The sequence below is a fragment of the Cynocephalus volans genome, chromosome 1 (assembly GCF_027409185.1).
Source record: "Cynocephalus volans isolate mCynVol1 chromosome 1, mCynVol1.pri, whole genome shotgun sequence".
Taxonomy (NCBI): domain Eukaryota; kingdom Metazoa; phylum Chordata; class Mammalia; order Dermoptera; family Cynocephalidae; genus Cynocephalus; species Cynocephalus volans.
In genome coordinates this window covers 114313763-114457941 of record NC_084460.1, presented here as the reverse complement: position 1 = coordinate 114457941, position 144179 = coordinate 114313763, and the positions used below count along the sequence as shown (strand labels likewise).

The 144179-nt window shown below is 36.7% G+C and overlaps 1 protein-coding gene across 2 annotated transcripts; it reads right to left on the bottom strand.

Annotated features, from left to right (window-relative positions):
* Window positions 1-69665: 69665 nt before the first annotated feature.
* Window positions 69666-137675, bottom strand: CCDC50 (coiled-coil domain containing 50). Of its 2 annotated transcripts, XM_063103554.1 has the most exons (12): window positions 137374-137675; window positions 107087-107149; window positions 106127-106253; window positions 101724-101814; window positions 89687-89804; window positions 84435-84962; window positions 79848-79963; window positions 79390-79434; window positions 79180-79284; window positions 77241-77320; window positions 72739-72845; window positions 69666-70605 (listed from the first exon to the last, which is right to left on the bottom strand). In XM_063103554.1, exons 1-12 carry the CDS (start codon window positions 137420-137422, stop codon window positions 70586-70588), a joined length of 1449 nt encoding a protein of 482 aa, XP_062959624.1. In that variant the 5' UTR covers window positions 137423-137675; the 3' UTR covers window positions 69666-70585. The 2 variants fall into 2 exon arrangements, with proteins under 2 accessions (XP_062959624.1, XP_062959620.1); XM_063103550.1 differs by lacking the exon at window positions 84435-84962.
* Between the last annotated feature and the right edge of the window lie 6504 nt (window positions 137676-144179).

Genomic DNA, 144179 nt, shown 5'->3' with positions numbered 1-144179 from the left:
CGCTAGTTGTTGGATTACCTGCCAGTAATCCTGCCCCAACTGGGCCAAATGTAGAGCTAGGGCTGGGTCTGGAGCTCACAGACCCCTCAAGCCCCTTCACAGACTGGGTCACAGACCCTTCACATGCCAGGCTGGGTCACCAGACCCCACACACACCAAGCTGGGTCACCAGACCTCTTACACACAGGTCTATGAACTAGGTAACCAGCAAAAAGTCCTTGGAAGCCGCAGTTTGGAAAGCATGGCTGTGTGCTGCCAGCGGCCGCCCAAGGCAGAACACCAGCCAAAGGGGTGGCACCACTCATGTGCACCAGCTCCACTCCTACACACAATTTGTTTACTGAACCACCCCCAACCAGCCCTGAGGCAAAGGACTTGACTAAGCTATAATACTTTCCCAACACTGTCTTATCAAATTTCCACAAAACTGATGGCTTAAAACAATATAAATTTATTATCTAACAGATCTATAGATTAGAAGACTACCTCAGGTCTCACTGGGCTAAATTCAAGGCATCAGCACGGGTGTGTTCCTTTCCGGAGGCCCTGGAGACGACTCATTTCCTTGCCTGTGCCTTACTAACATAAACACGTCTCCTAGCTTTGGCTCAACTGAGAAAGGTGCTCCAATTTTAAGGACTCATGCAATATTATCTGGATAATCCAGGATAATATTCCCACCTCAAAGTCTTTAATCACAGCTGTAAAGTTACTTTTGCCATGTAAGGTACATATTAACAGATTCCAGGGATTAAGATGTGTATATTTGGGGGACACCTTTATTCTGTCTACCACAGATGCTCACATGGAACTTAATAGCATTCTAAAAATGATTGGCAGTATCCTCTTCTTACACAGATAAGGAAACACACATGTTCAGAAAAGACAGAAGTCTTGATCCAAACCCCAAATATAGTAAATGGAGAATTTAGGTCTTGACTCAGTGTGCAGTAACCTTTACATTTACTCACAACTGTCCCCTATTCCATAGTTCCTTAATAGAAGTGTAAGACTGGCCTGAAAGTGCGAGTCTTACTTGTTGGGAAGGCTCATCTTGCAATCAGAGATCGCTGCAATCAAGCAAGAGGTTTTTATTCCAGCATGCTGGGGTCGCTCTGTCTTCAGGACAGAAGCGCCCCGAGCCCTTAACACAAGCACTTTTTATTCAGTTTGGTAGGCAGACTTTGGCAACAGGATGAGTTGTACACAGCTTATTGGTCATCTGAGGTGACTTTTAATTTCGTTGGTGACCTTCAGTCGGGTGGTACACAGACGAGGAACTGGGGAATTGACCAATAGCCCACCGCTTTTGAGGTTAGGCCCTCCCTGGAACCGGGTGAACTTTGGGCTCTTTGGAAAGTCCCTTCCCCCTGGCAATTGAGGGTCCTTATCTTCTGGTAATGGAAAGTCTCAAGCACCTAATAGTGGAAAGTCCTAAGTACCTGGTATTGTTTACCCAAAAGATTGGGGGTTATCTCTACCTCTACAGAAGCAGGAAATAATTTATTTCATATATATACAGCTTAGAGAGGTGAAAATATTTGCTCAAAATCACCAAGATTGTGAGAACATTTAAAATCTACTTTTAGCAATTTTGAAACAGACAATATATTATTATTAACTATTGTCACCATGCTGTGCAATAGATCACTACAACCTACTCCTCCTGTCTAACTAAAACTGGACCCTTTGACCAACATCTCCCCTTTCCCCACCCACTCCAGCCTCTGGTAACCACCATTTTACTCTCTACTATGAGTCTGACATTTTTAGATTCCACATTATAAGTGAGATCATGCAGTAAAAGAGTGGACTTTCAATGTTTTCACCACAACAAAAGTGACAAGTAGATGAAGTGATGGGTATGTTAATTAGCTTGATTTACTCTTTCTACAATATGTACGTATATAAAAGTATCACATTGTACTTCATAAATATGTACAATTATTATTGCAATTATTATCATTAAAAATAAAATAAAATAAACAAATAAATAAAAATTGTCTATATGGAAAGAGAAAGAACCAAGCTTAAGTTGTCCCCTGTTCTATTCTAGCACTCTTCCTCTTATACCATGCTGGTCACACCCCCACAGAAGTTCAATAAACCAATATATTTTTAAAATCCAAATAATGACATACAATAACAAAAATAAATGTCTTTTAAAAATTCTTAACAATGAGAAAAGATTTGTTAATAAATCTAAGTCATTGTATTAGTCCGTTTCTGTTGCTTATACCAAAATACTTGAAACTGGGTGATTTATAAAGAAAACAAAATTTATTCTTACAGTTTCTGAGGCTGGGACGTCCAAAGTCCAGGGAACACATCTGGTGAAGGCCTTGGTGGTAGTGACAGTGACAGCAGAGTATCACATTTTGAAAGCAGTGGAGCAGAGAGGGCAAGAGAGCAAGACAGAGAAAGACTCTCTTCTCTTCTTTTAAAGCCCTCAGAACCACACCCCTGACCACCATTTTTAATCCATTTACTACTGCACAGTCCTACAATCCAATCACCTCTTCAAGGCTCCACCTTCCAATTACCATAATAGGATTTCCCACCCTCTTCACTGTCACAGTGGGAGCCAAATTTCTAATACATAAAACTTGGCGGACACAATTCAAGCTTCAGTCAGTCTGGCGGGGACATAATTCAATCCACTGCAGTCATCTAGCTTCACCTGGAGTTCAGGAGTAGGAAATTTGACCTGTCACCTCTGGAGAAGAATTTGCCCAGAACAGTCTTGTTGACAATAAGGTTATCCTTTCTCAGGACCATAACATATATACTTCTCTGTGTGCTCTTGGGAGAAGTCAAAACACTGAAGTTACATTTATCCTTAGAGCAGGCCAAGCCAGCTAATTGTATTGGTGAGGGGAATAAGAATTACCTTTAGCATTGCTGCTCCACTGAGCAAAAGGTAAGAAGGCTTGTCTGATTCCCAGATGTTTGGGGGAAGCATTGAGAGGAAAGTATTTATGAAATTAGATTATTCTTTATAATAAAAGCTACCAGTGTATAGGCCATTAGAGTTTCTGTACAACTTTCACATCTCTCCATTGCATTCTACAACACATTGTGAAGAAGGGGGTTTTCTTATCCCTAATTTACAGACTGGAACAATGGGGTTCAGATCATCTTAGGAGGACTTGTGCAAGATCTTCTCAAACATAGTTCCTTGACCAAATTTCCATTCTTTTTCCCATGATGTCATATTGCTCTAAAGAAATGTCTTCCTATAACTACAAATTAAAATGTTTACAACATTTATTAAGGGTCTCTATAAAAGACAACAGATGAGAATAACTGATTTTTGACTAGTCTTTCCCCTACCTTCTCTCTCCTAACTGTCGGGCTTTAAAAACTAACGCCACCTTAAGTGGCATTACAAGTGGATCAACGTGGCAGCCTAAGACGGCACCGGCACCAGGAGGAAGTAGGGTGGGAGTGTCTGCAAGAACCTTGCCTTAGCCCTTAATTGGCCGCACTTGTGAACACTGCGTGATTGCAATACATAGGCATTGAGACAGGACCCTTAAGCTGATTGGAGGATGTAAAAAACCTGCCTTCCCCATTTGCCTTTAAAAGCAAGTGCTTGTGTGATAATCAACGGAACTGCTCGGCAGAACCCCCCCCCCCCCCCCCCCCCCCCCCCCCCCCCCCCGCCGCCGCCGCCTCTGAGTGTCCTTTATCCGGGCTGGGTTGGGGCCGGCGGTGTGCTCACCTCTCTTCACGGCTCTCTTCCCCCATCTCCTTCCAAAGGGGACAGGAGGGAAAGATGAATCCCGGGCCCATTTGCTCGCCCACCAAAAGGAACGAGGCTAGGGCTGTTCGGGTAGGCCGGCGGCGGACCCGACACTAACTATGTCCTCAGGGAGATCTCATGAACAAACTGTCCATCTTGCATATGACATCCACTGTTTTTTTTTCCATCTGCTAAGCCAATTTTCCTTTTGTGGGGAATGTTAAGTCTGTTTGGCACAACTGCTTTCAATAAGTGCTGCCATTTCTCCCAGGCATGAATTGCCTTCATTAGGTGCTATAGATCTTCCTAGGCACTGACACTTTTGCCAGGTCCACATCTGCTTCTTATTGATGCCTCCATGTCCATTGTATAAAATAGCGGTTTCCACCACATTCTGCCATATTCCTATCACACTTATGTACTACTGTGTCCACCAACCCCCAATTTCCATTAGGCTCTATTGTCAATATTATTGAGGATTGTTTTTAAGGTCCTGGAGATTTCACTACTGGGTAAAGATCTGTAATTTTTCCTCTTACTCTTTTTGTATTTTATTCAGTTAGAAGAATATCAAATTATCAAAGCAATAATACTCTGTACCTTAACTGTCCCATACAAATTTTAGTAAAAATAATTGTCTCAGATTTTATTTGCTTCCTGTCTAAAAGCCAGCCATGAGTTTATGGGAGACCTCTTCGCTCTGACAATGAAAACCTTATTGCTGGTCAAGCAGTGCTGACTTATTCTCTCTTCCCTTAGACTTTCTCTCTAAGACTCCTCAATGTCCCACACAGATTTCTGGAAGACTTGTTTCTTTATGGTCTAGACATGAATTGATCTAAAATATAGCATGACATTGAACAATTAATGCACTGTAAGAAAAGAGAATTCCTTTGGCCTTGACATGAAGAAAAATTTCTTTAAAGTGATTGAGATTTAATGCTTTAGGATTACATTTCCTTCTCTCTACAGATCCAATTATACTACTTGGTTCTGCAGTGTATAATAGTTATATAATCCTAATAATGTAAACACTGTTGGGTTTTATTTTTTCAATTTTATAAGCAAAGCATAGAAGTCTCAAGTCTATAAATCATGGGAACGTTAAAATGTTATAAAATGGTAAAACCCTTATGACTGGTAGTTAGAAGAAGGGAAGAAGAGAAAGAGAGGAGTAGTTTACGCATGAGCAAATGCTGCATCCTCTGTTTTTGGAATCAAATGTACTGCTGAAAGTTGATGCATCAAGAAATGGAGTTATTACGTTTATTTCTTAAACTTATGGGTATAGTGGGACTACCAGTCTGCCATGCTACCACAAGGCTAATGCCTGGAATCCTGCTCACAGCGCCAATTGCAGAGCTCTCTCAATCCTGCCAATTGTTGGGCTCTTTTACTTGCCAGTAATCCTGCACTGACTGAGCCAATTATAAAGCTAGGGCTGGGTCTGGAGCTCCCAGACCCCTCAAGCCTGTTCACAGATTGGGTCACAAACCCTTCACATGCCAGTCTGGGTCACCAGACCGCTTCACACAGGTCTAATGAGCTAGGTAACCAGCCAAAAGGTCCTTGGAGCCATAGGTTGGAAAGCATGGCTGTGCCAGGATGACGCCTGAGGCTGACGCCCACCTGCTTCACTAAAACTCCTCTCTCTCTCTCCCCTCTTTCTTTCTCTCTCTCTCTCTGCCTCTCTCTAAAGAACACAAGAATAGCAACAAAACTAAAAAGATACATTGGCGTGCATGCACACTAACTCCACACACACACACACACACACACACACACACACACACACACACACACACACACACACACACACACAATTTGCTTTCAAAGGATGCTGAACCACACCCAACTGGACCCGAGGTAAGGGCCCTGATCAAACTATTCTATTTTCCCAACACAGTCCAACAGAAAAAATGCAATCAGAGAAGGTAAAAGAGATCACCTCTTGCAGTGGACCTGCCATGAGGATGTGGGATAGAAGACTTTTACTTCTGAGTTTATGCTCTGCCTGCCACATTATGAGCATATTTTGGAGATCAAGTCCTTGTGTTTATTTTAACATTTTTTAAATGATCACATGGAATTCACCTATCCTAGGTAATGTCTGTCCATGAAGCACTGGTTGAGGAACATTAGCCTATTACCACACACCATAAGGATCTCCAGAAGTTTCTCCCACTCCAGCTCTCTGACAGGCAAGAAAAACCAGTCTCTTGCTACCATGAAAGTGCCTGAAGATCTAGAACTAAATCCTTATCTTATCCTGACTTCCCTGCTGTCATTGTGCTCTGCTTCCTAATCCACGCTGCCAGCTAGAGCCCAAACCAGGTTCAAGGAAGGCCTCTTGTGATTTCTAAGCATTGCAGTTTCTCAATTAATTATAAGCATGCTTTTATAAAATACAAGGCCAAATCCCATGCTCTCTACAAAAGAAAATTTTGTGATGCAGATAAGTAGAAACATAAAACAAGCTTGATGAAAAAACATGAAAATGCCACATATGAAGAAAGGATGCTGCCCTTGCCATTTTCTGGCTTGTTCCAGTACTGGCTTCTGTCCCACACTGGCTGGTAATCACTTATGCACTGCCTCGTCATTTGGGAAATGATGTGCACCAAACCAACCTTTTAGAGAAATCATGCACATATTCATAAAAAAGATATAAAAGAGAACTTATTCTCTTCCAAAATCATAAGGCAAATGTTTGTTAACCGAACAAGAGCTGTACAATTTTTATATCACAACATCTAGGAGGCCCTGAGAAAGCATTTGTTAGAAGTAAAAACTATAAATACACCATAAAAATGGTAAACTGAACCACCATAAAATGAAGGATTTTTTTCCTCCAAAGATCACACAAAATGAAAGTGGAATGAAAAGTTATGAGTCCAATTGTCCAATAGACCTTCACCGTCCTCTTTAGAGGCAGGAATATAAGAAATATTTTTTTCTATATCCAAATTATAATTTATATGTGATACCTACTAGGACATAGTACATTTTGTATATCATAAACACTTAGTCATAAACTTTTTTTAAGTCTGTAATTGAATGTTATTTTTTTCTGTTGGAAGAATTTGCTAGATTATCTGGACCATCTAAAGCTTATAAAGCCCCAAACTGTTCTTATCCCTTCTTACTTTCATTCTGTGAAATAATTCTCCCAAAGCATTTGGATACACTGCTGATTTGTAGCCTGCAATGATTATATGTATATATATATATTTATATAAAAAACTATAACCACTAAATTTTGCATGATCCATCTCATGCATGATACTGATTATTAGACAGCAAGGTGTAGTGGATTGAATTGTCCCCCCAAAATTCACTGAAACTTGAATTGTGTCCCCACAAGTTCTATGTATTAGAAATTTGGCTCCCACTGTGACTGTTAAGAAGGTGGGAAATCCTATTATGGTAACTGAAAGGTGGAGTCTTGAAGAGGTGATTGGATTGCAGGACCAGGCAGTAGTGAATGGATTGAAAATAGTGGTCAGGAGTGCAGTTCTGAGGGCTTTAAAAGAAGAGGAGAGTCTGTCTTTCTCTCTTGTGCTCTCTCTGCTTCCACTATCTTGCAATGTGAGACCCCTGGGTCACTGTGGATACCACCAAATGAACTTTGGACTTCCCAGCCTCAGAAACTGTGAGCAATAAATTTTGTTTTCTTTATAAATCACCCAGTTCCAAGTATTTTGTTATCAGCAATGGAAATGGACTAATACACAAGGGATTAAGTGAATTTCAAAACTGCAACTCACCAAAGAGGCCCAGAGATTGTATCAACCCATATGTGTTTAAACTGCAGAGTCATTCAAGAAAAAATTGTTACCTTAGCTCTAAGCCAGGAAGTGATCCCTGATCATCTTTGACATTTTCAAAAACAGAAAATTGTTTGGCTTTATTTTAAATGTCACTCCTCTGCAGGTGAAGAATTTATTCATTTAGAAGAATGCAGGATGGAACAAACTGTGCAGATACACACTGGTTACAGAAAGTTTAATAATTTACATTCTTGTGAAATAGAATTTGAGTGTTTGTTGAATCATATAAAGGCAATGATCAAAAAAAAAGTTCTTAATCTTAAGAAGCGGTGGGGTGTGGAGAGAAGTTTCTGGGTGTAAGAGTCAGAATGTAGGATGTGAGTTCCAACTTCATCAATTACTAGCTCTGAGCCTTTGGGCAAATCAACTACCTCTGTAGCTATGTTTCCACATCTGTAACAGGAAAGTCAGCACTAGATCTTTGGTCACTTCAAAGGCCTTTAATTCCTCATAAAGTCATTGAACTTCTCATTCTTAGTCTCCTCATCTATAAAGTAGGGCTAAAATTCTATGCCCTGTTAATTTCAGAAGTTATGAGAATGCAATTGAGAACATAGACATGAACTTACTTTGAAAACCGTAACAGGCTATCAAATTTAAGATATTTGTTTTATTAATTCATATATTTGCAAAATAATAAGGTATTTTGAAAAGATGCTTACCTCTAATTCCTACTTTGTAAAAAATTCTAACCAAGTAGTAAAGTGAGGAGTTACAGCTATATCCTTATTTGTTTGGATTGGTTGGCTATTTCTTATTTCTTCACTCATATGGACATTTTATCTCTCAGGAACAGATGTGGAATTTTCTTTCTGTATAAGAACATGCATAGTTAAGCATTTGGACCAGCCATCCTCTAAGTCAACATCCAAAGCTTGCAGTATGGTCAATGAAATCAAGGGAATGTGGCAAAATGCACCTACAGCTCAGAGTCAGCGTCTTTTCTTTCTCCTCTGAAGCAGTGTCACACTAGTGTCATCTGAGAAATGTGTGGCATTTTCTCTGCAGGGAAAAGAAAGCTCATGGTAATTCTGAAGTGGCTTCATGCTTTTTTATGTAGGGCTCTTCATTGTTCTCCCCACCTGACATTATTGATGATTATGAATTTGACACCATCTAAAAGAATTTCTATAATGAATATTCTTTGTGAAGACACCTCCTCCGACATTTCTTTAGCCATACAAAACGCTTCCCTAATTCTCTACTGCTACCCTAATCAAATTGAATTTCTCACTGTTCACTGTATCGCCCTTTTCTTTCTCATTTTTTGGTCATGCTGTTCTTCTAGTTGGGCATCTTTTTCCCCAGCGGAAACATAGTAAAATGTTTTCCATCCTTCTAAGTCCATTTGAAATGTCAACTACTTGATGAAGACTTCCATGATGTTCCTGAAGCCTTGATTATCCCCATCCCCAGGAATTCCATACCCTTTTATCCATATCTCTTTCAAGGTACTTATCTCTTTTTCTCTGGTTGTGTCTCTGCCTCTCTTGTCTGCCCTTATAGATTAGCATGCCTTGAGGGCAAGATGTGATCACCCCAGTATTTCCCAAAGGACCCAAATGTAATAATTAATGTTAATGAATGTTAAATGGATAGGTACAGATTATTATATTTAAATGCTACCAATTGCCTCAGTTTTCACCAGGCTACTGATAAAACCAAGGTTCCTTACATTAATAACTGAATCTAATTAGTTCTGAGTCCCCAATCTCCAAAGGAAATTCAGTCCCCTGCAGAGAGAATCCTTTCACTTAAATATTTGTGAAAATCACACAAGTCTGCTCATGTTTTGCTTATGATTGTTTGTAATATGCTGTAACTCTTTTTCAGCTGATGGTGCATCGTGATGCAGTGAAAAATTATTCAGCTCAAGTAACCCTCTCCATTTATTCTTTAGAAGTTTACCAGAATCTTATTATAAATGAACACACCCTGAATGTCTTATCTCTGTCTTTATGCACATTCTTCTCTGCTCTGGTTCCCATGCCTTCCTTTTCTACATGACAAAATCTTAACTATCCTTAAAAAGCCAGATCAGATCGATTGCCTCTAATCTCTTTATAGTATTCGATTCTACTCCTTTTTGAACTTTAATTTGCACTTTGCATTACTAACTTCCCTAGCAATAAAATTAACTAAACCTCTACTACCACCACTAACTCTTCTTTCTTAACCCCTTGCCATGCCTCCACATCCCCCTATTCTAAATGCAGACAATATCTAGTCTCTTTGAGGGCAAAACCTAGTGTATTTCATCTTTGTAGTTCTTATATTAACTCAAACATTACCAAATACACAATTTTGGATCAGTAAACATTTGAAAAAACTAAAGCATATCAATTGCAGAGAGTAAATTCAATGGACCTCCAGTGTTTGTCTTCTAATTGCTCTGTCATGATTGTGCAAACAGTATATTATATTAGCATTAGACAGAAATAGAGTACAGGGGATAAGAGCTCCAGAATTCTGGCTTGGGCCCTAACTAGATGTGTGGCTGTATCTCAGGCTCAGTATTCCAATCAGTAAAATGAAAGTAATAGAGCTGGCTGCATAATTTGCAGGGCTGGTGGAAAACACAAATGCAGGGCCCCAAGGATGAAGAAAGGGCCAGTCAGTCTCCTCTTCCCAGGGGCTGGCCACTCAACCCAGGATGCATACATGACACCCAAAGGAATTGAAACTTTCACACTGTAATGAGTTTTGTATCCAGATTAGAGGGTAATAGGCCTCCACTTAATTATCTGACCAATGTTCTATGGGCAGAGAGCAATGGTGGAATGCAGATCCCCAAGCAACCTGGTCACCTCCCTGGGCAAAAGGTGACAGTGGTCCCAGAGGAAGGCAGCCAAGAACCTGTCCCAGGGAGGCGAGGAGGTGACAGGAAGCAGGACAGTTCATCTCCCCAGGCTCTAATTCCACTGCACATGCCCCATTTTCCTATTAGACTTAGTTTACTCAACCTAAGTTCAAATATAAAATTATTAAGAATTTCAAGAAGCAACCAGACACAGAATATTAGCCCCAAGTGCAGGGCCTTCTGAGTACAGAGCCTTGGGAAGCTGCATTGGTTGCATGCCCATGAAGCTATGCTAAAAATAGCAAAAAATCTCTAGAGTTGGTGTAAAGGCTATATTTGCATGCACTGAATAGTGAGAAGACACTTAACACTTCAAGGTTCAATTTGCTGTTTCTACCGATATTCAATGAATCAATGAATATCAAAAGTATTCATATGGAACTAACTTTAATCTGAATATCCCCCCTTTCTCTTTAGAAAGAAAGAAAAGAAAGAGAGAAAGAAAAAAGAGAGAGAGAGAATTGGGGACAAAGAAAGAAAGAGAAAGAAAGAAAAAAAGGAAGGAAGGAAATAAGGAAGGAAGGAAGAAGGAGGGAGGGAAAGAGGGAAGGAGGGAGGGAGGGAGAAAAAACAGACAATATAATGTAAAATTATTGAAGAACTAAGAACAAATATATCTGCAATACCAATAAATGTAAATGAGCCTAATTCACCTATTTAAAGAAAAAGGTTGCAATAAACAAAGTAGTATGTGAGCAAATGCACATAAAAAGTTACACCTAAAGAAAATGATTCAGAAAAGCTTAAAATAAAGGCTGGGTGAAGATATATTAAAAAATACAGGGTAGAAAAACATGGGTCATAATCTAAATATCAAACAATGGTGCCTTTAAGGCTAAGAGTAGAAAACTAGTCAAAGAAGGACAGTATGTGATGCCAAAGAGTACGAATCACTATGAATACAGTTATGAATTTACATATACCAAATAATATTACAATAGCTTTCATGAAGTGGAAATTACATATGACAGAATAATTGGATCAAAACACAATAAAAGTAGGAGACTTTCATTTACTTCTTTCAATCCAAGGAAGATCAATATTGAAAATCTAAACATAACCAAAAAGGCATCTCATTGATATATCTTCAGTTCTATTCCTTGAAAATAAAGAATAAATTTTATCCTTAATTTCTTAAGTTATATTCTAGCAAACAGATAAGAAAATCTCAATAAATTCCCAAAGTAGAAATGACATAGAACACATTTTCTAATTTCAATGCAATAATTCTAAACAACAACAAGAAATGAAATAAATCTTTAAATTACCAGTATGTTAAAGATATAACACGTTATCGAATATGGTTTATTACAGAAATACAAGGATGCTTAATTCTCAAGAGTTATAATGTCCTGTTTATAGATCTAAGGAGAAATATCCTTTGTTGATATCCAGTTAAAAATTTGAACAAATTAAAAATCGGTTTAAAAACCACTAAATGAAAAGATGAACTGATGGATACTAATGTAATATAGTATATGTGTAATCATAATTATAAGGGATATATATGAGGGTACGTTAAAAAATTTATCTTTTAATTCTATGTTTCCACAAACTTTTTCAAATACTCTCATATTTCAGCACAAAAGCATAGTGCTTTCAAATGACCTACCAAAGGACTAGGCAAAACTAACAAACATTCCTAGTAGTGACATTTTTACTTAACATTATACTAACTGACATAAAGAAGAAAAAGAAATCATAAGTCTAAAAGCTGGAAATGAGGAAATAGATGATATTTGCAAATGATATGATTATATTTCCTGAAAACCCAAGCAACTAAGTAAAAACCTATTATAGCCAGAGAAATCAGTAATATAGCAGGGTATCAAATTATAAATCAGAAATCAAAAGAATTGACATATACAGAAAATAAGCTAGAGTATAAAATGGAAGAAAAAACATTTATAATAGCAGCAATAAATAAATAAAATTATTGGGAAAAACTTGTTTTTATATCTTATATAAGGAAAACTTCAGAATACTACTGAAGATCTTGAAGAAAGAGCTGAACAATTAAAAGACACCCTTTCTTTCTGAAGAGAAAGAATCAATATCAGAAAGATATCAATTTCCACTAAGTTTATTTATAATGTAACATGATATTTTAAAAAAATAACTAACAGGTCTTTGTGTTTTTGTAATGATGGTCTCTTATTTTTCTTGTCTATGTGTTTTTGTTTGTGTATTGGAACTAGAAAGCTAAATTTAAAGTTCATTGATAAAACTAAACAATCAAGAACAGCCAGAAAAGGCTCTTTTAAAAAAAGCAATAAGGTAAAGGGTGTCTCTGCTTACAGATATTTAAACATACTATATAGCTCCTATATTCAACATGGTTTGATAGTGGTACATGAAGCCACAGACAGACCAATGGTACATATAGAAAGTCAAGAAATAAAACCAAATATATTTGGAAGTTTACTATCTGTTGAAGACAACATTTCAAATCTGTGGAGAAAAATGAGATGGTAATAAATGGTCCTGCTACCACTGGCTGGCTGCCCAAAAAGAAGAATGCCGAATACATACATCATACTTTTGTTAGGAGAAACTCTAACTAGATTAAAGATTTACAGGCAAACATTGAAATGTAACCATAAATAAATCAGGAGTAAACATAGGAGAATTATTTTATTACCTTGGAGTTGGAAAGGCCTTTCTATGACTGTAATCCAGAAGCCATAAAAGTACTGATAGATTAATACACCTACATAAAATTACAGGCTTCTGCCTGGGGGTAAAATCATAAAGTCAAAAGGCAAAAAATTACATTTTATAATGACGAATAGCCAGTTATCCTGATTTAATCATCACACATTGTACACAGGTATTGATATTCAACTTTGTACCCCACAAATATGTATAATCAATTATGTTTCAATAAAAAATAATTTTAAAAAAGCAAAAATATAAAACAGAAAAATGTTGTAACTAATATCAAGATAAGACTAATCTCCCAGGTATAAAAAAAAAACTCTTAGAATTAATGAGAAAAGGCCAAAACAAAAGGCAATAAACAAGAAAAATTGTCATGCGAATGAATAAATAATTCATAAAATGGAAATATTAATGTTATTTAAACATAAAAAGATGCTTAACACATTCATTTTTTTGGCAGTTACCACAGATTTATTGAGATAAAATTCACATACCACACAATTCAGCCATTTAAAGGATATGATTCAATGATTTTTAGCATATTCGTGGATATGTACAACCATCACCACAGGTGATTTTAGAATATCTTCATCACCTCAAAAAGCAACCCAATATGCTTTAGTTGTCACTCTTTATTCCCCTGTTCATCACACCTCTTCCCAGCCCTAAGCAACTACTAATTTATTTTCTGGCTCTATAGACTTAGCCATTCTGGACTTTCCACATAAAAGGAATCATATAATATGTCCTGTAACCATATAATATTTGATCTTCTGTGACTGTCTTCTTACATTTAGCAAGATGTTTTCAAAGTTCATACATGTTGAAGAACATTATCAATACTTCACTATTATGACTGAATAATATTTCCTTATATGGATATACCATAATTTGTTCATCCATTTATCCATTGACAGACATTGGGTTGTTTCTGCCTTTTGGCTATTACAAACAATGGTGCTATAAACATTTGTGTTCCTGTGTTTTCATTTACAAGTATTTTCTCCTATTCTGGGGGTTGTTTTTCACTTTATTCAAGGTGTTCTTTGGAGCACAAAAGTTTTCAATTTTGATGAAGTCCAACGTATCTATTTTTTCTTGATGCTTGTACTTTTGATGTCATACCTAAGAATCTTTTGCCAAGTACAACGTCATGAAGATTTACCCTATAGTTTCCAATAAAAATTTTAATAATTTTACAAAACTCTATAAAAGTTTTATCATTTTAACTCCTACATTTAGGTCTTTGATCTATTTTGAGTTAATTTTTGTATAGGACATAAAGTAGGGGTCCAGTTTTATTTTTTTGCACATGGAAATTCATTTGTTTCAGCATCACTTGTTGAAAAGACTGTTCTTTCTCCATTGTATAGTCTTGGCACCCTTGCTGACGATCAGTTGACCATAGATATATGGACTGTTGAATCCATCTCATTGATCTACATGCCTATCCTTGTGCCAGTACCACACTATCTTGATTACCATTACTTTGTATTAGGTTTTGAAATCAGGAAAAGTGAGTCCTCCTAGTTGGTTCTTATTTTGTAAAATTGTGTTAACTATTCTCAGTTCTTTGCAATTTCACGTGAATTTTAGAATTAGTTTGTCAGTTTCTACAAAAAAAGTAAGCTGGGATTCTGATAGGGACTGAGTTTAATCTGCACATCAGTTTGAGGAGTAGTTCCATTTTAGCAATGTTAAGTCTTCCAATCTGTGAACATGAGGTGCTTTTTCACTTATTTAGATTTTTAATTTTCTGAACAATGTTTTGTAACTTTCAGAGTATAAGTTCTGCACTTCTTTGCTAAATTTATTCCTGTTTTATTCATGTTGATGTAACTGTGAATGAAATTGTTTTTATCATTTTATTTTTGAATTTCTCATTGCATGTGTATAGAAATAAAACTGATTTTTATACAAAAGTACTTCAAAATATTCATGGAAAAATAAAATTAAAAGATAATACAAATCTTTCCATGAACTTTTTGAAGTACCCTCATGTATCAATCTTGTGTCATGAAATTTTGCTGAACTCATTCATTAGTTCTAATAGGTTTTTAGTGCATTTCTTAGGAGTTCCTATATACAAGATCATGTCATTTGCTAATGCAGATAGTTTTACTTCTGTTCCAACCTGGAAGCTTTCTTTCCCCTTGTCTAATTGCCCCAGCTAGAACCTCCAGTACAATGTTGTATGGAAGCAGGCAGACAGCCTTTTAATAGTCCTCATTTTAGAAGAAAATCCTCCAGTCTTTTGCCATCAAATATGATACATGTGGGTTTTCACAGATGAGTTTTGTCAGATTGAGGGGTGTCTCTTCTATTCCTAGTTTGTTTAATGTTTTTTCATGAAAGGAGGATGGCTTTTGTCAAATGCTTTTTTTGTGTTTATTGAAATGATCATGCAATTCTTGCTTTTTATTCTATTGATATGATTATTTGTATTAGTTGATTTTAACATGTTAAACCAACTTTGCATTCCTGAGATAGATCCCCCTTGGTCATGGTATATAATTCTTTCTATATTATTGTATTCAGTTTGCTCTATGTTCTGATGGGATTTTTGTTTGTTTTACATTTCTTTAATTTTTATTTGATTGTACATATTTGTGGGGTACAGTGTGCTGTTTCAATACATGCATATGCTATACAATGGTTCACCTTAGATAGATAGCACATCCATCACCTAAACATTTATCTTGTCTTTGTGGTAATTATGTTCAAGATCCTCTTTTCTAGCTAGTTAGAAATACACGATACAGTATTATTAGCTACTGTCGGCCTAGAACACCAAAACTTATTTTTCTTATCTACCTGTAACTTTGTAACCATTAATCCACCTCTTCCTCTCCCCACCTCCCCTTTCCCTTATAGACTTTTGTAAGCATTATGTTACTCTCTATTTCTATGAGAACATTTTTTCTGTTATTTTTTTTGTTTTAGATTCCACATATTAGTGAGGTCATGCAGTACTTGTCTTTCTATGCCTGGCTTACTTCACTTAACATGATGGTCTTCAGTTCCATCTATGTTGCTGCTAATGACAGATTTTTTTTTTTTAATAGCTAAATAGTATTCCTTTGTGTATATATACCACATTTTAAAAATCCATTCATTGTTGATGGACAGTTAGGTTGATTCCATCTCTTGCCTAATGTGCATAGTGCTGCAATAAACGTGAATGCAGGTGTTTCTTTTATATATTGATTTTATTTCCTTAGGATATATACCTAGTAGTGGAATTGCTGGGTCATAAGGTAGTTCTATTTTTAATTTTCTGAGGAACCTCCATACTGTTTTCCATAATGGCTGTATTAATTTACATTTGCACCAACAATAAATGAGAGTTCCCTTTTCTCCTCTGTCTTTTGTTATTTTCTGTCTTTTTTATAATAGCCATTCAATGTTTGCCCCACTTCCTATTTTTTGGAAAAGGTTGTAAAAAATTGGTGTTTATTCTTCTTTAAATGTTTAATAGAATTCAGCTGTAAAGGCTTCTGGGCCTGGGCTTTTCTTTTCTTTTTTTTCTTTTTTTCTTTTTTCAGTAAGTTTGGTTTTTATTACTAATTCAATTTCTTCATATGTATGGGTTTATCAGGTTGTCTTTTCTTCCTGAGACAATTTCAATAGTTTGTGTCTTCCTAGGCATTTGTCCATTCTATTTAAGTTATCTAATTTTTTTGGCATACAATTCCCTTCCTTTTCTTGCTTTAGGTTTGTTTTGCTTTTCTCTTTCCAGTGTCTTAAGGTGAAAAGTTAGATTTTTGATTTGAGATGTTTCTCTTTTTTTAATGTAGATTCAAATTTCATACAGATTTAAACTTCCCTCTAAGCAATGCCTTAGCTTCACCCCTAAGTTTGGTAGGTTGTGTCTTTATTTTTGTTCATCTCAAATTGTTTTCTGAATTCCCTTTACATTTCTTCTTTGACCTTGTATTAATCAAGGTTCTCCAAAGAAACAGACCATCCAAACTATACATATATAATATATATATATAACTACTTTATATATATATATTCACACACATACACATAGTTTGTGGAAAAACAGAATTGCTACATAATACAAATCTTTTTGTGAACTTTTTGAAGTACCCTCATATGGACTGGCTTACGTGATTGTGGGTTTGCCATGTTTGAAAGCCACAGGACTGGCCAGCAGACTGGAAACTCAGATAAGAGTTGTTGTTGCAGTATTGAATCTAAATTTTGCAAGATAGCAGGCTGAAAACTTTCCTGTTTCTTTGCATGCCACATACTTTTTGTCAGAAACTAAACATTTTAGATAATATATTGGAGCAACTCTGAGTACTGGTCTCTCCTCTCCAGGGCTTTTTATTGTTATTTGCTCATTTATTTATTTTTTTATTTAGTGACTAGCTAGATTCTTTGGTAAACTCTATTCTCTGCCTTTCTCCTTCCCCCCAACACAGTGTTAAACCTCTGATGCTGCTTCTTAGAGCCACAACTTTGCCTATGCCCACAGTCACCTTGGGATGGTTTTGGTAGGATTCTCTTCCTTTATTCCTGACCACACCCAGCTGTTAAAGTCCAGAGAGACTGCCTACTGATTACTCTATTGTTTTCAACAATGCCCTGGTGCATAAATTAATCTACAATTCAATGCAATCACATTATGACTCCTTTAGAGGAATAATTTCTGAGGTCAGTGCTTGTTATTTTTTTGATCTTGGGAGGGCTCCTCCCATCTGTATTATTCCCCAGTTTTCTCCTGAAAACCAGCTGGCACATGGTGTAGGTTGCATCTTCATTAAATCTACATATGTTCTCCCAATTGCCTTTTACCACAACCTCCATTGTTCTTAAAAGCACACTTAGGCTTGAACTTCTTTATTGCAAAAAAAGTCAGCTCCTACAGGAATTGATTATGAACTATTTCATGGCCTGCTTCTTCTCTCAGGCATAATTTTGGGGGGAGTGGGTATAATGGCAAGCTTCTGAGTGAGACCCCTACAATCAGAGCTGAGTCCCTGGTGGGTTAGGGGGAGGTGGGAGGCCAGCAGCCTAGTCATCTCTTTGCTTGATTTTTCTGGAACAAAAGCTGGCATAGAACTACCACTTCACAAGCCAGGACAAGAGCGATCAAGGCCTCAGTATTAGCACATTGCACCCAAGATAGAGCCTCCTTTCCATAAGTGAGTGCTGAACAGAAGATAAAAACCTCTGTAAGACTGGCCCGAAAGCGCGAATCTTACTTGTTGGGAAGGCTCATCTCGCAAAGACCAGGAGACAGAGATCGCTGCAATCAAACAAGAGGTTTTTTTATTCCAGCATGCTGGGGTCACTCCGTCTTCAGGACAGAAGCGGCCCCGAGCTCTTAACACAAGAACTTTTTATTCAGTTTGGTAGGCAGACTTTGGCAACAAACTGAATAAAGGATGAGTTGTACACAGCTTATTGGTCATCTGAGGTGACTTTTAATTTCGTCGGTGGCCTTCAGTGGGGTGGTACACATACGAGGAACTGGGGAATTGACCAATAGCCCACCCCTTTTTCCGTTAGGCCCTTCCTGGAACTGGGTGAACTTTGGGCTCTTTGGAAAGTCCCTTCCCCCTGGCAATGGAAAGTCCTTATCTTCTGATAACGGAAAGTCTCAATCACCTGGTAGCAGAAAGTCCTAAGTACCTGGTATTGTTTACCCAAAAAGGTTGGGGGTTATCTCTACCTCTACACCTCCACTTCTTAACTGGACTTTCCCAAGAGTTAGCCTCAGCAATAGGTGGCAGGAAAAGGATGAAATATTCTGAAGTCTTGCTTATTTCAGGCAGAAATCCTTCTGAATGGGAATTGCAAGGAGAGGGAGCCCTGTGTTCTTGTCTGTTGCAGTCTAAAGTCAAGTCTCCACCTTACTGAGCTGTAAGGGTAAAGAAAGGAAGTGGTCTTTGTTCAAATAGCACAGATTCTGGCCTTTCTTACCAAATTTTTATAGATTTTCTTGAATAGCTTTTAAAAAAAAAATATTCTCCTTGCCCTGAAGACCATTTCCAGAGGCTTTAAGTATTGACTTTTATAATTTTTATCAGTTTCACTGAGAAGCAAGTAAACAGTTTCTCATGCAGACATGCCAGAAGTCAATGCCATAAATATTTATTCTTAAGAAGAAAATAAAAATGGGAAACTACATCAAGATATCATTTTTAATCTATTAGATTAGCAAAATCTAATGTGTTTTAATACATTCTGTTGGTGAAAGTGTGAAGAAACAAGCCCTTTTACATGTTTCAGGTTGAATATAAATTTGTATGACCCCTAGACAAGGCAGTCCTTGAAATATACAAATTAAAAAAGCATTTACCCTTTGACCTGGCATTTCCACTTCTGATATTTGTCTTAAGGTATATCTGCATGCATAGCTTTATTTCTAAGTGCAAATTATTGGAAATAATGGAAGACAAGAGGCTAAATAGAGAATGAAATGATTTATATAGTGATATAAAAAGATCTCCATGATATATTCAGTGGAAAAAAAAGAATCACATGCTAGTTTCTGTGAGAGAAATGGGAGGAGGGGGAGAAAAAAATATATACTACATTTTCTTGAATTTACATAAAGAAACTCTGGAAAGAGAAAAGAAATCAATAAAAGTGGAAATCTGTACAAAATATGGTAGATGTAGAAATATGAGAGGGAGATTTTCACAGTGTTTCTTTCATATTGTTATAAATTTTAAACCATGCAAATGTATTGCCCATATTAAATCGTATTTCCAAAAGAATCAAAATATAGAATTTTTAGTAGGATAAAGTTTTGGGGCAGGATGTGAGTTTTGGTATCATCATGTTCAAATCCTTGAATTTAGGTGAAGAAACAAAAGGCTGAGCTAGGAAAAGGGAATTGCTGTAGGGTACATGGCAAGTTCTTGGCAGAGTTGGGATGAGGACTCACATATTCCAAATCAAATTCAGGGTCCTGCCCACTCTCACTACATATTATGGGAAAGAAGCATCATGCTGAGAACTAGTATACTCTGAGCCCTTCCATTCCTGTGGTGCTCTTGTGTCTCCTAGAATGTGTGGCTTTCTTGGTAGCAGCCTCTACATCACCCCTAATGAAGGCGTGATAGTTCTATGTGCCAGGAGCTGTTCATAAAAAATTTACAAAAGCAGACTCCAAATGTTCACATTCTGCAGTATTTTCTTGCAGCCACTTTAATTTTTTTGTCTCTTTGGCCATCTTAGAAAATACTTTCTATGCACCTGTTCACTTTGATGATAGCACAAGTACCCTAACCACATTCACATCCTCAGTAACTGCAGAATAGCCGGTTGCTCTAGAGATAATAGGGATTGTGTCTCGGTTATTGATTACTAAATCAGTGAAAAAAGCTACAGAGAACAAGACTTCCTTGAGGCAAGTTTCAACACTCTCTACAGATATTTATTAATAAATTGGTTGTAACTACTTCTCAAACTGTATGAATAGGGCATAATTTTTCTCTGTCTAGTCTCTCCTTGTGATCTCCCTTCCCACCCACCCTCCGTCCCTGAGTTTCAGAGATTACTTGCTGATTCCACCAGCTTTGGTATTGGGCACATGATCCAGATATGGCCAAACAGAATATTCCATCTATCTAGCCAAAATGATTGGATCAGGGATGGGCACGTAACTCAGGCTGGGTCAATGAGAACACAAGGAACTTTGCTGGCACTATCAAGAAAAGTCTCACCTTTCTTTTAGGATTGATAAACCGAAAAAAATATTAAGTTTAGAGCTTCCAGTAGTTAGCTCCCAAACCAAAAGAGTCTGAGTGAAAACCATCATAGAGAAATCAGAGTCCAAGAGAAAGACTCCAGAAGACAGTGTTTAAGCACCTGAATCCAGCTATACTTGAAATTTCATGTCTTGAACTTCCCAGTTATATGAAAAAAATAGTAATGTTCCCTTTGTGGTGGTTGTTTAGGCTAGATTTGAGTATCTATCTGCTGTAGCTCAAAGAATTCTAACAGAGAAAACCTATTATTAATTACAAGATGCTGATACACTTTCTTAACTTTAATGCTCTCTCAAGTTATAACATATTATTTATTTCATCCACTATAATCTTCATGGAAATGGAAGCAGATATTCAACACAGTGTCTTACCTACTTTAATCCCAAATGCTCTAGAGTATTTAGAAGTGTTTCAATAGATGAAAAGTACTCTAGAGAGGAAACTAAAAGAACACTAGAAATAACAATCCTTAAAATCCTTCTTGGCACCATCATAATGTTACATTACCTGCATACCCCCATAAACTTTTAAGGTAGACAGTGTGTTATAATTTCATTTCAAAAATGAAAAAAAAGCAAAGTTCCAAAAGCCATAATTTACCAAAAATCACAGAGCTAAGGAAGGGAGCAGGAATTGAACACAAGCGTTTTAATTTAACCTTTGTGTTTCCATTACACTACATTGATTTAGACAAGGACAAAGTCTCACCATTCAATGGAAGCATTTAATCTAAATTTCAACTTTTCATTTTCACTTGGGTTTCAGAAATTACATGGATTTCCTCTTTTACGTTTGCAAACCAATAAATTTTTCTGTTCTACTTTTCCATTACCAGTCCTGTCCAGAAAATCTTTGTTCACATTATACAGAGATATTGACTTTGCTTACTAATCTAAAAGACATAATTTTCAAAAAGTATTATTTATGAGGAGTGCAAGGGAAAACCTCTTTCATTCAGATGAGGAAAGTAAACATTTCTTACAGAGCTGCCTGGGGCAGTTTTTAAAATAATTTAATTTGACTCAAAAAACACTTACAAAGTTGATGCACTTATAAGCCCTGTGAAACAGTGGTAGATACTGTGGTGGGTAAAAACGAGTACAGCAATAAAGAAGAATAAGGCACAGCCCTCGACTGGAGAGATAAAAGGAATAGCATAGTGGGTAAGGGGATAGGGTATATTTCTCAGGGTTTAGAATTGCAAATCATGAAATTCCCTCCATTTTAGGGAAAAAAAGAATCTGCTTGCTCAAAATATATCTAAGGTGGAGATAGAATCAGGGTTGGAATATGTATAACCAAGAACAAGATCCAGGGACTGTTCCTGCAAACCCCACTGCTTCTGTTCATAGGGATGTGTCCCACAGGTGCACTGGCTGCTGGATGCTAGAACTTCTGACAGTGCTGTCCCCAAAAGCCAGCCTCCATGGCCATCAGGCTTGCCTGAAAATAGCTTTTATGGGGATGACTGCTTCCTCAATTTGCTCTCTTGTGAGTCAAAGTTTTATAAGGAAGTTTCTGGATGGGAGTGTCTGGGTCACATGTCTCTCTCCCTGCTGTAAGCCAAAAAAGGCTGGGAGAACTAATTTCTGGATTCTGCTTTGAAACACATAATAAAATTGAAGGAAATACCTTAAACACAGGAAAAATCTTAAAAGATTACTCACATTGTCTAAGCTTACACATGTCTACAAGATACATTAGAGGAAATAGAAAGAAGTACAAAAGTTTTTAATAGGAAATATTGCATCTTTTATTTTTTTAAACGGGAAAGATTCTTATGATGGAAGAAGCAACAGAGAGACTTGGAGGTCATGAGTTTTGAGAAAGACTGTGTTTTAAGCAGAGGTTAGGTAGAAAGGCATACTCCAAGCTGCCCATTATTGTAACCCCTTGACAAAACGCTCTCACATCCCTTAGCCTTTACTCCTTAGGTAGGTTGGATAAACTAATTGTGCAACTAAAGATGATTTTAGAAACCTTCAAGGTAGTTTCATGGAGACAGTAATACTAAAATGCTAAATTTTCCCACCATAGCTTCCAATGTCAAACTCATACATATTAAACTCTAAATGAAACAATTTCAAATGTGTAAAACAAAACCCTCCAAATGTAAGATTAACATCTAAAGGTCTAATGACAAGGCAAGTAAAGCAAGTTCACGTTCAGCTTTTTAAAGGGATTTTTCAAAGTACTGGATTATAATAGCTTTGAGCTAGGATAAAGCTGGTCCTAAAGAAATCTTTCATTTCTGCCTTAAAGCAGAGCATTAGAGAAATGGGCCAGCTCCTACCAAAGCAGAGACAGGTTTCGAGATGAGAATGTCCTCCGGGCAGGCTTATGACACCATGTTCTATGACACTCACACACTCCAGCCTGTGCCTTCCCAAGGAAATGAAAAACTCCCAGGTAAACTGTTCACCCAGCCAGTTCCCAGTGCACATTAAACTTTCTCCATTTGGGTTTAAAGGGAACAATAGAAATGTAGTCCTTACTCCCACTTTGTGGATGTCAAACACACACTGTCTACATGATAATTTTATTATTTTATGAAATTCATTCAATTACAAAAGACTATCAGGTATTATTATTGAAAACAAAATATTATGTAGTGATTATGATTATGTTTGTGGATAAATGCAGGATACTAAATATCTTTAATTTAATATCAGGTGGGTTTTCTGTTTGTTTGTTTGTTTTTGTGGCTGGCCTGCATGGAGATCCGAACCCTTGACCTTGGTGTTAGAAGGCTGTGCTCTAACCAGCTGAGCCGATCAGCCAGGCAGTTATATTTTTCAATGCATGAAGAAAAGAATCTGGAAGGATACACCAAATTTAAACAATGGCTGTCTTCAGGTTTTTAGATTTGGTTTTGGTTTTGGTTTTTCATTTAATTTTTACTATCTGTTTCTTTGTACCTTCCTGGCTGTTCCAAATCATCTATAAAGAATACGTTTTATATTTATAATCAGAAAAATAATAATGAAGGCTTAGTTAAGGGTATCAAAGTCACAATTACAGGAGTGCAAATGTAAAATATGTAATAATTTAGTAATATGTTGAGTATACAAAATCCAAAGAAAATTATTTTCTAAAACAACAATTTTTTTAGTTCACTGCTTGGGAAGTTGAACTTTCTAAATTGGAGTCCTTCTTTATTAAAAAAGAATTAGCAAGAATAATGAGTCCTAGTTGACTTTCTCAAGGACTCAAATCAACATCATGAACATGCACTATAAATACTCAGGGCCCTAACATTGTTTACTGCAACACTGATTTCTGAGCTCTTTTATCTACATATTGCTTGTTGGTTTGCATTTCTGAGAGGCTGTGTAGCTTCAGTCATCATTCCCTAATGCCAACAATGCTTTCTCTTGCTGTCACTCTCTTCTCATTGGTAGAAGAGTGTGTGGAAAGAACGTACATTTTGGCATCACGAAGCCTGCAATTGGATCCAGATTTAAGCATGTACTAGTGTTCAGAATCTAATCATTTGATACATCAGAACCTCAGTTTCCTCATCTGTAAAGTGGGCATGGATATAATAATAGCACCCAATAAAGCTGTTGGAAAATTAAATTAGCTGGGACACGTGGAAGCAGTTTTCAAATTGTAAAGCAATATGCAAATGATTTTATTCTTTTCAGTTCTAAAGTTGTTCCTTTTAATGCTGATTAAAAACCAGATAAATGTATTAAATGTAATTAAGAATAAAAATAAAACCTAGTAAATGAACTTTAAATGTTGCTGGGGTCTGAATTAAACCAAAGATAGTAAGTGTCATCAATTCAAAAACAAATGTATTTTTCCACAGTTTTAACATTTCTAAAATTGGGGTGTGTCTCAAACTGATGGTGTCTTGTAACTGCAGTGGTCATGTTGGCAGTGGTAATGTTGGCATTGCCTGTTCAAGTGGCAATAGGAAAAGTATCATCCATTTTTTTGAAAATTGCAAAACAGGTATCTGCATCTTGCAAGAAAGTCCCAGGATGAAACATGAAGCACTCTTTGAAACGTTGCTGTAACATCAATTCTTCTACAGGTGCAGGGGATGATACTGTGAGATAGGGATAGCTGTGGGTCCAAACAACATCCAGAGGAGGCACCTCTGAATGGGGAAGAGCTTCTGGAAAATTTGTTATTTTGTTTGTGTTCATTTCTTAGGTATGCACAAAAGGATATATAATTTTAAAAACTGTCAGAAACAACTTTAAAATCTCTGCCAACAAATATAAAATAAAATGCAAATTGATATGAAACCATATATCATTTTTATTGGCAGCATTTTTCTCTCTTAGTTGTATAAACAATAATAATGCATCTTACAATTGGTGGTGACTTAGATGCAATGAAATAGGGTAAATGTCCAGTCGTTTTTTGTTTTGTTTGTTGTTTGTTTGTTTTTTAATCCTGTTACCCTGAATAATTTAGCATGCTCTCCTAGGAATAGGGGCATTCTCCTATAAAATTGTGGTACCATTATCACATCTCAGAAATTGAACAATACTTCCATAATACCATCCAATATCCAGTCCATATTCAAATTTCTCTAATTGTTCAAGTCTTTTATGTTATTTTAACCAGCATCGAATCAAATTTCATGCATTGCATTTGACTAACATTTTTATTGTTATAAGCACTGTGTACTGACTACTCAGGAGGGACAAATTTATTTTATTTTAAACCCCATCATCTTCTAAGGCATTGGTGTTTATTTTGTTTCATCCTGTTTTTATATTATGGAACTCATTTAAGGTAAAGAGTACTTAGCAACCTTGTTTTAAAAACCTGCGTATCTGGAATCTATATTATTTTATTTTATTAATATATTAGTTTTCTGTTGTTTATAATGAAATACCTGAAACTGGATAATTTATAAAGGAATAAAATGTATTTCTTCAGTTTTGGAGGTTGGGAAGTCCAAGTTGAGGGGGTATGTCTGGTGAGGGCCTTCTTGATGGGGACTCTACAAAGTCCCAAGGTGGTGCAGGGAATCACACAGTACAATGACGGAGCAAGAGCACATTTCCACAAGCTTTCTTCCTCTCCTTACAAAACCCCCAGTCTACTCCCTGATAATCTATTAACTCATTAACCCATTAATCCATGAATGTATCAGTCCATTCATGAGGGTTTAGGCCTCAATGATCTAATCACCTCTTAAAGGCCCCACCTTTCAGATACCATACTGGGGATTAAGTTCCAACATAAACTTGGGGGATGTCCAAACCACAGCAATTGAGTTTCTTAATCCTTCAGAGGTAAAAATAAAAGGCCATTTCCAAACTTAACTTTTGGTTGCAATAGAATAAGGTTGCTGTTAATGCACTAACTAAATTGCTTTCTGGAGCAATACATAAGTATACTAGAGGTCCCAGATATCCGGAGAAGTGCTGCCTTTTGAAAGTTCAATATGATGTTCTCTGAGTAACCTCCTTATTTTTATGAAATATATAAATCTTCCTATTGCCACTTTGAAAATAGCTTCTTCCAAATTTCCTTTAGATAAAAGTTGGGGCTTTGAATATGATGTTCATATCTCTGGAAAGAACAATATCTCCTGGTGAATAAAAATATTCCTTTTCAACAAAGTAATATTGTTTCAGTACCATAAAAGATGCCTCAGTGCTAGTGTGAAAAGAATGTATAAATGTGTGGGTAGTATATGGACTAATAAACAAAATAAATTGAATATTCCAGATAGTAGGAAGTAAACAGTGCATGTTTCTTATTATATTTTTCATTTATGTTGAAGCAAATAATGAGATTTTTGGAAGAAATTGGTCATAAAAACCACCTAATCTCCATAATCCCAATATAAAGTACAATAGAGATTATCAAACATATATTATTTATTTTTGGTTGAATAATTTTCTATCACATGTGCCAGAATATTTCATTGAAATTGTCTGGCAACCCTAGCTAAAAGTGATTTTTACATTTCCATCTTAAGTTGTTCAGAATGAATATTTATTTTTTGCTTCCAGCTCTCAGTAGGGCTTTCTATAAGTAAGACATCAAGAGAGTAGAGTTCTATATAAGTAGACTTTTACTGCTTGTAAAAACTATTCCTTTACAAATATGTAAGTACACAAGGTGATGAATCCATTAGTTGGCCTGATTTAACCACTCCACATTACAAGTGTGTATCAAAACATCACATTGTACCCTACAAATACATACAATTATTATTTATCAATTAAAAATAAAACTTTAAAAAAGAAACAAATGATTTCTTATACAGCTGACATAAACAATAAGTTAACCCAGAAATGTGTGATATGGGCTGAGCTCTAATCATTGGTTTAGCATCATACCTCTATCAAATTGTTATATAGATTTAGATTGTTATATAACTTATGTTAACTGGTTTCAAAATGGATTAGTCTTCATTTCCACCCGTATATTATTAAATAAATGGACAGATTCTACCATTAAAGGTTTTCTTTTCTTCTGTTTCTACTATAGTCCCAAAATGGAAAAAATAAATCCAAAAAATGTGATCCTGGGATAGAAGCTTTCCAGATTATGCCTCTAAAAGCCATTCTCACTGCCTAAGCACCAGGGCATCTCAGTGGGAGGGCCAGGTCAAGGCCATTTGTATTTTTTGAGGCTCCCAGTTGCAGAATAGAGAAATGCCAAAAGATCATACACTAGTGATATATGTTAAAAGTTTACATTTAACAAACTATTTGTATGATCTAGAAAATTCAACCACGGTATACATGACCTATCTAAAGCTAACATCAAAAATATCTGGCCAGTTAGCTCAGTTGTTTAGAGTGCAGCCTTACAACACCAAGGTCATGAGTTTGGATCCCTGTACAGTTGGCCAGCAATATATAGACCTAACATTATGAGATACTCTGGACTCTCCAGTCACCCTACAACTTCTGGTCTCTCATAAGTCCTGCCAATCACATATTCACTTTGTTAAATGCATAGACTTTTGTTACCCCTCTTATCCTCACCTCCGATAAACTACTTATTGTAGCTGTCTTGTCATGTTCTTGTATGTGCTATGGTAAAGTACCAAACACTGACATCCACAGCAATAAAAACTGATTGAAAAAAAATGTGTCAGAATTTCATTTCACACAACTTTTGATAGGACAAATAATTTTAAGTATACGATTTCAATTTCATGGGGACCATCAGAAATCATGTGCAAATCCACAGAAATATTGACATTTTATCTTTTTTCTAAACTTCACAAAGGAAATTTCTCCAACTTCACAAGGGATAAGTCATCACTCAGTTTCCTTGTTTCACCTCATCCCTGTTCAATAAACATAGCTGTATCTCCATTCATTCTTACCTTCTCTATTAAGTCTCACAAGAAAGTTATCTTATGTTGAGTTCAAACATAATCCTTCAAACTGTGCCCTAAATCTTACTCTCTCCTTCCTTAGGAATCTATTAACACCATTCTTTCAGTGCTTTCAATAGCTCCCTCTACTGTTTTATTTCTCTACATACATAAATTAACATGAATCTCTCTCCCATTATTTAAAAACAAAAAAACAAGGCTCTAATTTTAGTCTTCTAGTTATCTTCTGATCACCCTGACTTCGGTAACTAACTTCCTTCGAGGAGGACTATGCTCTCTTCTCATTCTGCCCTCACCCCAATGCTATATGATTTCTTTTTTTTTTTTTTTTTTTTTGTCGTTTTTTCGTGACCGGCACTCAGCCAGTGAGTGCACCGGTCAGTCCTATATAGGATCCGAACCCGCGGCGGGAGCGTCGCCGCGCTGCCAGCGCAACACTCTACCAAGTGCGCCACGGGCTCGGCCCCCAATGCTATATGATTTCTAACCCCATCTTCCAGGGAAATTTTTCTCACAAGGGTGAGCAGTTTCTCCATTATTTCTAATAAAATTAACATGTCAACCTTGATCTTACTTTATTTCTCTGAAATATGTAGTACAATTCTTGCCTATTTTTCCATCCACATCCACTTCTCAACCTCCTTCATAGATCTGAGTTTCTTCAGCTACCCCAAGATGCTTCTCAGAATCCCATCTTTGTTCTGCTTTTCCTCTTATTGTATTTGATCTCCCTGGATGGCACCATCCACTCTTATGATTTCAATTGAAACTGTGTTGATAAAAAGCACAGATCTATTTTTCCAACCTGGATTGCTCTGGAAGTTTCCGGACTCACCAAATGTCTTTTGTACTTCTCTATCTACTTATTCTAGGGCCACTTTTAGGCCTCACAGGATCACGGAATATTTTTCCATCAATGAATCCATCACCAAACCTCCTCCCTTTTCAATCAGTGGGACCACCCCACCACCCTACCTAATCCAGAACACGGAAATTATGCCTATTCTTCCCTCTCCCCTACTTTTCACATGTCACCAAGTCCTGATGAGGTTAACCAGCCAAAGGTCTGTCAGATGCTCTCCATCTGCACAATTCCAGATGCTTTGTAACTTTGTTGTTTACATTAACTGCTTAGCTCTTCTCTCTGCCCCTAGTTTTTTCACCTTCAACATTCCCACCACGGTATTACCAGGATGGTCTTTCTCAAATGCAGAGTCAATCAAGCTATTTCTCATTTCCTCCCATGCTTAAAACAGCTCATTGCATTCCTGCAGTTTTGAAAATAAAAGAACACTCCTGAGCATGGCCCTCCACAGTCTGGCACTGCCGATCTCTGCAGCCTTGACTCGCCGCCTTAGCCTTGCAGCCTATGTATTAGTCATATTGTAATGCATATACCAAACATTGACATTTCAATCACATTGGAACGGATGCTTTGAATGCACTCCTGAAAGAACATGCTGTTTTCAACATTTGCACCTCTGCACACCCTCCTCACTTGACTCAGCTTGAGCACCCCCAGGAGACTTTGCCTGTTTTCTCCTAAGGAAATGGACAAACTCTCCTGTTGTGTATTCTCATACCTCATTGAACTAATCTCAGCTACAAGATCATTTTATTGTTTTATGATAGTCCAGTTACTTACCTGTTTGTTCTCTAGGCAGATAGATTCAGTGTTCCTTGAAGGCATTGAGTACACACTCTTCTTCATTTACCCGTGGTCTGTTGCAATGGTTGGCACATACTACGTTCTGCATCAACGTTGAACGAATTCAAGCATGACTTACTAATACTGCTTTGTGGCTAGTTATATGATAAAAGCATGTAATGCAGTCAAATTTTAAACTTACAAATATGTTACTTTGTATAGATGTTATGTAGATAGATGTATAAACCAAAGATATGTCATGAATTTGTATGTTGGTCTTTCTCACTGCAGACATTAACATATTTGTCCATAATTTTACATGTGTGCCACACACAGATATATATGGACAGAAGTTACTCATTCTATAGAAATACAAAACATTGTTTTAGGGAGCATTAGACAAACTATTAAAATGCTTCTGTGAATGGGAAAGACTATAGTAACTAGGCACATGTAACTGGTACATGCAGATGAAAAAGTCACGTAAACGAAAGACATTCCATTGACATTTTTGAAATCATATGTAATTCCCTTTTAAATAATATCTTTTTAAAGAGCAGCATTATATATGGATCTCATTAAAACATTATTTTAAATAATCAAATGCATCGTTGACCTGTCAAAAATATTAAAAATAACATAGTCCAACCTCTTCGTATTATAGAAATGGAAATTGAGACTCAGGGAAAAAAACACCTTGCATAAAATTGCAGAGCATGTAAATGAAAAAGTCAAAAGATGCTGAAACTTTAAAACATAAGTATGTCCCATTCCTTTATTGTATATGATAGGTTTAATTTAAAATAGTGTGTCCTCTAGGGTGGTTTCTTTAATTTTAAAGCCTCACATAGACTATTAAGACAAAAATTTAAGCAGTGATTCTATGTGGCATACACTTATGATTAGATTCTTTTATGAAATGTAATGGGTACTACAGGAACAGTTTACTTGTTATCTGCTTTCAACATTAAACTCCTGGCAAGGCCAGCCCATGGCTCACTTGGGAGAGTGCAGTGCTGATAACACCCAGGCCCCAGGTTTGGATCCCATATAGGGATGGCCAGTTAGCTCACTGGGTGAGCATGGTGCTGACAACACCAAGTCAAGGGTTAAGATCCCCTTACAAGTCATGTTTTAAAAAAAAACAAAAAACTCCTGGCAAGCAGAATCCCAAGGAATACAACTTATATGCCATCAAACCATCAGAGTCCCTTGATATAGTAGAAACCTAAAGTTAGTTAATGCTAGCCAGGGCTTATCCATTTTGAGAAGAACTAAACCACAGGTCACAAGAAAAAGTACCCAGAAAAATAAAGGCTTTTGTAATCCTACCACTGTCAGGCTCTTAGCCCCCAGTAACCTGGGGATGCCACATCTGACAAAGAATCTGGGTCCAGAACTGATAAGAAGATAACACAGATGTGCCTGTACTAAGATTATTTCCACTCCAACTACATTACAGCTCTTCTCACTGGTGTTAATTCAATGCATATCATGCAAATAAATTTTAGGTCTCACTTCTGATTTTTAAAAAAATGACGTAGTATATGTTGAGCAATAAATAAGGCATTTTAGATCAATTTCCCTGACTCAGGGCACTAAGTCCTTTTCTTTGTCTCCCTGAAATGTTTTATAGTCTAGGAAAAATTTAATGTTCATTTTTAGATATGATCTTACATTCTAAGTATTCTTATTCATCATGATAATAAAAACAACATCTACAATTTAACTAATGCAATATGCAGTTCACAAAATGCTTTCATATAGATTTTGTATGATCTTCACAATCATATAAGTATTTTACTTTTTATTTTACAGAGTTGTAGCAGGCTCGGGGATATTACATTAATTTGGAAGTTCACGTGCATGTTGGCTGGTAGATCCTGAAATTGACCCCATGTCTTTGGGGGACACCAAGTCCACTGTTCTTTCCACTACTCAATTCTACAATATTGTTGAGGACATAATATTAGAAAGAGAGTAATGCAGTTTTTCTTCAACAAATTTATTCAGAGTAAGTATATCAATTTCTGTTTTCAATTGTATTTGTTTTTATCAAGATATGCTTCCATTCCAAGAAAAGAATATCTAAATATTGATTCCCCAAAAATAAAAAACTAGAAACCACTATTAAATAAAGTATAAATAAGATGAAAAGATAGAAACAAGAAAGAAAGAAAGAGGTGTTTTGAAAGCCCCAAGCTAAGTTGGGGTTCCAATAGCACAGTGGCTAGCAACCCTGCCCTAAAGAGAACTGAAGGGAGCCGGCCATCTCTCTGGTGCTGGGAGCCCGAGCTTATGTACCCGTCCCCCACCCACACCCACATGTCCCAGGGAAAAAATCAGCCTGAGCAGCCTCTCTACTACTTCAGATGGAAGGCGCAAATTCAATACAATAAAACAATAGGAAACCAGCTCAAAGATTTTTACTTACAGATCCTGGGCAGGGCAGGTGTAATGAGTTGGGAGGGCAGCCTCTGTCCCTGGGTTATGCAAGGCATGAATAAAGAGTCAAGGAGAGAAGGAGAGAAAGAGAGAGAGAAGGGAATATATATATAAGGGATAGGGTGTTGGGCACTTTGGGTAAATGCCTGAACTGATCTTGTAAAGGAAGCAGCAGGAAAGCCTGGAGCACAGTCTGTTCAGTGGGAGAGATGCCTTAAGTTCTTACCCCTGGCCATTTGGATTTGGTGTAGAACTGGAAACTGTGTTAAGGGTGTCTGAGCCCTGCTTCTGGAGTGAGAAAATTAAACTTGTATTCAAAGTAGATACCAAAGCAACATAAAATTACAAGAATTCACGACGGACGGACGGACAGAAGGAAGGAAGGAAGGAAGGAAGGAAGGATGGAAGGAAGGAAGGAAGCAAGGAAGGAAGGAAGGAAAGGAGGGAGGGAGGGAAAGGAAGGAAAGGGAAGGGAAGGAAAAGAAAAGAAGGGAGCGGGAGAGAAATGTCAGGAATTTCATTGTCAAGAAAAAATGGTGCAATAGATGTCTAAAAGAGTCCACATTTTAAAGTTTCTATCTCTTCTTAGCAAACCCTATGTAAAATTATGTTATGTAAATATGTTTATTTTTCTGAGAGAAAGAGTGCAAGGCTTTCATTCATTCATACTAGTCCATTGTCGTACCCTCAAAGGAGTGCATCAACTAAAATAAGGAATTATTTGTTTGGGAAGCATAGAAGATAATAGAGCAAATTGTTCTAGGAGTAAAGAAGGAACTGATTAGAGCTAAAAGAATCTGGGAGAGCTTTATGAAACTCATAAAACTTGAACTGGATCTTGAAAGACAGGTTGAATTTTAACAGGAAAGGGAAAAGAATGGACATTTCATGCTAAGAGAAGGGCAGGAGTAAAGACACAGAAGGAAAGTGTATCTCTGGGAAAATGCAAATGTTTCAACATCTGCTGAAGGGTCCAGGTGACTGGGAGTGCTGATCAGAAAGCAAGTCAGTCTTCTCGTTTTGGGAGCAGTTTTCATTAGTATCAATAAGAACAGTAACACCAGAGTCTCTGAGCTACAAAAGAGGAAAAACTTGAGCCCCCGTCCTGGTTTCCAACTTTGTGCTTTCCCTTAATTCCTATGGGGAAAGGATAGACCACAGTTATATTCCATTAGAAAAGGCCCTCAATAAGTGCTTATTAAACTAATCTATATGCAGTTCCTGCCTCACTGTCATAAACTATTCCGTAATTTCATCTACCAATAAAATCAAATATTTTCCTCTAAGTATATAGACAGAGCACACTTCAAAGAATATTATGCAAAAAAAAAAAAAAAAAAGATAATGTTTGCATTCTGGTTAATGTAGATTCTAATTATAACTCTTTTAAACAAGCAGAGTTAACATCCCAGTCTAGTTTATTTTTATTTCTCTTTGTGTGCCTTTTACTCTTCATCCACCTGAACCATCTCCAATTCATACAATGCAAGAAAACTGGGTTAATGAAGTCACATGTGTTAAGAGTAAATGTATTTTGTCTTTTTCGTGACTGTCTCAGTTCAGCACTAAAATCTTTAAGGAAAGAATTGACTATTGTGTGGAAATAACTTTAGAAACTTAAGATTCATTGATTCGATAAGCTCTAAAGTCCTTCTGTAAAAATTATTATATGTTCTCAAATTCTTTTTCTTTAGAGCAAAATGATTTATTATATGCTTTGGTTCTTTTTCAATTGATTTAATAGGTTTAAAATGATTTCCTAGATTATTAGTGTGCAGTTGTATCTTATATAGAGAGTAAGTTCTAAAATCAGCACAGTAGGTGAAAATCTCATATTCTAAATTACCAAATGCTAATTTAAAATATTCTCTACCAAAGATACAGAAAGACACACAGAAACTTGTGAATTACAGAAAAAAAGCACATAGAGTTGAAAATTAGTAAAGTGCCATTTGATGAAACTTTATTCTATATTTACAGGACACTGCAATGATGATAGTATATAAATAGAGAGGAAGTGTACTGAAAAATTACTCTTTATATTAAAAATTATTATGATTGTGCTCATAAATTATCCATAATCTCTTACCTCTAAATTCGTTCCATACTCTACTCTGCGATGCTGGGGCTCAACCATGGAAAACCGTATTTCCCAGACTCCCATGCCAGGTGGCTATGTGCAATTCTGACAATAGGTGGCATTACAGAGTAATATTGGAAGGTGAGAGGGGGAAGAAAGGACTTCCTTGCTGCCTAGCCCCGTCCCCTTTAGCTGCTCTGGCAATGACACTTGGTGAAGGCTGCCCCTTCTCTCTGCATTCTCCAAATCAGCCACATTAGGTTCCTCCTCCTCACCGTTGTTTCCTCTTTATCCTGGGCTCTTCCTGCAGCTATTATTCTAGGTCACCAGTGTTCCTTTTTTGCTTTTTCAGCTCATTAACATCTGTGTAATGATATTCCAAAGCAAATCTACTCTGTTTTAAATAACTAATGTGGTTTCCATTTTCCCATCAGGATTCTCACTGGTGCTTTAAAAGATTTCCAAGTGAATACCAGTCTGTATTGGCTTTACCATCTCCTATAATGACCATAAAATGGTATGATGAGAAGATTCAGAAAAAGCCAATGACACTGTCTTACACGTTGGAGCCAGAAAATAGTACAAACACAAATATGTGCTAAATCCAGTGAGCAAAAGAGGTATTCTCTGAAGTCTGAAGTTACCCAAGGCAAAACCAAATTCCCTAGATGTCAATCCTCGGAAAAGAGGAGGTGAAAAGAAAGCAATTTTATAAGAGCTTTCCACTAAAAACTAGGTCAAAAAAGCGTGGGGGACGAGGCAAGGAACAATTTTATCTTCTCCACTTTGAGAGCTTCAACATTATTTTATGCTTTCCAGCTTCAAAATTGCCTTGTTCATAAAAGTTTTATGAGTAATTTAGGTATATTCTGCAAAAAATACAGAATATACAATGAGTTTCTGAGTTCAGAGGTTTTCTGCATTAGCAAACAATTTCTGATTCCTCTCAAAAAGTGACCTCAGAAATTTTGGTTCCTTTCAGCTACTCACAGTCTCATTTAGTGAAGAATTAAATGAAATCTGAGTGCCATGATTTCAACATACCCTTGGGGATAAGGTAATGTTGTTTTAAATGTTAAATATTTTAGTTCCAGAAAACATCATGGGGCTTAAATTTCTATTAGAATGAAGGAAATAAATAGCCTAATAGGCCACCCATTAAAGTATACTTGAGACATAATTTTATGGCTACACCCAACTTAAGCCATTGATAGTGAATCATAGCAGAGTTGTTCTAAGAATTCCAATGAGCACAGTCCTATTGAAACCCCACTGAGTATAGCCAGCACAAGTAACTTAAAACCCATTAAAAGTAACCAAGAACCAACAAGATCTCTGCAATAGGGGGACATGTATAGCCCACAGATGTTATGAACAAGCTGAACTTTTCTCTTCATGAGTAAGTGTTCAGGAAGACCTAGTTGTTCATTATACTGATATATCTAGAGGCAGACTATCCAAACAAAATAGTTTGATCCCTGCTAATTTTAGTCTTTCTAAAATATGATAATGCTATTTCATATTTTTAGAATATACAAATCCTTTCCACATCTCTGATCTAATCTGCTCTGCACAGAAACATCACTCTGACATGACAAATGAAAAAAATAAAAGTTCATGAAGTTGGGGGCCTTAGTCAGGATCACATAAACATTCAGCAAGGAGTCGACTAAATAGTCAGTCATCAGAAAGCTAGAAAATGTGGTCATCAGTATTCCCAAACGGAAAGTATATATTCAGGGGTTAAATTCTAGTTTTTCAAAGGACAAAAATGTTAAGTTTTACTCTAGGCCTGTTCCAGAGATGTCAGAAGATAAATTATTTCAGCCAGACCCAAGTAAGATTTTGTCCTATATTTACAAGGAAATAAAAGCAAATTATTAAGTTATGTACATCCTTTTGGAGCTAAAGTCATTTTTTTAAAAAAGAAGAAAGTCCAAAGAATGAAAACTCTGATCTGACATGATGTCTAGTGAGGGTCTGCTTCCTAGTTCATAGACAGCCTTTTACTATAACCTCACATGGTGGAAAGGGGGAGGGAGCTCTCTGAGGTTTATTTATAAGGGCACTAATTCCATTTATGAGGGGTCCACCCTCATGACCGAATCACCTTCTAAATACCATCACATTGGACATTAGGATTTAACATATGTATTTGGGGGAACACAAACATTCAGTCTATAGCAATTGACTTGTTAGAATAGCAAATTCTTGGGCCCCACTGAATCAGAAATTCTGGGGGTGACACCCCAAAATCTGCATTTTACAAATGCCTCCAGGTAATTCTGACACTTGCTAAAGTTTTAGAACCCCTGGGCCAATAAAAGAATTAAACTAAAGGCCAAATCTGGATTTGTAAATAGATTAAACTGTCTGCTGTATAATCCTGGGTAAAGTATTTAACTTATTTTAGCCTAAATTTCTTCTCCAGCAAAATGACAATACTAATATTCCTTCTATGAATGATTTTAGAATTTGAAATAATCACAATAGCCAGTGCTCTTATGCTGAAAACTCACCCCAGATGTACTCTAATAAAAGCAGAGAATCATATAACCATTTCACAAGCAAGTTGCTACTAAAATAAAATTCCATGGACACCTGCTTCACCTTGAGCAGTGTCCAGGCCATAAATGTTTAAAAATCACAGAGATTGCCAAAAGACTCCACACAGAGAAAACCACTCTGTTAGAATCTTAGCATGGTTTATGCATTGAGGCAGAACTCAGGTCTCATCCATATTGCATTACTTCTTTGAAGACTGAATGTACAAGATTGCAGGCCATAAATAATTTACCTAAACACCCACGATCTTCTAAGTATTAGTGCTGTCGTTTTAAATAGGCTCAAACCTATGAAAATTGGCCAAAGACAGCCAGCCATCCCAGAAGCAAAAGCTGTTCTTTCATAAGGGTCAAGGCCAGTAATGGAATTGTAATGGACTAATTGCATTCCAGGACTAATCTTATCTCTGGAAACGGGGAATTTTCTCATGCTCTTCTCATTGAGTCTGGAGGGCCTCAGAACCTCACCTTCTCAATGGCTTCTAAAACAGATTTAATCTAGCTAGTGTCTAATTTCAGAAATCTAACCTTCCAGGACCTCATACACACAATTTCAACTGGTCTCCTGACCTCATAGGGTTGGGTTTAATGGTTTCTTCTTACCACAGTGAAAGGAAGGCACATAAATACTCTTCTTGGAGATGGGACCTCCAGGCCTGATGCTTCGCAGGAGGTCCAGTGGGCAAGAGAAAGAGCCTCCTCCTCTACTAAGAAAATTCTAGTATGTTTCTCAATTGCAAACAACCCCCTCTTTGTTGGAGCCCCAAACCCCAAGATGATTCCTGGCGTTAAAAGGACTTAGAACCATAGAATCTTGCCTTGGTGTCCTCAAAGTCCCCAGAATCTGATCATCTGCTTGGGTCCATCAGGTCATCTCTGAAAGGCTCCAAAGTCACACAGAATTACAGAACATTTGGGAACTCTGTCAGAGCCCAGAATTATTTTGATAGCTCACAGTAGGTGCGAGAACATCCCATGATTGACTCTAGGCACTTCTGTGGAGGTCAGATTAGCCAAGAACCTTACCAATTCCCTCCCCCACCCCATAAGAGTGTATGCACCTCTGAAGGCAGAGTCTTAGCACCTGAGCTACCTCCAAGCCCAGTGAGGAAGTTCAGGCTGCCCCCTGTGCTGACTGATTGTGTCCCGATTACCCCCAGAAATCTTTTACCACATCATCTCATGGGAAACCACCCAGGGAGAGCATGGCCCTAAGGCCACTGGGAGCATTGGAATCCATGATAGAGATCCCAAACACTCCTCTAGCTCTTCTGAAGTGAGTAGTGTCTGTCACTTGGCCTCTCAGCTTAGAGCAAAAGCCAGTAGTCATTAGCCAGTATTGATTTTATAGATGACCATGAAGATCTCAGAGTTGGCACAAGGATCCAAAGATCAACTCTGGTGAGATTAATGCTGGCAAGAATTGGGCTTAAACCTGCAATTATAGATTGTGTTCTAGCCACATCCAGAGGGCCTCAATTCTGATACTGCTAGAAACTTATCCCACTAGTGGCTTCCCTAGGATAGGAAAAAAAGCTCTGTGTATACCAATTCCCTTCACTTAATACTACTGAAAGAAAATCCTTCCAGGTGAACTTGATGTATTCTTAGGAAATGACTTTATGTGAAGAGACTCAATACCTGTATGACTGAATATCTATCTCAGCCTTAGGTGCCTGGTATTAGTGGTTTCTACTAGAAAAGTAAACAAACAGACCAGATGAATTCAACTGTTTAGGGGCCCAGCTGCCTGGGAAAGTCTGACAGTTACTGGAAAACCCCATATTCCCCACTGTGGGACATCTACAGAAGTTGCTCTGCAAAGCACATGTAATGGGCTGAATATGTGTGTCCCCCAAAATTCATATGATGAAATCCTAACTCCAGTGTGATATATTATCCTCTGTGATGTATTAGGAGGTGGGGCCTTTGGGAACAATTAGGTTATGAGGATGGAGCCATCATAAATAGGATTAGCCTTCTTATAAAATAAACCCTCGAGAGCTCTCTTGCCTCTTCCTGCGATGTGAGGACACAATGCAGCTGGAAGTCTGCCACGCAGAAGAAGGCCCTCATCAGACTCCACCATGCTGGCCCTTGATCTCGGACTTCCAGCCTCCAGAACTGTGAGACATAAATTTCTGTTGTTTATAAGTGTTGGGAAAAGAGAACAATTTAATCAGGCCCTCTTGCCTCAGGCCTGGTTGGGGGTGGTTCAGTAAACAAATTGTGTGTGGGGGTGGAGTTAGTGTGCCTGCCCCGGTGCTGCCTCCTTAGCTGGAGTTTACTGCCTTGGGCGGCCACCACTGCACAAGCAGCCATGCCTTTTCAACCTACGGCTTCCAAGGATCTGTTTGCCGGTTACCTAGCTCAGTAGACCTGCATGTAAAGGGTCAGGGGATGTGAGGGGTCTGGTGACCCAGCCTGGAACAGGCTTGAGGGGTCTGTGAGCTCCAGACCCAGCCCTAGCTCGACAATCGGCCCAGTCGGGGCAGGATCACTGGCAGGTAAAAGAGCCGGACAACTGGCCTGGTCGTGTAGCTCTACAATTGGAGTCGTCAGCAGGACTCCAACATTACACTAGCCAGATTGCCACAATGAGCCACACAGTCTGTGAACTTCGTTGTAGTAGCCCGAACTAAGACAGCCCAGAAACTTTCTCACAGTACGGAGACCTGTGTTCAGTAAGACCCAAATGTCTTCCAGGGAACTGAGCATCTGTGGAGCCACACTGCATGCAGTCAGCATCACACAGGGTACTACCTTCGGTCAGATCTGTTGCTTCCCTAACAAAAGCAGCTGAGGCCAACTATTTTTTCTTACTTTTTTATACAGCTCAAAAGTAATATATATTTGTTATGGCAATTCAAAAGAAAATACAATAATTTACTAACTTTTTTTCCTTCTCCACTTTCTCAGGAAATTTAATATATATTTATATTATTTTCTATGCTTTGTGTGTGTGTGTGTGTGTGTGTGTGTCATTCTTGGACACGTGATTCTTGCCTTTTCTTTCTCCACTGTCACTCTTAGCTAATGACTTTGTTTTCTTTTCATTAAGAAGTAATCATAAGGGAACTTCCACAACAACCCTCTTGCCAGCACCTATGTCCATATATTCTGTCTTCTCACCTGTTCCTGTGGCTGCCAGGACGTTGCCTTCTGGTTTTGCTCCTTTATAATGGGCCACAGGTTCTCAGTCTTGCCTCCGGTTCCCCTTTCTATCCCCAGACTCTGAACTTGGGGTGCCCCAGGGCTCGTCCTTAGACCTCCTCTTTTCTCTACAGACAGTCACTCCCTGGGGATCCAGGTTGGTGCTTTAAATGCTGTATCTACACTGGTGCTTCCACAGTCTTCAACCAGTTCAGCTACACGTAAACTGTTCTACATGCGGGGTTTTCCTCTATGACTTTATATGAAAATGAGTTCCCTTTCAAAAACAAAAATAAAAACAAAAACTAAAAAACGCAGAAAACAAGAGCTTCTTCATCTCTAGTATTCTCATATTTTAGTACTTCAGTATTAGAAAATGGAATACAATTTACATAAGAAATATAAATAAGCAAAATCATAGAAAAAAGTTACACTAGTAACCAAGAAAATGTGTCTTAGAACAAGATAGTATTTTTAAGCTATCAGGTTGGCAAGGATTAAAAGTAATGCCTAGGGTAATGCAGGATAAAGGTGTCTCTTAAAGTGGAAATATACAATATTATCCACATTCTGAAGAAAGAAATGTTTAACAGAATTGTTTTAAAAATGCATCATCCTTAATAATCATATATATTTTTAAGAGTTTGTCCTTAAAGAAAAGAGCATACACAGATATTTAACTAGAGGGATAGTCATCAAGTGTTGTCCCCTTTAGAGAAAGAAAACTTGAAATGTCAGAAGTATCACATAAATGTGAATTAGTTTGTTTATGGTAAAATCATTCAATTTCTACTTCTGCTTAGATGGAAAGGTATTTACAGTATATCAATTTTAAAGGATGTGTTTCAAAATAATATGGATCCTATTTTAGTAAAATAAGTACGTGAACGTGAGCGTCCATGTCCGCGTGTGCCTGTGTGTGTGTGTTTCTGTGTGTGAGTGTTTGGCTCGGGAAGAACATAAATGAGTTGTCATTTTTTGCTCTGGGATTACAAAGTACTACCCCCTTCATCTATGTTTTTTCTTTATTTTCTAATTAATCTTTAATATTTGTGGCTTTTAACTAGAAAATACTAAGGAGAAAAAAAGTACTGCTCATTTTCAAAAAGTGCAGAGTCTTTCTCCCAAGGCTGATAATAAAAGAGGAGGAGGTAAAAACGTGAGGAAAAGTTCAGCTTGCCTTTTTCAATATTCTATTTTTCATTGTTTTTAGATGAAAACTCCTAATTTGCAAATTACCTTCTGATGAACAATGACTGTCCTGGTGTCAAAACACAATTATTTGGGCATTGATTATTCATTAAAGAAATATATAACTACTCTTGTTCCTTAATTAGAAACAGGATATAGGCCATTTGTTTCTCTAGATTTTCTCTGTGCCTGACTTTTGTTCTTTTTGGCACTTTTTAATACCTTGGCCAGTCCATTCAGGGCAAATATATATATATATATATATATATATATATATATATATATATATATATATATATATATATATATATATATATATACTTATCCAAACCACTCAGTTTGTCCATTTCTTGGAAGTGCAGTTAAAAATTCAAGTGTTAAAAAGTAGGTGAGAATTATTGAATAAAGTTTGAAAAAGACCAAGAGATTTTATTTTATTTTTTCTATGTCAACAACTAAGAAAAATCAAATACAAGGTAAACCATTGATTGATAATCAGCAAGGTTAAAATAGGCACTAACATTTTGCAAATTAAGATGCAAAATAAATTTATTACTTGTAATCTTAATTTCCAAACAAGATGAAAAAAATCTAACAAAGAATTTGCGAGTATAATAACTTTCCTGTTTTAGCATTTTAACAATACAGTCATTTGAATAAATTAAGAAAAAATAGATAAGGAAAAAGGAAAAATATGTGGAAAATCACCCCTACTCCCACTGCCAAGGGATAGTTATCCTTAACATTTATGTGGTTACAGTTCTATTTTCTATTCTTTTTTTTTTTTTTTTTTTTCTGACCAGTAAGGGGATCGCAACCCTCGGCACGGTGTGGTCTGCACCACGCTCAGCCAGTGAGCGCACCAGCCATCCCTATATAGGATCCGAACCCGTGGCCTCGGTGCTACCAGCGCTGCACTCTCCCAAGTGAGCCATGGGGGCAGCCCTCTATTTTCTATTCTAAAGTAGATATGTGCACATAGCTTACATAACTTGAATCATAGTATGCTTATTGATTCATAAGCTTCATTTTATTAAAAAGTAAGTTATTAAGATATTTCATGGATTACTATCTTAGAAATGTAAGGGCAGCAGAATGATCCACATGACAAGCTGATAAACATTTATCTTCTGTTCCATTTTTTATTTTGGAATTTTAGACTCACAGAATAATTGCAATAAGAGTACAAAGAAATTCTAAAATTCTTTCACCTAAATTCCCCAAATGTTAACATTTTACTGCATGTGTTTATCTTTCCCATGTATGCTGTCTCTCTTTCTTTCTATCTCTAGATACACAGATAGATAGATGTGTGTATATACACGTATATACTGTACTTTTATTTTCTGAACCATTTAAGAGTAAGCTGCAGACTGGATGATGCCCCTTTACCGCTAAACACTTGAGTGCAGTTTTCTAACACAAAGGATGTTCTCTTACATAAACACAGTACAGTCTACTAATTGTAAATTAGAAAAACACATTGATGCAATATTTCCTGTGATACACAGACTTTATTCAAATTTCTCCCACTGTCCCACTAATGGCCTTTATAGAGAAGGAAGTTCTTTTTCTTATCTAAGACACACTCAAGGATCACACATTGCAGTACTGAATTGAATAAGTGCCAAATAAGGGTGGATATTAAGATGTAGGTCTGTTAAGAAGTTTTTACTTAATCTTATAAGAACAGAAGCTGTTGGAAGTTTTAAGCAGGGTGGTGGGAAGGTGTTCAGATTCTCAGTCTTTGTTTTGTTTTGTATTTTAAAAAGGCATTTCTGTTTGCATTGCAGAAAATGGTTTGGAAGAAGAAGGCTGTTTAATAAATTCCTGGAATAGTGAGAGACAAGAGGACAAGAGAGAGTCTACACAGATGGAGAAGAGAGGAAAATAAGAGATAGATCAAAATCCTGTGTGCATAGGTAACCCCTGCTCCTGCATTCCACAGGAGGAACAAAATAGTTTCAGTTTGTGATGCCAGACCTTCCCGTACCACTGGTATGAAAATTCACTTATAAGAGAGAGAGGACAAGAAATTTTCCCTGCCTTCAACGTATGCTTGCAAAGACTGTTTGAAGATTGAGTCTGTAATGTGTTGCTGATTTCTCAGTGGAAGAGGATAGCTTTGTTTAACACCTTCCCATTTCACTTCTAGAAATCTTTTTATGCCATTACAGTTCCCTGTTATACATCAAATTAAGGCAAGCCTTGAATGTCAGCCCCAAAACACTTTAATTTATCCAATCATCAGCATAATGTTAGATATCATTCCTAGTTTTGTTCTTTGATTTCAGGTAATGATCTGTTTACTTCTCTATAGTGCTAAACTTTTGCATGTAACAAACTAAGTTAAAGAATAATCAACAGCCTATGAATTGAACTGAAAACATATGCACCATATATTGTTGTCTAATCCCTTGAAGCCTAAAGAAACTATCCTAATGAAATATATCCATCAATTAAATTTAGAAGTCTCACTTGAGAACTTAGTACATCACACATTTCAATGTGTGCATGAGTCTCCTGGGAGCTGAGTTACATGCAGATTCTGATTCCATAGATCCAGGGTAGAGTCTAAGATTTTGTGTTTTAACATGCTGCCAGGGGGTATCCATAACGCTAGTTTCCAGACTACACTTTGAATAATGAGAATGTGGAAATCACTGATTGGTTATCACTGGATAATAGATTTTTACTGGAAAAGGAAGGCAAGACAGCAGATTGTATAGTATACAAGGGTAGGAGTCAAGAATAAGGAATCCAAGACCTGTGTCTGCCTTCGTTGAGCTGGGTGATGTAGGACAGGTCCTGTGATCGTTTTGGGCCTTAGTTTCCTCAATGTGTACATTCACTGCAATAGGACAGTGAATTGGTTTTCTAGGACATAAGGTATGTTTTTAGTAAACATTTAACAAAATTTGAACCTCAATGAATAAACATGCTATAGTTGGTTTCATTGCGGTGAAGGTATTTATTTCAAAATGTTAAAGGTTTTCCTGCTGAGATTGCATCCCAAATAGTTACCATAATTATAAAGAAAATGGAAAAATAAATTACCTCCAGGAGAAAGTGACCTCTTCTCCTTATAAATTCACAGGCTGAATGAAACAGCAAGCAAAGAATGTGGCCAAAGAACTACAAATCAGGTGATTAAAATATTCCTTCTTGTATATAGAAATGAATACTCTTCAGCCTCGTGTATGGCTTTTAGCAAAATATACTCTTTTTGAATTTGAAATGAAGCAGTTTTTTATTTATTTTAACATCTGGCTCTCAACTCATGGGAGGCAAAGAAAAAAAAAAAAGCAAGCAAGCAAGCAAGCGTAGTCTCTTGCTTGAAGAAGCATTCAGATCAGTAGCAACAGAGTGTGCCAAGAAATGAATGGGTCCAATTGGAACACCCCAAATCCAGAATTGTACACCTTGTAAGAATAGTATTTGTTCGTAATCTATAAGGAAGAAACTAGAAAGGTTGGCTTTTTAAAAAAAAACAAAAATAAAAGACAGAGAGAAGAGAGGGAAGGAGGTAGAGAGATATTTCACTGGGCAGAGCAGGTTCATTCACTTTCTCACAGTCTTTGGGATCAGTTGTGTTTTTGAAGCAGCTGAGTGAACATCCAGGGGTCACCTTTTGCCAGCTGTCTGAGTCCTGTTGCTTTTGATCACTTTCTCTGGCAGATGTGATGTGATTCCACTTGCCAGCTCGCTTCTTTAAGTCTGCTAACTTGGTGCATGCTGCTCTCACCTCACTAGCTGGGCTGCCTCTGGGTGAAGGCGCTTACTCCTGTCAAAGGCAATCTCCCCTCAGAAGGGCAGGCCCCTGCCATCTCCTGACAGTCCAGACTCCCACAGCAGATGCAACTCTCCCTCTGGCCCTGGTGTCAGATTCAAAGGCCTGACCAGCTTCCATCAGCAGAAGCTCTCTCTTAATTGCTATAGATCAAAAAGTATGGAACATGTCAATTAAAATGGAGTAGATGAGGGCAAAGCAAGATAAGAAAGATCTGGCATTTATCAAGATAATCCATTTCCACTGGGCTGATAGCTTTCTGTGTGCCAAAGACATCCAGAAACCTTATTAATAGGCTGGTCATTTCTACATCAACACCAGGAACAAAGCAACCAATTTCAGTGTCTGTTTATTGATCCTTAATTTCACTGACTTTTCTCTTTCCCATAATTTGTTCTCTTCTTTAGCAAAAAGGTATGTTCCTAGAGCTACCTCATATTTCCATTAGGGGAGCCCCCCCGAAACCACACATGCTCAAGAAAGTATTTAATCTCATTTCTTTTCATTCACTTATTCCTTTGTCATTTCCTTTTATATACCATCAACATGGCTAAAAATTTTTAGAGTTGGAAGGAGGCTTCATTAAATAGTCTAACAGATGAGTAAACTGAGGCTCAGAGACTTGAATTGACTTACACAGGGCTACAAAGAAGCTTGTTTACTGCCACAATTTTTATTTGATGTCTACTTCCATTTCACAGCTATGTTCCTAAGCAAACCATATTTCAGTAACCTGACAGAAGACCTAGAGAGGCAATCACATGCACTCAAAAGCCAAGCCACATCGACCCTTCCTTTCAACAGCTTTCTCTTCTGTAAAGTGCAAATTTATAGCAGTCCCCACCTCACGGAGTTGCTGTGAGCATTGACTATTAGTCTTGGTAATTAAAGCTCTCTAGTTCTAAAATATAGTGAGTTCTAATTTATCAACTCTTAAGTGTAAATTAGTATTCAGAGGAAGTACAATTTTTATAGTTCACTCAACTTATTGAATGCATCTAAATAAGCTAGAAACCAATGGACTCTAAAAATTGAGAATTTCATTTTGTTTTCTTTCCTTGTAGATTAACAGATTGCCAGATTTTATGTTTCCAGGTAAGCGAATAAAAATAGTCCCATTTACTAACACATTTATCTTGTAAACTAAAGAATACTTAAATTCAAAGTAGTATACAGGACATAATTTCAAAACTAAAAATAATCCTTCCCCCCAAAAGCAGTACTTTTGTTTCTGATGAGAAAAATATTTTCCTAGACCAGTGCTGGTATAAGCACTGGAGTTTGCAAGCCCTTTTTCATCTCCTCTAACAAAGAGGCACATTCTCAGAGGCTGTCTGTAGCCCTCTTTCTTCCTGCTTTCCACACGTGTCAGGGAGGGGCAAGACTCAGCAGCCTTGACTGGCAAGATGTTTTCCAGGGCTCTACATGAAGCTGCTGCCGGTCACCCAAGCCCTAGCCAGTGCTCATCAAATCTTCACATAAATCCAATTTGCCAGAATCACGATCCAAAAAACTTCATCAAACGTGGACAATAAGAAAATCTAACAAAATGTAACCTGAAAAAGAGCAAGCCCTTCCCCTTAGTGCAAAACTCAACTGTACTTCTGGGGAAGTTTACAATAACTGTTTATGAGAAAATAGACCAAAAGCTTAATGGAAGATCAATGTGGGCGGTCACTACATAAACTGCGTCCAAATTTAGGAGAGCAATGACTCTATTCAGTTTTGTGGAATTTAGACCATACCTGGAGGTGAGGTGCCAACCGGAACAGAGGCAGACTAAATCAGGCAAAAGGAGGCAATCAGAAGTACAAAGGCCCTGAGCTGCATCATAAAAGGATACTGATGACCCCAGAGATGTCGACCTCAGAGAAGGGGACCGTCAAAAGAGACACAGTCACTGCCTTCAAATGTCTGAAGAGCTGTCACGTAGAAGAGAAAATAGAACTGCCAGAGGGCAGAAGAAGTTTCAATGATTAGAAATAAAAACAGATTTATGTTATGTAAAGGAAAAACTCTTAACTCAGGCCTCCCCCCCAAAATAAAAAAAAGAATGGAGTGATTTTTTTGAGCAGTGGTGAGCTCCCAACCCTGGGAACTATTCAAAGAGAAGCCAGGTAAGAGAAGATAAGGGATACCCACACTGAGGAGTTAGGCCAGACAGTCTAACAAAAAGAAAGAAGACAGTGCTAACTGTCCCTGCTAGGAGCTAGGGATTCTGATAATCCTACCATATGATCTTGAACATCTCTGGGCTACTTTCTCAGTGTTGCTTTGCCCACCGTTGAGGCTATTGTATGTGATGAACTCAGAGCGTCCTTCCAGTTTGAATATGCTCCGGCTTCTGTCAATGAACATACGCTTTTTTCTTCTTACTTTTCATTATGGCAAACATCATTTATTGAATATTTTCCTTGAAAAAAGCACTGTAAAATTTTCCAGTAGGTTATGCTTATATTGTTATTCCCATTTTATAGATAGGGAAACCAAGTTTCAGAGTTGATATGTACTTTTCCCAAGCCACACAGCTAGTAAGAGAGTCAAAGATGTAATTCTAACCAAAATCTGTCTGACACACTTGAACCACATACTGCATGCCCTGAAAACTCTTACAATTTATTTATCTTGAAAGTATTCTCACTTTGCCCTGGCAGACTTTGTTTTGATGCCAAGTCCTACACCTAGAAATTTATACAAATTTCTGATTACCCAAGGATTACCCTGGAGATCAGCATCATGAAACTGTTTCCCTTCCCAGATCTGTTTTCTCAGATATTGATTCAAGCCTTCAGGATAATGCCTCTTTTCGTGTTCTGGGACGTAATGTCTGTGTAAATGGTAGGTTCGACAACCTGGGGTGACGTGTCCTTGACCCTTCAACTGTAGTTGTCTTTCTTCCCACTCCACTTCAGTTATTTACTCTTTGGGCTCAAGATCTATCTTATATCTAAAATATCCTCTTTCCGACCATAATATTTCATCCTTTACACCAGCTCCCTGATTTCATGACCCCTGTACTCTGATCTGTGGTCTCTTGGAGAACTGTTTCCTGTTCTCCAAAAATGTTCTTTCCCTGCCCCTTGACCTCATCCCAAGATCTTATGGTCTTTCTTTCTGTCTGGCCCACAATTCCCTGCTGCACACACCCACCCAAACTTCAATAATGGGTCACTTCCAACCATTCGTATCTTCTGCTTCTGCATGTGGGTTACTGCTGCAGCTGCTAAAAGCCAAGCAGCCGTGAAGACTGACACCACCAAGAATGTACAGAACCAGTCACAGCCGCTTTCTCAATCTACAGTCCTCAGCAACACCTATCAGTCCCTCTATCACTTCTCTCAGCCATTCTTCTAAACTGTTACCATTCTTCACAAGCATCTAAGTCCCACTATTCTATTGTGAATAGAATTTGGCTTATTTCACATTCTTCAGACTTCCAACCTTACCCCCTCGTTCTCAGCACAGAAAATTTCCTTCTACTACATAGAAGAAAAAAAAAAAAAGTCAAAAATAGAAGTTCCATGCACTTCCTACCACCAAGTCTATTGTGCCCTTGCACTTCCTTTTTCTCCTATAGATGACCTATCTCACGTTATATAAAGCCAATCCCTTATACATGCATGTATATTTCTGAGTTAAACACATATAATATGCATGTCTGTGTGGCTCTGGCTTCTCTATCAGGAATTTTATTCTATCAATAATGCACTTTCCATTTTCTTCAAAGTCTTTTTTTTTTCTGTAGTTGATTATTTACATCATCATTTAAACATGCTCAAGTCTCCCAGAACCCCATATTTCTCTTAATATGACTGCAATTACATAAAGTTAAATCCTGTGTACAGAAAAAAACGTGGAACAGAATACAGTAAAAGGCATTCGTGATTCTGTTTTGGTGAGACAGTGAGTGATATATGGTTTGATTTAAATTCTATTTATCAATAGTCTCAGATTTTTTATAATTAACATCTAATGCTTTTAAAGATGAAGTATCGCTTTTGTAAAAGTATGATTTTTCCTAACCGAACGAGTATTTGTTTTTACCTCCAGCCAGTCCAGTTGATTGGCTCTGCGTCTCTGAGTGCTTCAAGGTTAATGCTGTCTTGCTAGCTCCCGGCGCCCTCTGCTGGCAAAATTAGAGTACAACATAGAAAGAAACAGTTTCCAGTCTGGTTGAAGATTGAAAACACATCATATTTATCAATTACTTTGCAGCTTATAAAGTGTTTTCACTTCCATTCTTGTATAACACTGCTAGCATATTAAAATGTCACTCCCCCTGTTTTCATTTGAGCTGATGAATATAATAGGTCTGAGCTGTCCAATACAGTAGCCATTAGCCATGTATGACTCCTGAGCACTTGAAAAGTAACCTAATTCTAATGGACAGGCCTGTAAATGTAACATACACCATATTTCAAGAGTTATAATATGAAAAAGGATGTAAAATATCTAATTAATAATTTTTATTTTGATTACATGTTGAAATGATTACATATTTTGGATTGGATTAAAATATTAAAATAAATTTCACCTCTTCGTTTCTACCTTTTAAACTATGGTTACTAGTTTTAAAAATTTAAATTGTGTATATGTCTGGCATTGTATTTCTACTTTACAAGATGCCATAGATGCTACATTCTAAAGTGATTATATCACACCAAAATGTCAAAGTATGTGGCTAGAAAACGTTTAGATGACCCCTGAAATCTTCACATATGTTGAGTACATAAAAATACTGGTAAAGTATTGGAGAAGGATTTGATTGATTTTTTGATCAGTTTTAAAGTCGTTTACGTGTTAAATACCAAGAATCATCTCCGAGAGGGAAGAGAGTGGGACGTGCTTATGCCTCACTTCAAGCCTATCCAAGGGCTTCGATGGGACCACTGAGGGAGCTTGCCTAGGGCTGCCACATGGCTCTTGGAGGAGGTAATGAGGGCTGTGATTAGGGGAGGAGATGCACTTCCAGACTTTGTCAGAGTAAAGAATGTCTCTTTCTCTGAGGCTAAGTGTGGACTACCTGTGTTACAGACAGGTGTGCGGTTTAAGAGCTTCTCAAAGAGGGCCACCTAGAGGGGTGATAGGAAGATTGCAGATGGAAATTCGAGGTGGACTATTGAATGCTGGCAAGTGCGAAAGATTCTGGGAATTCAAGATGAGTGATCCGGGGAGGAGAGGAGAGGGGAGCAGATATGCCATGTGACACTCACAGCCCCAGTGAAGCTGCCAGCCCTCCCCCACCCCCTGCCTTAGCAAAAACTACAAAGAAAAATAACAGACCTCTCACAAATTTGTGAACCTGAGATGTGTGGCACTTTTTTGAGATGTTCATTTCTGCAGACATAATCTGTAAACAACTGATAGATTAAAAACACACCAGCTATTTCCGGACGGACTCCCTGATCCTTATGTTAGTCCCTTGCTGCTTCCTAATACTCATTAATTTGTTCATCAGATCTTGAATAAGACTGCACAGTAAACGGGGATTTCAAGAATGTCAAAGTTGGAGAGTGCTTTAGGAGTCTTCTTTTCTTCCCATCCATAGATTTATTTAACATAGAAACTTCTACATTGAGCTCTTCGTATATGTCGGGCACTATAATAGGCAACAGGGATAAGATGTAGTCCTAGCCAAAGTTGTGGTTGGTGAGAAATCACCATCTCACAGTGTAGCCCACTCTGTTCTGAGAATATTCTCATATTAGAAAAGTATTGTTTATATCTTCTCATGGAATTATAAAAGAGCCTGTATATTTGGAAAAAGTTCTGAGTGGTTGGAGCACCAGACCACATGTAGCTTGCTACTTCCTGAGTAGCCCATCTAGATAGCTTTGACTGTTAGAAAAGTTCATTTGTCTGCTTTGTCAAATCTTCCTGGTAAACTATTTATCTTTACAAAATGTTTCTCTTTTCTTCTAGTAATATATATATTTTTTAAATTAAAGATCACCTTTTCTGATATTTATCATAGCTCTCGATTGGTTTCCATGGAACATCATTTCTTGTCTTTTACCTTCAATTTTTCTGTATTATATATTTTAAATATTTCTTGTAAAGCAGCATACAAACATACTTCAAAAAAATGCATGGAAAAGTAGAAGTAAAAAATAATACAAATCTTTCCATGAACTATTTGAAGACCTCCTCACATAGTCAGGTTTTATCAGCCTGACAATCTTGTGTCTTTCAGTTGGAGCAATTAGCCCATGAACATTTAATATAAGTACTGTAATATTTAGTTTTGAATCTACCATTTATTGGCTTTCTATTCCATCTTTTCCTTTCAGATTGATTATATTTTATTATTCAATTTCCCCCACTATTAACTTGGTAGTGCAGGACAGTTCAACAGATGGTCTTGGACCAACCCAGTTCTCTCCCTTTTCTTGCTTGTAGTTTTCAAGAATAACGGTAGAATGTGCTGGGACTGGCCAGAACAGCCTGGGCTCTGTTCCAGTCTCCCCCTAGAAAAAGAACATCCTTCAACGCTTTAGTGATTCTCATTGCCCTAGGGTATAAAACCCAGTGTGCTGCTTTTCAAGGTTTCTCAGCTGTGGTGCAAGTGAGGCACGCATAGATAAGACTCCATATGCCCCGGGCAGCTTTCCTGAGCCTTGGGGGACTGGCTCATGATGAATCCTAGGCTTCTGTTGTCCCTTGCTGCCTATCCACAAGTAATAAATTTGCTTCACGTAATTTGTTGCATATGAGTATGTTCTGTCTCACCAGACTCAATCAAGTTTGTAATCAGTACACAGTGAACCTGCTTCACAGGTAGTTTACATTATTTTATTACTATTTTGTAGTTATAATGATGATTACAGAAAGCATACTTGACATATCAAAATCTAATAGTATTTTTTCCTCCTCCAAAATATTAAGAAACTTAAGCTTGAGGCCCCAAATGTGTTCTTAGATAGGTAGCATAAAAATCACCTGAAAGATGATTAAAATCTCCAGCCCCACCTCAGAACTTTTGATCAGAATGTACAATTTAACATGATCCCCAGATGATTAATATATGAAAGTCTGAGAAATACTGACTTAGAACACTTCAACTACATTTACTCTTTCATAATTTAAATACCATTTTTTTGTGGTTTAATTTTTACATTTTAAACATGCAAGATATTGTTTAAACAGTAAAAATGTATTTATATTCAACAAATATATACTTTTCATTTATATTTATTGCTTTCATCATTTTCTTTTTGCCTGAAGAACAACATATTGACTTTAGTATGGTTTCGCACAGTTTTTGTTTAAAGATTTATTTCCCTGTCATTTAAGAAACTTTACTGCAAACATTTCAAACATACTTCAAGGAAAGAGAGAATAGTATAATAAACCTGATTTCCTCATCCCAAAAGATTGATATATGGTTAATCTTTTCTATACTTCATTTACTTCATACCCACTAACATATTCATCTATAAATATTTCAGTGTGTATCTGAAAAATGACTCTCTTGTCCTTCCTTAGGTTATGACCTAATGCCAATGTCATTATCACACCTAAAAGGTTAACACTAAATCCTTAATATCAAATATCAAAAGTTTTCGCATTCCCCTAATCATGGAGTTGGTTTTCAGTTTGTTTGCAATTAGTTATAGCATCACTTGTATCTTATGTCTCTCCTTCTTCCCATTTTCCTAACATTTTACTTTGAAAAATTTTTGTCATCTAAGTTTCCCAGAGTCTGGATTTTTCAGAATGCAACCTTATGCTTCTTTTTTTTTTTTTTTTTTTTTTTTTTTGTCTTTTTCGTGACCGGCACTCAGCCAGTGAGTGCACCGGCCATCCCTATATAGGATCCGAACCCGCGGCGGGAGCGTCGCCGCGCTCCCAGCGCCGCACCCTCCCGAGTGCGCCACGGGCTCAGCCCCTTATGCTTCTTTTTAAAATGTTCCACAATACCCTATACTTCCTATAAATTAGTAGATCTTGAAACTTGGTAATTTCCTTGCTAGTATTGTTACTTCCATTTGTAGGTATGTAATGTCTAATTCCCCCTCCTTTTATATCAGCAGTTCATAAAAACGACCATAATCTCATTTTATCATTTTTTATTTGACCATTAGTTAAAATACTTCTATCAAGGGAAATTAACTCTCATTGACTTCATTGACCACTCATTACTCAGAGTTTTTTTTGTTTGTTTTGTTTTGTTTTAAGGCAGCATAAATGCTCAATTACTCCCATCATTTACCGTTTTTCAAAATAATGAGTTAATGAGTTGGTCCACAGCATCTACTATAGGTGAACAGTAAGGGCTATTTTGAACAGAAAAAGATATAAATTCATGGATTTAAACACATTTAATGTGTTTCTATTTGTTGCAGTTATTATCTTTATTGATCCAGAAATTGTCCCATTTTGGGCTGGTAAGAGTCCCTTCAAGTTGGGACAATTTGACATGATCCTAGTAATTTTTGATAGCTTCTTTGCTACTAATAGTATAATACATTACAGGTTCATCTTATACATTTAAACCCCACACATAAAATGAACATCTGGTTTCTTTTGATAGGATATATTATTTCAAGACTGTAATCTGAGCATGAAGAATGTTCATTGCTATTGGGGTGCTCATTATTTCTAGGCCTTTTCAGGGGACAGGTGGTTGAAAAAAAAATTTTTTTTAATGTGTGTATATGGAGAGACAGAGATGAGAGAGAGAAAGAAAGAGATACATAATTACATAGATACAGTCATTTGACATAGTTCCCTTCTGTATGATTGAGCACTACCTGGATACAATTAAAATACAGTCATTTGTTTACAATCATTAGTTTCATTCTACTTTTAAAGTTTGCTTTTTATTTTAAAAATTTTATTACTTAAAATAAGTACCTAGTTATAACATCAAATCTACAATAAGGAATATTCCATTATGTCTAGGTTCTATACCTCACACATATATATTTCCTCCCTCCTTACAGCTAACTGAAAACTTTTATTATTGCATTTTTTAGTATAAGCAAATGTACACATATAATAGCATCAATTTCCCACCCTCCTTTTCCAGATACATGGTGGAAAATTTCATGTTTTCTCCTTGCTTTTCTCATTTAAAAATATATCCTACAGATCACTTTATGACTGACATCTTCCTCATTCCTTTTGACAGCTAAATAGTACTAGTAGGGTATATTAATACCCTAGTTTTTTTCATGAAAAGTATTGAAATAAATTATGTAACATTAATCTACAAAATGACTAAATTTCTTTTTAAGAACTTGCTAAGAGTGACATCAGCAAAAGGGCCAAGTAGGTAGCTCCAAGCTACTGTCTCCACAAAGAAACTCTAGAAAATAAGCAGAAACTATCAGAACCAGCACTGTCAGAACTCTGAAAACCATCAAAGGCTTATAGCAAACTAGTGAACATTCAATCAAGGAAAAGTTAATTTAAAAATGGTAAAAAAAGCTTTCTGGTATTTTACTTGCCCTTACCCCACTCCCTTTCTGGCTAAGCAGCAGCCTTGGAGATGACAGCCCACAATGCCAGTGTGGGATCCTGGTCCCTGGTTCCAGAGGAAGCATAGCAGACCTTATTCGCAAATTATTGTGTAGGTCTCTTCTAACCTGACTGGGGCCTTTTGAAGGAGTAATGCAAGATGCTCATCTTTGTTCTGTCTAACTTGGAACACACTGAGGCCAGAAAAGTGGTGGGCATTACTTGAAAACACTGCCAGGTGAACAAACAACTCACAGACAACTAAGAGATTACAGTTGAGACATACAACAGATAGCCTTGGGCTTGGGAGAAAAAAACTGGGGAGAAAGTTTCTTTGGGAAATTAGAGCAATTAAAAGCACCCATATATCGGGGGATTTAGAAAGACATGCACGTGGCCAGGGCAAGAAGCATGCTCAGAAAAGACCTCAGAAGACCTTAAGTTTTCACCTCAGGTGGATCCCTAGGCTCAGTGAATGTCTGGCTAAAGGTTGAAGGAGGGTCCCAGAACAGAGGCAATCTGCAAAGACTAAGAGAGATTTGTTTCTTTGTTTGTCTTTCCTTACCTTTCATGTTCAAGAAAATTTCTGTCAAACACAAGATGAACAAAAGTTAAGAAACAGAGACGACAGTGACCAGACATGAAAAGAAATAGTCTCTGCAAAAATAGTTTGGAAAAATCACCAGACAAATGGACTACTACCACCTTCAACAACTGGGGAAATAAAACACATTACAAGAGAAACAAAAACTGAAGGGGTCAGTTACTGCTAGACCTGCCCAAAATAAATGCTAAAGGGAGATTTTTGAGTTGAAATAAAAGAACACTAGCACTCAAAGATGTGTGAAGAAATAAAGGGCTCTGGTAAATGTAACTACATAAGGAAATATAAAAGCCAGCATCACTGTATTCTTGAATTGTGACCCTACTTTTTATGTCCTACATTATTTAAAAGACAATAACATAAAAGAATTATATATCTTTGTAACTGAGCAAAAAATGTATAGATAAAATTCGTGACAACATAAAGAGAATAAAGTTTCTGTATGTTATTGAAATTGTTATCAATTCAAACTAAATTGTTATGAATTTATGATGATAAGTGCAAACCCATGGTAACCACCAAGGAAATATACTTAAAAAATACATAAAAGGAAATGAGAAGGGAAACAAAACAATTCACTACAAAATATCACTAAACATACAAAAAAATAAAAAGCAGAAATAGAGAAAATGAGGGACAGGAAAGGTACAAACCATACAGAAACCAAATGTCAAACTGGCAGAAGTCTTCTTCATCAGAAATTTCTTTAAATGTAAAGGGATTAAACTCACTAATCAAAAGGCAGAGATTGGCAGAATCAATTTTAAGAAATGATCCAACTATGTGCTATCTACAAGAGACCCCACTTTAGATCTAAAGGCACAAATAGGTTGAAAATGAAAGAAAAAGGATAATCCATGCAAATAAAAACCAAAACAGAGCTGGGGTTACCACACTAACACCAGACAAAATAGACTTTATGTCTAAAACAAGAGACAAAGACATTCTATTGATAAAAAGGACAATTCATCATGAAAATATAATAATAAATATATATTCACCAAACAATAAGCCTCAAAATATATAAAGCAAACATTAACAAAACTGAAGAAAAAAATAGTTCTACAATATTCACACAGAAGGCCAATAAGAAAATAGAGGACTTGAGCAACACTGTAAACCCACTAGACCTAACAAACATATACAAAACACTCCACACAACAATAGCACAACACATATTCTTCTCAAGTGCACATGGAATATTGTCCAGGATAAACTATGTTAGGCCACAAAAGAACTCTCAATAAATTTAATATGATGAAAATCATACAAACTATCTTCTCTGATCACAATTGAATGAAGCTAGGAATCAACAGAAGAAAAGTAGAAAAACCAAAACATGTGGAAGTTAAACACATTTCTAGACAACCAGTGGGTCAAATAAAAAATCAAAAGGGAAACTAGAAAATACACACACACACAACATACCTAAAGGAATCAGATAAAGCAAAGGCAATTTACAGCTATAATCACTCACGTTAAAAAAAAAAAAAATCAATAACCTAACTTTACATCTTGAGGCACTATAAAAAAAAAAAAACTAGCAGAAAGAGGGAAACAATAAAGATTAGGATATAGTTAAATAAGACAGGGAAGAGAAAAACAATAGAATCAACAAAACCAAAAGTTGGTCCTTTGAAGAGATCAAAAAAATTGACAGACCTTTAGTTGGACTGACAAAGAGAGAAGCAGCAAATAATTAAAATCAGAAATAAGAATAGGGACAAAACTATCAACCTTATAGAAATAAAAGTATTATAAGAGAATACTATAAAAAAATTGTACACCAAAAAACCTACAAGACAGCTACCAGAATAAATGAATTTAGGAAAGTTATAGATTATAAGATCAATACATAAAAATTAGTTGTTTCTATGTACCAGCAAAGAACAATCTAAAAAGAAAATTAAGAAAGCAATTCCATTTACAATAGCTATTAAAATACCAATCAATAAAATATTGAGGAATAAAATTTAACCATAAAAGACTTTACACTGGAAACTACAAAACATCATTAAAAAGATTAAAACAGCACAGCGGGCCCCACAGCTCACTTGGGAGAATGTGGTGCTGAGAGCTCTGAGGCCGTGGGATCGGATCCTATATAGGGATGGCTGGTGTGCTCACTGGCTGAGCGTGGTGCGGACACCGAGCCAAGGGCTGCATTCCCCTTACAGGTCCAAAAAAAAAAAAAAAAAAAATTAAAACAACACAAATGGAAAGCATTACTTGTTCATAGATTGGAAAATTTAATATGGTTAAGATGGCAATATTTTCAAAAAGAACTATGGATTCAATGCGATCCCTTTCAAAATTCCAAGAGTTGTTTTTGCAGAAATGAAAAATCCAATCCTCAAATTCATTTGAAATTGCAAAGGGGCCCACAAATAGGCAAAACAATCTTGAAAAATACATTGGAGTACTCGCACTTCCCAATCTCAAAACTTATTACAAAGCTACAGTAATAAAAACAGTGTGGTATTGGCATAAGGATAGACATATAGACCAATGGAATAGAATTAATGTCCGAAATTAAATCCTTATATTTAAGACCAATTGATCTTGCTCAAGAGTGCCAAGTCAATTCAATGAGGAAAATACAGTCTCTTCAACAAATAATGCTGAGACAAATGCATTTCCATATGCAAAATGTTGAAGTTGTATCCCTACCTCACAAACATTAGGATGGCTATTAAAAAATAAAAATAAAAAGGGAAAATAAAAAATAAATACACAAAAGGAAAACAAGTGTTGTTGAGGATGTGGAGAAACTGGAACCCTCATATATTGCTGATGGGAATGTAAAATGGTGCAGCCATTGTGGAAAACAGTTTAGTGGTTCCTCCAAAAGTTAAACATGGAATTATCATATGATCTACAATTCCACTCCCAGGTATAACTAGAAAAGAGGAACTCCAACAAATACTTGTTTTACAATGTTCATAGAAGCATTATTCACAATAGCCAGAAGATAAACTCAATCCACGTGTCTGTCAAAAGATAACTGAATAAATAAAACATGATATATACATATAATGAAATATTTTTCAGCCATAAAAAGGAATGAACTACTGATACCTGCTCCGTGGATGAAACATAAAAACAATATGCTGAGTGGCACAAAAGGAAAAAGTTTGATTCCACTTACAGGAAATATCTAAAACTGGCAAATTCATAGTCAGAAAGTAGATTAGAAGTTGCCCGGGGCTGGGAGGAGGGAAAAAATGGGGAGTTATTAATTAATATGTACAGAGTTTCTGTGTGGAGTAACAAAAAAGTTTTGGAAATAGTGATGGTTGCCCAACATTGGGAATGAAATTAATGCCACCAAACTTTACACTTAAAATAGTAAAACATCATATTTTATATTATGCATATTTCACCACAATAAAATATGTCAGCAAAAAAACCCAAAAAACAAAAGAACACAAATTGAAAAAATGATCTTAAATTTCCTCTGTGGAAATAAATATAAAAGAATAGCCACAGACATATTTTGAAAGAGTAATAAAAGGGGATGTCTCAGTAAATACTAATTTAGTAATTTAAAATGTGGTACTAGACTAAGAATTAAGAGATTTTTTTTTTTTTTAAGTAGAATAGAATTCGAACTATGACAGTAGTGGCATTTCAAAACCATAGGAACTGAGTTGATTGTCTAATAAATGGCATAGACAGAAATAAACTAACAGAAATTACATAAAAGTGAACTCCAGGTGAACTAAATATCAAAAACTAAATAAATTATAAAAATGCTACAATAAAATATAAGTGAATATTGGAGCTTCCACTTCTGAAAAGATAAAATAGACATACTTTTCCCTATTCCTCCCACTGAATACAACTAAAAACCCTGGATATTACACGTAAAACAAACTTAAGAATACTTTAAATGGTAGGGAAAAAAGCAAGAATCTTCAAGATCCAAGGAACAACACAGCTTTCCTGGGTTTTCTTTTTCCCTCCTATATATCAGACTAGAATGGCTGAAGAAAGCTCTCTAAACAGAAAGAAAACAATAAAATGAGGAATCTTGGAATATTACGAAGGAAGAACAGAAATAGTAAAAATATGGATAAATACCATGCATTCCCCTTCTCCCACTGAGTTCCCTAACTAGATGATTGAATTTTCTAACTTCTTTGATAGGTGGAGCAAAAAATTTAACACTGTTGATATGATTCAAAATGCATGTACAGTAAATAGTTAAGACAATTATAAATGTGGAGAAGAGATCTAAAGGGAAGTAAGGTTTCTACACTTTTCTTGAACTAGTAAAATGATGAAACTAGTAAGCTGTGATAAGTTTTATATATATGTAATACTTACAAAGAGCACTAAAAAAGCTATATAAAAAGATGCACTCAAAAATGAATCAAAATGGAATTCTAAAAATTATTCATGTAACCCCGAGGAAGGCAAGAAACAGAAATGTTAAAAAGGGAGAACAGAAAACAAAAAAAGATAAAGCAACAGACTTAAGCCCTAATAGACTAATAATTACATTAAATGTAAATCGTCTAAATATACCAATTAAAAGATATGACACAGTGGATTAAAAATATGTCCAATTATCCGCTTTCTACAAGAAAATCACTTCAAATACAATGATATAAGCAGGTTGAAAGTAAACACATAGAAAAGAAGACATATCATGCAAACATTAATGAAGAGAAAGCAGAAGTGGCTACATTAACATCAGATAAAGTATATTTGGAAGTAAAGATATTACCAGAGAAAGAGAAGGGCATTATATAACGATAAAATAATCATTCCGCAAAGGAGACATAGTAATTCTAAATGTGTACTAATCAAACAACAGATATGCAAAACATGGAGACTTCAACACTGCTCTCTGAACAATTGATAAAACAACTAAACAGAAAATTAGTGAGGATAAAGAAAAACTGAACAAAACCATCAACCAACAAGATCTATTCAAAATACATAAAACACACCACTTAACAGCAACACAATACATTTTTTTCAGTGCATATGGAACACATATTAAGAAAGACAATATCCCAGGCCATAAAGCAAATCTCCACAAATTTAACATAATGGAAATCATGCAGAGTATATTCTCTAACCACAATTGAATCAAACTAAAAATCAATAACAGAAAGATATCAGGAAAATCTCCAAACACTTGGAATATAAACAAAACACTTCTCAAAAATCCATGGATCAAAGAGCTAGTCTCTAGGAAGGTTTTTAAAATACTTAAACTGAATGAAAATGAAAACACACAGCATTTGTGGGACATATTTAAAGCAGTGCCAAGAGGAAAATTTATTTATAATAGAAAGGAGGAAAAATATTAAACAAAAAATCTAAGCTCCCACCTCAAGAACCTGGAAAGGAGCAAAATAAACCCAAACAAAGTAGTAGAAAATAATAAGAGCAGAAATCAACAAAATTGAAAACAGAAAAATAGAGAAAAATCAATGAAACAGAAAGCTGGCTCTCTGAAAAGGTCAATAAAATTGAGAAGCCTCTTAACATGATCAACAACAACAAAATTATGCAAATTATCAATATCAGGTATGAAAAAGATTTCACTATAGACTGTGCAGACATCAAAGAGATAAGGGCATATAACAGACAACTCTACACACATAAATTTGACACCTTGGATGAAATCATCCAATTCCTTGAAAAACACTAGCTTAACATGAAATTCAAATTTAAATAGCCCTATAACAATTAAAAATATTAAAGGGGCTGGCCACGTGGCTCACTCAGGAGAGTGCGGCGCTGGTAACGCCGAGGCCGCAGGTTCAGATCCTGTATGGGGGTGGCCAGTGTGCTCACTGGCTGAGCGTGATTCAGGCAACACCAGGCCAAGGGTTACGATCCCCTTCCCGGTCAAAAAAAAAAAAAAAAAAGTAAAAATATTAAATTTGTAATTTAAAAACTCCCCCAAAATAAAATCTCCAGACACAGATGGTTTCATTGGAGAATTTTGCCAAATTTTTATAAAAAGGAAAACCAATTTTACACCACCTATCCAGAAAAACAGAAAAGAAAAAATTCTCTACTTTATAAAATGAACATTGGTTAACACCAAATCTAATCAAAGACAGTACCAAAAGAAGGAAAAGACCAATACCCCTCACAAAAATAATGCAAAAATCCTTAACAAAATAAATATTAGCAAATAGATTTAAACAGTATGTAAAAAGAATTATACATCTTGATGAAGTGAGGTTTATTCCAGGGATGCAAGACTGGTTCAATATTTAAAAATCAGTGTAACACATTTATATTAATAGGCTAAAGAAAAATCATATCAGTATATCAATCACACACACAAAAAAATCATATGGCAAAATTCAACACACATTCATGATAAAAACTTTCAGAAAACAAGAGAGAAAGCATCCGAAAAATAAACAGCTAACATTGTACTTAGTGCCAGAAATGATTGTATGCCCTTTAAGATTGGAAACAGGGTAAGGATTTCCATTCTTATGTTTCTTATTCAATACACTGTTAGAAGCTCTAGCCAGTGCAATGAGAAAAGGAAATAAAAGACATACAGAGAAAATTATCCTAAGTGAAACAACCCGGGTACAGAAAGAGAAATACTGCATTTTCTCACTCATTACTGGGAGCTGAATCCATAAATAAACAAAAAAGAGAGACAGAGAGAAAGAAAGAAACAACAATCACAGTAATGCTGAACTTTTAGAAAACTAGAGGAAGAAAAGGGGAGGAGAGGGTGCGAGGGAGGGGGTTAATGAGGAATTGGTCAACGGACACAAAGAACTATTGCGTATTATAATGATGAATAAGCTAACTATACTGATCTAACCATCACATATTCTACACAATTATTGAAAATCTATGTTGTACCCCACACATATGTATAATAAAAAATAAAAGATATAAAAAGAAAAGAAAGGAAGCAATAAAATTTCCCGTATTTGAAGATAACATGATTGTCTACATAGAAAATCCCAGTAAAACTATAAAAAATTAGAATAAATGAGTTCAGAAAGCTCACAAGATAAAAGGGGCTCAGAAAGGTAACAGGATACATCATAAACATACAAAAATCAATTTATTTCTATATATTAGCAATGAACTTTTGGACACAGATTAAAAATATAATGCCATTTATAATCATGTCAAAAACAAAATACGAGAAAATCTAACAACACACACAGGAGGTGTATACTGAAAACAACACAATGCTGATGACAGAAATTAATGAAGATACAATGGATACACATACCATAATCATGGCCTGGAAAACACAACATAGTAAAGATGTCAATTTTCCCTAAATTGATGCAGAGGTTTAAGGCAATTCCTTTCAAAATCCCAGAAAGATTTTTCATAGATATTATACTAGATTATTCTAAAATTTATATGCTAAGACAAAGAAAGAATAGCTAAAATAATTTTGAAAAAGCATAAAGTGCAAGAAATCTGTCTACCCAATTTCAAGATGTACTACTTAGCTACAGTAATCAAGACTGTGTTATTGGCAGAGGGACAGAAACATGGGTCAATAGAACAAAATAGAGAACTCATTAGTAGAACCACACAAAATATGCCCAGCTGATTTTTTGTAAAGGTGCAAAAGCAATTCAATGTGAGAAAGAGGGCCTGTTCAAAAAATGGTGCTGGAGCAATTGAGCACTGAGGCAAAGAATAAACCTCTACCTGAACCTCACACTTCGTATAAAAATGAACTGAAAATGGATTAAAGACAAATGTGTAACCACAAAACATTGAGAAAAAATATACAGAAGAATATCTTCAAGATCTGGGGCTACATAAAGTTCTTAAACTTGACACCAAAAGCATGATCCACAGCAGGAAAAATTGATGTACTCCAATTGGTACTCTCCAGGGCAGAAAAGTCCATTGTCATTTACACACACATGCTTAAAGCCAATGACAGACTTACCTGCACACACACACACACATACTCACATGACCCAAGCTCTGTGTGTGAGAGCCCCCAAAGCCTGGTCAGGGGTTTGAGGGCATGAGGTTGGCAGGTCAGCAGGAAAGGCTTCAATAAAGTCAGGCACTGAGAACTGCTAGTGAAGGCAAAGACCAGGTAAGCAATGACACTAAATAGTTAAGAGTGGCAAGTATAATTAAGGACATGTTATGATTAACATGCCCCAAACCAAATACACCTAATTTGGCTCAGGAATTGGTAAGAAAAGTGGGTGTTTTGGGAGTGTGAAAAGCAAAATATTCTAGTGAGAGGTACAAAGGATTTACAAGAACATCCAAAGACTACTGGATGAAGGAGGCTCAAACATGATGCTTGGGGATAAAAAACCAGACAGATTTTGGCTAGAGGAACACATATAAGTGAATGACAATCTATTGGGTGTTGAGCTAGAAGTAGCAGAATAGTGCAGTAAGAACACATGATCAGGACTGAGGCCTTTCAGACAAATGCCTAGGAAGACTATATGACTTTTCAGGCCCCCAGTAGTGCATGAAGCCACTCTCTTCCTGGCAATGTCTTAAAAGAATTCAGAATCCTTTAACAACAGGAGTCTTAGAATGGTATATCTGAAGAAGTGCTTACCATACAGATAAGAGAACTGAGGTACAGATGATAAATGATATCCAAAGGTCCTGAAGCAAGATCATAGCAAAATCTGGACTAAGACCCCGGTCTCCTTATTCCTGCTGATTTCTTTAGTACACTGATTTTGTTACAGCCATTAGTTTGTGTTTACTAAACTAAATCAATTTAGTAATCACTGAAAATAGTATCTTATTTTTAAGATACCTGCTAATTAAATAAATGGTAGTTATTAATATCCATTTTCTCAAAACCCATATAAGTATCTTCAAGGTTTCAGGTAGAGTGCAGCCTGAGTTTTCTCAGGGAATCTTAAGTAATTAGCATTATTGTGTGAACATCCACCTATCTGTTTTTTTTTCTCCCAAATATGAGGGTACTTCAAAATGTTCATGGTAAAATAGAATTAAAAGATAATACAAACCTTTCCATGTCCTTTCTGATGTACCCTCATACATGAATCAAGTCACCAAACACAAAACAAAGCTACTTCTCTGATTTACACTTGGGAGTATTTGTTGAGAATTTCAATGTACTAGGCATCTATACCATGTTATACTTGTTTACAGAAAGTGGATGAAACTGGAATAAGAGAAAACTGTACTGTTATTAAATAAAGACATATTAGGATTATTTTGTAAAGAAGAAAAAAATAATACTCCCATAACTTCACAAGTCCTTGAATGCAGTAAAGAAAACATGAGACAGAGACTACTGACTTAACAAATGGATGACTTTATTAAGAGAGAAGGACAAGATTGGTTTTCACCTTGGTCAAATCATCCAGAACAACAAAAGCACACAGACTTATACAATACTTTGGTTTAAAAATTATGCATATTATCAATGTTAAACCTGATGTTTAAAGAACCAAATGGGACAGAAGGTGGAAAAAACAAACCAAGAAAACACAAGCTTGCATAGATGAATTAATGCAGATGTATGAGTACAATTGGCATTTAAGGGAGGCTTGAGGACTGGAGAGTGCTTTAATGACACTGACCATCTCAAGCTCCCAAGACACATGAAAGTCACCAGCACCATGTTTTTCATTTTCTTCAATGAGATCATGAGCAGGAATAAATTGTGCTGTATGAAGGTGAATTGAAACAGACTTTCCACTAGCCTAGTCCAGATGGGTGCATACATACCCACCAGTACCTACCATCGGTCACCTTTAAGGCATCCATAAAGTGTCCCTCACAGTTAGGCATGTAGTTTTAGGTGGCCTCTTTGTTTTCTGTCCTCAGACAGGCAACTATATTCCATCAAAGTTCTGTTCTGTTCCATGAAATAGCTATTTCAAAGCTGCCTTTCTCTGTGGCGCTTGGCTATAAATTGATGAGCACTTGGGATATCTCATTTGTTTTTATAAATATATCCACATTCCAAATGTCAAAGGATCTCTTATTAAGAATATGAAAGTGGCTGGACGCTGTGTGGTCTCTCTCAAGAGTTCACTTTTACAAATTATAAGACAAATAACAGTATCACCTCGAATTTCCTGAGCAACTTGATTTACATGAGTGAACTCTTGTGTTTTTTAATTCAGCACCTTTTCAAAATATATATTGTACCAGGATAGAGTCTTCTTAGGGCAACCCCCATTACAGAGAAGTCTCATTTTGGAACATTTTTTTTATATGCTATCACCCCCATTATACCTTCTCATTATTTACAATATTTCATGAAATGAATGTTGAGTTTCCTGGAAAAGGCAGATGAAATATACAGCTATTTCTGAGAAAGGGCAGTTAGCTTTCAGTTTACAGCAAGAGCTGAAGTTATAGCCTATGGGGATTTCAAAGGTTAATTCAATCAGAAGTACAAAAATTCGGACATCAAAAACCCTCTCACCAAATTTAACAGCTAGAAACTATTTTAACAATTACAGCCTGAAATTCAGTGCAACAAAAACATATCCTAAGTATATAATGTGTCATAGTATATATTCTTTCACTGTCTTCTCTTCATTGTTCTTAATCCTTGCTTTTTTGTGAAGGAAATGTCATTCAAACCCTTTCAATTCTTTTATTCATTATATATGAACCTCAGCAATGAATAATGGGGCACTAAATTACACAATTAATTCTGCCCTTATCTGAAATGTTGAAACCAGCACATTGTTGGCTCTCCACACTATGAAAAGTTACTCAAAAAAAGAAAAAAAGATATTTTACTTTGCTGAGAATGCACAAAAACATATTAAATCTATTAGGAACATGGTACTAGGCAGAGTTCACATACGTATAAGGGAAAGAGAATGGTTTTTAGGGCCAGATATTTCCACAAATAAACATGAATACTTGGCATGATTCTGTTAGTTTGTGGCATCAAATAGAACCTTTAAAAACCACTCTGGTATCTTCCCTACCATAGCAAAAGTTTTCCTGGTTAATTTTGTCTTAAAAGTAATAAAATAGAAACACTCTTCACATCAGCAAATCTTCTATTTTAAGTAAATGTCTCTTTTTTTATGTTAATGTTAAGCATTTCAATACATGTAGGTGTTGGTGAAATTCTTACAAACAATCTGAATGTCTTCACTGCACAATAGACCCTTTGGAAATAACTTCTACATAGTCACCTCTCAATTACTGAAGAAGTGATCACCTGGTGTGGAAGCATCTAGCCAGGAAATTCTCACTCTCCTACCAGTCTTTTCAGTTATGCCACAGCTTACTCAGAGATTGACAACAACTTGAAACAAGTTGAACAGATTGAAACAACTTGGGAGAAGAGGTCCAAAGTTCTGATGACAGGGATGCTTGGGAATAATCTGTGAATTTTATATCTCAACGGAGAATTGACTGCCATTCACACATAGGAACTACGCTGACCTCAGGTGGAGTCAAACTAATTTAAGGCAATACTGCTCCTCACAGACATTGCTGGTATAAAGTGCAGGTCTCACAGTAAAGGTGACTCTGTAATAATGAGATTTTCCCAGTTTACCCCTTAAATTTCAGCATTTCTAATGACAGTTGTTAAATGCCAGGAGGAGCAACAGCCTCTGACTCTTCCCTTTAATAGTCTTACATATCACCTCGGATAAAGAGATTCTTCCACCAAGAATTTGAATGACGTGTCCCATGCGGCATTAACAGGACAGTCTCCAGTTTGCTTCTCCATGCCCATATTACCTATCATAGGCTAAGAAGAAAAAAGTATTCTATCATCAGTAAGATAAACAGATATGGCTTTAAGACTCACAGGCACCACCAGATATGAGAAGAAAATAGGACCATTTTACAGTCACTTCTTTATGAGTAACAAGTAATGGATCAAGTATTTTTAAAATCTTTCTTTTTGCTGAAAGATCAGGTTTTGATTTTTTTATGATTGTTTCTAAAAAAGCCTATGTCATCAGAATATGGCACACTATGTATAGCAAAATCTACCTGAACAGCGTTCCCTTTCATTAACACTCCCTGCATGAACACTGTTTTCCCAAATTGGAACAAGTCTTTGACCACAAGCTCTATTTTGTTCTTAGCCCTTTGAAATCTGTTTACACAGGGGTCTCACTCTTTTACTGGGCTGAAGATCTTAGTTATTTTCCAAGATAATCATCATTGAATAATGAATCATCTTGGTAGTCCCCAAAGTGATTTTTATAGAAAGGCAACACTCATTAAAAACTGAGGCCTTAAAATGTTAACCACTTATTTGGTAAACTGAATGCACCATATTATAGCAGGTATTTCCAATTTGGCACAAGAGAGAATTTAGAGAAGATCTGATAGTATTAAAGAAAAGTAATTATTAGCTAAAAGCTAATTATTTTTATACTAAAAAGTATATTAAAAAGTCCTGACTTTGAGGGAAAAGGATAAACAACTGTCAACAATGAGTTTACTTATCATACAATTCAGCTTCATTCTACAGCAGAGAAGAAAAGGGGGAAACCAGTTGGGTCCAAAATTTCCTAGAGTGAGTTTAGTGCAACACAAGGCCTAAGTCACACATATTTGGGAGGATGTTGACCTAGATCCAAGTGCCCACTGCTGTTCAGAAAAGGTTTTTCTCTCGGGAGCATCTATCCATATCTTTCTCTTTTAATTTAGGTGTTTCTCTATAATCAGAAAATCATATCTTTTTGTCTTTGCAATTCATTAGTATACTGCTGGTTGTTGTAAAGACACTTGAAAAACAGTAATTTAGGGTATGCAGTCACTTTCTAAAAATCTCAATATTCTTTTAAAGCATGTGGAGCAACTGTCCAGTCCCCCAATACAATAATCATGTTGACATAATCAATAGTGGTTTGACTATTTTTATAGTCAAACAGAGTCATTTTTTTTTCCCCATTTAATCTGACCCTTATCTAACCTTGCTTCCAGGCAATGATGTACAAAAAATTAGGTGAGGGAGAGAGGGTCTTATGACAAGGCCCTATAACATACTGTGCTCTTTCAGCAGCACTGGTGGTAATGGGGCCTGGCCTCCAGAGAACAACAATACAGAAACAGAAGGATTTTCCAGGGCCAGAGTACTGGTTTATATCACAACACTAAAGCATAATACATTGTGGGCCTAAAAATTAAACTGTATGTGCTCCAGCAGCAGGAACAAGAACAAAATAAGTGTTTCCATATTTACATAAAAATGACAAAGCAGAGAACACAGTGAAGAGTGTCTGGCAGTTCATGAAAATACAGTGGTTAGTTGTTTCTATAGTCTCAAAGATAATTATTACATTATTTGAATGAGAAAATAAGAGGATTTAACTGGTTAAGTCTGATTTCTATCTCCTTATTAATAGGGAAATAATTACTCTGATACTCTTAAAAAACTGCTTTACAAAAAAATAAAATAAAATAAAGATAAAATATCTTAAAATTCTAATCTTTTAAAAACCTAAAAAAAAGTAACAAATTTTCAAAATAGATGTTGAATTGGCTATCACAAGGGAAATACCACCTTTGGTCACTAAGACAGATGAAACACTAATATATTCTACTTATGTGTTAAGTGGCCTGACATTTCTTTGAATGAAGTATCTTCAGTTAACATTTTATAATAATAAATATGATTGGATGAAGTACATGACAGGCAAGAGAAATACAGAATTTTTAAAGTAAAACTGACCATTGTATGAGATAGAAAAATAAACATTTATAAAATAAAATAAAGCAAATGGTGCTGCCCATTTGCCTAATTATCAAATAAAAATACACTGTGTTTTTTCTTTAAAGTTACCATAAAAAAAACTTTTAAAAACATGAAGCAAAATCACAGGGCAGATAAAGAAAAATATAGCATTACTATATGTCAACAAGGCCTAGATTTTGGATATTAAAACCACTATCTGGAATTTGACTTAAGGCCAGGACCTCCATTTTGTCTACCCTTCTCTATAAACAAAGATTTTTCTTTATTCATTTCCTCACAGCTATTCAAAGTCCTTTTATTTTCTTTTTCCTTCATTTCTCCAAAATGACTATATCCCTTAAAGTTTTGTTTCTTTCTAGATTATCATTTGTCCAAAATTTCCATCTTAGATGTCTTTTGCTCAATTTCCTACAATACAAAAACTTCATGAAACTAAAGATCTTTCTCAAAATGAGAAATCCACATCCACTCTGAGAAAACTATTCTAAATAGCTTCTTGAATATTGCCAGACTTTAAAGTCTATCTGGAAAGATAAGGCAAACAGAAGGCAGGTCTCTGCAGGGAAAAAAAAAAAAAAAAGATTAACAACTTCTTCTTTAGTCACCTATATGTTTCTTTCCTTAACAAAAACCATAGTAAAATATCAAAAATATCAGATTCATACAATGAGAAATAACAGCAAGCTGAGGAGATATATTACATACTTATAAGCTTGATTGCCATTTATGTTAACTAGGTAGCATGGGAAAATACACAATTCCATGAGGTTAGAAATTTAGACAAAGACTAAATTTCTTGAAGAAGGGCTTAAAGGTCTTGTTCAAAGGAATACAATGCCCATTTAAAAATATGTAGAACCAAATACTTAGATAAAGAACCACTTCATCAAATTTAACTTCACGTTGAATTTATCTAATTATTGACACGTAAACAAAACATTGCTGAGGTTGCCAACAAATACTGCTATGTCTTTTTTGTGTGCATGCTGTCTTTTACACAAGAGAAAAACTTCAATCTACAGCCAGACAGACAGATGGCATTATCACTTATGCAATTTTCATTTTCAGTTGACCTTGAAAAGACCTGAGCTAAAATTCCAGAGAATTAAATTTTCACCAAGAAATACTAATAAGTGGTTCATTGCCCAGGGGCTTCAAGGAGCCTTGCTATTGAGGAAGCCACAGAAGAATAAATACTGAGGAATGACATGTAGGCCAATTTTCCTAAGAGGCTTATAAGGATATGCAAAATCTTTACAATCCATATAGTCAGAATCAAATATTTCAAATGCTCCAATGTTTCTTACTTTATTTATGGTTGTGATTTTTTTTTTTCTTTTCCTGAAGAATACAAAAAGCAAAGGCTCTGACCTTCAAAATATTATATGCTAATGCACCCAAAAAAGCTATTTCTTATATTCTTTTATTCTGCATCACATCCAAACATGTTTTATTTTGATCATTCATCTCCATAAAATTCTAATGGCTAAATAAAACCTACACTCCAGATACCAATATTCCATAGCTAACAAAATGGCATTTTACAGAGCTCTTGGATACTATATCCCAGGAGATATACACAGCAGAGAGGTGGCCAATATTCAGAAGCTACATTTTCCTATACTGCCCAAGTGATCAGAAATAACCAAAACATTTGAAATCAATTAAAATTATTTATGGTCAGAAAATCACTTGAGGATAAATCTCAGGAATGCACACGTAGGACGAATAAAAACAGTCTGGAATGAATTCTGTATCATCCAGCAATATTTGCTACAGTGAGTCCATTTTCAAGGCAGATTTCTAGGATTTTACTGCTTGTAATGAAAACCTGGGGAGGGGAGGAAGAAAGAAAACACAATTAAAAGAAAATATTTTAAACTCAAGACAGTTTTTCTCCCAGGCAATATAATTTATTTTTTATTTATTTTATTTTAATTTATCAATATACAATGTAGTTGATTTTCGTGTCCCTTTACTTATTCCTCCTTTCCGTCCTCCCTCCCCCCCAACCTTCAACATCATATCTGTTCATTTATCCTAACAAGATCAAGGAATTGTTGATTATTGTGTTTTCTCCCCCCCCCACACCCTATGTTTGTTTGTGTGTTTATTTATTTATTTATTTATTTTTAGCTCCCACAAATACGTGAGAACATGTGGTATTTCTCTTTATGTGCTTGGCTTATTTCACTTAATATAACTTTCTCTAAGTCCATCCATGTTGCTCTGAATGGTAGCACTGCATATTTTTTTTTTTTTAATAGCAAAGTGGTATTCCATTGTGTAGATATACCACATTTCCCTTATCCACTCATCTAATGATGGACATTTGGGCTTCCAACTCTTGGCTATTGTAAATAGCACAGCAATAAACATGGGAGTACAGATATCTTTTCAACATGATGATTTCCACTCCTCTGGGTACATATAACCAGCAGTGGAATAGGTGGGTCATATGGTAGAGCTATCTGTAATTGTTTGAGGAACCTCCATACCATTTTCCATAAAGGCCGCACCATTTTACAGTCCCACCAACACTGTAGGAGGGTTCCTTTCTCTCTGCATCCTCGCCAGCATTTTTCATTCTCAATCTTTTTTATGCATTTCAAGTGGTTCCTGCATTCTTTGTTCTTGATTGTAAAATATTTATATACAGAATCAATGTGTTATGTCAATATTATGCATAAAATGCATGTCAAGGACAGTAAGGCACCCTTTCCCCCCAAAAAAGTGAAGCATACATACTGTGAGGAAAAAAAAAAAACCCATGAGTTACTTCCACTTAAATCAGGGATGGTAAAAATGCCACCAACTGATGGAAATTGTGATGGGCAGGTTGTTTTGATAAAGACATTTATAATGTCCAACTAACCCCATCTTTTAAATAATGTCTTTTGTTTTATTCTCAACATTGGACGAATGTTATAATGCAGGGAAGGAACACTTTTTAAAAATGCAAATGTCTGACACCCAGAGATTCTGATTAAATTAGTATGAAGTGTCACCTGTGCAACGGTGTTCTTTTAATGACAGCAGAAAAGGTAATTTAAAGAAATTTGGGAATATTATCATTAGATTTGGTAAAGGATAATAAAAATGTCTCTAAGAAATTTTCAAAAACTAAACTCCATCAATTAATAAGACCTAATATTTGTAAAGTCTATTACACTCTGCAAGCTTCTTTCACATATTTTACCTTATATGATCATGACAACTCCTTGACACTTTCTATTTAGATTGCTTCCTTTTTAACTTTTTTCTTTTTTTAGTGGCTGTCTGGCATAGGTGTCAAACCCTGAACCTTGGTGTCATCAGCAACACACCCTAATAAACTGAGCTAACCAGCTAGCCCATGTTTGCCTCCATTTTGTAGATGAGGAAATTAATATAAAAAACTACCTTTTCATTATTTTATTTTATAACTCTCATAGAAATACACATAAGTGAATGTATATCATCGAAAGGGCAAATATGTCCAAGTATTCTTTCCATTTTAAAGGTGTGGTCCAATTTAGATATCCATATTCTTTTCTCATTTTCTTTGTCCCATTTTTCTTCTGCATAAAAGTTTTGTGTGGGGAGTGTTTATGTATATTTTAAATCTAATTAATAGAGTCATGGGCAGATGAGAAATAAGAGCCAGTTCAGAAAAAGTACTCCAACAGATGTACGTGGAGGTCACAATTACCCTTAAGAACCTGATGAAAGTTAAGAACTTTCCAAGAGGAAAACGCAAATACAAAGACAGAAAATCTTGCATTCAATTTAAGATGTTTTGTTTTCTGGTTTTTGTCATTTTTGTTTGTTTGTGTTTTCATAAATGAAGAACACTATAACAATCTGTTGAGAGGAAGGTAACTTATTTTTCTACTCTAGTGATCAGAATACAGCATTTGAATTTATACCATGAGGCTTATTGAAAAAAAAGAACCTGAACTTGAACTATATATTTTGTTCTCACCTTTATGAGAAGACTCTGATTTTGAGAAATGACGTGTGGAACTATGCTGGTTTGTAAAATGACGGTGATCCAAATCCTCAGCATCAGTTACAGGAGGTGGTGGTGGCCTGAAGAGAAGCCAGAATTTAAAGAGATATTCTAAATTGGTTACTACAATTCCACATCCCATTGGATTAAATGGTAAAAACATTTTCTGTAGAAATAAAAAGACAATATGCTTTAAATTCTCACTTTAGTTCCTGGACAGTTGCATGACCTTAAAATAAATCATTTTATCTTACTATTCCTTTGTTTTGATGCACGTAATTCAATAAAAACAATTATTTTCTCAACATTTAATATGTTTGAGGCTCTGTGCTAGAGAAACAAAAATTTATGAAATATGATTGCTGCCATTAATAAGAAATTTACTTTGTTTGTTACCAAGAAAAAGGAAGAGGAAGAAAGGGAAAAACAGAAGAGAAGAAAGTAATAAAGTTAAGGAAGGAAGGAAAGAAAGGAAGGAGGAAGAGTAGGAGACAGGCAAGGAGGGAGAGGAAACTTTGATAAACATAAAATTTCACGAGTGAAGTTCCTTTATCCACGAGGTGGCAAAGTAGATCTTAATACATTTGCAATTTTTTGTGCCAAAGAAAACAAAATATTTTTTTAAATTACAAAATTTTTACTAAAATAAACTTTTCGATATCTTAATTACTTAATACAGACGAAGATGAAGAACAAAACTACTCTTTCTTTTGTTGGTGTTTCCCAAAGGTGTACCCGAATTTTTCATTAAAGCATGGCACCAGATGAGGTTAAGATTTATCAAATACACAACCACGTTGTAGGGCATTTTGTGTAATTACATATAAAATCTAGAAGGTATAAGTACACTGAAGTTTGTAAAGTTATAGTAAGTTTGTATAATGGACTCTGTCATATACGAATTCCAGTATTTTCAAATTTCTCACCCTGTCCCCAAGCAGTAATTCACTCCTGGGTATTCAGCATCTATCTGGGAGAGGTTAGCATAATATGTAAACTTGTATATACATTGAGGACTGTGCTATGGGTTCTACATAGATTATTTCAATAACTTTCAGGATAAATCTCCATGGTAGCTATCCCACACATATTTTAGAGTTAGATTGTGTTAGATAAGTTAAGTGATCTGTCCGAGTTTACACAGTTAAGTGGTAGACCCAGGGCTCAAACTCAACTGGACTTCAAAACCAATGCTCTTCGCTATATTATGCTTTGCTACCTAGATGTGTATTTTTATTAGCACCAGCAGCAGCTTCATGCAAGACTATATATATTTTCATATATATGTACCTTACATTTTCATATATGTACTTTCTATATGTATCTGTATCTTTTAAATACCATTTGAAAATATAAGATATTTTAATATTTTATAAGAAATGCATATATTTTTATATTTTCATGCATCTGTTATACACATATAATTAATGTGAGCATAGTTAGTAATGTGGCACTTTTGTTTTTTTCCTTGAGCCATTTGTACACAAATATTAGAAATTGAATGAATAGTGTTTTTCCTTCATTAACTGACGTTTATAACACTTACCTTAAAAAAGGTATGTAACACTTCAGCGTGTACATGCATATATGTGCATGTAAGGAAGAGTTGAAATTAAATATTCTGACTCCAGGATTAAGAAATGTAATAGCTTCACAGAACAGGTGGCTAAAGAGAAGTCTCAGGCCTAAGGAACAGGGTTGGTAATGAGGGTGGCAGAGTCCATTTACTCTTTCATTAACCCAACCTCGCTAGGCAATCAAAGACCAGAAAGACAAAGCCAAGTGGGGACACACAAAAAATCTCCACAATTATTGCCTTACCATCAACTCATCATCAAGAAAAAGGATGCTAGAGGTGTGAAACACAGCACAAGATGCCAGAAAATTCTCTAGGATCTCCATGTAAGCATAAACAAATCAATCTAGAATGCTTTCAGTTCTCATGGTGTGTTCTGTTCAAGTTTTTGGTTACAAAGAGAACAAATCTTGACTTATTGCTTCCAGGGGTCCTACCAAATTATTTTATTGCATTAGAGATAGTTATTTCAAAGAGTATTTATATCCAAAGTCGGAAATAACTTACTAATCAATAGTATGTTTTACAGTTTTTGTTGTATTTGGATTACCTGTTTCCTACTATTCTCATGAAATGATTTATATCTTTAAGTTGGTCATATAGCCAAATACCCTTCAGAACTCACTTCAAAAATCACTTCCACAAGAAACTTTCCTGGACACCCAAAGCAGGTTAAGCTCTTATAACACCCTGTACTTTTCATCCTTTGCACTTAACACAATCATGATAGTTATTTGTATAATTATTTGTTTAGATTATAAACTTCATGAGAGCATGAAACAGTTCACTCTTGTTGACTGCTGCTTATCCTAGTTCTGAGCAATTAGGCTGTTCAAAAAATATTTGATAAATGAATAAGTGAAAATAGCTATTTCATATTCATAAGAATACACTAGGAACTAAATAAGATTTATAAAATCTTCAAGTTTTTCTAAGAAAAAAATGCAAATAAAATACCAAGCAGTATACAATCCTATAGTTAAAAAAAATTGAAACTTGGGTTGAAACTTTTTCCAATTACAAAAAGTTAGAATTAATTCAGATTGCTAACTGGTTCTCTACTTCTTCAGAGAAAGTAGAAAATATTGTAATGGACAAAGAAATTAGATTCTTGACCATGAATGTTACAAGCTCTACATGAGATTTTGTTTCTCCTCTACTACTACTATTACTACACTGCAGTAATAACATCTTGACCCAGGAAGCTCCATGTTTCTCAGTCCTTGAAGCCACATCTTTCTGTATACATAGCTAACTGACCTTTTCTTCCATGATTAAATGTGAAAGAAGAAACCACAGACTCTAAACAGAAAGTAAACGTTCTGATATTACTTGTACAGATATCTATATATCCAAGATATACAGGCTTTAATTTTTAACTATGAAAATATAGGATTCATAAAAGTCTTATTCATTTTTCTTTCGACATATATACATACTTTCTGTAAATGATATTTAAAGACAAGTGTTCCTCTCAGGTCAAAAGAGATTTCAGTTCTATCAGCCTAAAGTCATTTTTCACTAATTTATAATAGCCATTTTTGATACAGAATCATTTAACTATTCATTCTTTCAATATACCAAATATTTTTAGAGTACCTATTACATTACAGAGACTTGCTCAGCTTTAATAAACCTTTTTAAATAGCCATCCCAGACTGTTTTAGCATATCTGCTTTCAAAGTTATTAGTGTTCTAAGGAGGCCAAGGACTTTGAAGACTGCAAAATAACCCTTAGATGATCTGAATCCATTTTACTAAAAAAAGGATAATAACCCAGACATATTAGAGTATTAGAGAATAGAATAGCTGCTTCTTATTTTACTTGGATACTGTAGGGATGTACTAAGCTATATAGTACTAAAATGTGCCTTAAAAAAATGTTTGGCATGTGCTTCACCAAAAGCTACAAGAAGAACAGATTTTATATAACTAGACAGACTATACTACCATTGTCCTTGGAGCAGTACAAACCTGATGTCATTTTCTGAAGGGTATATCTTTTGAAAGCATGAGTTTAAAAATAGAGATTTTTTTAAAGGACACCAAACATATTCACATGAAAGAAACAAGTCTGGCAGCTTAAGTGTGGGCAATGAGTGGCAACAGCAGTGTATATTTTTTAGTGAAATAAAATTATGTTTTAAGAATAAATAATAATCAGGACCAAAATTCAAGCTTATAATAATTCAGAGTTTTGAAAATATTAGATTCAGTGTCACTTTTGTCTTTTTGTATTTAATGTTTTCTCTTTACATTCCAATCATATTTTCTTTTGAAAGGCAACAAAAAGCAAGAAAAAAAGAGACTTAAATGCTGACAAATGAGGTGGAAAGACAGCAGCTGCTACCTAACTATGACCCAAACTGCTTTAAAGAAGTCAGAAAGTGTGTATACCATAGCCACAGCTATTTGATCTAGTGATATTTGGATAATCTGCAATGATTCAAGTCACTGCCTAGGCAAGTCAATGCCTAGGAAATTGAGACTCAAGACAGAAATGAGTTTGAACATGTGTAATTTTCATTCACACACCAGTGTGAACAGGAAACCCAATAAAAATGTAAACCTGAGATTTTATTCAGTAAAATGGTTAATCTCATGCCAACCAGCTAAGAGCATAAATTCAGTGAATACAGAGATAAGAACTGATTCTAAGAAAAAGGACAACCCTCCTTATACACCCTAGCTTGTGTAAAGTTCCCCTAATTTGACATGTACAACCCAATTTAAGACTACGAATAAAGTTTGAGAATAACCATTCAAGGCTTAACACCACCTCACAATTGCAGATTTTTGGATCTCCTCTTCAAAGAACAAACACTCTTCTCAGGAACTGACATCTCCTTACTCACCCCGAAGTCAACTTTCTCACTCTCTTTTTCAGGTGTCATCTTACCGTGCTGGCCTGTCACTCTTAGAACGGTGAGGTTCATCACTCTCTTTTGACTTTGAGTGTGCTGATTTAGCTGTTTTGGGCTATGGACAAAAGAGAAAATACAAAAGAAAACACATCAGAAACATCAAACAAAAGGTAAAGATTAGGTTTAAAAAATATGTATATCATGCTAGGCTTTCCTTTAGTAATTCCAGGTTACTTTACTAAGTTGAGCAACATAAAAGATTTTTATATACAGTTGTTCAGAGATAAAAAAAAAATCATAGGTACAATGTATACTGGAGGCTGTCAGTGCAGACAGATAAGTGGGCTAAACACACACAAACATGCTCCTCCCTGACAAAGGTGTGCTTGGCCAATGATTACTAACGTTAACAGCTGCATAGCAACTGACAAGAACTGGTGGACACCTAGGGTCTACGGAATCTAGGTTGTGCTCTCAAACTTATTTCTGTACACCTGATTTATGGCTGATGATTTTTCCAGCCAGGAAACTAAGGTACATTCAAGTCAACTTTTCTAAAAAAGGAACAGTACCAATACCAGTTACGGAATCAGAAAATCACCGAAGTCATGATACTTGCAAGAAATGTGGCCATTGCTCTCTGATTCTCCTGATTTATAATCTTTAAAATACCAACCCTTTCCTAGTTAAATTAATAAAAAATCTGAGCAACTCCTGGGCAATTATTTTTGGCTTAATTTATATAGCAGAAGCATTAGAGAATCACTGACTAAAATGAAATACGTTAGGAAAAAATCCTAAATTACTAAGAGGATAAGTAGTATAAGTATATAGTAGATATATATATATATATATATAATTAATTAACATGGAAATAATATTCGAACTTTTTAGACTGATACCTAGGTAACTGAGGAACAGAGAAATACCATTAGCATGATTTCTATGTCTTCTTTTTCCTCACAAACATTGCAGAGACTGAGGTAGGTCCGGAGACCCAAGGGAGGAATTTGCTCGAGAAAGAAAGGTACTTACTAAACATTAACTATACTATGGATACACATCCTAGGTTCCACCCTTTTGGGCCTAGTGCAAACTTGCTCTCTGAAAAGCCTTTACTGTACGAATTCTCTCCCTCTTCCTCTGCTCTTCTTCCACCCAGCTTGACCCTGTATTTGTTAGCGGTCTAGAGTTTGTCTTCCTCTCTCTACATTATATGCTATTATCAGGAAAAGATATCTTTGTCTTTCCATGTAGGTCCAGAGTGATGCCTTGAATGAAGTCACTGATTAGTTAAATTGAACTTGTAACCATGGTATGAGAGTCCTTCAAAAAGTTCATTGAAAGATTCATATTATCTTTTAATTTTATTTTCCCATGAACTTTTGGAAGTACCCTAGTACAACAATCAGATTACTTTACAGTAGGATGAACTGAAGTCACTGCCCATTTTGTCAATTATTTCTGATTAATGAGGAGAAAGATAACAATCCAAGCTCATACTAGATAGTTTTTGCACTGTGACATAAACTGATTGCTGGTGATAAGCAAACATCTGTTTGCCATAGACCAAGTTATGTCAGAGGAAAGAGCAACAAGTACCTGATAGGGATGAAGGATAATGTAAGCACAAAGAAAAAGTAGAGAGGAAGAGGTCACTATGAAAAATATGAAAGCATATGAAAATGCTCCATTATCCTGCAGTGTAAGTAAAATGAAAACTAAGATTATTCATGACCAGAAGCACTTCCATCTCAGTTGGTCTTCAATATTAGCAGTAACTTTTTGCGTAGTTACTTTCAAGAATTCAATAATTTTTCATAGCGAAACAACTCTTACAAATGGGATTCACATATGCAATACAGATAATTTGTACATCCTGAATACATGTGCAGAGCTTACCTTAAAAACAGAGTCCCCTTTTCATTTCTAACTTTATTCCTAATTAAAAAATAAACAAATAATACACCCTACCTTCCACTCAGGGTCATGTTTTCTTTTATCCAAAGATGATTTCTCTCGCTCCTTGGCTTTCTTGTAAGCTTTCTTTTCTTCAGCCATCAGAAGTCGAGCAATTTCCTAAACAAAATGCAGTCAATATCACTAACTACAGGGTTGCCAGTAGAAAATTAGTGGGATATTTCCAGAACTATCAGTTAGACTCAATAACTAACATGAACTTACTTCATCCTGGGCTACTTGAGCTGCTCTTATGTCCACCTGGGTAGCCTGTGGTATATAAAATATAAAATAAAAAATAATAATAATTGAAATCCATGCTGTCCATTTAAAAAGTCTATACAAAAGGGAATTTAAAACTAGCTGTGATTAATACCCCTGAAGTTGATAACTGGTTGGTATACTTTCACCAGCCAGAGCAAGGGCTATTTTTATCAAATTATACAGCAGGCTCTTAGAGAATTATCAGAACTTAATAATGGACAGATAGGGATAGAGAATTCTGTTGCTAATGCTTACTCAATAAGTAAAACTAGATACTCTATTCTCATTGTTTTGATTTTTTCACTCATAAAAAAAAGGTATCAGTTTCCCAGAGGACTATAATGCCATAAATCTCATGATTGATTCAACTCACAAAAACCCAGTGATTCACCTGAACTTTTGCCTTATAATGTGCTCACCAAAAGTTCTTCTTCTTGCAGTTTTCTGGCAATTTCAGCATCATACCATTCTTGATCCCTGTGAGTCACTCGTGATGGAGTAGAGACAGCTTCTTTCATCACTCTTGGCTTCATTCCTAGAAAAACACTCAATGTAATAAGGCAACTGAGGTTTTCTGAAAAGTTGCAAAATCTTAGATAAAGAAGTTTCTCTTTCACATCTAACTGACAATTTTGCCTCCAAAATTGACTGTGAGGCACATTGTAAATATTTTTTTCCCTAGGCATGGAAGTGGAGATGCAAATAATCCATACATTCAAAGTTACCCACCCAAACCTGCCTGGTAAAAACTGCCCTCTCACATAGTTTCTTCAACAGCACAAAATCATGTAAGGAACTGCAAGTGGGGCCTTCGCAAAACCAAAAGGGAAGAAAAAAAAGTCAATGAAAACAAAAAATATTTAGAGAAAATAAAGTTACAGAGTCAAAAGAGTTAAAAAGAGTTAAAAACGTTAAGCAGTCAAGACTGGAGGAGATGAGAGGCTTCCTTCTATTTACCTCAGGCTGCAAACCTTATTCCAGAGGGAACAGAAATAGCATCATCTGGGAATCATGTGATAATACCTGTTAGCTAACCAGTGGCCGTGCCATGGCTTCTGCTCTGACAATAAACAAACGCATCTGCTTTAGATTTTTCCCATAGCTTTGATCAGTTTGGTGTCATTGGTAACTTTCAGGGAAGATATAACATAAGAGAAATGTCAGGGAGCACATGACCCTAGAATTCTATTCCTCTGGGGAGAAAGAAATATGAGGGGCTGGTGGGAAATTTTGGCTTTTTTACTTTGAAATGTTATAAATAGCACATATTCTTTCTATTACTTGTAGGTAAGTGGCAAATGCTAATGATTATTTCAAAATTGTGGGTATTTCCCTTTTACGCCCTCTTACAAATTGTAATTACTCAATTGTGTGATTGTATTATATTCAGAAATAATAAAAATGTCAAGTGCAGTGAACAAGTCATCTAGAATAGTGACTTTCAGCCAATGGACTACTCAGGGAAGAAAGAAAATGTACTCCTGACTGACTGCCTGTCTCCTTATACCAATGGCTGTCAACCATGGCTATATAGTAGAATCACTTGGGAGTAGCTGTAAATAAACAGATCTGTCCCAACGGCCAGAGATTCTAATTTAAGTAGCCTAGATGAGCCCTGACCTTGGGTAGCTTTGTTTTAAGTCTTCCCATTTGATTCTTATTGGCAATTAGCATTGGAATTACTACTTTAGTGTACTCATATTATGTCCATCAAAATAAGAGAACTTTAAAGTGATTTTTATCAAAATGCCTCACCACACTTGATTCACTGGCTATTTAAAAAAAAAAGAAAGAAAGAAAGGAAAGAAATCTTGGACAAATAAAGAGAATCTAAGTTATCTTGTGAAACATATCTTTGCAGACCTTTCAACCTCTCTCGCTTTGTGGTAAACTCAAAAGCAAAAGACCCATATATACCTGTCTTTCCTCCAAATAAAGGCCAGAAAACCTGGCTTTCTTAGCTGCAGGCCTATTTGTACCTGATTACACAGACCACTTCAAGTCAACTCTAGAGTTAATGAATCTTACACTGGGCTGTGTTGGTTTCAACCTAGATTTCTGAGTGGTTTGAAAAAACAAGAAAACAGTAGCAAGAGGGGACCATATGTAAATGGAATATAAACCTCCCTGAGTTATGATTAACTTGGTCATAACTAAAAAGGCAGATTTCAGAGAAAATAAATAAAATTAGACTGGTAAGTTAGTATTGTGTTAGGTAAGTGAACAAAATAGGCTGCTATACCATATTTCAATACATAGAAAAATGCTACTTCAACGAGCAGTGCAAAGCCTAGTTGAGGATGACAGAATATACCTAGCTCCTTCAATTTTGCCATTCAGAGAAATGATAGAGTGGATGTGTTCAGGTATCAAGACACCAAACTCTCTCCACTATTATACCTCCTACTTTACACCAAAGAATTAACTGAGAGAACATTTTGCTTAAGTTCTATAAAAGATATAGTCAAATGAACAGTCTTTTGGTTTGACAGAACAGTAAGACTGTAACCTCTGGCAATTAAAAAGAAAGTGACAACTTCATTAATAACAGTCAGAATTTGAGGAAATATCTTTCTGAGTCCCAAATATTTAGAGGTAAAATAGTTTATTTAAAACCTTGATGTATCATTGGAATTTGCAAGTCTCATTAAGTGGAAAATCCCCACAGCCTGGGTTACCAGATTTCTGGACTGGCAGGACTGCTCACTTGCTGTAGAGTCCTCTGTGCCCAAGGTGAGAAGAGTTTTTGTAAGTATGTATAAGAAGGAAACAGAGATAGTGCAGAGTAAGGTTGTCATTACAGAAAACAGATGATTTTTTTTTTTTAAGCATAGTTAAACTGAAGATTAATGGAATATCTGCCCTCATCTTGGTAGCCTAAACAGAATCTGGAAACCAGCTTTCAAACTATCAGGTGAGTCACATTTTCAACAGTTTCATATATTTTTAAATCTAATTCTTCCTTGTTTTTTGCTGTTCACCACCCTCCACTTTGAGAAAACAAGAACCTCCCTAAGAACACAAGAACGCAAATAACGCTTCCCCCTTGAATAAATTCTGGTAGAATAAAATTGTCGAAAGTACTGGTATTCAAGAAAAATTAGTTCTAAATTAAGAATAAGATAAAATGATGACTAATTAATTTTTTGATATCACGCAAGAGTGTTTTATAATAAGCCAGGCTGACACTTAGGGAATGTTACAGTATTTTTGACTAACAATTCACGGTAGAAAAGCACAGATATTTTATGGCCCTGAGAGGTAAGAAGTTAACCTGAAGATAAAATTTATAAAGCAAACTGAATATAAGAAGATAGACACTAAGCAGTTCACATTGTAGCCTTTTTAATGCTTGCCTAGCCACACTGTTCTTTAACCCCTTGTGCTAGCAAAATAAAACATTTGCCTACAACTTCAGTAGTAGAGCGTGTGAGTCAGTGTTTAATTTCATGCTTCCTGAGCCTGTTTAAAACACACTGGAGCATAACTAAAAGCCATTAAAGGCTAACCAGCCCTCATAGCACACTTATAAGGTCAGATTCACAGAATGAGAAATGGAGAAATCAGCGTAATCACCATTCCTCACCCACACCTTTGGAACTCCAACATGTCTTTCTAAACCCAGATAAAGTATAACTTCCTCATAACCTATTTCAAATAAATTATATTATTCTCTCCTCTCTTCCCCCACAACTCTTTGTTCATGTCTTCCTAACAAAGTATATATAATTTGGAATTGTTTGTTTTCATATACATATTTTTTGCTTGATTATTAACCCTCTGAGGCTCAGATCCAAGCATAAAGCACCCAAGGCAAGAATATTTGTGGTAAATACTCAGTATGGCTTGCTGAACTTAATTTTAATTTTCTTTATAATCAAGTCCTTTAATAAAAGATAAAATGATAAGAAAAACCAGCAGAATCAACCTGAATCTGCAACCTACAAACCAGTTTCCCGAGTACAAGTAGAGAAGAAAATAAGAACAGGTGCGTTTCTTGGTACTCCTTACCCAGTAACCCTTCCTTCTCTCTAATACTTCACTAAGAGAAAAATGGAAGCAGGAAGATGAGTATAGTCTATCACATTACTAGATTGTGTGGTGCTAAGACTTCTACTGTTACAGCCACATGTAGAATTATCACCTCGGCAGTTTCCAAACAACAGCAATAACCATTACTGTGTCAACGATGGACTTCAGAGATAAGCCTCAGGGATGCCAGAAATTTGAGGCTTATCTCTAATATTCACTTCATTCCCATACAGATACCAAGAACTTACCTATATTGGCACTTTAGAACACTAACTGTAGAATTAGAGTTGGAGAAAGCTTAAACATAAAAAGTAATTTAAGGTAATCATTTTTAAACTTTAAGTTTATCAGTATCACCTCCCAGTCTAAAACATGCCCAAGCTCTACTCCAGAGATGACAATATATGTGAGACCCTTCGTTCTTAGGAAAAAGCCCAGCTGATTCTGACAAAAATGGACTGAGGCCCATAATTTGAAAAACACTGTCTTAAAAGATTGCCTATCCAACCCTTCATTTCACAAATGAAAAAGATGAGGTCTAGAAAATCTAATACTTTTAGCTCTACTGGCCTTTTAGTTATGCACATATTATTAAGGCAGTGTCACCAGATCTTCTGGGAACCCAGAAATCAAACTAGAAGTTCAGGAGCTTTGATTTGATATCAGAATCTCTGATGTACAGTCTTGGCAAATGGAGAACTGTATCTTGGATGAGCACTTTCACTGTTACCTGGGCCTGGAAGAAGCTTTGAAGGAATCAGTGTATTCTCACAGAAAGGCAAAGGTACAAATATTTTCCTTCTTTCTAAAGACCTGAGATTAAGTAAATGCCTTTTATAATATTTAGCTCCAGGATTTATTTCAAAACCATGAGCAAAGTGAAGAGGAAATAAGGTTGCTTAAGATGCTTATTAAATACACTGGTTTGTATGAACATACATGATACCAGAACATCCAGGCCTGTCCTTCATTACCTGTGTCATGGAGGTGGAGCTGCTCCTCACACTCTGAGAAGGGAGGAGTCCTTGGCCTGTGTCTCTTTTCTCTGTGCTCACCTTGCTCACGGTCCCTCCCATACACAGCTTCCTTGCAGTGAAGCCTTGCTTTCTGTGAGGTCTTGGGTGAAAGTCGGTCTTGGTATCGGGACTGTTTTTCCAAATTCTGAGTTCGATAGCTACTGCTAGCCTCCCAGTCATCCAATTCAGTGCTCAGAAATACTTCTCCACTGATCTTGGGTAGCGGAGATCTCTGGAGCCTCTGCCGACCAGACCATTTCCTTTCTTGCTGCTCACTGTTAATTTGGGGATCATCCCTCACTTTGCTCCAGCTAGAGGATGACAGGGATCTCTCTGATAAACAATGCTCTTCTACTTCTTCCAAGTTCTCCAGTGGATATTTTGGTTTCTCCTTCTTCTGCTTCATAGTCGTTCCATCACTTTGGAGTCTACAAGACCTTGAGAATCCAGAACCCAATTCCCTGGCCCTCCTTGACCTTGGCTGGTCTGAGTGGAGGTAGAGGGATGTGAAAAATAAAAATGCAGGTTAACTTAATGAGAGTATGAACTCATTACACCAGGGAAAGTCAGGGCCCAATTTAACATACTTTAAAAATGGACAAAACAGCTTTTTCAATTTAACAGATTGAGATGATGGGATGAGCATTTACTGACATGGTCCATGCATAAACGAAGGATTCTGGGTACACAACCAAAATGGTAAAAAACTCAAATTAAGTGAAATTACTTAAATCTGAAAGAAGAATTTGATCATGATTAGACAGAGTTAACAGAGGACTTTAATATTTGCCAATAACAAAAATTATAGCCACTAAACATAAAATTCTACTTATGAAACTAATCAGGAACTAGTATAGGGAAAAGTAGGGGCTGGGGAGACTTGTAAAACAGAAAATAATTAAGCCTTGCAATTTCAGTCAGAGGCTTTCACATATTCTTACTGGAAATGACAATAAAGCTGTATCAGAATGTTGCTAGTTTCTGCTTCAGCAGATTTTGGTATTCCTCTATCCTCGTCCTTATGTGGCTAAAGTAAACATTCCCAGCCACTTCAGAGAACAGCTCTCTATTACAGTTCAGTGTGGAAGAGGAAGGAGTAGAGGAGAATTTTAAATAATTAAATGACCTTGTTACCTTTAGATAACTAGGTCCTCAGTCTTAGTTGAAACTTGGCAGAGAAAAAAATTAAAAAGACATGTCACAATGGAATGCATAAAAAGGGGTCACTTCCTAAATACATTTCAAAAAACTTTGATACTGTATTATTTTTATAAAAATACAATATGTGTTAAATATATGAGGATACTTCAAAAAGTTCATAGAAAAAAGAATTAAAAGATAATACAAATTGTTCTACGAATTTGTTGAAGTATCCTCTGAAGTCCCCAAGTTTAACACAAGCTTCGAGAACAGCACATAGATGGATGATTCTGTCAGGTCTCATTTAGACAGAAGCACACCGTGAAAACAAAGGAAGCAAATTAATATGCACGTTGCAAGAACATACTGATTTTAACATTTTCTAAAACTTCTACTACATTTTGAAAGCAATTAAAAAAAAAAAAAAAAAGAAATCCTAATTCTAATGGAAAACTGCTAAAACAGCTAAGATAAGTTCCCTTCCGGAATTAACCATTTGCTGAATTGCATTTAAAGCAGTTACCACAATTTGATGAGGTTTAGAGGAAATGCAGGACTGTAAGTTTTCTTAGTTTTTAGGGTTTTTTATTATTTGTTGGTTTGTTTCATTTGATATTGTTAATCTGATAAAGGAATACAAGGGGGAGGTAATGCTCAATGCACCACTGATTCCATAAGGTTCCACTACAAAATCTGAAATTGTTTCTTCTTGAGCTTTCCAGAAGAAAAAAAAAATTTGCCTCAAAGATAAATCTACATCAAAATCTGTCTTCTAAACATTCTGTAAAACTATTTATCTTCATAATTAATGGTTTAATTTATATTTTACATAAAATCAAAAGTGAAACAGAAAAATTATTATCTGATAAATAATATTTGGTTAAAGGAGCAGGTACTTTTTTTTTTTAAGTCTATACTGACAACTGAGAAAGAATCAACATACTGTTTTGAATTAATATAACACTAACTAGCTACTTAAATCATGACCACATCCAGGGAACAGTGGTTTACAGCGTTAATACCAACGTATCCACAGAGAGTTGCATGAAAGAATCCACCTTTAAGCTCAAAAGAAACAAGAAGGGTTTTGTTTTTGACATGGATTTATGAGGCTATGATTTTTTTTTTAAATTCCTTCTAAACAGTTAACTGATATTAGTAATTTTACTTCAGAGGAATGTGTTGTAAGAATTATTACAGAGCTGTCAATACATTTTCACAGAGTTGACTGGAAAAAGAATATTCTCTAGTTCACTTGTTGTCATATCTTTAAATATGAGGAAGAAAAAGACAAGGTTGGGGAATCTATTTCAATCTCTTAAAGCCCCTCCTAGTTGAGGATTGAGAGTTGTACGTTTCTTGAGACTAAGTTATTTGGCAAACATTATTAACTCCCTCATTGCTAATACATATGCTAAGGTACTTAGAAAAGTTTGTGGAAAAAGAATTAACAAATAATACAAATCTTTCCATAAACTTTTTGAAGTACCATCATACATATATACACATATACACACATACATATAGATATATTTATATTTTATATGTGTGCCTCCATGTTTGTCTTTCAAAATAGGATTTTTGTTTAGATATACAAAATACTATATCATATGCACATAACATTGACATATATGTACAAATAATAGGTACTTTAGAGTTTATAAGTCTTTCACCAAAATTACATTTTTGATCTTCTCAACATCCATGTGAAGGACATATTTTTAAAATCTCCATTTTACAGATGAGAATAAAAGCCTTGGAGTAATTATAGTAGATAACTTTGTTAAAATTACAATTCTTCTAAGGATGGAATAGAACTTGAACCATGGTTTTATGACTCCAAAAACTATGACTAAAAAAACACAAATTACTAATATATCGGAATAACAGGTAAGTGGCTTTGAAAGGAAAACATGGACTCACAAATGAATAATATACACCATTTCACAGCTGATTAAGAAATGTTTTGCATAATTTCAAATTTGTAGAAAATCTACAAATGATCATTTTTAAAAGATCAATTTATTAACATTTAAGTAAAATAAAAGCAGAAAAGATGACCATTTCTATAATAATATACTGTGATTATTATGTAAGAAAGGCAAAAATCAAATTATACTTTAAGATAGAGTAGTACAATGAAAGACTATCCCACATGTGTTGAGAAAGGACCACTGCAAAGAACATAAGGATTGCTTTGTAAATATGAGCTGAATTGTAACATGGTTTCTGTGCAACTCAGCTTGTTCTAACTGAAAGGCATATAAATGAGGATCACATGTTTAGCAATGTATAATCTCCCAACAACAACACAGCTGAGGCAAGAGAAATTACAATATTTACACAAACCTGCTCAGGAGGTTGCCATTTCCTATTCCTCAACACTCCTTCAAATACCCCCCAGCCCCTCCAAAACAAGCCTATACAGCACTCCCTACAAATTTACAAAAGTAGTTCAAATAAATATAGGATAGACTTTTTTTTTTTTTTTTTTTTTTTTTTAAATTTTTAGGTGTCCCTGAAAACCCACTGAATTCTTAACAGTCTCCTGCTCTAGAGATATGAATCAGGATGACACACTCTGGTCAAAAGAAAGTTTGAGTCCCAAATCAAGTTAGTATAAGGCTTTAATAGAGAAAAGTAAAATTAATACTTTAGTATACTTAACTACTTGCCATCCTAATGTTTTTATAGACTTAACAAGTTTAAAAGAGTTAATTTTATTTACAGTGAACATGCCTCCAGAGCAAAAATAAAAATTAAAATTTAAAAAAAACCACCAGACACATTTCTAAGATTTTAATTGGAGCTGAAGAGTAACTCTTTATCTTCTGGTCTCCAGTATAGCACAATATGGCAATAATTTTTCTTTTTATATGATGTAATATGTAATTTCATCAGAAAACCCAGCATAAGGAAAATGGCTTTCAAGAAAGAGCTGAGCAAGTTACATACAGAGGAAGAACACATCAAGCAATAGAGAATCAACCTGTTTACTAAATAGGCCACAGAGCTGAGCTCTACTGACACAGTAAACGTAGAGCAAAAAATGTGACTGGGCAAGATTACACTCAAATTATAATAATCTGCCATCTACATCCCTTTCATTCTACTCATCAAAGACAAATACATACTTACCTTCTATAGTAGAATTATACAAAAGCATTTAATAATTGGTTTGCAAGGCCCTTTGGGATCACTGACCTAAAATCTTTACTCTCTAGAAGTTGCCTTCTGGTTTTGTTCACTTGTTATTGTAAGTATCGTTTCCAAGCTGAACTTCAATAAATACCGACACTTGAAACTATAGGAAATGCCCTTCCTTTGACAGATCTTTGAAAAGGACTGAACAATACTTGCAAATATCATTTCCCAACACACTTTTAAGATAAAGAATCACCACCACCATGACTGCCATCACCACACCATCACCACATTGTAAAAGCAGGCATTAGAAAAGCAAAACTCTGAAGGGACTTCTCTCCCTCAGAAATTATTCGATATGGTAATCAAATAGCAAAGAAAGCATCAAAAGAAAAAATTGAAGAGTGAATCTTAAAACATAATATTGTTTGTAATCAGCAGGCTAAAAACCATTGGCCTAGGTTTAAAAGACAAGAAAGCATGAAAAAAAAGCTTTGTTATCCAGTAACTGATACATGGTGCACCTTCTTTATTAAATACTACTTTGCTCCTTCAAACAATATTGCACAGACTTCCTTGAGAAAGGTTAAGTCTAGAGACTCATCCACCACTTTCCACATGCCAGTTTATGTGTTTTGAATGTAATACAGCATTCCTAGTGGCTACAACACAAAAGAATGCATGCCAAGTCTTACAAAACCATATTCAAGTTTTTAACAGCCATAAAAATGGGTCTGGCTGTCCAACTAAGGAACAGATTAATTTATTATATTCGAACAGAATCCTCCCACAAATCAAAATACACCCAGTGCCTGGGGATAAGAGAAATGTTCCCAGGTCCCTAAGATCAGTTTATAGACAAAATTAAAGTAGTGTCATGCAGTTGAGTCTAAGGACAGAGTAGGTCATGATGTAGACATTGTTACCTCCATCTTCATAATAGTAACTATCTCCATAAACATTGGCTCCAGAGAACTCTGGAATGTGTTTCTTTCGCTTTTTCTCTTCCTGTAATTCCTTTTCTTGCAAAAGGCGAGCTATATCCTACAAATACAAGAGGGAATGGAAATAAATATTACCAGAGAATGAACAAACTCCATACAGTGGAGTTCAACCTTCCACTGCCAAGCTTTTATAGGCTCTGTCCATGGCTTTCCAGATGTTAGGCTATCCAGATGCCATGAATGATCACTCCATGGACTGGCACATGATCTAGATGAGTGAGACAGGCTTTTTTTTTTTTTTTTTAATTGAAATTTAAATCTAACTCAATCTAAAGACATTCAAACCTAGTACTTCCTAGAACTGGTTACACAACAGAAATTTTAAAATACATATTTGTGGGACCTTTTTCCAAGCTGATGGTTCAGTAAGTCTGGGTGGAGCAGGATGCAGTGACCTGTAAAACTTTATAAATTATATTTATAATTTAATTTTAGAACTTTAAGAAATAATTCTTCAGGTGATTCCGACTGTCTTAAGTGAAAAAGAGAAAACAATCCTCCTCGTATCTCCCACCTGTCTCATCCCCCAGCAAAATGCAGCCAGTGCCTGGGGCTAAGAGCAAGTTTGATGAATAACATTTCAACCCTATTCCCCAAAAGATTACTATCCCTTTATGAAAACAAAGGTGTACATAAATAACTAAAAAATAATAATAATAAAAATAAATTAAATTATAAATGCCTCAAGAAAGGGCTGAAATGTCTATGGGAGTACAAAAGAGGGAATATTATTTCTGCTCAAAGAAATTAGTGCAAGACTTTGCATCTTGTTAGGCTTTGAACAAAGAACTGAATTCCAGTAAGCAAAGTAGAAAGAGAGAACATAAGCAAAGTTATGAATGTTTTAATGGACATCAATCTAGGGAACAGCCAACAGTCCAATTAGAACACAGGGTGTGGGCTGTTGTAGAGAAAGGTGAGGCTAGAAAAACAGTCTAAGACTGGGATCATAAGCACTCCTTATATACAATCTTCTGAAGTGTATTTTGTAGGACACGAAGAGTTACCAAAGGTTTTGAGCTACAGAGTGACAGTGTTCAGAATCTGAAGATTATTTCTATGAAAGCCAATAAAGTAACACATAAACTTTTATGCTCATGTATACCTTTATGGAGAGAAGGTCCATAGCTCTCATCAGATTCTTAAAGGCTCATACAAATATGGCAACAATACTTACTGATGCAAATGGTAATGACAATTAAATGTAATTTAAGGTACTTACTTCTTTACATTTATAATAAGGAATACAAGAAGTATTTTGATGTTAATGATGTAAATTTGAAGCAAGAATTATTATTCTTCCTTTTGAAATTTTCTGAATAAGTCCAAATGAAGAATACACTAAGACTGCAAGGCAACTTAAAAAAAAAAAAAAAAAATTCATCTGAATAAATCAGAATTTTTTTCACATATGTGCAGAAACAAGTTGGATGCTGAAGCCAGGTAAATAAGCAATAATTATCCACACCCTTAACTTTTTTTTTTACTCTTTATCAGAACAGCCTTACAAATCTGACTTTATGTTAAATAAATGCTTAAATTCAAACATAAAATATACTATTAACACACTGCTTCTTTAAAAAGTTCATGGAAAGATTCATATTATCATTCAATTCCATTTTTTCAATGAACTCTTTGAAGTACTCTCATATATACTTGATATGTATATTTTTTTAAATAAATAATCTATGTAAAAGCCCATGCATTAAAGCTTTGGACACCTGAGTGGGCACTCACAAAATGTAGCAACTCAGAAAGAGGTAAAGGATACAATCCTACTTAATGCGAGTATACTTTTCATATGTAGAGCTCTGAATTTTTATTACTTTGATGAAAAACTTATCCCCTAAATCCGAAAGTTAAGACGATTCTCTTTTCCCTTCCAGTTCAGGCCAGAGATGTTTTAAAGAGACTTTGGGAAAAAAGAGTAACTACTAATATGAATTTCTTTGGTTCAATTCTTTATCCATACTATGAAAAGTTTAAATTATTCAATCTTAAAGTCAAATGTCTTTGACTACTTAATGCATCGTTTTAATAAGTCTGTGTTTACCAGGTGCCCTGTGCTAGATTCATTACCTCTGATGTTTTACAAAGTAATATTTCAATCAGTTAGGAAGAGAGATAAGGGTGGGAGAGATAGCTTGTTCCCCTAAAACTAATATTTGTTATAGTAGAATTTCCCAAATCCCTATACTGTTTATTGCAGAAGTAGAAAGAAATGCAAACAATTCTCTGAGTTGTCATACTAAGCACTAACACTACATTTTCCTAATTGGTTTGCCTTACAGTAAACAAAAAAATTCTCCTGCTATACCTGAGGAAAGAAAAATATAAAGGAAAATTATCACGCCCAACTGCCAGCAGAAATTATTAAACTCACTCCAGGGGCCTTATAATTGCTTTCCTGCTACTGAATTTAGTCCCAATGAATACACAGTAATACCACTCTCCCAGTGTGGAGAATCAGGAGAGAAACAAGAGTTATGCCCTTTCTTTATAATGCATTAGCTAGTCAAAGGAAGAGTTTTTAATCAAGTAAAAAATAATAATGATAATAAAATGTCATACACCTTAGCACTCAAATCTTTTCGTTCTTCTAAGATCTCAGCTGTTTTGAGTAAGCTTCTAACTGGGTGAGAAGAAAAGGTTTGCTAGGCTTGATGAAGAAAACAATAAAGGATTTAATAGAAAACTGCCACTGTATTATAGCTAGAGATTAGCACAAGTCAGTTCTCTTCTCTATTTTTCAATATTACTGTGCAGTGAGTTCAGTTAGATGATTTCAATGTAAAGTAATTTCCCCTGGAACAAGATAAAGATGGCAATTATTAGTCACAGTGCTTGGATATAGCTAATCAGCTCAGTCACCTGTGCCATAAACAACCTCCTGGGTCCTCAGCTCCCTTCCTGTTAAAGGTTAGTCTAGAATGGCACTTCTCAAGTTCTGTTCCTGAGAACACTGATCTCAAAAGGTTCTCCAAAAAGAAAAAAACAAAAACAAAAACAAAAACAAAAACAGAAAAACCACAAAGCATTCAATAGAAAGCAAGTACCATATCAAAATCTTTAAAATGCACCTTGGCATATATTAAAAACTTTGATAAAAGAAACCTGTTATCTTTCTGTAACCTAGGATTTTCCAAATGTATTTTATGACAGAAGCTTTTCTTTACATAAAAAACATAAACCTTATAGAATTAGTGTTCTACATAACATAACTCGGTAAAACAAATCTAAGAAACTCTTAAGCCCTTTCAAAGTCATTTTCAATTTTTTTTTTTTTAATATGTCAGGAGGACTTACTTTGCGCTAATATGTTGAAATAACCCTGTTCCATAAAAGACTTCATAGAAAATACCTTTATTAGAATGTGAATTTAACATTGTATCTCACCTCTCCCTTTTCTGTTATCCCAGCTCACCCAACTCTGGGAAATGTGAAACTATAACCATAAGAAAGAGCACAGTCATTTTAATGAAAACATAGATTTACGCATTCTCTTCAATGGGCCAAACATCATGCTATGGACCAATAGGGAATCTGGATATATGGTCATATCCCTAAAGTTCTTATCTATTAAGTGTTAAAAACAACATAATCAGCATAGTGTAAGACATGCAAAAATGAGTGCCCTAAAAGAGACATTAATATAAAAGAGGTGCAGTGCAGCCTAGAGGAGCCCAGTACATCTTACCCATGTAGATGACAACTTACTAAAACATGGTATCAGGTTCCTTAGGGTATTTTAACGGTTTATATGATTTATAACAAGGTTATTTCTCCCTTAAAGTTTCCACCTCTGTTGCAGGTTTCAAAAAGAGAGAATATTGAGTTTAAGAACAATCAAAAGGAGATCTAAAAATGTGATGTCAAATGACTGTCAGAAAGGGGGGGATATTCTATTAAATTGCTAAACTTCTTTCTTACCTAGTAATTAGCATATTAACATCTAACGTGATAGGGATCTCAAGGCAGGTACAATCACAAAAGGGTTATTTTATAAAACTAGGAGAACAGAATAATACCAATTCTATGGATCGTAAACCATCAATATAATCAGGATAAGAATAGGGAGACAGAATTTAATAAACCAGAAGCTTTCGTACCACCTCCCTTTCTGGTCAAATATGTATAAACTTATTTTTAAAGTACTAAAACACAGAAAATCTTTTAATAGGTAAATGTACTGCTATTTGAGCTAGTCTCTAAAGATTATCAATTTATATATTATTTTAGACCATGAAATTCCAATCACTTTAAGAGTTCTATGAATAAGTGCTATGGCTTACAGTAGATTCATTTTTTTTTAATGCAAATTGGTTACTAAATTTATCCCTGAAAAGCTCATATTATAAATAGCATCAAATTGTTGGACAAGTACCACAAATTTTTCATGTTTGGCCATGCTAATGTTTTACTTAAGGAAAAAAAAAGTTTTCCCTAAAATAGTTGCACATTCACATACATTTGGACCTAGGTTCAAACACACACACACACACACACACACACACACACACACACACACACACACACACACACACACACACACACACACACACACACACACACACACACACACACACACACACACAGTCTCTCTCTCTTTTAAGAATAACTACGTTAAATCATCTAAACACACATTCCTTGGCTTTATGAAACAACAATGACAAATGCTTATGCTGTGGCTAGACAAAGTCACCACCAGAGGTGGGAAAGAGGGAGGGGGACAGAAGGTTAGCGAGAAATTAGTAAAGGGCCACAAAAAAATGATTACATCGTGTAATGTTGAATATACTAATTATCCTGATTTGAGCATCACATATTGCATACATGTATTGATATTCAACACTGTACCCCACAGATATGTACAATCGATTATGTTTCAATAAATTTTTAAAAATTAAAAATTTAATTTTAATAATAATAAAAGAACCTATGTATGGGTAATGTACTTTTATTAATCACAAACACACAGTCCAGTACACTAGAAGGCCCTTCAACAGTGTGCCTAGAGATAAATTCAACTACTATATTCAAGATACTATGTAAAACAGTTTTTTAAAAAAGAAACATACAAGAAAGGGAGAGAAAGAGAAAGAGTGAAGAGGAGGAAGGAGGAAGAAAGGGAGCGGAGGGGAGGAGCCCACAATTCTAATTAGAAGACACAAAATCTTTTTTTTTTTTTTTTTTTACATCTAACTCCCTGCATGGAAATATTACTTTCCTTACATCTGTGCTCTGTTAATAAACAAAATAAAATTATACCATAACAAAGCTGAAAATGCTAATTCATTCCCACTAAGTTGTATAACTCTACTACTTCTCATGCACAATGCTTTGGAAAAAGTCTCTGTCCCAAGTAGAAAGGGGCATTGGTCTCTATACTGGTTATTTTGGGGGGTTATAAACCACTCAAGAGAGTCAACCCCAAAAATCTCTAAAGGAGATTTCGGTGAAAATCCAGAGAGGAGTTTTACACAACCTTGCTGCTGAATAAGAATTTAGTAACTGAGAAGACTATAGGGAAGTAGAAGAGCACAGAGGGGAGGAAACAAAAACAAAAACAAAAACAAAAACTAGGGCAGTTCAGGAATAACAAGCAATGCTTTTTCAAAAATTGGCCAGAAGAATCAGTGCTACTGTCTCAGTTTCAGTCTCAGTCTCAGTCTCCTCTGCCTTTGTGGCACCGTGTTTCCAACGGATTAAAATAAACAAGTATTACATACATCCTTCAATGAAAAACTTTACAAATGCAAATTTTATTCATTTAACAGCAGACTAGTCAGCTGAGAGTCACATTTTTTTCTACAATAAAAGAACTGCTTGGCACAGAACCATCTTCTAATCTAAGGCACTAGTTGAAAAGTTAAAAAGTCTGAAAGAAGTTCCTTAAAGGCTAGTCTAGTCACTAAACCTCCACAACTGGATTTCTCATTTAACTTTTCCACTCTACTGGGGAAGGGGGAACATTTTAGCAGATCAAATGGTAGTGGAGGGCAAGCTAGCAGGAGGCCTGAAAAGACAAGTAAACACTTGAAGACCCCTCAAATCACACCATACTGGAACACACATAAGCCTGTTTAATTCTCCCTTAATTTAGCACGTATTTCTATAAGAGAAATTAGGATTGTTATAAGTGGCTGAATTGTGGGGAAAAACACCTGGTAAGAAAGCAAAATGGAAAGAGCAATTACTAATATGTACCAGAGACTTTATATATATGATCTCATTTAAATCTTTAAGGTATGTACAACTATCATGACATGCCTATTTTGGAACCTTAGATTCGTTAAGTGAGATGCTGAAAGTCACACAGCTAAAAGTTAAAGAGCTACAATTCAAACCCAGGTCAGTCTAACTCCAAAGCTCACATGTTTTATGTAGTGCCACAGTATATCTAAGTCAAGCAGTCAGGATACCTAAATTATACAGACATTTCTCTGGCTTCTTATCATAACTTGAGACCAATCACTTCCATAAGATTTAATTTCTTCATTTGAAAAATGGAGTTAACATTACTTATTTTATATAGTATTACCATGAGATTACTCATTGTGGTTATTATTTAGATTTTATATGCCTAAAATAAAGTGCTTTGGTTTCTCTTTCTATCCTGTTTTTCCCAGAATGGGGAGGGAAAAAAAAAGAAAAATCACAGGATAGCAGTAGCATTTATAAAAAGCCAACTTCATTACTCTGTTATTTTTAAAACAGAAGCTCTCCTGTCTTCAAAATATAATCACTTCTTTCAGTTCCCTGTTTCATCCCCAAAGCAAAGTCTTTACTATAGAGAGGCAACACATTCTGTAGTAAGAAAGAGCCTCCTGTGTTGATAATGGAAAGGATCAAAAATAGTCACTAATTCTTACTGATTATCACATAATTATGGTTTGTTTCTCGAAGAAACAAATACACTCACACCAGGTGTCTAACACTCATCTGGCACTGAACAAATCTTATAGGAACAAGGGTAGCTCAGTGGAAGTAGCAGTGTATGTAGGCTAGTTTACTGATGACTCTGATCATATCTATGGAATAGGGTGATCACATGTGCCGGTTTGCCCAGTATAGTCCCAGTTTATGTAATTATTAATAGTGTCCCTTTTAGCCCTCAAAAGTGTTTCTGGATACATAACAAATCATATGGTCATCCTACCATTAAAAGTAATAAATCATTTTCTTCTCAATTATAAACCAAGACAGTGGCTAAGAACACCATAATAGGTGTGAAAGAAAACAGACACAGAATTAATGTAAACTGAAATTGTCTGTTGAAACTATAACATAAAAGCAAATAATAGTTAACTGTCAGTTCAAGTCATCTCACAAACAAAACACTATTGTTAATTTCAGTAATTTTTAGCTTTACAAATAATAAAACTTAAAAAATATATACAAAATCAGGGCGGCGGGCACCACGGTTGGGAGCTGGAGCAGCAGCATGGAGCAGCTAAGCGGCATGGCCAAGCATGTCTTCTCCATCAAGTGCATCCTGAGCAAGCGGTTCCACAAAGGCAAGCTGGAGTACCCAGTCAAGTGGCACGGCTGGTCCTCCAAACTAACAGCTGATAGCCAGAGGAGAATATCCTGGACCCAAGGCTGCTCCTGGCCTTCCAGAAGAGAACATGAGAAGGAGTTGCAGAACTGGAAGAGAGGTAAAAAGCCCAGGGACTGGCAGAGGGAAGCACATGGTAATGTCCTCCTGCAGCTGGTGCTCTAAGCTCAAGGAACACGGAACTCCCTCCAAATCCAGATTCAGTTCTTCCTCCCCTTGTCCACTGTGACCTGGGGCCAGTGGCTGCCTGGGTCTAATCCTTCCCTAGTCTCTGGTTTTGCTTTGATAAATGATCCACAGACCATGTTCTCTCAAGGGGCTGGGTCAGGGGATGAGGGATAGGTGGTTTCCTTTACAGGCAGGCTTGGAAGGGACTTCTCCCAGACCACACCCTGCCCAGGGAGCTGTATCTTTGCCTTGCTGGGGCAATGCTCCCACCATGTTCCTACCTCTCTGTGCTTCCACTCCCCTCTCTGTTTCACCTCAGGAAATCTGGGTGGCCACCTGTGGCTCAGGCCAACATTCTTGAAAAGAGCAGGTTTCTTAAGCATGGACAGCGTGTCTGTGCTGTGTCTGGACTGCTCCTGCTTGGTCTGTACGATGGAATAGTAGTCAGTTTTGCTCCCAGTTTCCTGGGGCAGAGGTGGCAGAGGAAGGGGCTTCTCCAGGTCCAGCTTGGCTTGACTCTTCTCCCCAGAGATGAGGAGAGAAATTTTATTGATGGGGGAAGCAAGGCCCAGTAGGACTCCTCCAAGGAGGGGTCCACTGAGGTCCCTCTGCCTGGCAACAGTTACTAGGAGATGGGGTCTGGGTGGAGCAGAGATTCTCCTCTTCAGTGCCTGGGTTGTCGAGGGTGAGGTAGGAATCCTGTCCTTACAGCTGAGAGCTGAGACCTTAATGGAAAAGGACAGTTGATGGCAGTTGTAAGGGGCAAGATCAGGAACCCTAGAGCTTGGCTTCAGTGCCATCTAACCTAGTTTAGAGTAACATCTTTAGCCCCCACATAATGGACCAAAAGTCCAGTATGGTGGGGAGGGCGCTAGTCCCAGAGCCCAGTTTCACCCGAAAAGCCTCTGGGTTTGGGAGCAAAAGGAGCAGGATGTCCCTGCTGTCTTCCTTCCTGCTGGCCTGTACCCTGTGAGAAGTGACCTTGGTCCCCTTCCAAACCCAAACCCGCCCCTTACCGGGGCCCACCAGAACTCAGCCAAATTGGAGAGTCAAAGCTGCTGGGGCTCAGCATAGGGAAACAGACACCTCCACAGGCCTAGAGCTCTGTCTGGCAAAGAATAAGTAGAGTTGTTCAGAGAGAGTTTCTGTGTTGGGGCCCTAGGATTGTGAGCTTCTTTCCACTAGCTGGAATTTAACTTCTGGTAATAAAGAACTGGCCTAGTTTGCAGGGTCCCCAAACTGCCCCTGGGAGCCACCAGAGGGTGGGATGCAGGCAGCTGCTACAGTTGATCCAACTACTGCTTGGCTACTGCCCTGCACTTCTGGCTGTTGTGCAGGCATTTGCTGTAGTTCCCACCCTCTTAACCTTCACTCCGCATGTGCACGGCCTTTCCCAGGTAGGTGGGCCATTCCTTTGGGGTCACTTTCCCTGACAATCTCTTCACTTACACCTTTAGCAATATACTCGTACCATTTCAGGAGTGGGACAATGTCTGAACAGCCTACCTGGCAGAGGGCCCCAAAAGGCCAAATCTGCCAGCCTTGGCCTTGAGGCTCTGTTCACGCCCCTCTGGGAAAAAGACAAATACTCAAGATTCTGAGCCCCCCACCCCCAAGACAGCTGAGTCTCAGAGCTACCTTTTATGATACCTGACCAGCACCAGACTTGTCTTCTGAGACATCAGCTTGCGGCAGAGCGGTGGGCCTGCGGGTGCACCAGGAGGTGGCAGTGGCGGGCAACCTGGTCTCTGGGTCTTTGTAATGCCAAAAAGAAAAGCGGGAGAGGGTGGAGACTATAATAGTTTCTGCTTCTATTGTTGGTTAAAGCCAGCCAGCCAGCAGATGTGGGGCTCTTTATTCCAGCAGCCTTGGTTGCAGGGAACAACTGCCCAAACAAGCCCAAACTTGGAGAGAGGTCTCTGGTTTCTAAGAAGCAGGCTTACCAGGCTGCAAGTCCCTATATCTCCACAGTACCTCACTCTCCACACCAAATAGGAAGAGATGGCCTTTGTGTAGCCAAATTGATCTTAATAGTGTGCCTTCAGGGACGGACCCATGTTCATACTGTGTGAGGGCCATCCAAATGCAGTCTCCACGGCTAGCACGTGGTTGCCAGGCTGGTTGCAGCAGGAATAATGTCCACCTTGGCAGACTAGACAGCTAAGAGTGCCAGACAGCCAGGATGGAACTGGGGAGTGGGCGGTAAGAGGAAGGACTGCTCCCTGCACCACTGCGAAAGGCGAGACAGAGATTCCAGCTCACTGCACAGCCCAGGAAAAATGGATTCCAGCACACTGGGCTCCGGCCCTTCCTGTCTCCAGCCAGCTCCTTCACTGCCTCCCTCTCAGCGGGGCTGACAATCTCAAGTTTTGTAGCTCCTTTCCCGCCAAGCACTGTGTTCACTTAGAAGCTCCAAAGTCAGGCTAACAGCAGCTCTCCAAGCCCTTGGGGGTGACCCTGAGGTTCCATAAGCTGTTGGAGAAACAAGGATTTTGGTCCCTGACTGGCTGGGTTGACTAGACTCGTCCCCAGCAGCCTGGTCTCTCCAAACCCCAATTTGGTGCCTTTGTGTTTACTTCAATTCCTCAGTCAGAATCTGCAAACTCCTTCACTCCCTGCCGACGCTTTGGCTTCTTGCTGTGCTGCTTGTTTTTCCTAGTGCTCAAGACCCCCCGTGGTTCTTGCCCAGAAGAACATGTGTGCCCATATGCAGGCACCAGAGCCTCTGCTGGAGAACTGCACCAGATGCTCAGAGTTGGCCATCTTATGTATACCAATAAATAAAAGTAGTACTTTCCATATTAAAAAAAATTTATATATAAATACACACACGCACACACACACAAAGTGAAATAAAGTAGTTTTTTGGGCCAAGAGATCATAGGAAAGTGAACCCACGAGGAAATAGGAGAGAGAGTGAGAGCAATGCCGACTCCTGGCCACTCACAAGAGCTACTCCCTAACCCCTGTTCAAGCTCTGCTCAAGGCTTGCTCTCTCTCTAAAGTTGCAAGAATAACCAAGGAAAAGACACATTGTAGTGAGCTGAATAGTGCCCCCCCAAATTCAATTCTACCCAGAACCTCAGAAGGTGATCTTATTTGGAAATAGGGTCTTTGCAGGTATAATTAGTTAAGCGGAGGTCACAGGGGATTGGGATAGGTCCTCAATCCAATGACTGGTATCCTCATAAAAAAACAGAAAGACACAAAGATATACACAGGACAGAAGGCCATGCAACAATAGAGGCAGAAACTAAAGTGATGCAGCTACAAGCCAAGGAATGCCAATGATTTCCAGAAGTCACTGGGAACTAGAAAGAGGCAAGGAAGTATCCTTTCCAAGAAGTAGCATGACCCAGCTACTTCTACCTGATTAGACTTCTAGCCTCCAGAACTGTGACAGAATAAATTTCTGTTGGGTTAAGCTACCAAGTTTGTTGTAATTTGTTACAGCAGTCCTAGGAAACTAATTCACACCTGTAGCGCTATGGCTAATGTCGGAATCCTGCCGATGTCGCCAATTGTCACGTTCTTAATCCTGTTCATGACGCCAATTGTGGAGCTCTTTTACCTGCCTGTAATCCTGCTGACTGGGCCAATTGTAGTGCTATGGCTCTGTCGGAATCCTGCTGATGTCACCAGTTGTCGAGCTAGGGCTGGGTCTGGTACTCACAGACCCTTCAAGCCCGTTCACAGAGTGGGTCACAAACCCTTCACATGCCAGGCTGGGTCCCCAGACCCGTCACACACCAGGCTGGGTCACCAGACCTCTTACACACAGGTCTATGAGCTAGGCAACCAGCAAACAGGTCCTTGGAAGCCATAGGTTGGAAAGCATGGCTATATGCGGCAGCGGCCATGAGGCAGTAAACTCTAGCCAAGGTGGTGGCGCTGTGCAGGTGCACTAACTCCACCCACACAACCTATTCACAGCAAATGCTCGGCAAGATTCTGAACATCTGAGGGGCCCTGATCATTTTCCTATATTTTCCCAACAAAACCTTATGTCAATTTATCCACTATCATCTGTCAAGACTTCACCACTTCCATAACTAATCACAAGGTAATAAACAGAGGCCCATGGAACAATGCTTGCACTACTGCACCCCAAATGAAGAGCTTTCTACCGCCCATCTAGTAACCCTATGTTAAGCCCATGAATACAAAAAGTAACTGCTCCAGTGTTGAGCACCCCTTCCTCCATGGGTTGGAGGGGCATTAACTAAGTTGTACCTCATCCTTCTTCTCCTGAATGCGCCGTCTCTCTGCCTCAATAGCCAGCTTCTCCTGAATTTCCTGAGCAATTTCACAGTCTTGCTGTTCACTAAAAAAAAAAAAAAAAAAAAAAAAAAAAAAGGTGAAAACGTGAAAAGAAAATAAGGAATATTTTTTCCTAAAAATAAACACAAATTATTGAGTACTCATTATGAGCATACTTATTTTTATCTCAATTCATAGTATAATGATGCAAAGAGGTTGATACCGTCACGTTTTACAGAAGAGAAAATTGAGGCTCAGAGAAGTTAAATCACTTCCCCAAGATCATAAAGAAAATACATGGTAGAACTGGAACCTGACCCCAGACATTACAATGGAAAGCTCCATTCAGTGCTTCTTCTACACTACCACATCACTTCACCCTACTGGGGCTGCTCTACAGAAAGACAAGCACATTTTCTCACGATTCTGCAAAGGTGATGTAGACTACAAGATAAATATCCACAAATATCCAAATAGAGAGTGCAAAGGGCTGGCCGGTTAGCTCAGTTTGGTTAGAGCAAAGCCTTATAACACCAGGGTCATGGGTTCAGATCCCCCTATACTATCCAGCTGCAAAAAAAGCCAAAAAACAAAAACAAAAGAGGATGCAAAGAAAAGGTTTGGGAAAGAGCTCACTAAAATGTCAATAATACTGTGGTGACCTAGAGGTGGTGGTATGACTTTGAAATAATTTTTACAAATGTTTTAATTATCTACATTTTTTTTTTTCAGTTTCAACAATGAACACTAAAAAATTATGCTTTAAAGGGGGAAAAAAACAGTGTATATTCCCTAACTTCGGTTCCCAGTACAGGCCTTTCTGGCAGAGGCCAGTTTTCCTAACATTCTGGCCACGAAGAAAATCAGATGCTACAATACTGCCACTAACACAGTATTTTTTTGCTTGTTTGTTTGTTTGGTTTTGGCATTGTGGACTAAACAAAAATGTAAACAATACCTCCTATGGGCCAGGTACTATGTCCAACACTAAAATTACAAAAATGAGTACATTTTCATCTTGCCCTCAGAAGCTCACAATACATTCTGGTGGAAGAAACAAGGTAAGTCATTTTTATAAGAAAAAGAGAACTGTTTTACACCAGTTCCCACAGAACATGGAATTTGGTTCTTTCAGAAATGGCTACAGAATTTGCCCCTAGGTACACAAGCCTTGTTAGGGTTTCAATAAAAATCAATGGGCAGCTTACAACTCAGAATGTGATAGCCCTGAAGAACCAATCTTTTACACAAACCTGTTAAGTAGGAAAGATAAAGAAAAACACGTTTAGAGCTGGCTATCTGAAAAGACTCAAGAATAAAATTTCAATTGTGATTTATATATGCAGTTCATCTGCTAAACAAATATATCCCCTCATCCTCACCTGCCAATTGAACTTAAATTCTCAATGAGTCTCAGTCTTAGTTGTATATTCCAACCAAGACACTTTAACGGCAGTTTGTAATTAAAATGAGTTAGGGGCTGGGAGAGAAGAATATCCTAACTTCTCTGCAGGAAATGAAACCCAAGTATTCTATTCTAACAAAAATAAGGGGATAAAAATTGTTTTCATTTGTATAAGAAAATGGTCATTTTGAACATGTTTGGAAACAGGTAGATGTAGGTGGAAGTAGACATGTGTGCACATACAAGGCAGAAAGAGAACCAGAGAACACCAGACAGAAACCACAAGCCAGAAATAGCAAAACTTTTTTTAGAATCAGTAGGAAAATCACTGGACAAGTAGTCTGTGGACCTGATTTCTGGTCCTGTCTCTACCACTGTTTACCATGAATCATGCCCTCTTATGCCATTTTATCAGCTATGAAAAAGTTTGGCTTAATTACTTCATATTACAGGTCTAATATTCTAGGAATCTTATCCACTCAAGCCAAAGAAATGAAAATTAAACATAAATCTACTCAGAGCTATTTCTATTTCCTCTTTTCATTCACTCACTTAAAATAATTAAACACAAAATCATGGTCTCTGTTTTCAAAAACTTCTCTACCTGGACCTCCCAAATTAATGTAAAATCTGTACAGGAGTAAGCAACTACTAACTACATGCAAGGTGATCATAAATGGGAAGAGAGCAGAGCAGAGAAGGCAAATCCAACTGAAGTGTTAAACGTCACAAGTAACACACAGATGTATCTCCTGTTACAGAAAATAAAGCAGTGAAGTTTCAGCTGATCTTAATTATTTCAAACTATGTTTCCAAGAAGGACTAGCTCTGGTTCAGTCAGCTAATTATACAGAATCCTGAGGAAACAAAACTGAGAAAGAAGTAGTAAACAATCCATAAACCTCACTTTGGACAGCAGCCTCAGCACCCAGACTAAGTGAAAGATTCCAGTTCATTAAAATCTGTAGCATTTCATCCTTCCCATAATGTCCAGCTGTCAAGATTGCAAGGGAGTGAAAACTGAAAGACTTCCTTTCTACCTTACTTATTTCAGCCAGGAAGACTTCCAAAACATTGGAGTCCCAGGCAGAAAGGTGACACCTGGTTCTTCTCTTATTTATAGGACCTCTTCTCTTTTTTCTTCTCTTATTATAGGACTTATAATCTATCATTCTCCAATTCCTGATTTATATTTTGCAATGATTTGTGTTGATAATCTCTGAATAACTTCATTATACTCACTGTCATTACCCTAATTCAAGATCTTAAACTTCTGTATCAACCTCAGAATGGGATTTCCTAACAGAATTGTAAATAATGTAAAGGGCAATAATTTAGAACTCTGAACACTATTGTTTTGGTTCTCACCATTTAATTTCATCTGTGGAAATGAGCCTTAGAATATCCCAAATCTATCTCTTCCTCTTTATATCTCCATTACCATTACCCTCAGTTCAGGCCTTATCATCTTCTACCTCTCTATATCTCTATCACCACTGTCCTCGATTCAAGCTCCTCACATTTGACCATTGCTCAACAGCTGCCTTTAATCTTACCTACCCCCTGCAAGCCTTTACCCACCCAGTCCCCAGAGTAGATCCCGAAACAAAAATCTAAAACTCCTTCAATGATTTTCTATTTCTTATAACACAAAATCTATAAAACCTAAATTCCTTAATGTAATTTATGTGACCATTTTGGTCCAGCTTTTGACTACTTTTCTGGCCTCATCTTTTTATGCCCTAATCATATTCTCCACTCTAACAGTATTGAACTTCTTGCAGCTACCATGATTTTCCAGTCCTTTCACCTCCTGCCCTTAAATGCATGTTACTCATTCTGTCTAGAATGGTTTTCCCAAATTATCACTATAAACTCCTAATTAACTATCAAGGTTCAGATAAAATGAACCATCTGTCTTGTGAAGCTTTTCCCAGTCTCCTCTCTCTTCACAGGTGTGAAATTTATAATTAAATTCCCTGTGATCCATACATGTATCTCTGAATATATAATGCTCAGGGTGTTTTCCTGAGGCTCTTAATGGCAATGGCTATGTCTTGTTCATATCTCTGTGCCTTTCATGGTGCCAGGTTTAGCAAGAGTCAATAAAAATATTTATTTACAAAATAAATAAGCTTAACAAAATGATGAATAAAATCTCTACAAATAACAAACAGAAAGACAAATCCCTTCTCAGTGGCAGCAAAAATGATAGGCTTTCCTGTTTTATTTGAACATGACACTAAAATAAATCAAGGGGTTTTTTCATTTCTCCCTTTATCTACTTCTCCTGAACACAATATCTTATGGCTGAATCTTCCATTAGAGATTGAGGTTGTAAGAGCCATTCTCAGAAAAGGAATGTACCCTGTGAGGTTTTAAAACACTGAAGAAAAGTAAAAAGTCATTGTGCCAGAAGAGACCTAGAAATGATCATTTCTATTTATCTATCTATTAAAGGAGGAGAACAAGAGAGAACTTTTGTCAGACACTGAAAGTTTGAATATAACTGAGTGCACAATTCAGAGCTTTCTAGAACATTCTGCCATTTCTTGAAAAGTGAGGAGCTAAAGGAAAGTAAGAGCTGCAAACACAGCTAGGAAATAGTAAAGGAACCCAATACAAGAATTCTTTGAGGTCCATTATTTAACTCGATTCCCCAACAAACTATGAGGCAGAGGGGACAGATTATTTTTTCAATGTATGGGTAAGAAAAACAAATTCAGAGAGGTCAACCAGCTTGCTCAAAGTCATACAACTAGAAGTGTTACAGTTCACACCAGTCAAGTCCCAAACCTAGTCGAGTGTTCCAACAATAATGAAAAATTTTTAAATCAAAGAAAAAAGCTGCTGTAATCTATCAGTGAAAGGAATCACAAGGACAGGAGTCTCCTTCTTTCCTGCCCTGGTTGCTGGCTCCACAGAGAAAACCAGTCCTGACATTACTCCCTCCCACTCCCCAAATCCTCACAGGTCTTTGTAGCGTTTCTGGAGCTGAGCCTGGGCTTTCAGATCTTCCTCTTGGAGCTGCTTAGCCACCTGGAGATCATGCTGGACCAAACGGTTCCGCTGAACATTCGATGCCAAATGATGCTCAACTGGGACAGAAAGGTTGAGGAAGAGAATTACAACGTTTTGGCTTGTTAATAATAAACCTCCTAACAAACTGAAGAGCTTTACCATTAAAAAGAGCTTCATATCCATCACTTCATTTTATGCTCTCAACAACTCTATATAATAGGCAGCACAGGAATTATTATTCCCATTTTTGCATTAAGTAAAAAGAGAATAAAAAAATTAAATAATTTGCCTTTAATCAAGTGGCAAAAAAGTAGCAGTGCCAGGACTTCTATGCAAATATTCTAAAGCCAGGGCCAGTGTTGCCACTCTATTTATTAAATGCAGTTTTCAATAACTGATTTTTATATTAATATATGAATTAATAATTCATCAATTACATGTTCACAAACATGTACTTTTATATAACACACATAACTTAGATTTACTTTCCATCAGTTCACTGCATAAATATTCAGAAAAATACACGATGTGGCCTAATCTAGATCCCACCATTGCCTGGAAAAGATGTTCAGGTGCAGAAATAGACTGCTAAGGAAGCCTTCTACTCATCCTAGATACATCTACAACCCACAACACTAAGGCAAGGGAAAAGTTTCAAGTCCTTCTTTTCCTCTTATTTGTCCATTAGTTTTCCAATCCCTGACAGCCTGTGTTACTTCAAAACACCTAAAACTTCATTCTCCACCCTGGCATCATTTGCCTAGACAAATCCTTCAGGATGGATAGATGGTATAATCAGGTTACTATGTTCTCTCCCTACCTCACCCTAAGAAACCAGCCTCAAGCTACTGTTAAAAAAAAAAAAAAAAAAAAGAAACCTGAAAGAGCATGAGTATGGGCCATTACTCACTCTCTTGTTCCTGCAGGCTATGAGCCAGGGTGTGGTCCTCCAGGACAGCAAAATCTCGGCACACTGCAGGGCATGAGGAAGGAAGAACAGACAGGAAGGCTCATTAGTTAGTAGTACTTAAGAATAAAAAGAAAAGGATTTTGCTTACTTCAAAAAATCAATTCTAATATTTTAGGATGATCAACTTTATAACTCACAATGCATAAAGTAGTGACTAATTAAGTATGAAGTCTTTGTTCATAAAAATCCATAATGCCTGCTCAGTGCAAGCAAAGGGTGTCACAAAATAATCATCCTTGGCCTGAGGTGAGAATTTTAACCACAGAATCAAAACCCAAAGGGCCAGAAATTCCAATCCACTTCTATAAGGGGAGGGCAAATACTGCTGCTTTGCATATTGCTGCTGAGTGAGAGCTGAGTGAGAGCTGAGTTCATGCAGCTACAGTCAGGGGAGTTAAAAGAAATCTAGCCTATGCCTCAACCATCTGTGGTTCAGGGGCTTCTCTCCCAGAGATTTACTTTTATCCTGGTGTCCTTAAGGAAAAGCACAACTACATTAGTTCCTCCAGTAGGAGTAGATCTCTACTTTAAGAATAATCACATTCTTTAATGTGTTCCCCTGGGACAGGAGTTGGAATTAGGTCTTTAGGTCTCTCTAAACCGAAAGCCGCCCCCAAATAATCTACAAACCAAAAGAAAATGGGAACTCTGGAGGAAACCAGGACTGTACTCCTTACTTTGCCTCCACCTGGAGACCTAGGAGAGCATTTGCTGACCAGTTTTCTTAGAAGCAAAATAGGTAGGGATGGTCTCCAAGGTCCACTTGTTGGGAAAATAGAATACTTTAATCAGGCCTCCTCGCCTGCCATCTGGTTGGAGGTGGTGCGGCGCATTCTTTGTAAACGAGTTGTGTGTGGGTAGAGTTAGTGCGCATGCACGGTGCTGCCAAGGCCTGGCTGGCATTGAGTTCCTCAGGCAGCTGCCCCATGCGACCATGCTCTCAAACCTACAGCTTCAAAGGACCTGTCTGCTGGTTATCTAGCTCATAGACCTGTGTGTAAGGGGTCTGGCGACCCAGCCTGGTGTGTGAAGGGTTTGTGACCCAGTCTGGACAATGGGCTTGAGGGGTCTGTGAGCACCAGACACAGCCCTAGGCCCTACAATTGGCCCAGTCAGCAGGATTATGGGCAAGTAAAAGAGCCCGACACCACGTTACCCCAAACTGCAATTTAAACTCCTACTTTTTTTAAACATAGCAACAAAACAAAATATGAATACCTCATCACGAAAACTGCTGTTTTAAGGACATATAATTTAAGTGAAATATTTTCACTTTATTCCAAACATGTAACTCATGTTAAAAAAGGAAAATTCTCAAAATCCTCAGACTGCAATGTGTGGGACTCATGAAACTGCTCCCCAGGGCTTATTAGAGGTTACAGACTTCTTTCTGCACCTTTGGATTTGCCTACAAGGACATTTAACTGAAACAAAATGAAGACACTCCCTTGCCACTCTCAGCACTTATGTATGCGGGTACCTCAAAAATTTCATGAAAAGATTCATATTATCTTTCAATTCTATATTTGCACAAACTTTTTGAGTACCTTCTGCATTCACATAGTCCTGTTCCTCACTGAAAAATAATGCAGCAAAAAAGTAGGGAGATCTGGGGATATCAAGATTACTTTGAAGTGGTTTTACGATGGAGGAATCATTCCTGCCCAAGAACCATATTAAACTGAATATGACTTGCTTACCCCTTGCTCAAATGCAACTGCAAAACCAGTAATACCAATAGAAGCCCTGTTCTTTTTCATCAGATATATTCTCAGCAAATTTTAACAACTTGAGGCATAGGTCCAAGTCACCCTATATTTCACAGAATGAAAGTGCTTTAAAGATGAGCTAGTTAACACCCTTGTTTAATAAGTAAGGAAACTGAGGGCCAGAAGAAAGAAAGGCCTTATTAAGGCTATATATAGTTCATTGCTGATAGGGCTGGGGGTCAATGTCTGACCTGGCAAGAGCTCTTTCCTTCCCTGACTCTGTGATAGCCCTCCTTGACTTGAGCTAAACCATGGTCAGAACAGACTGAAGATATTTTATATTGACCAACATAAACTCTCCAAAACACTTCAATTAGTTAATACTTAATTTTAAGTAGATAAGACATCCACAAATTCACAGAATATTCAGTTATTGTGATTTGGCTCTAAATCTTCTTACCCACAAGTTATGAGCAGGGCCTGAACTAGAAGAAGATCTAGGATCTTCAATGACTATAAGGAAGTACACATACATACACAAATATTCAGAATGAATTAGACAAAATGAATATAATAAAATCTTGTGTAAAAGAATGCTATTTTAATACACTGCCTTATTATTTGAAATATCTTTATTATATCAGAAAAACTTACATTTGTATATTAAAGTCAGTATTAATTTTAGATTAATTATAACTAGATCAATTTTTAAAATTAGTCAGGCTAATTTTAAATGTTTTAAATGTTTTTCAAATCATGGGTGTCAACCTTTTATTAGGTCATAAAATCAATTACTAAGTCTGAGACAAGCATTTTAAAAATGAATAGGCTAGAAAATAAGAGTATATAGCATACATTACAGGAGACTACAGTTTGGAAAAACTATTTCCCAGTATTACATATATACACACTACATAAATACACACACATGTAAATGATAAGTACTAGGTCACAATGTAAAACATATATCACTCCACAGATTACAGTCAAAAAAGTTTAAAAACCACTTCAATTTATGTTATTAGGTCACAAAGTTATGCCAAAAATATATATGTTTTTAATGTCATGCTGATTAAAGAATTATAAAATCATTACAGTTTTCCATGTGGAAAATCAAATAAAGAACTGCAATCATTTATATGTTTTTAATTATAGTCATCACAACATTAAAAACATAAAATATATTGTTTATGGACAGATATACTTGCAGTAAAAATATTTTAATATACGGCACTGACACAAACAATTCAGAATAATGGTTATCACTACAGAGAAAGAAAAGGAACATGAGTATTTTAGCTGTAGATTCTGTTCTGCTTTTATAAACAAAAAGCAATTAAGGCAAAATTAACATCTATTTAATTCAGGTGGTAGATTCCTGGGTTTCTGTATTTCCTGAATTTTTTGAAATGTTTTATATATTGTTTTAAATTCCCTAATTAAATATTAAATTTTTAAAATCTACTTCTTTCATTTCATCAAGAGCATATATTGCTAAATCACAAACATGAAGACAAGTCTGACGTACGATAATAGATATGAGAATTTATGAGTTATTAAGTATCTTAACAACAACTCTTCTTAATGATTTCTTAATATCCAAACAGCAAAACTGAAGAATATTCAATTATTATGATTTGGCTCTGAATCTTCTTACCCACAAGTTATGAGCAGGGCCTGAACTAAAATAGGATCTAGATCTTCAATGACTATAAGTACACATAGAGTCTTACTGTCAAATACTGTACACTGATTTAGCACTTCAGAGTTTACTAAGAGATTCCAAATACATAATCTCACTTATACTGAAATATTATTTGCCCGATCTACAATTTCTTCTGTTACTACTCTAGTTCCTTTCAATATCTACCTCTATGTACCCTGCATCGCTTCTCTAATACAAGCTGAAAAAGTCACCAATCCAATCGAATTTGTAAATGAGTAACAAGACTGGGAATTACAGAAAACATTTCACAGCCAGGCCAAGTTCAGAGCCTGGATGAAACTTTGCTCCTTCTCCAACCTACTCTACTACTTTGACGTAAATATAAACAACATAAACTCATCTCTGTGGGTGATGGGTTTACCTGTGTACCTGTGTACCTGTGGGCACACAGATAAACCACTGGAACCTGAGCTTTCTTCCTCCTCCTACTCAAACTTTTTCCCTCACATGTTCACTCTCACTCACCCCGAACTCAGGCTGATCTTCTTGCCATAGGCCAACTCCACCATTATCTTCTGCTCTTCCTAGCCTGCTACTAAAATGAGCTTCCTCCCCATGATAAATTCCACAACTATCCCCCTTCATTCCCACCCAGACCTCAGTGGTCCTGTAGCGTCTCCCTTCTGCCCCAGACATTTCCCCAAAGCCAGGGCATGGTAGCTAAGTCTCTTCTGAACACTAAAAACCATGCAACTCTGCCTCCTGGTTTAGAAGAGTATCAATAGAAAGAAATGCAATTTGCCCTTCAACTGGAGCACACAGCTGTCTCTCCATCAAGTCGCAAACTCTTCAGGGCAAGGACTTTGTGGGGGTAATTTCTGCACCTCCCACACAATTAGCACTGGATGTAGCATATAAGCTCTACTGTCATGACACTATCACAGAATCAGATTTGTAAAATCTGTCAAACATCCTTTAATTATTAATTTATTAAAAATAAATAAATTACATAAGAACTAGAACCCTCTACCATTCCCACTAAAAGAAAGTTTTAATGATTTTTTAATCCAAATATGTACAAACACTGTATAAGTATATAATGAATAAGTTTACATTAAGCAGAGTCTGAGAAATACATATATGAATGTATGTCAATCACTCTCAGATATATATATATATATATATATATATATATATCTCCCAACCATTTTTCCTTGAAGAGAAGAATTATTACAATTCAGTTCTAGATTCTCCCTAAATAAACAAATAACAGAGTATGCACCTAATATATGCTCGTTTATTCAGTAAACATGTGCTGAGCTCTATCTCAGGATGAATAAGTCATTTCCAAGCATCAAAGAGGTGGAGATGACAGAAAGGTAAATATGTATAATTTGATAAGTGTTATACTAAAGACCCATGGTAAATTCTTTGAAGGGATAAATATTGGAGCAGTTATGTTTGTTATGAATTGGGGGAAGGAGTAGGGAATGAGGGTGACTTGAGCAGAATGCATCAGGAAACCTTAAAGTAGATAACATGAAATGGATTGCAAAGGAAGGTTAAAAATCTCACAGGCAGAGAGTGGTAGGCATTCTTGGCAGAGGGACCAGTTACAAAAAAAAAAATCACAGGCTGTTCCGGGGTCTATATGACCAAAGCACAGAAGTCTCAAAGGGAATTGTGGCAAGAGATGAGATAGAAAAGGCCTTGTGCGCTATGCTGAGAAATTTACTCCATATGCATTTTTGGTACACAGATTACATGACATACGCCAAAGAAAATCTGGTAATTAACCACCACACTCTACCTCAAGCCAACCAAAAACTACCTCTTATACATTTTCTTTTCCTCTTTTTTGATTTGCTCCCCATGTTCTTCTTATTATTATTTATTACTTGTTTATTTTTATTTCTCCTCACACATCTTTTTTCAGGAATATCTGCTTGCCAACTTTACCCCTCCAGACACAGCCCACTCCCAAATTCTCCCTACTGAAGGCTTTCTATATACTACAAAACTACTTGTTCTCTTTTTACAGATAACACCCTCATCTGCTCTCCTTTTGACAATTAGTAGGAAAGTAGAAAATTTCTACACTCTAAAAATCAGCATCTTAAAGGAAAAGAGAAAACTCAACATCACTGATTTGAATGTCTCCTAAAACTACAGCTCAATTACAACAAAATTGGAGTCCTAAAACAGTATTTCAAAAAATGTTTTTTACTCATTAAGAGTAGCAGATTAAGATCTCCTTAGATTTTCACCAGTAAAGGAAAAAGTAAATGACTGAATATTTTACACAAAAGATATTTAAGACTGTTATTTAGAAAGCTCATTTAAGCAATTTTCTCTCTTCCTCACTCAGAAGCAAAATATTTTATTTAAAACCTGTTTAAGAGAGATGATTCAGACTTAGAAGTGGTGGGATAAGAAACAATCTTTGGATCCCCTTATCTTTTTTCCATAGGCAAATAGAAGTGCCTCCTCCCATCCCTACCATACACATTCTCTCACACACACACACACAAACACACACACACAAGCACACGCACACACACACGCGTGCACGCGCGCACACACACACACACCAAGGGCGGCAGGAATTTTGTTTACTCTTTCACTAAATGAACATATTCTCAAACTTTAGCCACATATCACAAACTTAACCTGAATTTATACCGGCAACACCACTGAGAGAAAACTTAGTGGGGAACATTTTGATAAACTTATTCTGCTCAAGAGTTTAAAGTTGTAAGCAAGAATTAAATTCTACTTCTGTTAGCAAGAACTCCTTCTTTCGCTCCAGTCAAGTATGCAGAATGAGTACACATAAACTAATCACCCCATTCCAACCAAACTCAGAATTTCCTCTGTCAAGGAATGGCTACATGTCTTTCTCATAACGATATCCAAATAAAACATATTTCCAATCCTTTCCCACTTAACGCTATACAAACTAGAAAAACAGTAATTAAAAAAAAAAAAAAGTCATTCCCCTTGCATCATCCCTTTACCCACCTCCAATACTTTCTGAAAGTACAATTCCTATGACTCAATCTTTACAAGCTTCCACCTACATAAAAATGCCTGGATTAATAAACATTCACCAAAGACTATTTCTTTCAACTGTGTCTGTAATCCTTTTTGTGAAATAGCAAAATTTTGTGAATTATTCTCTTTTTATGTAAATGCTATTAGTAGCACATAGACTACACTCATTGCTTTGAGAGCAGAGATTCTGCTTGCTTTCCTTTGTTCTAAACACATGAAAACACCCTCTATGAACAAGGAGATATTCCGGAGACACATTTTGTCTTGAGAAAGTTTGGTAATGATAGGCAACCACAACTGACATTTCTTTGTAGATTACAATTCACTTTCATTTATTCCTCCTAAACACCTAAATATAAAGGTTTTATTGACACGCTCAGTTTATTTATGAGAAAGCTAAGGCTCAAAGAAGTTAAGTGGCTTCAGTACGATCACCCAAAAAATAAACAAGTGATCTGGAAATCAATCCACCTTCTTTTGCCCCCAAATATTTTTGCTCAAAGAAGAACTTCTGGAAGAAATGGGTCAGTGTTTCGGTATGTCAGAAAAGAGTGATATTATTAAATACTAATTAAAACAAGACACATGTGCATTAGTTCTTTGAAACTGAGGATGAAATCAAATTTCGGTAAAGGTGGTACATGTATTCAGATAGTGGGTTCTTGGTCCTAGGAAAAAAAAAAAAAGCAAAGATGGAACATAGTTTAAACTACAGCTCACTATCTCCCCAAAATAGACCTCTAGCAATCAGTCAGCCTGTATTCACTCCCAAAAAACAAAAGCAATAAAAATCTCCTTTTATCTGTAGTGTTTCATAGGTGACCTACAGAAATATATTTTACACTAACGTGTTTAAAAGATATTAAAGACTGTGGATTATACTATAAACAAATATATTTCACAGGGCCTAGTTTCTTATACTTTCAGATTTAGTCTAACTTCTTAAAAGTACATATAAAATGTTGACCTTGCAAAAAAACAGGAAATTTTCCCCAGGCTATAGTCTCTGTTGTAAGATAAAGAACTGTAACACAGCAAGGCTGCTGGTTCAAAGACAGACAAGTTACTGATTGATATGTAAAGATACCGGGAAGATTCTGTACAGAGAAGGAATGTTTGCTAAGATCAAGCTTTTGTTGGTGGATCACTTAAATTGCCTTATGGAATGTCATCTTGCTTGTTTTACTGAATGTTACCAGCCTATATTGTTAAACTATAACCCCACCTATGTTCTCTTCCTGTAACTTACTGGTCTGGAGAATAAATGCAGGAAGAGAGCCCTAATTCATGGTTAATTTTCCAAATGGAAGGAATGCCCCGCTCTTGAGGGTTCTGGGAGATTAACCCCTTTGGGGCTTCTCACTGCTCAGAAGAGATGGGCTTTGAGTAATCTTTTGCGGCTCTGTCACCCAGGGGAAGAGGGGTGACAAATCTGTGGGAAGCAAAGCAACAAAAGACAGTTTGAACTAATAATCTGTTAAACTCCTATGCCTTTGTTTGTCACCCTACAAAAGAAATGTCTATTAATGAAAATCTATTAATGAAGAGTCTCTCCCCTTTATTTACTCTCTTCCTCTTTATTTAAAGTTCTAATAAAATTGCCAGAATAGAAGAGAAATGGGATTGTGGAATATATTAAAAAGCATATGTACTTCACAGGGCCTGGCTTTCCAAAGCCTTGCAGTTTCAAATATTGACCTTGCGGAGGACTGGAAATTTCCCTCAGGCTATAAGTCTCTGTTGAAAGATAAGGATTGTGGCACAGCAGGTTGTTGGCTCAAAGACAGACTAGTTACTGACTGTTATGTAAAGATACTGAGAAATTGCTATAGGAAGAAATGTTTGCTAAGATCAAACTGTTGTTGATAAGGACCACTTAACTGCCTTACTGGAATGTCATCTGGCTTGTTTCACTGAAAGTTACCAGCCTATATTGTTAAACTATAACCCCACCTTTGTTCTCTTCCTGTAACTTCCTGGTCTGGAAAATAAATGCAGGAAGAGAACCCCAATTCAGCATTAGTTTCCCAAGGAAGGGATGGCTCTCGCTTGAGTGTCTCAAAGAGAGATTAACCACTTCGGGGCCTCTCACTGCTCAGTAGAGATGGGCTTTGAGTAATCCTTTGCGTCTCCATCACCCAGGGGAAGTGGGGTGACAAATCCGTCGGGGGCGAAGCAAAACAAAGCAACATGGGATACAGGGAAATTGTAAATAGATCTCAGCCTAATAATAAATCCTCTACATTCTCAGCCCCAGTAAAGTTTATATAGGGACCAAGAAGACAGCAACATCACCACCACCAAAACCAACACCAAAAGAAACCCACACCCTCACTCCCACCAGTGGCTAAAGGAGCAGCTTGGGAACTTATTAGAGATGCTCTGCTATAGACTGAAGACACCCTCCTAACTATCTGTCCCAATTATAAGTCCCAGAATAACCAACATTGCTCTGAATCACTGGTCAGCCTGACAAGTAAAATTCCCCACTTCCAGGCAGAAGGTTGAAACAAAGAGACTAATATCTAAGCAGTATTTGAGCAATTAATTTACTAGGGAACAAAGGGTAACTGAAACTTTGATCCTTCTCTATCTTTCAGTTTCCTAAAATTTCCATTTCACTGAAATTAACAAAATCCATGTACAGTATGACTGAGGGAAGCTGCAAATAATTTTGGCTGATGCTACGCAGATATACTACACAGGTGTTTTATTCTCATTTACTTTGTTCCTAGGCAAAGTAGTCAATGGCAGGGCTACTTTTCTGATCATGTCTCTAATACCCTCTTCTTTCCAATATACCATGGTTGCTCCATCTGTCTGGGAGATAGATGATCCTTCGTAGCAGACATCCATAATACAATTAAATCAGATTCACCTTCCTGTGGTTATTATCCTTAGCATAATTATCCCCTTTACTAAACTACCCACAAAGTGTACACACAGATTTCTGCAGTTCTTTTGTGAAAGACACAGACTTTCATTCCACACATTGTGCAAACAATTGAGGGATCCAGTAACATTAACCAATATTTCAAATGTTTGGGAATTTTTTATTGTTATTGGTTTTGGTTTCTATTTTTTGTTGCTTGGCTGCTGTGGATGTGGAACACAGAGAATGAGAGAGCCTTTCAAGTCTAAAGGAAACTAAGCTACCATTACATAGATAGTGGTGGGGAGAATCTTGTTCTATCGGCCTGAAGCTCCCACGCATCCCCTCTGCTGTCTAGAAAATTAATGATCAATCTTCAAGACCCCTATTCAAATTCCACCTGTCTATTAATCCAGTCCTATACTAAATACAATCAAAACCAATGCAACTGACTCACTCACAAACACCCAGCAGACTTACCTATTCTTTTCTTACAGCACTTTCATAACATGTAGCATATATAGTACTGTGGCACTACTCATGTTATTGATAATTTTACTCATCTGTTTTCCCAGCATAGATTCTAGAACCTGAAAGAGAGATAAAACCTTATGGATCATTTTATCTTTAATGTTTATTTCAGCACCTGGGATAGTGATTTTCAATTAAATGTTTGTGGAGGGATGGCCCCTGAGAACGATGACTACTATACGTGACATACCATGAAATATTGCATTTTTCCATCCACATCCTCCAGCTTACCTGAAACAAGGCTAAGGAGCTACATGTCTACCAACACTCCCTCAAGTGTCAGTGAATTCCATCACCCCAAATTTCAGATGTATTATAACATGTATTATTACCTGATAGACTCCTGCAATACCTAGATAGGTGGTATACTCAGGCAGGTGGTCAATTGTCAGTCCCTTTGGACCACAATTAAATACGTCACTCAATTTGTAAAGACTGATGGCTGTGAGATTTGAAATAACATGCCCAAGATCACATAGCTAAGTAAGTGGCATTGCCAAGATTAGGGCCCAGTATTATAAAAAAATATGTATAGTACAAACATGTTTATTAAGCTAAACAGCCTGATAGGGTACTTAGGTTGTATGTGGTGTAAAGAATGCAATGTGTATTGAGGTGCAGGCGGAGTTTGCAGAATTTAGAGCTAGGCTCCTAAGTCACTGATTTGAGGAAACTGCCCCATGTCCTCAGAAGTCCTCTTTAGTAGCAGGCCGCCAAACTGTCCTGAAAAGTAGAAAATGTTAATAAATTAAGTAGAAGATGAATGGAAAAAACAAATCAAGGTTGACAGAATCTCCCCCGCCAAAAAAAGACAAGTCTTGAGCAGTACTGGTAATGGAAAGACATTTTTTCAGGCTTAATTATACTTCAATAAACACTACAGAAAGATAGAAAGCTATCTTTTTAATAAAAACCTCTATAAGCACCAGAATATTCAGGATCAAATATCTGATCTGCTAAAGTCACCATCTTAGAGCACCAGACTGTCAGAGTATCAAAATCTTTAATACCAAAGAAATATCTCCAAGAATAATAAAGGTTCTAGATGATAAATTGGGTTCCCAAGTCTCCTCAAATATTTCTAAATTTCAATCACTGTTCATAAAAAGTGTTTTAGTAATTGTCAAGTCCAGCCTTATCTCATCCAAGCAATCATCTGGACTACAGTTAAAATACCTGACTTTTCAACTTAAATTTAATTTAGAAAGCACTAGAAAAGATAAACATCAAGATTTTAACATTAATTATATACTGTAGGATTATAATGTACCTTATTTTCCTTTTTATTTTTTTTTATTTTATTTTATTTTATTTTTTTTTTTTTATTATAAGTGGCTTTTTTTTTTTTTTTAATTTTATTTTGTCGATATACATTGTAGCTGATTAATGCTCCCCATCACCAAAACCTCCCTCCCTTCTCCCTCCCCCCCTCCCCCCCAACCATGTCCTTTCTGTTTGTTTGTTGTATCAACTTCAAATAATTGTGGTTGTTATATCTTCTTACCCCCCCCCCGTTTGTGTGTGTATGTGTGTATGTGTGTGTGTGAATTTATATATTAATTGTTAGCTCCCACCAATAAGTGAGAACATGTGGTATTTCTCTTTCTGTGCCTGACTTGTTTCACTTAATATAATTCTCTCGAGGTCCATCCATGTTGTTGCAAATGGCAGTATTTCATTCGTTTTTATAGCTGAGTAGTATTCCATTGTGTAGATGTACCACATTTTCCGTATCCACTCATCTGATGATGGGCATTTGGGCTGGTTCCAACTCTTGGCTATTGTAAAGAGTGCTGCGATGAACATTGGGGAACAGGTATACCTTCGACTTGATGATTTCCATTCCTCTGGGTATATTCCCAACAGTGGGATGGCTGGGTCGTATGGTAGATCTATTTGCAATTGTTTAAGGAACCTCCATACCATTTTCCATAGAGGCTGCACCATTTTGCAGTCCCACCAACAATGTATGAGAGTTCCTTTTTCTCCGCAGCCTCGCCAGCATTTATCGTTCATAGTCTTTTGGATTTTAGCCATCCTAACTGGGGTTAGATGGTATCTCAATGTGGTTTTGATTTGCATTTCCCGGATGCTGAGTGATGTTGAGCATTTTTTCATATGTCTGTTGGCCATTTGGATATCTTCCTTAGAGAAATGCCTACTTAGCTCTTTTGCCCATTTTTTAATTGGGTTGCTTGTTTTCTTCTTGTAAAGTTGTTTGAGTTCCTTATATATTCTGGATATTAATCCTTTGTCAGATGTATATTTTGCAAATATTTTCTCCCACTCTGTTGGTTGTCTTTTAACTCTTTTAATTGTTTCTTTTGCTGTGCAGAAGCTTTTTAGTTTGATATAATCCCATTTGTTTATTTTTCCTTTGGTTGCCCGTGCTTTTGGGGTCGTCTTCATGAAGTCTGTGCCCAGTCCTATTTCCTGAAGTGTTTCCCCTATGTTTTCTTTAAGAAGTTTTATTGTCTCAGGGTGTATATTTAAATCCTTAATCCATTTTGAGTTGATTTTAGTATATGGTGAGAGGTATGGATCTAGTTTCATTCTCCTGCATAACGATATCCAGTTATCCCAGCACCACTTGCTGAAGAGGCAGTCCCTTCCCCAGTGAATAGGCTTGGTGCCTTTGTCAAAGATCAGATGGCAGTAAGTGTGAGGGTTGATTTCTGGATTCTCTATTCTATTCCATTGGTCATATTTTCCTTTTTAAACATTTCTATATTTTCCAATTTATCCTCCTTGAAGGGGAATCTTACTATCCTTTACAAAATATTTTATAATAAAAAAGAAATGTGTTTTTACTCTAATTTAAGCTCATCTAAACAGTGAAGTAACAAATATTTATTAGAAAAAAATCAGATGCAGTAGGTGTTCTATTCATTCATTTTATACTGCTCTTTTAAAGTTACAAAATAAGTGTTTTGTTTTTTTTAAATGGGAAAAATTATGCTAACAAAAATAAAGTTTACATAAGGCCCCAAATTTTTATGATATTCCTGATCACTACAGTAAGAAGGGACATATGAAAAGTTGTTCATGTTGGACCTTAACTAGGAAGCACTAAATTACATAATGGACACCATCAATAGTTTTACAGGAAAGGGTAATAAGTATGAATTTTAAATGTGTGCCTATACACACAAACACACACACTCACTCTCTCTCTCTCTCTCAACAGACCAGGCTAAGAATAAAAAGACATTTTAAAAAGCAAAACAATTAATTTAATCCAAACATATCACTCTGATGCAATTTATCAAAATAGGTTCCTGAGTTATTTTTTTCTAATCCCCCAAATTCAAAGTTAAATGAAAACCCCAATAACCTAAACCACTTGTTTGGCAAGTAGATATATTATACCTAACCACAGACATACCAGATTACAGGCAAGTGGGTTTTGAAAATGCTGAGATAATGTAAGTCTTCAAATCAGAAGTACTACTTTAATATCATAGACCATCTACATCATTATCAGAGACCACAGAGTAACTGAGTAACTTATTAGAAAAGAGAAAACAGTTGAATCAGAAATTTCCATCTGAAAATGATTAGATGATTAGGGGTGAGGGGAACAGCAAAAAAGAGGGGATAAAAGTAGCAGGGTAGAAATAAGCAATTTTTACTCAAACTGGTAAAACTGTCATATAGAGATAAAATTTTCTATAAGGAACTGTCTGACACAAGTTAGCATAAATGATAAAGAAATACCCACAAACACAAACAACCTTACAAGCTTCCTGTGTTGCACACATCAACTTTATATATTGGTGCTTTGAAGCCAAAACCTTTTCTTGGTGGCAGTAACAAAACAAAAGCTACCCAAGAAAATTACAGCTCATCTTGTGTATTCTCAGAAAATGCAGACACATGTATTAACACAAAGCGCTCAAATTGAGCTTCCTCTCCTCTCAAGTAATATCCCATAATCCCAAAATGAGCTCAATCAGGAGGTCATTTAGTCTGAGTCAACATCGAATTCTTGGGTTCTGTCTTTGTATTCCCACCAAGTGGTCACTAAGGCTTTCCTCAAAAAACCCCAAGTGATGTGCATTCCACATGGTCTAATCTTGGATGGAACAGGTATCAGAAAATGTTTCCTTAAATTGGACCAAAATCTGTATGATCTATTGATCCACCATTCTGTCCTCTAGGGTCATAAATAATTTTTTTCATACTACTTATGGTAGCTGCTAGTCACATGTAGCTATTTCAATTTAATTAAAATTAAATTTTAAAAATTCAGTTCTCAGTTTCGCTGGCCACATTTCCAGCTCTAAATAGGCATAAGGGGCTGGTGACTACTATTTTGGACAGTGCGGAATATAGAATATTTCCATCACAGAAGTTCTGTTAGATAGCACTGTTGTAGACAATAATCAGTGTGTGACACATAAGACAGTGCTAATTTAGACAACTGGACAACTCAATGAAACTGAATTAAACTCCGCAGCATTTAAAATCAGTGTTACCTTCTGTGTGGGGGGGTATGCACAAACATGCTTACGTTTTAACCAGCAGTTGTAACTCACTTTGCCATTATGGACAACAAAGGGTATTGAGTATATTTTTGGTCTTGTGTTAGCCACTGATTTATCTTCAAAGTGCTTGCACACTGACATCTCTCCTATGCTTCTTGTTCCTCAGCCCTAAAGTGATGACAGTTTAGCTAACCTCAGCAGGGTAAAAAAGGGCAAGAGTTATTCTACGTTTTTCAAGTAACCACTGTGCAGATACAGTCACAGAGAAAAAGCGAACAGATACGTACTTGGAAAGGAAAGTGAACTAGGTATTCAACATAGTTAAAGGAGTTCAATTTTTGAAATACAGCTGCTACTGAATAAACTCATCCAATCTCTAATACTTTACCAAACACTTACTGAAAGACCTTGAATACTGATTAGCAAATGTGTATATTTCTGAATTTCAACTGCCCTTGAAAATTAAACTGGTCACAACAGGAAACCCATTTTGCTAAATTTATTGTCTTCCGTGCCTTCTTTAAAGAACAATTACATTTTACACATAGGTGCTCTACTTTAGAACAACTCAGGAATATTTGAACTTACAAAGCAACAAAATAATTGCTCTCAATATCATAAAAACTAGTAAAAAGAAATCAATTCAGTTTTAAAATGGTTCTGTTTATTTTAAAAATTGATTTATAAAATTTTATAAATCAAACATTGTTAAACAAAGAGATAACTATCAAAATTACACTTAGAAAAAGATAAAACTCATACAGTATTTTCTATAGTACAAGGGTACTTCAGAAAGTTCACGGAAAGATTTATATTACCTTTCAATTCTATTTTTCCACAAACTTTTTAAAGTACCTTCATATAATGCACAGAACACCAGTTCCATAAGATATTCAGTGAATACTTACTGCACAAGGAAGTAGCAGTATGGTATAACCAAGAGTACTCTTATTTGGTTCCATTCCTGGCTCTACCACTCACTAATTGAATAATCTTAAAATAATATCGCTTACGTTTGCTCACCTCTAATATGAGAGAAATAATAACCATCATAACTACTTGAGCACTGGAGAGAACTTGTATTTTTTTTTAAAGGTGCTCACAAATTATTCTGATAGAGACAGTCAGACCTTCTATGTAGAAAATAATAGCTCATTGACAGTCATAAGGCATCCTCAAAAGGGAAAGTACTATTATATAAGCAGTAGAATTTTTTTTCAAAGCAATTTTTCACTAAGAATATCCAGACAGTAAGAATTTATTTATTTTATTTTGATTCCCTGTATCCCTAAAGAAACTCCAACCTTTTCCTGTTCCACTACTTGAATGGCACTTTTCCTGGCACTTAAACAAGCCCTCAAATGGTTTGGCAGGCAGTTCTGTGTTTGCCTTAGCCTAGAAAGAAAAGCCACCCATCTCCTTAAACCTCTGTAGGATAAACCCAGTCATGCCCATTAAAACCCACATGATCACATTCAGCCCAACTTAAGTACAAGTTTACACCAGGGGAAGAAAAACCATTTTGGTTTATTGGCTTCATATGACAAGAGAGTTTCCTTAAGTACTAGCTACTGCAAGTTCTAGTTATCCTTGAGTCAGATATTTCCACTTTCAACTTCTCTTCTGCAAGTAGATGCTTTAGCTAGTACTTTCTTTCCTATTAGGATTAGGAAATTCATTTCAATTTCAAACAATCAAGAGCAATACTCAAAATCCCCAAACAACTTTACTTTAGATAGAGACCATGGGATAAGCAGGCATGGTAAAATATTCTTTTAGAATTTTGCTCCCATAAAGCAAATTCCAGCACTCACAATTTCATTCTGGTAACCATTTGTCAAAACTCTACACAAATTTCCAGTAATCTCGGATTATGTAAATCAAAACGTAGAAACAGGTTGGCCAGTTAGCTCAGTTGGCTAGAGCGTGGTACTGATAACATCAAGGTCCAGGGTTCGATCCCTGTACCAGCCAAAAAGAAAAAATAAAGTAGAAACAGAAAACAAACTGTAAATCTTGAGATTTCTCAAGCAATTTATATTCTTGGAAGTGTAAATCTTGAGATTTCTGAAACTCTTCTCTGATATGTCGCCATATGCTCAGTAACTGGCAATGTTCACAACATTGAAATGTGTTTCAAACAAAACAAGAAATGTATTTGTCTAAAAGATACCTTCAGATCATGGGTAGGTACATTCTTAGATCAACTCAGTTTTATACTATTCTAGGAGGATGCCTCCACAGAAGATACGGAGATTTATCTTCCTAATTACAATAATAAGTAGGCTTACATTAAAATCAGATTTCCACCCCTACCAATAGTCTATACAGCATAACAACATGACCACACAGTAAACTGGAAGAAGCAGCTAGCCTGTGTTTTAAAGTACACCTGGAAAATTCCTATGCAGATAATAGGGAGTTGTGCACAGATTTAGAAGTGATTCTGTCAATCACCTTGGCTCTGTATGTAGTTTCTTCAGAGTGAGTTGATTTTTTTTTTCTTTAAGTAAGAAATTTGTATTCACTTTACTGGTACTTTATGTAAACTACTGATGATTTTCTATTCCCAACAAAGGCTGGAAACTCAGCTAGTTCTATGAGACTGAAAAGGCAAAAACTGAAGCTTACACTCACAGTGACAGATTGAAGTAAATAAAGAAGGTGCTCAGCTTTCTTCAACCAAAGTAAACAATACACAGAGAGGCAACATGGATCTGTTTTGGATTTTGCTTAATGTTTAAGAAGCATTTCAGAAAAGAGAAAACATCAATATTTGAGCTATATAGATTAGGATTCAAATATTACTCAAAGACAATAAGGGCAAGTTATTTAATCTCTTTGAGCCTCAGGCTCCTCATCTGTAAGATAAAGATAAATGCTGTGAGGACTAAATTAGATAAGGTATATGAAGGGCTAAAGAAAGCACCTGACACTCAATAAAAAGAAGCTCAATAAGTGGAGCATATGTGGCCTCATCAAAGTTAATGAATTCTTATAATTAGTTATTTTCTATTAAGCAATTATTCTAGTCAGGTCCAACTAAGTCATTGATTAACATAGATCTAGTCACTTTTCTAGTATAGAATCTATACTGGAATATGCAATCACTACATGATTTTAAGAATCTGTAGAAATGTTTCCTTACAAGGAATTACAATACAATCAATAGTCTGCTGCATTTCTATAGCTCTTTCTAACCTAAATATGTCCAACTGAAGGACAACATGTTTCCTATACACATTGTGGGCCTGAATTAAGGGGATACTGGGATGTCTAAAATGTTTAATAAGCTCCACCACTCCAAACTTTTTTTCCGTTGAATGGCCCAGGATTGGGAAGCAAAGAATTTTATGTAAAAATGATGTAAATTATAGGTAATGAAATGGAAGAATCATCAAAGTATCACCACCAAAAATGGTACGAGGGTAGACTCATACCATTTTTGTACCTAATGGTATGTTGCGTACAAGTGTAGCCAGTCAAAATTAAACCAACATATTAACATGTAAACTAAAAATTGGGGGCATCACTAAAACTAGACAGATTTTCCTAATTTCCATACTTTGCGTCGCTCTAGTAAAAGCTTTCTGCCAAATCCACATGATAATTTAGCATCTTTATTATAAGAAATGTGGTTATTTCTTGCCCAATTTATAAAAATATAATGGCTTCATTGTAGCATATAAGGTATAAACAAGTAAAGTACAAAGAGCCCTCTTCTTAATTCCAGACATCTGTCAGAATTTTAGTTCTGGCTCTATCAGCAGCTCACCAAAAGGCCTTTGACAAGTCACTTTCCAATTCAGAGCCTCAGAACTATATTATCTCAGTCTAAATTATCTTTAAGAACTCATCCAACTTAGATATAGCATTGTATGAAATATAGTTGATTCAGTATAAACATCATTTGTCTCTTGGATATGAACACATCATCTAAAAATATGATAACTGCACCGTATATGAAGCCTACCCACATAGGATGATTGATGTGCTTTCTCCTACACAAAACACTGCTTTCTTTACCATTGCTGTTGATTTCACTATTTCTAGCATACAAAATGACAAACATCTGCTTTTACCCATCTGTGTAGTGGCTTTTACTACTAGTAAATCTTAAAATAACCTTTCATTCAAACTGGTGCCTTATCAAAAGGTAAGCTTTTCTTGTTTCAACTAGCAGTTCTCACAGAGCCTTTCAGTATCACGGTAAAATGAGACCATGAAATCAGTCACTAACCATCTGATAAATACAAATGCAGACTGTGCCATTTCCTAAAGGATTTTCCTGGGGCCAGATGATCAGAGCATAACCTGGGAAAGTCTGCCATATTCAGAAGGCTTCTTAAAGATCACCACATTTTTTAAGTTCATCTGGAATGTGCTCTAAATGCCCTAGATTTCTCTATGTATTGCTACTGAAACCTGCTTTAATACACCCTACAGTATACTTGATTATCATATAATACCTCTGATAGAAGAAGTGAAAGAAAATCAGGGGCAGCTTGCATTTGTGAACAGAAAGACAAGCTGTCGAAATACCTTTCTGCTATAAAGGATTTATTTGCCTCACTTGTTTATCAAGGAATCAAAAATTCAGATGATTAGAAAAATTTATATAATACCTCCCTAGAAATATAAATTTGTTTTTTGTAGCACCGCATGTTCTTAAACCAGTGTTAACTTCTAATACACCATATGAAACTGGAAGAGACCATTCTAAAATGAACACAAATTATGGTTAGTTCAGTTGGTCAGAGAGCAGCCTTGTAACACCAAGGTCACAGGTTCATATTCCCATACTGGCCAGCTGCCAGAAACAAAACAAAAATAATAATAAAATAAAATGAGTACAAACAAGCAAAACTCTCGACTTGATTCTTTTGTTCATGCTCCCCCCAACTTCATCATAAACCATTCCTAGTTTGTAATCTGTACATCCATCATTTTAGTTCCCAGCCCAAAACTTTCATATTCTTCATAATTATGTCCCCTTCTAGTCAGAAGTTTTAAAAATACATGTTATGCTTGACCTATTTAATTAAAACTTTATAAGAACTTTCCCCCCTTTACCTAAAAATAAATCTAATGGAGAAAATAGTGCACACAAAAATTCTGAATGGAACCTAATACCATCTAATAAACTAACTGGATCCTACAGTAAAAGCAACAAAATGACACATGACTTTACTGGAAAATGTGCACATTTTATCAGGATCTTATATAACTAGCACTAATCTTTAAACAAGTAAAATTGTTGCCTCCAAAGGAGACCACTATGGGTTTAGGCCTTAAATTAATCTCATCACCAATCAACCTCCTCTAGAAATCTGAGAGATGGGACAACTCACACAACAAAAAGTAAAAATGACTTATTCCCAGTCCCCTACTCCTACCCAAGTGAATTTATGCAAGTGATCATAGTTCTTACTCTAGTGTCATTAGTTCCACTAGCTCAGGAACAGTCTGCCCACTGAACAGAAACTGTCAGATAATCTAACTTAAGTTTTCTGGAGTATCTCCTATGTGTAAGGACCCCTAAGAAATATTGAAATCAGTCAGCTACCATCTCTGTCTTGAGAGAACTAGCAGATCAATACATAGAATAAAATATGTTGTTTAAGGAAGTAAATACTTAAGAATACGTATATGAGATACACAAAGAAACTGCGTAGACTTAACAGAATCAGCATTTGAGCTAGGGCAGGAGAAGTAGAAATAGGCTATATTTGGATAGTGGAGAAAGAAATCCAGCAAAGGGTTAGCGTTCACAGGAACAAAGGTCTAGAAGAGAGAAGAGTGGGGGTATTTATAAGGCAACGTGAATGGTAACATCAAGACGTATACCACTGCATTTTATGAAGTGTTTCAATATCCAGTTCTTCATAACTCACAGAAAGCCCATGTTAGGCACAGTAAATATTATCTCCAGTGAACAATTAAGGAAACTGGAACTTAGAGATACTGAGTATTTTCTCTGAGTTCTTTCAGCTAATAAGGGAGATGTGAAAATAGGTCTTCTAAATCTAGGTTCAAAGTACTTCCCTTTATAAAGAAGTTAGTCACTTGAACTTGAATTTTACACTCTAAGCTAGATTTCAATTTGGATAAATTATTTAATATACTGGTAAACTAAAACAAATACTGCAAAATAACTCTAGAAGAAGCTCAATTACTCTAAAGATGCATAGGAGAAATATGCAGAGCAAAAAGATAGCATCCTGTGCTTCTATTTAAAATTTAAAAGAAATGATAGTTATGTTACTTACTGCCAAGTAAGTAGGAAACAGAAATGTGTGCATTTCTTATCTCCCCTCAGTTGCAGAAATAGGTTCAATACCTGTTCCCCATATTTTGGGGGAATACATGGGAAAACCCATAAATTGGGAACAAAAAGAAAGCTAAGTTTTGATAAATTCTATGACTAACTACATATACATAAATGAAACCCCAATAATTTCTACTACAGTCTATAAAACAGATTTCATATTTCATTTAGTAATTATGAAACAAAACAAATTAAGAACCTCAAGACAGTCTATAAGACACAGGTACCCCAGGTGCTAACAGCCAATGAAAACTTTCCATTTTCCAAGGTACTTCAAAAAGTTTGTGAAAAAACAGAATTAAAAAATAACATGAATTTTTCCATGAAATTTTTGAGCACCCCTCATAAATAGCCAGAAAGCGTTTCGTAACAAGTCAGTTATCATATCCAGCTTCCTGTGGTATTTCAGCAATGTCCCCTTCAGCTGAGTGGTCACCAATATTTATGTATTCTGTTGAAATTATTAGAATCACCCCTTTTTACTCACAAAATAATTGGGTTTGGCCTATAAATCATTTGGCAACCCTGCCTTTAAGCCCCAGTAGTTATCCTAGTTTGGGGAGTTTGAGTGTCACTGAAACCAAGTTCCTGGAATTCAGGGACGTTAATAGCACGATAAATTGGAGTCCTAACCATCTTCTACACCTCCAGTCTGTCCCTCCACCAAAATACACACATAGCCAAAATGATCTTTGACAGATCAGATCTATGGAGTGTTAATGGGGAAACTATAAAAACAACAGAAAAGAAATGATTTGTGGATACATTAAAGCCCAATTTGAAATAATGAGGTCTGACCATAGAAGCCTGGAAAACAATAGGAAGCAGATATGTCAACTTAGAATCCAGCAATCACTGACAGAACAGGGAAACTTTTGTAGGCAAAGCCAGAAAGTGATTTGTAAATATAGACACTGAGAGTGAACAGCCCTTTCTAAAACAGCTGGTGGCCCAGAGGGTAGAGCAAACTTTTTGAGATGCGCAAACGCAAAGAATTAAGGACCTTAATAGGCTCCCTTCTTTCTCTTTCAGGTTTCCCACCTAGATGATACTGAGCTTTTCACAGTATTTGCCAATCCTAACATTCTGCATTTATACAGAACTTCGTAATATGAAAGAAAAAACTAATATTTTAAAATATTTTGTGGGAATGTGTTACTTAAAAAGTAGTGAATGTACTAATTAAAGTAAATCAAATACTTCTCTATAGTCAATAAACAAAACAAATTTTGTTGTTGATGAGGAGGCAGTGAAGAGGGAAAGATATCCTTATAAGTTATTCACACTTTTCCTATATATAATTAAAAGTACTAGAGTAAAGTTAATGGAAATTGACTCAGCTTTTATGACTCATTAGAAAAGCAAAAGCCAAAAAAGCCCAGTGAAAAGTTGATCATTGAGGAGCTGTATGAGGACTCAAAATGTTCATCACACATCAAGCCTCCAAAGTATGGTGGTAAATCAGCCTTTGATACAAGTTTCCAAGAACGACGAAATGATACTTCATTCATGCAAATATCAGTACTGAACAGTCAATAATAAGCAAAAGAACATACGCAAACTTTTTTAAAAAGTTGAACCTGTTGAATACTCAAGCACTTTACTAATGAAAGCTCCAAAGTCCCCAACTAAGAGCTGCCACAAGGCATATACTTACTTTACATCAGATTTCTACCTAAATTCAATTTTGAAGTTCTTAGATATTTAAAGAGTATAATTTTTTCTTCTTAAACAACAAAAAAGGATATAATCTATAGTTTTAAACACCACTACAAAAATTAAATATGCTGTCGTAAGAGTTCAATCAACATCCCCAAGGATGCCACTACATTTAAGCAAAATTATGATAACTGGTCTTCATACTGATAACTAAAATATCAAAAAAGTTTTTTAAAAGTTTTTTTAAAAGTTTCATTAAAAATGGTTCCCCACCCCCCAATTTTTTTTTTCTGTGAAGTACTAGATAGTAAAAATTTTAAGCTCTGTGAGTCACATGGTCTCTGTCACAACTACTCACCTCTGCCTTTGTATCATGAAAGATATCACAGACAATACGTAAATGAATGAGCATGACTATGTTCCAATAAACTTTACTTATAGACATTGAAATTTAAATTTTTTGCTGCAAAACTTTTTTTTTTTTTTTAATCATTAAAAAATGTAAAAACCATTCTCAGGTTGTCTACTGTATAAAAACATGTGGCAAGTGGGCCCAATTGGTCCAAGGGCCTTAATTTGCAGGCCCGCATAACAAATTTCAATTACTGGGGAGAATTACTGCTCATTCTTTTAGACTCTCAGATAAATAAGCTGTCACTGCAAAAACTTAAGTAGGGAAGGATCCCTGTATTGGGGCAGCCCCAGTATTCTCAGTCCATATTTTCCAGATGCCTATTATATAATAAAACTGCAGATTTCTGGAACTGTCTCCAAGAGATTAGGCTAATATCAAGTACAATTAGGAATGTGTTTATAATAAAACTCCTCACATCATTCTGATGGTGAACCAAGGCTTTAAAACCATTGACATTTGCAAACTACATGCCAGATAATATTTGTATCCAGAACATGAAAAGAACTCTCCAAACTCAGTAATAAGAAAATAGTCTAACTGTAAAAATACAGGCAAAAGTTCAGAAAAGACACTTCAACAAACAATATATAAATGGCAAATAAACTCAAGAAAAAAGGCTCAACATCATTAGTCACCAGAAAAACACAAATTAAAGCCTCAATGAGATACCATTACATATCTATTAAAAATGGGTATAATTTAAAAAAAGAAAAAAAGACCCTGACAATCAAATGCCAGCAAGGATGCAGACCAACTGGAGCTCACACACATTGCTGGTGAGAATGCAAAATGGTACAGCTACTTTGAAAAGCAGTTTGGCAATTTTACAAACTATAGAAATGATCCCTGAAAGTATAGTCTTCAGTTTGGCAATTTTAACATACACTCACCTTAAGACGCAGTGAGCCCCCTAGATGCTCACCCAAGAGAAAAAAAAAAAACTATGTTCACACACACAAAAAACCTGTATGCAAATGTTTAGAGTGAGTTTGTTTATAACCACTAAAAATAATTCAAATGTTCTTCAGTCAGTGAACAGATAAACTGTGGTACAACTATACTATAGAACACTACTAAGAAATAAAAGGAACAGAATTACTGAAACACATATTATATCAGATACATTAGGCTAAAAGAAAGAAGTCAGACTTAAAAAGCTACTTACTATATAACCCCATAACATTATTGACAAGGCAAAACTACAGGGGCACAAAACAAAATCAGTGGCTGGCAAAGGCAGGGAAAAAGGGCTAACAAGTTTGGGGGTTATAAACTGTCATATATACTGATTGTTGTGGTGGTTACAAGACTGTACATTTGCCAAAACTTATACACTAAAAAGAATGAAGTTTTACTGTATGTAAATTATACCTTAAAGAACTTGACAAAAAAGAAAACTAAAAAAGAAAGAACCACTAATTATAAACAAGACTGGTTATATATGGTTCTGGTTTATTAGAAAGTCTTCACTGTTTTTACAACAGTATATGATCACTAACTATCCTATGCATACAAATTTAATGTGTGTGTGTGTGTTTAAAAAAATGATGGCAAAAGGAAATGGTTCTTGTTTTTTACTTGTTTGTCATGTCCTTTTTAAAGTAATATCTGAGAACTCTTTTGTACTGGTTTCTAAATTCGAACATCTGGAACATTCTAGATTCAAACGTCTACATAATCCCCAAAGTCTTTCTGAATAAAAAACCTAATTATCCTTTGTAGGTCTTATCCAAGATCTAGGGTATCCTAATTTCAGATTTTTGAAGCATAGGACACCATTAAATGGGTCATCAATTAAAAACATTATTCCAATGGCACTTCCATTGGCTACCTCTGAAACTGCAAATGTTACTGTTAGAAGGTTCTCCCCTGCAACCTATGGAACAGAGTGGTTCATTTAAAAATATGCTCCTGGACATAGAGAACTGGGATTTCAAGAAGGACTTACTTAGGTTTAGAAATATCCACAATTGCTTTTTTTTTTTTAAGAGCAGTAGAATATCATATTGCTTTCTGTCACTGAGGCAAAATTCATTTATCTCCATAAAAACTCCTATGTCCCAGACAAGAACTGAGGATAGACCATGGCCTATAACTATGAGTGTATTTCCCTAATAATGATTCATTTCAGAGAGCTCAAGCCTTACACATTAGCCCCTTTGGGAAGACAAGACATTTTTTGTGTGATTTTTCAGGTAGAAAAAAAAGTGAGGAAGGAGTGTGACTTTTTATAGTTCACCCAATGATTTATTTGCTGAATCAAAATTAAAACTCAATAAAATTTTTATTAAGAAATAAAATCTATGTTAACTCATTAGCATCCATATGAAACATTACCCACAAAATAACAAACCTCAGAAAATCTCTGAAATAGTCTTGCCAGTCATTATTTTCACTCTGCTGTTTTAAACATATGACAGTATTAAATGAAGTACATCAGAAATGAATCTTATGTATCTACAGAACAATTTAAAAGAAAGAGAAGAAGAGAAGGAGGGAATAAAAAGGAAAGGGGAGGAACAGAGAAAGCAGGTAAGGAGGGAGGAAGACTGAACCGAGTAAATATTAACAATTCTAAACTTTTCTAATTCTAGGCCCCAATATGCCAATTGCTAGCTACTCAGCCTCACTGGTTTACTCACTTTCCTTCTTTGGCCCTCAGATTTTCATCTAAAAAACTAGGAGGTTGACCTAGATCAGTGGTTTTTAATGCTTTCTACTTTGAGATCCCTTTTAAAAATATCAATTAACTTCATAGTTTCCCACATGTGGGGTATCCTTTAAATACCTCTTTAATTTTTTTTTTATTTTACAAATAATAGTTACAGTCATTTGAAAAAAAAATAATTTATTCATTCAAGAAAGTTTTGCATGCCTGCACATAGCAATAAACTGAAAGATTCTTTTCCCTTATGCAAGAGGCATTTTTGGAGCACATATGAATTTATTTAGAGGGTTCTTTACAACAACTCGATGTATTCCACACCACAGTGCAGACTGTGTCCATACACCACAGGGCATTTTTTATTATCAAACTACCCTCACACAATATGACCCACAGCAGACAAACAATTATTTTTTTTCCTTTAATCTGTACCTAAGATTCCTTCCAGCTCCCAAATTGTGTGATACTGGTTTGTATTTAAGAAAAAAATAAACCTATTACTCAAGTAAAAATCAAAACCACAAAACAGCATTTTAAAAATGTTTTTACTAAAATTCTATTCTTAATAATTACCTCCAAGGTCAGAAGAAAAAGTAATTACTTTTTAAAAATTTTCTATGCTATACATATCTATGTTGAATGAAATATATTTACAAGACACACGTATTAAAAAAAACAGAAAAAATAGATTTAAAGTTTTTATAACTATAATGCTGACATTAAAGATATAGGATACATATGGTTAAAAGGCATTATCCCTGCCCTTTAAGAGCTTATACTCTGAGAAGGAATATGAAATAATTATGCCAGAGATAGGATTCCTAAACCAACAAGGAACATATAATAATGTATTCACTCATTCATTCATTTACACATTCAAATATTTACTGGATATTTGCTGGCAATATGAAAGACATGAAGCCAGATGAGGAGGGTAAAGATAAATAAGACACAAACCTCCCAACTCAAAAAAAGATCCAGCCAGAGTCTCATTTAAAAACAAAAACTGCTGTGGAATATTAAAGAAAAGGGAAAGCAAGTTTGCCCTACAGCCAGGTAATGTACATCTCACAGATACTGCCATCACCTTAGATGCCTAGGGTGCATGTGATAAGCTTTAGATCTCTGGGACTACTGGACTAATTTATTGTACCAGACATAGTTTATCTTTCCTCTTGAAGTTCTGAATTTATGCCATTTACCCCATTATGCCACTTGGGTGTCCTGGACCTAAAATGAATTAGTACTTTCTAGGTACGTTTCCTTTTATAAACATTTCGAAAAATGTATTAAATTTTGTCTTTCATTAAAGAAAAAGGATCTGCTCCCAAAATAGATAGCTACCTGTACTGCAAGAAATGTCACTCCTAGGTGGAGATGTTAAACCCACACACAGAGTTTACCAGTTTTGGAGACTGTGGAACTTTCCATTTGAAGAACAGTAAAAATACAAAATAAAAAACAAGAGTTGGGTAAGTGCTGTAAGGAAAGAAAGACGAAGATTGACACTGGGAGAAGATGGGAGGGTTGGAATGCAAGTGCTAAGTGGCTAAAAGTGGGAAAACTCTAATGTTTAAGAAATCATAGAGAAGCTAAAAAAGGGTCTAGAATGGCTTTGATGAACAGGCTAATTAGTGCTCTTCGGACCAAAACTTTATGACAATATAAAACTGTAGTTGGATGGGGGAAAATGGGAGAATTAAAATAAGCAGGCAATTCCAATTAAATAATGATACTGGAATCTGACCCCCCCCCAAAAAAAAAAGTTAGGAGTCTTGACTGTTGTTTCAGAAAGAAAATTCAGTGAAGCTAAAATTAACCAAAAAAAGAGTCTATCAACTGATTAAAAGCATTCAGTTTAAGTCTGGCCGGTTAGCTCAATTGGGAGAGCTTGGTGCCAATAAAACCAAAGTCATGGGTTCAGATCCCCTTACCAGCCAGCCACTAAAAAAAAAAAAAATTAAAAGCAGTCAGTTTTAGAAAAATATGTTCTCAGCTCTGAACTCTAAAGTAAGAAACTTTCAAAATATTGTTGGAATCTATTCCTTTACCTAACATTCACCAAACTGCATGTTGCATTTCAGATACAGATCTACTTATTTAAAAAATGACTGGGAATTATTTCAAAACTTGTTGCATAAAACCTCAAATATTTCAAAAGAAATAAAGCATTATTCCTAAACACTGGCAACAGTATTTTCCATTACAAAAAGCACGCAGATGTTCTAAATATGCTTCTAACCAGAAAAAAACTGTTGCCATTTAGTTGACTTAATGATTTTCACCTACAACTGTACTCAACACATCCCTTTGTCTTCTAATTTGAGAGATTTCTCAAGATATAAATACTGCCGGCGGGGTGGTCGGGGAGTGTGTTTTAAGAAAGGTCTTTCCAAATGATGAATATCTTTGATCTCCCTAAAAACAAAGTAAGCAAGTGTTGGATTTTAACCTAGGAAAGATTTTCAAATAGCCCCTCACCCTGATGTCAGCTGTTACCCATGACCTCTGTTGAGAGGTTCACAACAAAGGTCACGGAGCGACCCAGGCCCTCCTAAATAAATGACAATGGGAAGGGGCACACAACCACTGCATTATTATTCTAACTCTCTATTGGAATCTACCTCACTATGCCACATTGCAATTGTATATAAGTCTACCAAAGGTTTAAGTTTAAAAAAAGTGGAAGAGACAGATACAGAGAATATTAAACAAATTACTACTAAAGCTTCTTCTCAAACTTACTTGGAGTTTCAGCATTACAACAGTCTCAATGTGCAAGTTTTACCCCATCATGGGCACCAGTTTTATTCTCTTTAATTAGGGTAAAGACACTGTTGGGGAATAACTGGGCCATAATTAAGAGTTATATTGGAGAAAGATACACTTTATTAAACTTGAATACTTCCCAGATCAAAAACATCACCACCATTAGGACATTCCTAGTATAATACATCATTTCCTTTGATGATTTTGGAACCAGAAAAGTCAGATGCTCACAAAGACAGTGATCTCAACAATTTCTGACCACCTTCGAAATCAATAAATATTTAATTCTGACTTAGTGAAGACACATGAAAGAGCCACACTAAATTTCCTTATCACTTTAGCAGATTACATAAACTGGATTGCCAAACACTATATTATGCAAAATAAAAGGCAATTTGAATGAATTAAACTCTCGAGTTTGAGAATGGAAAAATCTTGCATTTTTAGATGAAAAATGAGGAACTCCTTGAACAATAATATACTAGAATAAATCATTCATATCTAGGTAAGAAATAAGGATAATATAAATGTATACAGAGAAAGTGAGTTTTAAGCTTCTTCCAGGTCACTGATGTGGATAGGGGATTGGGAAAAATCACAGCACTGTATGATTAATACTTTACATGTCAGGTTTTGTTTGGACTCCAATTCTCATTCTAATTATCACTCACCCCTAAGGATCACTTTCTTTCTAGAGACACACCTAACACACACAAAACTAATATCCAAAAGCAAGAACAACCAGGCAATCTCTAAGAATAGGACTTTCAAAGTACTGATCTGCCTTTCCTATCACTCAGGCTTAGTCTCCACAGTGCAGGAAAACTGTATTTAAATGTGAATGCTGTAGGCTTCTCCCAAACCAGGCTACGAACAGAAAAGTCGAAAAAATACTAAGATCTCATGCCTAAGCTACAACACCCCTCAGGAACAACAGCACAGACCCAGCCCCATTAAAAATTCTACATAATATCAGTGACAGTTACTAGTCTCCTAGTATTTGGAACCCTGGGAAAGAAAGCAGCCAAGCAGTCACCAATTTTCTTGGGATTTTTGGGTTGGCCTGAGCTCGCACAAGACCATTTGAGTCAAATTAAGTTGGGAATGAAACACGCAAGTTTCAAGAAAGCAAATATTCTTATTTTCAATTCCCCATTCCCAAGACAGCTCAAGCCACACAGTACTCTGTAGAAACAAATTACATCCACAACAAAGGCAGTCCTAGCAAGCCCTTAAACTTCTGTGCTTGCAATAACTTTCTGGAACTTCTGTGCTTCCTAAAATCAAAGAGTAGTCAAAGGTAACTAAAGGGTAAAGTGATCCAGCACCTAACACCTCAATAAAAAACGTTAGGTCCTGGGGCAACTGATGAAGACCAGGGAAGGGAAGTCAAAGGGCTACTTGCTGTTAGCTAAGCCAGGCCAGTAATAATCAATCTTTATTTTCCTGGACATCAGTATAGAGAGCCGTTAAAAAACAGGATCATCAGTCCCCTGTTCCCCTTGCTCACTGCTTTTTGTAATACAATGATTACAGCGGCCTCCCGTCCGCCTGCACAGAGAGCAACGCCAAGACTAAACTTTCAAACCTTGGCGAAGGTGGGAAAGTCAGCCAGCCAGACGCTGGGCTAGGAAAAGCAGGGAGAGAAGGAGGGAAAGAGTCATGTTTCAAAACAAAGGCTCCACACGGAACTGAATGTCAAACTCTCCCCACTTCCCAGCCTTCAAGCCAGCTATGCTGGGCCTTGATTTTTAAGAACACTAATAAGTCCGATATACTCAGCTCTTCAGCTTTCACTAGGGCTTTGCCATTCACGAGAATATTTGCACAACCACTTGCTGAGGGTGTTGCTATCCTCCCCCGATCCCTTACACAAGAAAAAACAAGCTTAGGACGCAAGTGACTTGCCCAAGGTCCCACAGTAGAGCCCAAATTCAATTTCCTTCACGTCTAGGCCAGACCAAGCCAAGGCGGGCTCCCTGCGAGGGCGGCGGCGGCCAAAAAGACGACGCCCCGCCCTGAGGAGAGGGGAGAGGGGAGAGGCCCCGCGTGCCCACCGCCTCGGCCCCTACCTTCCTTGACTCCTGGCAGCTTGGACTGGTCGATGCCGACTTCAGCCATGTTGGGCTGGGGTCCTGGCTGCCCCTAGCCGCCCGCTTCCCGGCCACCGCCGGCACCCAGCGGGGCCCGGAGCGCAGCAGCAGCGTCCGACGCGGCGCAAAGTCCGGCCGGCAGCGCGCGGGCCAGGAAGGAGTGGACCGGCCGGGCAAGGGCTGGCGACAAAGGCGGCGGAAGATGGTCCCCGGAGCACCAGGCTGGCGGCCCAGCTACCCCGCCACAGCCACCTGCTCCGCGCCCCCGGCCCTGACCGATACCAAATATCTGGAGCCCGGAAATGGACCCGGGCCGGCCAGTACGGAGGGAGAGAGGAGACAGAAAGGCGGGCAGGCGGGCGGACGGGCGGGCCTGGGAGGGGGCGGGGGAGGGGAGCTGCAGGTCTGTAACCGCAATTGCGAGTGGCTGGCGAGACAAGATCGGCTCCCGCTGCCGCCTCCCTGTCGTCTCCTTTGTGCTGGGTGACGCGCCTGAGGCAGGGGCCTGGCTGTGCCCCCGCCCACGGGCCCTGCCTCCCTCCCACGGGAGGGTCGCCTCTTTAGGTGGGAGCTCTGTGTCCTGAAGGCTTCAACACAAAGGCCACACAGGTCATCCGGAACATAATCGTTCCTGTCAGCGGTGTAGTCAGCACTCTGTGCTGTTTCTGGGATTGAGATTTCCATAGGATGCTTTCTGCGTACCCAACTCTGTCTCAGGCACTCTTTGCATCCGGGGTTTGAGGGGAGATAATATATATGCATAAAACACCTCTAATACAACGTACAGAATAAAATGATGCTGACAAAATTCTGGGGCAGTTCAGAGAAGATAGTGTTCACACCAGCTGGGGAAGCTGAGTCATTCATTCATTAAAAACGCATGAATGACTACCAAGTGTGATGTTAGGTACTGGGAGTGATAAAGACGTGTCAGATTTATCTCTGTTCTGGCATGTTACACATTAGGCTGTAATTGTGACATTTCTAGCTCCCTGAAATAGACAACGTCTCCTGTTTCGTCTCCTGGCAACAGGATTCTCCCTCTCTTTGGGAAATTGTCCCTTTCGCCCTCCTCAGGAATGGACTCCTGTCCTAAACTGGTGCAATGATAGAACCTCAGCATAACCAACTCCCTTCCTCCTCTCCCCACCCCGACACACTTTCATCAAAGAGTGGGTGTGTGACCAAAACAGGTCAAGCAGAATACTTCCCTGGGCTTATTACACAAAGAGGGACAGATAAGTATTCTATTTCCTGTAGGGAAGGTCTGCCCTCACTAGTGAACAATGAAGCCCAACTGAAGACAGAAGCAAAGATGAGAGAAAGATAGACGAAGAGGACATCTTCTGATGTGACCACAGTAGCAAACCAAGATATCCCCAGAGCAGCTGGGGATTCTACAGGTCCTGGATTCTGGAGCCTGAGCACCCTCTCAACTTATCCTCAGTTCCAGTAGGCTAATAGAAGTTGCTTTTCTGTCTCTCGCAGCTCAGAGTCCCAGTATGAGAGGCCACATGGAGGAGGCTAGGCTTTATTTGAATTTGACATTAAAAAATGGGCAGACTTTAGCAAAAATTTAGAAGATTTTCTAGGCCAGAGGGTGAAAAACTGTGGCCTACAAGCAAAATCCAGCCCCCTGAATTTGAATGACCATTTTTTATGTATTGCAATGGTTGTATTTTAAATGGTTATACAAATAGGACATAGTATTTTCAATTTTGCCTCTTAAGCCTCAAAGTCTAAAATTTTTACCATCAGACCCTTTACAGAAAATGTTTTCCCACCCCTGTGCTAGGCAAAGATAGCACTCAGTAAGTTGTGTGGAAAAGGAGGTAATATTAGAAAGGCAGGTTTGTGGGCATTTTAATTGTCCTGCCATCTACTGATTTTTTTAATCTCCTGTGGTCATAGAGAATATTCGGGAGGCTGACATCTACAGATAAATCACCAGGGCCCTCTTGCCTTGTGGCTTTCTGTTTAGTTTGACCAATAAGACACACTGGCAAGGCTGGAGGGTTAACTCAGTTGGTTAGACCTCGGTGTTAAAACACCAAGGTCATGGGTTCAGATCCCCTCACCAGCCAGCCGCAAAAACAAAAACCAAAACCCTGGCAGAAGATCAAAAGAAGAAAGGAGAGAAATATCAGAACATTTATTCTTCTTCAAGTATGTATTCTTCACCAAGTATGTATTCTTCTCCCCCTTACACTAAGCCAAAATTGTGGCTATAGTTGTGTCCCTCTATGACTACAATGCCTGTCTGGAGGACTCTTCCATGGCTTCACTTCTCATGGGTCTCTAATAATACCACTTCCTTCCAGTGCCCCTTCCAGCCAAGGGTAGTAATGGCTTTCCACTGTTGCTAGTTCCCTTTACCCTGACAACACTTCTGGAAATAGTGCCTTTGTTACATTCTTCTCAGTTAAACCATTTTGATTGTGGCTTCTGTTTCCTGCCTAGACTCTGACTGATAGAGTGATATGCCAAAAGGTCACTGCTTTGTTTTCCTTAAAAATATCCACATTTCTGTCCTAGAGAAAAATAAAACATACATAAAATCTATGCCTATTGTTTAGGGAATCAGTTACTTTTAACGAAAAAAGTTAATGAAAAGGAACCAGGAGCCCCTCCAGTTGTTAGAGCAGATGATCTGGAAATTCCCCCATAGTTCTGTGTTCCTTCTTTGACTACATACCCACTCTGTATCTCTCCCCAACCAGAGCAAACAATTAGGCTCAGAGTTGCAGGATCAGACAACTTCTAGCAGAGGACAGAAAGCAACATGTAAAATAGTTGACTACATTTTAAGTATTTATTTAATAGGGAATAAATATATGGTGACTTCCTATAGCTAAAGTATTTTTATGTCCTGAAATGTCAATTCTGCAATAAAAAGAGTCAAAGGATAGGCTTTCCAGACAGGGTACAAATCCCTAATTTGGGGCAGACCTCGAACAATTCAGAGCCACATCACAACTTGAATGCCATACTGAGAAATAAGAATTTTTATTTATGAGGAAATATGGAATCACTAATTGATTTTTTTTTTACAAAGAGTTATATGAGAAGATTATATGATAAATTATAAGTTATATGATACATTTTCTTCTTTAAGAAGGTTACTTTGGGAATAATGCAAAATGTGGATTGGAGTGGAGAGAGTATTGTCATAAGAACACCGGTTGGCAAACTATGAAATTCCACAAAGACAACTCCAAGTTAGAGCTACTAGAAGTTAAGCTTCATGAAGGCAGGAGATTTTATGTTTCATTTACTACTATCTCTAATACCTACAATGGTGCTTGGCACTTAATAGGCACTCAATAAATATTTGTGGAGTAAATGAATAAATACAGTTATCCAATAGTATTATGGATGAGAATCACAAATTAAAGGAAGACTAAGAGAAAGCAATATGGGCAAATGAATAAATGACACTGGACTTTGACAAGACAGGAAAGGGGACCCAGAGAGTTACCCACATCCCTGGAAAGATCCTTTCCTCTCCTTGGCACCCAATATCTCATACCTCATCAATACAATCTACCTAAGAGGGCAGTTCCAAAAAGGAAGCTGCAATTTGAACTGTTATCCACCCACGAAAAGGATACTATATCAGTTTGCTAGGGCTGCCATAACAAAATATCACAGACTGGGTGGTTTAAACAACAGAAATTTTTCTTTTTCACAGTTCTGGAGGCTAGACATCCAAGATCAAGGTGTCAGCAAATTTGGTTTCTTCTGAAGTTTTTCTCCTTGGCTTGCAGATGGCTGCATTCTCACTGGGTCCTTATGATGCCAGAGGAGAGAGTCTGGGGAGGCCAGATAGTCAGCTTCAACCCACCCCGTCCTCTTACCAGGTTCTTGACTCCACCACAGGAGAAAATTCAAGAGCAGAGTCACACAGTAGAAGATGAAAACAAGTTTATGGTTAATGTAACAGATAAGAGATACGGACTTGACAAAGTGTGCCCTAGCTCCAGAGACTTCGCAGGGCCCACACCAAGTTTAATACAAAAGGAAGAAATATACACTTAAAGTTTAGTATAGAATGCAGGCTGGCTCAAGAGAGTGAGCAGCTGCTTGCTGGAAGTAAGCTTGTTACAAAAATAAAAAAGAAATACACATTCTACAGACAGAGTGCAGGCCAGTCATGGAGAGAGTGAGCAACAGCCCCACAGCCTACCAGATTCGGCTTTTATAGTTTTGCTCTGATGCATATTCATGATGCCTAATGAATATTCAACTAAGGAGGTGGTTCCCTGTCATGTAACATAGTCTCGCACATGCTCAGTTGGTCTCCTTTTAAGGCACGTTCATTGGTCAAATCCTGTCACATGCATTGAACATATTAAAGAATCTTTTGTGCTCTTTAGCATCCTTAGTGGAAGGTCTTTCCCAGGACAAACTTCCTTCCACTGAGCATGCTCAGTCACTGGCGTCATACAGACCTGTGTAAATTCCTTTTATTGAGCATGCTCAGCTACTGGATTTGCATAAGTGCCCCCCCCATCTCAATTTCCCAGTGTTGGTGCTGAAAATAGGTCCAATAAGCCATAACAACTTTCCTCTAGGGGAGGTCCCAGAGGAGGAGCTTGAGACCTTGGGGAGTGGCTTGAAACCCAGAGGTGTGTCCTGGAACCCAAACCTAGGGAAACTGAGCACCTCCTGTCTCATTTATGTGGTCTTTTCCTCTATGTGCAGGCACCTAGCCTGTCTTCCTGTATGTCCAAATTTCTTTTAATTGTAGGAACACCAGTCATATTTGGATTAGAACCCACCCTAATGTCCTCATTTTAACTTAATATCATCTTTAAAGGCCCTATCTCCAAGTACATTCACATTCTGACATTCTGAGGTTTAGGCCGTCAGAATTTGGGGGGGTTCAATTAAAAAAACCCTGTTTTTCCTCTCTTTTCACCTCACAACAATCAATACAGCTTCTGTGATCTCTGGTCACCAAAAACTATGTAAGGATTTCTCTCCACCAGAAACCAATCAATTCTACAGTGGAAACCAGCAGAAACACTATCTCCCTAGAAATGACATCAGATCCCACAGATTGAGGGCTCAGTCCCACACGACTGCCTCCAATTTTCCAATGTCATTTGTAAGTCCCAGGTTGTTTTACCTGTCTTTCTGACTGACCTGCTATAAATTGGAGTTCCCATAGAGTCCTTCTTGGGTTCTGTTAATTTGCTAGAGTGGCTCACAGAACTCAGTGATACATTTACTTACATTTACCAGGTTGTTACAAAGGATATGACAAAAGATACAGATGAAGAGATGCATAGGGCAAAGTATGGGGAAAAGAGAGGTGGAGGTTCTATGCCCTCCCTGGGCATGCCACCCTCCAGGAACCTCCAGTGTTCAGCTATCAGGGAGCCCTCCAAACCCTGTCCTTTTGGGGTTTTATGGAAGTTTTATTACATAGGCGTGATTGATTAAATAATTGATCATTTTTGACCAATTTAACCTTCAGCCCCTCTCCCTTCCCTGGAAGTTGAGGGGTGGGGCTGAAAGTCCCAACCAATCCTGCATTGATTTTTCAGATGACCAGCCACATCCTGAAGCTACATAGGGGCTGCCAGCCATCAGTCAACTGTATGTCTTTTTGGCATACAAAAAGACAGTATTCACTTTGAAGATTCCAAGGATTTCAGAAGTGAGTTGTATGCCAGGAAATTGGACAGGGATTTCAGAAGTGAGTTGTATGCCAGGAAATTGGACAGGGATTTCAGAAGTGAGTTGTATGCCAAGAAATTGGACAGGGAAGACAGGCCAAATACATTTCACAGTATCACAGGAAGACAATTCAGCCCGTAACAAAGATTATCAGGACAATGATCCCACCATACTCTTTATCTTGTTTTCCCTTCAGGTCTGAAGCATTTTGATCTGGGATATCCTCGAAAAGTTCATGGAAGGATTCAAATTATCTTTTCATTCCATCTTTCCAGGAACTTTTTGAAGTACCCTTATGTATAAGTTTTCTAACCTTACTCAGGGTCACAGCCTTCACCAGTCGCCCAGGCCCTTTCACTCTGCCCTATAGAATTCATATTATCCCCCAAAATTCACTGAACTTGGAGGTGCTGTGGCTATCTTCTTTTAATCATATTGCCACTTCTAGAATGTATTTCTCTCCCATCTTTAAATATTTCCAGATTCTTTGGAGCTCGTACCTCATATCCTCTTATCCACTACTACATACTCCTTATGGCAATTATCTACACAGCTCTGGGTAACTTCTCTTTGTTCCTTAAAGATGATAGCTTCTTTCTCTCTGCGTCTGTCATCCACATAACTCTTGGTATTTTTGATGTCTATGTAGACAGTTCTTCTAGTAGCTTGATCTCTCTTTCTTTGACTTTCTTTCTTATAGCTCAGCCAAGCACTACCAGGATTATTCACGAAAATTTGTCATTACTAAAACTGTCATCTTTCATCATCTCCAACATCCCATTCTCTAACTACCACTTGTATCTCTCCAACTCATTCTTACTAGTACTTCAACTCGAACAATTCTACAACCACACCAGAACCCATAACCTATTTGTCCTACCATGGTAGTACTGACTCTCATTTGACCCTACACCCCATTTTCTTCTTAACTGGTTAAAATTCCATGTCCCATTTTGACAATCACTCCCAACTAAATACCTTCAATTCCCTGGACTGTTTTCCTATTTTCTACTTGCATAGTAATAACCTAATCATGGTTAATCTACTATAAATTCTACATATTGCCCTGATCAATTAATTTCCTATTCCACGAGACACTA

Coding starts and splice junctions, on each gene's coding strand:
- CCDC50 (XM_063103554.1), bottom strand. CDS start 137,422: ATGGCTGAAGTCGGCATCGACCAGTCCAAGCTGCCAGGAGTCAAGGAA. Junction 107,150..137,373: donor GCTGCCAGGAGTCAAGGAAG/GTAGGGGCCGAG, acceptor CATGCCCTGCAG/TGTGCCGAGATTTTGCTGTC. Junction 79,435..79,847: donor TGCAAGAAGAAGAACTTTTG/GTGAGCACATTA, acceptor TATATACCACAG/GCTACCCAGGTGGACATAAG.